At 42.1% G+C, this 144,179-nt stretch overlaps 1 protein-coding gene and 1 pseudogene across 4 annotated transcripts; one reads left to right on the top strand and one right to left on the bottom strand.

Moving 5' to 3' along the window:
- Positions 1 to 65,909: 65,909 nt before the first annotated feature.
- Positions 65,910 to 123,712, bottom strand: FAR1 (fatty acyl-CoA reductase 1). 3 transcript variants are annotated; one of them, XM_084772994.1, is made up of 13 exons: positions 123,541 to 123,712; positions 111,048 to 111,100; positions 101,827 to 102,020; positions 97,983 to 98,158; positions 91,119 to 91,298; positions 88,469 to 88,646; positions 87,491 to 87,535; positions 87,253 to 87,371; positions 86,603 to 86,670; positions 84,105 to 84,276; positions 76,444 to 76,573; positions 70,581 to 70,708; positions 65,910 to 68,691 (listed from the first exon to the last, which is right to left on the bottom strand). In XM_084772994.1, exons 3-13 carry the CDS (start codon positions 102,013 to 102,015, stop codon positions 68,529 to 68,531), a joined length of 1,548 nt encoding a protein of 515 aa, XP_084629120.1. In that variant the 5' UTR covers positions 102,016 to 102,020; positions 111,048 to 111,100; positions 123,541 to 123,712; the 3' UTR covers positions 65,910 to 68,528. The 3 variants fall into 3 exon arrangements, with proteins under 3 accessions (XP_084629120.1, XP_084629119.1, XP_084629121.1); XM_084772993.1 differs by lacking the exon at positions 84,105 to 84,276 and adding an exon at positions 84,579 to 84,750 and having other exon boundaries at positions 123,541 to 123,696; XM_084772995.1 differs by lacking the exons at positions 84,105 to 84,276; positions 123,541 to 123,712 and adding exons at positions 84,579 to 84,750; positions 123,450 to 123,508.
- Positions 94,433 to 96,672, top strand: LOC311592509 (dolichyl-diphosphooligosaccharide--protein glycosyltransferase subunit TMEM258-like; annotated as a pseudogene). The gene has a single exon. The product of its transcript is annotated as a dolichyl-diphosphooligosaccharide--protein glycosyltransferase subunit TMEM258-like (transcript).
- Positions 123,713 to 144,179: the final 20,467 nt, after the last annotated feature.

The following is a 144,179-nucleotide window of genomic DNA, read 5'->3' as shown; positions in this document are numbered from 1 at the left end:
TTTGGTTTTTCGAGACAGGGTTTCTCTGTGTTAGCCTTGGCTGTCCTGGACTCGCTTTGTAGACCAGGCTGACCTCTAATTCACAGCAATCCCCCTGCCTCTGCCTCCCAAGTGCTGGGATTAAAGGCATGCGCCACCACGCCCGGCCTCTCCTACCTACTTCTTAAAAAATAATTCAGGTTTTTTTTTTTTTTACGTGTAAGTGTATGTGACTAAAGAGCAGGAGTCACAAGCAGTGGGGAGCTGCCTGATGTGGGTGCTGGAATTGAACTCAAGTCCTTCGCAAGAGCAGAAAGCCTTTTTCACTGCTGAGCCATCTCTCCAGTCCCAGGCTGACTGGAGTATTTTCAATACTGCCATCAGCCATTTCCAGTCTGTTGCCATGGATACTTGGAAGGATACTTAGTACCCACCTCTGTACTAAGCAAGGTTTCGGCACTGAGTGAAACTGAACACTGAAAACACTTCACACAACCCCAGAGAAGTTTGCCTGTTTGTTGGGATGTTATTGAAACGTTGATGTTTCTGCAGCAGAGACTGTCCTGCTGTCAGTGGGATGAACAAATGAAGGTAAGTGGGGCTCAGTCTGGGAATTCAGAGAACATTTCATGGTAGTTTTGCATTTTTTTCCCTTTTACAAATCTCAGTGCCTGTCAACTTAACTCATATAAATTCAGAGAGAGACACTTTCTCTCCATTTTCCAGATTTTATGGCGACGCTATCCATTTCCTGTCAAATTAGTTCAGTTCTCTTTTTATTACCCTTTTGTTATGTAGATCTATGGATAATTTTAATTCTATTGTCCTTGTCAGTATTAAACCGATACCCTCTACTGGCTAAAATTGGGTCATAAAAACTGCGTCACATTATTTTATGTAGCATAAATATACTGTCGGATGGTCAGCGTTCTGTCAAGTCTTGGAGGTAATGAGGAACCAGCTTTCATTGCCTGTGGAGGATGCTGACCACCCCCCCCCCTTGTCCCTCCACTGTGACCTGTCCCAGACCATTTTCAGTCCCCCTAAGAATCGCATAGTGAAACAAACAGCTGTTCTAGTCCAAGTCAATTGTATCATCTCTCCATCAGGGTATAAAGAGAGGTCGAGAAAGGGGGAAAATAATTCCACACAGGCCATCTCTTTGTTCCTGACTCCAACTCCCTTGTAGGATTTTCTTGACCAATAAGAAACCAAATGCTTTCAGTTTAGAGAGAATATGAGATCCGGAGGGGCAGGGGTCAGCTTCTCCAGTCTGTAGCAACCCATGATGCCTAGACCACGTGCCAGCCTGAAAGGATCGGAGCCAAGTCCTGATGAGGTGATGCCCCCAGAGGGCAAGGTGGGAATTGCAACAACTAGGAAATTAACCCTTCCAGAGAAGTACAGGGTCCCCTCTTTGGGCTGGGGGGGTGGGGGGAGGCAGTTTAGGGCAAGGCTGGCTGGCGGGATCCGGCTAAAGGGAAGCATCCTAACAGAGAGAAGCAGCCTGGGGACATATAGAGGGGAGAGGATCTATGGTGACCTACACCTTCTGAAACAGAGAAGGGCACTCCTTAGCCATCCCAGAAGGGGTGGGTGAAGGAATCTAGATCCGAGACCACACTACACAGATTGAAGAGCTCTTATCTTGTCACGCTTTTCATCCCGGTGAGAACCTGCAGCCACGTCCTTAAAACAAAGCACATGGAGTGAGTGTGTTCAAAAAGCAGAGGGAAAATACAGAATCGGCCTGGGGGACTGAACAAAGCGCACCAGGTAAGTGCGCAGAGTTCCGGGAGATCCGGTGCCAAGAAGGCCTGGGCTAATGACATCATCTCCCCCGCCTTTGTGAAATTCCAAATTCCTAATGTTGAACTGATTCTTTTTCACCCTTTCTTTGTATCAAAATTTCCTAGAGATTTCTAGTTCTCCAAAAACACTGAGAAAAACATACATATACATTTGCCGCCCGCGCCCCCCGCCCCCCCCCCCCCCCAGGACAGAGAGGCTGAATAAGTTTTTCTAAGAGCAACAGCCTAATATAGTCCCTTAGCAGGGAGTGGTCTTTAAGCAGCCCTAGGCCACGCTATTAGTTTCCAGGCTAACCCCTGTTTCACTAAGGGCGACGAAGCTATGTGATTCCCTTGTCCTCAGACCAGATACCACAAGCATGTGTCTCCTGACAGTTTCCCGACACTGTACAGTCTGATAAGCCGACACTGTTTTGGATGGTGCAGTGGCAGTGGAGGCAAGCAGCTCCTGGGCAGGGGGGTTACACACAGGCAGAGCTGTCAGTGGCCTGAAAAAGTGCAGGGATGTGGCAAGGAGCAAGGCCTGATGCTGCTCAAAGGGAGCTGACACTGTACTGCTTAGTCTGGGCCAGAGAATGAGAGAAAGAAGAGTGAGGAGGAGAGAGTTTATGTACATCTATGTATCTGTGTGTATGTTTCTCTGTCTGCCTGTGTGTGTGTGTGTGTGTGTGTGTGTGTGTGTGTGTGTGTGTGTATCTGCGTGTGCACTGGTGTGCATGTGTGTGTCTATGTACTTGTGTGTGTGTCTGTTATGTATTGGTATGTGTTGCTGCATATTTGTATAGGTTTGTGTGTGATGTCTGTGTGTCGTGTATGTATATTTGTATGTGATTCTGTGTGTGCATATTTTTATGTCTGTGTTTTTCTGTTTGCAATTTGTCTGTATGTGACTATGTCTATGGGTCGTCTATGTTTATGTGTATTCATGTGTGTTTCTGCATTTGCTTCTGAGGGTGTTTATGGCTGTGTAGTGTGTTTGTGCATGCATGTGTGTTTGTGTGTATTTTTATGTGGGTGCTTGTGGGTCTATGTGTTTGTATGTTTGCCTATCTTTGTGTGTGTGTGTGTGTGTGTGTGTGTGTGTGTGTGTGTGTCCAGCTCAAGTGCTCTGCCTTCTGATCAGCCATGATTAAAAACCAGTTTCCACCTCACACTCCTGGGCTACCCAGCCTCCATGCCTCCCCCACCATGATAACCTGCACCCCGTGAAACCATGAGTCAAAACAAACCTATCTACACTCATGTTGTTTCTGTCAAGTAGTTTTTGTCATGGTGATGAAAAAGCTATAAATACATCACTTGTTAACAAGCTTGTCAATAAGTAGAAAGTGTCACACAAGGGAGGAGAAGAAATTTCAGGAATGTAGAGGCCACTTGTGACACAAGAAGGCCTCCCACAAGCAGCAGATGCCCCCCTCACCACACCCACAGTGGCACCTCCCCCCACCACACCCACAGTGGCTAGTTCTCCACCTCTCAGCATTAGCCAGAGGGAGCAGCAGGGCAGGGCAGGCTGAGTTAGCGGGGAAGGGAGGAAGCCCTTATCCACAAAGATCCAAAGGTTAGGTGAGTATGTATCTTAGCTAAGCTTTTATAACAAAGTGCCCACGACTGTGTGGCTTACCAACAATAGGCATGTATTTCTCATGGTCCAGGAGAACAGAAGTCTGAAGTAAGAACACAGCAAAGATGACTTAAACACAAATGCAAGCCTGGCAAGATGGCTCAGCAGGCAAGGGCACCTGCCACCAAGTCTCCTGACCTGTATCAAAGGAAACCAGCTCGTGGAAGGGGAAAACTGACTTACAAAAGCTGTCCTCCGATTCCAACATTATGTCACTCATGTTTGTTTTTTAAAAAAACATACACAGAGAAGAGGGCATTTCCAGACATACCAGTTTAGCAAGGGTTGCAGAAAAAAGCCTCTCTAAGAAGGGAGAAATGTCTTCTTATCGAGACAGAAAATAGCAGACACAAAGGACACTCTCACCTCTGTCCTCGGCTAACAGACAGCACAGATTCCTGGTTTAGTAAAAACAGGAAGTTGCCCCAACGTGAACCTGAAATACTAAGTTAACTCACGATTAAATTTACAAAAATAGTTACGCAACTTTGTTCAAGTACTGTGCGTGACAAACATCAGGGATGGGCAGCCCACACCTGCTGTGAGCAGAAAGTGACCACAAATGCTTTCCCACATCTCAGTGTTCATGTGGCATCAGGGCAGTTGGAGATTCTTAAAAACTAATCTTCGCAAAGCAAAATGTTAAAAACAAAAACCCCAAAGAAACAATTGAGTGCCAAAGCCTGCTTACTAGGTTCATCATGGATTCATCAAAGAATAAACATTTCATAAAGCAATACTATGTTATAATCATGTTATCTTTTATTCCTTAAAATTATATTAAATATTTCTTCTTCCACTGGCCAGTCCCCCTGCCCTCTTTACTCTGAGTATTGGATGATCCAGAACTTTCTAGAAAAGCCACAATAGCCACATGCCCCTTGTCTACATTCACATGGTCCCTGGAAACTGGTATGTGCCATGCGTTCTGACCTTGACTTAAACACAGCTTATTAGTAGAAATTGTGAGGTAAGAGGAAGCCACTTTATCAGGAGATGGGGGCCACTGAAAAAGAATTTGTTACTTACAGTTGTCAAAAGGAAAACCACACTACCACTGGGGGGGGGGGCACACAGAAAAGAATCAAGGTCACAAGGAAAGAGGGGGGATAGCGGGCAAAAGCCTTATGGTCCTAGGGTGATGCGAGCAGGTGATGAAGAACAGCCTGGAATAGGAAAGCTCAATAAAGCAGGCCGTCAAGAATAGGCTCCATCACTTTGCATTTGAGAAGCTCTCTCCTTTGTTATCCACAGAACATTGCCTATGTGGGAAGGGAAGACCCACCAGCATCAGAAAGGCTGGAATACAGCAAGCCAAAGACATGGCTAGTACATTGCCAGGGTTGGGGGCTCCAGTGTGCGCGGTCTACTCTCTCTAAGAACTCACTTCTCTTCTCTCTTCTTTTAAAGCCTATCACTTTCCAAGAATCTTCTTCCCCTCTTTAGATTCCCTAGATCAGCTGCTTCATCAAACACCCTCTTCTACCAATGAGGAGTCATGTTCAATCAGTGAAAAGCAAACTTACAAACTTGAAACCCCTCAACTTAAAAAAAATGATGTGTGTGGGGGGGGCAGTGCCCATAGGGGCCAGAAGATGGCATCAGGTCTCCTGGAACTGGAGCCACAGGTTGTGGGCCACCCAGTGAGGATGCTGGGAACTGGACCTGGGTGCTCTCCAGACCAGCAAGTGCTCTTATTCACTGGGCCAGCTCTCCAGCCCCTCAAACTGGCCTTAAAGTTAGTACCCACTTCCTGGCAGCAGAGGCGTCAGGAATAGTTATGTAAAAACTCTAGTCCCGAGAGTGATGGCTTAAAAACATTTCTATGAATTCTTTGATCTCTTCAAAGACTGAAGTCTAAATTCAGACTTGAAGACAGACTCTGTCTTGCTTCTGGTGAACAGGATGTACGGAGCATAAAGGACATTGAAACAAGCCCCTCCTTCCTCTCCTCATCCCTGTGACAGAATACTCCAGCGGTCCATGGTGGAGGCCCAAGGCCACCAAAGACCTGTCACCTCAGACCTGACATCTCCATGACTTGTGACTTTAAAGGGAGGTCCTCTAGGGCTGGCGAGATGGCACTGTGGATAAAACGTTTGCTGTGCAAGTGACAAGATTTGGGTTTACGTCATCAGAACCCCATGAATCTGGGTGAGGTGGGGCATGGCTCTAACGCTGGTGCTCAGCAGCTCTCAGCCAGCTACCCTGGCACTCGCCACACAGAACCACAAAAGGTTGTGTCATATCAAGGTGGAAGGTGAGGACCAACACCCAAAATTATTCTGACCCGCAAATGCAACCTGTGGTACATGTACACACACACACACACACACAGAGAGAGAGAGAGAGAGAGAGAGAGAGAGAGAGAGAGAGAGAGAGAGAGAGAGAGAGATACACACACACACATACAGAGATACACACACACACACACACACACACACACACACACACACTCCTCTAGCCCTAGACAAGTCTTCTGATGAGCAGAGGACCCCCTCCCTCCAGTGTCAAAACCATCCTGGTAAACCACCCCCAAATTTACTACCCAGACTTTATGAACTATTTAACTGCTAATTGTATTCAGTCACTGGGCTTCGGAGTGACTCCTCCACAGAGTCGTCCATATGCCTTCTTTCTGACTTAGAGATAGCACAGAGGTGAGCAAAGAGGTTTGGCACGGAGTATCTAAGGCCCGCCAACCACCGCTCCCTCGGGTATCCTTAAGCCCTGCTGCTCCCTGTCCCGGCACTCACTCTGTAGACCAGACTGGCCTTGAACTCACAGCCCTTTGCCCCAGATGTATGTAACTTCGAGTATAATCATGGATATCTTTTTTATCAGAGCAGTTTTCATTACAGTAAAGAAAATGTAAAAATTATGAGTATGGCTTGAGGCAAAGAGTGCCACCAGAGAAATGAGGTTCTTAGCATACATGGTTTGACATCTGGGAAGCAGATTTAGCAATCACTTTCATCTTCCAACCTCTAACAGTGTCCTAAGAAAGAGGCTGCCTCCTGATTGCTTCAGTCTTCACCTGGGCCTACTGGGTCAGCGCTCCAACACCCCCAAAATAAACTGATTTTACAATTCCTGAATATAATGGTCTTGTAACATTTGTACTTAATATGTCTGTGATAAAACACCATGACCAAAAGCATCCCAGAAGTAGAGGCCATGGAGGAGCTCTGCCTACTGGCTTTGTTCCCAATGGCTTGTTCAACTTGCCTGCTTTCTCCCTCCCTCCCTCCCTCCCTCCCTCCCTCTCTTCCTCCCTTCCTTGCTTCCTTGCTTCCTTCCCTTTCTTTTTTGTTTTTGCTTTTGGGTTTTTGTTTGTTTGTTTTGAGACAGCCCTGGCTGTCCTGGAACTCACTCTGTAGAGCAGACTGGCCTTGAACTCACAGCTCTCTGCCTGGCTCTGCCTCCTGAGTGCTGGTATTAAAGGTGTATGCCACCACAACCTTTTTTTTTTTTTTAAGATTTGTTTATTTATGTATATGAGTGCTCTATTTTCATGTGTGGTTGCATGACAGAAGAGAGCATCAGGTCTCATTACAGATAGCTGTGAGCCACTATGTAGTTGCTGGGAATTGAACTCAGGACTTCTGGAAGAGCAGCTGGTGCTCTCAACCAGTGAGCCATCTCTCCAGCCCCCCAGCATGCTTTATTATTCAACCCAGGACCACCTGCCCAGTGTGGCACTGGTCCGTGGCTGGGCTGCCTCACATCAATCATTAATCAAGAAAATGCCCTGCAGACCAATGTAATGCAAGCATTCTCTTAACTGAGGTTTCCTCTTTCTAGATGACCCTAGCCTGTGTCCAGCTAACAAAAAACATAAATAAATAAATAAATAAATAAATAAATAAATAAATAAATAAATAAGGCTACTAGCACAGTTGACCAGTCAAAAAGACTTATATCAGCAGAGACCAAGACCCATGGCCCATGTGACTCTTGAGAAGTGAGACAGTGGCTCCTGCATTTGGCTCTGAGAAGTGAGAGAGCAGCTCCTCCTTTTGGAGAAAACAATGACGCACATGGCATGTGATAGCAGCAAGACACAAGCAGAGCCAAGGCCACTTCCCTCAACCTCTCCACCTCATTCGTCACTTCGCCCTTCACGACTGCCCAATCCTGAGTTTACTTGCTGTGAGGAGTAAGAACTTAGCTAAGTTTATCCAAAGCGACTGAAGTTTCCACCCAAGTCTTACAGGTGCTTAAAAAAAAATCCACTTAGGGACAGGGGAGCTGGCTCAGTTAGTACCAGGACTGTTTTGCAAGCATGAGAACCTGAGTTTGAATTCCTCCCCCCTCCTCTCTCACACACACATGCACACTCATGTACACACACTCACACACGTGTGTGCGTGCACACACTCACAATCACACATGTGTACACACTCACACGTGCACAAGTGTGTGCACGCACACTCTCACACACGTGCATGCACACGCACACTCACAATCACACACACACATGCACACCGAGTCACAGCTACGCATGCCTGTAAATCTGGCAATGGGGAGCAAAGACAAGTAGCGTGAAAAAGCTCACAGAGCCGTGAGTATAGAGGAAACATCCACCTTTTAGTTGAGTGGGCGATCCTGCCTCAAGGCAATAAGGAAGAGAACACTAAGGAGAACACCCAGTGCCCTGCTCTCGCTGCCACATGCACGTGCATAGGTGATTGGCTGCCCAGGCACACGCGCGCACATGCACCACACAGACAGCACTGGCCACACAGACCATCTACTTGATTTCTGGTACTACGATTCAAATAGGATTAAGTGGCTTAGCCGTGACCTTCCAGTGTACTCTATGACGTCCCACAGCCCAGCACTCAACTCCTTTAAGAATTATAGCTTATTTCGAAGGCTTTCTCTCCTTCTAGACCATGCAGCTCCCTTGCCTGACATATGGTAGGTATTACATGGTTTAGCTAATGTTTGTTGAATTGGGTAAAAGAATTAATGAATGAATAATGCAAGTAGAAAGCATTTGTATATAATCCATATAGAAAAAAAAAACTGAGCAGTAAGACTGAATCAGGGTCAGATCAGCTGTTTCCAAGTGAGAGACTTTGAATTCCAAGTCACCAGGGTGTTGTCCTGGGGCACATAATAGGCGGCCCTGATCTTATTAGACTGATTATAGGAGCTTGGCGGGCATGCTGCTAAAGAAGCTGTGGGGATTTCGGTTCAACGAGCCTGAACATTTTATTCATTGAAAAGGCCCAAAATGGAATGGGCCGCCTCTGGGGTGCAAGTGCCGTGTCGCTCTGAAGTGAAATGGCATTTTCTGGAGGGCCTCGTGTATCAAGTGGGGAATTACACGCAAAAATGGCTTTAAGGAACCTTTAATCTGCCACTTCAGGCGTGTGGCCTTGAGGGGTGTGCACCACAGCTGGGAAACAGAGTACGGGATCTTGGAGCAGCAGCAGCAGAGCTGTGCCTCTGGAGCACGCCTGGTACCAGGGCTGCCTGTCATCTCCCAGGGACTCACTCCAGGCTGCCACCACAGCGGAGACCTAGCAAGGCTGCATGATCCCATTGGTAGAGAATGAAAACTAATAAAATAACTAATTTCTTCTCTTTAAGTGTGTTTGGTTACCAGTGTCCAAACTTGTCCCGGATTGGTATGGATTAAAAGCACTAAAATAATTCATTAGGAGGCCATTGGGGATGAGATGGCTCCAAGGCCTTGGGTTCCTGCATAAACAAGTCAAAACCCAGCATTCAGCAAAACAAAATGTATTACAACGTGATCCGTCGTATGACCTTTTCAATTTATAAAGCCACCAGATCTCGAGCTCTGTGTCATAGTATCCCCTAAGCCCTAGAGCTTTTTCTGAAGGACACCTCTACTTCTGACTTTACCCAAAACCTGGATCTTTCCCGAGGCTATTGCTTTCCTTCAGCCCTCTCCCTGGGTGGTTCCTCACTCACTCACCCACTCCTGCCTGAGGAGCTCTTTCTCACTGTTGCTAGCCAGGCTTTTTCCTCACACCTCGCCTAAGATCTGTAGATACGACCCCCATGCCTTTGTCAAGCACAGGGCATTGTCACAGCCCTGCACAGTGAAGAGCCTCTACCCTGCATGACTCCTGCTTCTTTCCTCAGTGTTTGGAGTCCCGTCTGTTTGTCTGAGCTCTCCTTCCTAGTCCTAAGCTATCTTAACATCCATATAGTTGAGCCTTTCAGTACCCTGACCTCTCTTTCTCAACTTCTTCATCCCCCCATGACCTTTTCTTCATAGAAATTATTGAAGAACCCATTCTATCCTGTCAAGAGGTAAATCACAAAGATGAGGTAGCATTGGTTTGGGGTTCTTAAAATGCAAGCAGGAGACACTGCCACTCCAAACTCAAATGCAGCCCAAGCCAGATCTTTGAAATGGGCCACTTGCCCTATGCAAGCTAATAGCATTCACACTAAGGCAAAATGCAAATTCGGGGGGGGGGGGATGATTAATTAACTTCTCCCGACCTCAGGACACACCCCATCCCCATCCTGTAGGACAGCTTAACCTTCACAGGGACTAATCATAATCCACAGAAATCCCCACATCATTTAAAGCTATAAGCATAAGTCACCATTTGGTAAAACCATGGGGTACATTTTCAGGCCTGTTTAAAATATGTGTTTTCCTCAGCTGCCATCCTAATGGATAACAGCTTCTGTTTTTGACTAGGTGGATTTTATTTTCTTGGCCTGGGGTATCAAGGGAATCAGCAATGGAGGCAGCAAATAAATCTCCACTGAGACTCCAAGGAGAGCATCTTCGCGGGGGAAGAAAGGGGTGGGGCATAGGTCCGCAGGTTGGCTCCACAGGAGGGCACTGGCATGAGGGAGTAGGAGGCAGCCTTGTGTGATGCATGGGGAGGGTGTTGTGTGGCTTCCCATCATGCATTGGGAGGGTGTTGTCTGGCTTCCCATCCGTCCCCAGTTGTAAATGAAACATCAACTAGAGAAACCGAGGGTCGCTGATTAGGTTCGCCCCAGTCTGTTGCAAAGGTAGGGGGCCAGAGCTCCATTGCCACTTGTAGTCTGGAGTCTCTCAGCCTCCGCCCTTCCTCAGTCATGCGCTGCATGGTAGAGGTCCTGGGCCCCATGAGTACCAATACCCTGGCTTGGTTTCACTCTTTCTCTTCTCTGTCCTCTCTTCTTAGTTCACTCTGGCACCCCAACAATCCGTCTCAAACCCCATAATACTAATTCTATCACCTCTTACTATTAAAAGAGCCACTTCCACGTCCACGTGTCCTCATCCATCTCTCCACCGAGTTCAACTCTATCTCTGTTTTAAAAACTGACTTCTTTTCATACGTGTTCTGGGACTTTCCCCCAGGTCCCTCTTTTTCACCTGACAAAGCCATAGCGTGCTATGACCCAACACGTCACAAACGCCCACATTCTCACAGCAGCTAGAAGAATTGTGCGACCGTGCTGTCTGCCAGGCATGGAGTTTCATCTTCTTTAACAAATAATCTGCACAATTACAAATGCAGGACCACCAGCCCCTTCCCAGCAGGCCCTTGGGATAGCCCCACGCGCACAAGTCCAGAGCCCTGGGCTGGAGTTTCCTTAGCTACATGAGCTTGTCCTTGCTGGCCGGTCCCTTGCCTCAATGCTGGGCTTTCAGTGCTGCCCACCAGTTATGTTTTGTCTGCACTAAGCGTCCTAAATGGCTTTCAGAAAGAACAAAGAAGCAATGATAAAGATCTTCCATGACTTCCCAGCATCCACCGGACAGTACACCTGTCTGCTCCATTACTGTTCTCTCTGGATGCTGCAGCGGCAACCCCCCTCCATACACCTCCCCGCTCTAGTCCCATCCTCCCCTTCCTCAGCCTCCCTCCCTCTCTCCCCTCTCCTTCCCTTCCTCAACCTCCCTCCCTCTCTCCCCTCTCCTCCCCTTCCTCAGCCTCCCTTCCCCTCTCCCTCTCAGGCTCCCACACACTCTCACCTTTTCACTCTTTATGGGGACCTTCCCAACAGCAAGTAATGCCCCTTCTCTTTAAAACGAGAAGTCCCTGGAATTCGACTCTTGCCACCAATCATCCTGTTCTTCCCCTTTCTTGCAAAGCTCCTCCAAAGAGCCGTGTTCACTGCCTCCTTTGGGCCCTCAGTTTAGATACGCTTTTTGACTCTGTCACTCCTTTCTCCTTGATCAGGTCCCTGAGCACTTCCATGTTGACAGGCCACATAGCTCTTTCCAGCTGGCAGCTTGTGTCACTCAGCTGGGGTATGGGGGTAGGCGTCACCTCCTCACAACGCTCTGCATTTGGTGTCCAGGAAACCATGCTCATCTGGCCTGTCTCCTCTCACCGCTGGTTCCTTCCATTGCTTTGCTGAAAATAGTAAACACCATATCTACATTGAGTATACAGGAAATAAAATCTTAAATAAAAAGATAGGAAGGAAGGAAAGGAAAGAAAGAAAGACAGAAAGAAAAGGAAAGAAAGAGAGGAAAAGAAAGAGGCTGAAGATATGGCTCAGTGGATAAGAGCTCATACTGCTCTTGAGGAGGACCCAAGTTTAATTCCCAGCACCCCACTGAGCAGCTCACAGCTGCCTGCTCTAGCCCCAGGGTACCCAACACTCTTTTCTGGTCATCTATGTGGATATTTGCACTCACGTGCACATAACTACACAGAGACACAGGCGCGCACCTGGTGCAGAGGGTTTGGTACACTCTGGGCACGGGTGGCAATGAGGGGCTGTGGGCCTTCAGTGGAGAAGCGACTGCAGATGTCACTTCCTGCAGGAACGTTGCCACAGTTGGGGTAGGTGCTTTGAAACATGTTCTGGGGCCTCCTCATTTGTATGGCCAATGAAAGGTAAGTGTTTTGTGATCTCAGAGGATAAAACCTTGACATGATGCCTCAATTCTTCATGGTCTCTACATGTTAGGGTGACTCAGGGCCCCTCCCCCGACTTTTTCATCTTTTTGACTACATCTGTTCCCCTAGAGATTCCATCTCACCTATCAGCTGATGCATCTGTCAAGCAAAGAGGGTATAATTTCAAAGGGCCATATTAATTTCAGGGACCTATGAATATATGCTTTGACTTCTTTCAAAATTAGACTTAAAAATGAGTATCATAACAATGAATCCATCCTAGATTATATCATCAACATATTTTTATTTTTAATAGAGAAATATCATGAAGACAAACGTGGGCAGGGTCCGTGGATAGCATAAGGTGGCCCTGAGTTTTATGGCTTTAAATACCGTGTAGATGCGGTCACACAGCTCTCTAATTCACTTCCCCAGTGTAGACCTCTACCCTGAACTGTAGATTTCTATGTCCACATCATATGAACACAAACTGACCCACTAGTCAGGTGAGCCCTGGTATCTGTTCTAGCACATACAATTGCAGAGTCTGTAGTCTTACATGCATACAAATGAGGCACAAAATAATCATTTATTTGGGAGAAGAGGGCTGGGCTGTTATCTCAGTAGTAGAGTACTTGCCTAGCACACATTATGCCCTGGTTCAAAGCCCAGAACCATATAAAAGCAGGTGTGATGCCAGACATACCTGTATACACTTAGGTGGAGGCAGGAGGACCAGCAACCCAAGGTCGTCACTGGCTACATAGTGAGTTCGAGGCCAGCCTGGTCTACACAAAGAACCCCTGTCTTAGAAAAAGGAAAAAAAAAAGCCAACAAGGCTTAAAATATGTCACAAAATCCAGAGGAAAAATACAGCATCGTCACTGTTGTCCGAGGAGCTTTTTCGTGTTTGCCTACCAACCTGGGACGTGTGTCCTTTGACCTCTTCCTCGTTTTCTACATCAGGAGTAAGAAAACTGTCAGATCTTCCCACTAGCAAAGCTGGGACCACTTCTTCGTTTTCTACATCAGGAATAAGATCTTCCCTCTAGTGAAGCTGGCAGAAAGCAGGTTTTCAATATTGGCAGCACAGTGAAGGTTCTTTCAGCATTGTTGGCAGTGATTTTCATACTCTCTCAGGGCTGTTTCTGGGTTTTCAAAGGCTCTCATGAGCGTCTTTTCTATAGGAACTAGAGTACTTCAGGGCACTGAAGGGTTTTCTATTTGGGGATGGAACTGACTTTTTGAACTGACTCATTACCCAGGATCCATCAGTATCTTGCTGTGTGATTGTACGGCTCTTACATAACAATGTCTTTAGTTCTTCTCACCATTAATCAATGATCCAGTGTCCTGCATCATCAAGCTTACAGCTTCCATGTTAGATTTACATCTTTTCATAATGAGTTACCAAACCCAGTTAGTTTGAAAACGCTATCAGTTTTGTTTGAAAACTAATTTTTTTTTGGATATCATTGCTCATCTTTATTGCTTTTACTTCATATTTTGTTAATTTTATCTTTCAAGCTTATGTTTCATTTTTGTTGATGGGTTTGTGTTTTGTTTTGTTTTATAGGATTTGGTTTTTGGTTTTGTTGTTGTTAGGGTCTCACTATATAGCACAGGCTACCCTTGAATTGGCAATCCTCCTGCCTTGGCCTCCTGAGTGATTTTTGTGTTAATATTCTGTCAGTTCTTTAAGATTAAAATAATTTAAAGGTGAACAGTACTTCTAGAAAACATTTCAGAACAGTGTTCTGTACTTCTTTGCTTGTTTTATTTAAACATTTCTAATTTCCAAAATGGAATTATAATACCATAGTCATTGGTTACCAGGTACTTATTTTAACACACACACACACACACACACACACACACACACACACACACACAAATCCTATTGAGTGATTTTATCTACACCTACCCACCTCATTAAATATATCTCTAAAAGGAGAGTACCACCATTTGACTTGGTCTCCGTGAAAACTGAATCCTTTGCTATGTCTGGTGGTTAAAAAGGTTTCTGTGGCTCTTGCTCTGGAAACGGCTGTTGTTGGTCCTTCCTGTTTCAGCACAGCTGCCAACCTGACCTGGTTAGACCTAGTCCCCCTGCTGGTCCTCTAAGTCCCCACACAACTGGACCAATGACCTCACTTCGTCAGAATGCCATCATTCTCCCCGTTTCTGCTTCAGTTACCATATTCCTTTCTTTCCCGGCCATTGCCCATGTCATTCCTTTTGCTTAAGACGCCGTCCTACGCTAGCCCAAGGGGCAGGTCTCATGAAAGTCTTCACTTACCAGGAAAGTGGGATAGAGGAGAGGACATCCTATTGGGACTCTAGGTGAGAGAAATATAGGAGATAGGGAAATAGAAGGATCCAGAAGGTCCTAGAAACCTACAATAAGAACACTATGGTGGGCGGATCTGGGCCCAGGGGTTCTGCTCGATCTAAGGCACCAACCAAGGACAATACGTGCAGTCATCATCAAACCCCTACCCAGATCTAGCCAAGGGACAGAACATTCTCCACAGTTAAGGGAGACTGGGGACTGACTTTCACACGAACCCTGGTGCCCCCTATTTGGCCATGTCCCCTTGATGGGGAGGCCCGATGACACTCAGAGGAGGAATAGCAGACTACCAAGAAGTGACTTGGTACCCTAGCATCATATTCAGGGGGAGGAGGTCCCCCTCAGTCACAGTCATAGGGAAGGGGAATGGGGTGAAAGTGGGAGGGAGGGAGGAATAGGAGGATGCATGGGATGGGATAGCAAATGAGATGTAATATGAATTATTTTATTTTTCAATTAAAAACGTGTTTAAATAAAAAAAATGCCGTCCTACCTAACAGAACCAGGCTCACTCCCTCACCAGTTTGGGTTCTTTGCTGACGCATCGCCTGTCCATGAGGACCTCCTTGATTGACTCTCTTGAGCACTAGCCTTCCAGCACTGCCTACCCTAGCTCTCTATTTCAGCTGTCTCCGATCACCAAAGCCACTATAACCAGCACTAACTCCCGGGCCCACTTAAACAGTCAGTGAAGTTAACTGAAAGAATGAAAGTCCAAAAGTCAGGCCTTGTGCTTTTTTAACGTAACGTCAGGCAGCTTCCATTGCTCATTTTAGGGAAACATGTACTTGTCAGGTTTTTGCTTACTCTGCACCTCATTCAATAAAGCAACACGTTCTGGCATTTAAACAATGTTCAATACAGTGCTGGGTCCTCTGCACACATTGGGGGAGCAGGGAAACATGGCCCCGGCTCTTCTGAAGCTCATGCTATGAAGAAAGTGGACTAGTGCCAGCATGCTTGGCACACCACTCCCTTGAGCAGGGATTCACATAGCATTGGGCAAGCCCAACTCCTGAAAATTCTCTTCTGGAAAATTCACTGTAGATGAACAGACCCCAAATACATACTTAAAGAAGATAACAACAGCAAGTGTAATACGGTTCAGACAGGTATGGAAGACATGGATTTAGAACCCATACATGTCTCCGTCAGTTTTTGTCTGGTCCCATGTTCCATGTTAACGCCTGTTATTACTGAGCTTTGATGACATCTGTATTCCTAAAGAAAGAAAAGGCCAAATGGGCTGGCATTTGGGACTTTGGAAGAGCTTCCCATCCCTACAATTCCAGTTCTTTATCTAGGTTTAAGAAGCCAGGGAATTCGCGTATAATTCTAGCCTGCCACAGATTTCCAACTGCCTTTCTCACCCTGTTCTCAGATGGCTGTGATATTTTCTTGAGTGCGTGCATCCTGTCTGTTTTAATACATAGTATTTCACAAGTTTTAATCAATCCCACTAGAGCGTGGGCAAAGTGGGGGTGGTGTGAGGGAGGAGAGCCTCACGACGCTGAAGTTGGAGAGCTGTCACTGTTCAAACCCAAATCATCTGTGTTTCCTCTAACTCCACGAAACACAGCTCAGAGGAAAAACACATCCTACTGCCTGGCACATTGTGGGTTCTCAAAAAGTGTATGACTGAGTGTACCAGCTTGTCTTCCACAGCTCATAACACAGTGCCACAGGCTGGGGAAGTTATAAAGAAAAGAAGTCTCATTGGGTACACAGTTCTCTTTCTAATTTAATTTCTGTTGCTATGACAGATACTCTGACTGCAAGCAACTTAGGGGAGGAAAAGGTTTATTCAGCTTACAATTCTGGGTTATCATCTCTCATTCCAGGCAAGTCAGGGCAGGAACTCAAGCAGCTAGTCACATCACATCCCCAGTCAAGTGCAAAGAGAGATTGTTTGCTCTATCTCAGACAGCTTTCTCCTGCCCTATAGAGTTCAGAACCCAGCCTGTGAAATGTGCCAGCCCACATTCAAGGTTGGTCTCCCGACTTCAGTAACAATTAAGACAGCACCCCACCCCCAACACAAACACACCACAGATGTGCCCACAAGCCAACTCCATCCAGACAACTCCCAGGTCTATACTCTCTTTTCAAGTGACAGTTTGTGTCTCATTTACAGCCAAAACCAATCAGCAGAGGCACAGGATACTGAGCCTGGAGATGCCCTTCTTGCAAGCAGCATCAGGTGGTGCAGGTACCACTCTACAAGAAATGGGGGGAGGGGACACATATTACCTCTGGTCTCTCTTCTCTCTGCTTAGGAGATCAACACAATTCATACCTAGGGCTCCACCCCCTTCAAAGGCCAAGGTCTGATTGCTCCCATCCTTTTAACACTTCCCAATTGGATCAATCTTCAGCATGAGTCTCTAAAGGGACAAACAATATTCAAAACACAGAACTAAGAAAATGATCCTATTCAAATTTTATTCAGGAGATAGTGCAGGCAGAGCCATACCCATGCAAGCTACTAACTAGAACTGCAAGCAATATGCTGCTTCGAACTAATTGAATTATGCTTGCTTTGGTTTGGCTCATTTGATTGTAAATAACCCAGATGGCCTTAACTCCACGAAGCTTCTGGAGTCACTCCCTGCTCTCTTCTTCCTTCATATGCATACACAGATAAGAAGTAAATCGCATAGGGAAAAGTCAACAAATCAGAGTGCACCATTCACCCAGTTATCACAAAGTAAGTGCTCTGAGGCCAGCATCCCAGTCGGGATATGGAATCCTGAGGCACCCATAAGCTCTCTCAGGCCCCTCCCCCCACCCCAGCTGCAAGCCCTTCCTTTCTCACAAAGTAATCACTTAACGTATTTTTGTTTGCTTTTGATTCATTTATATGTATAAGAGTTTTTGCCTGCTTGTACGTACACATGACGTGCGTGCCTGGCCCCCACAGAGGTCAGAAGAGGGTGTCAGATCCTGAGAACTGGAGTTATGCATGGTTGTGAGCTGCCATGTGTTTCCTGGAAACTGCGCCCAGGTCCTCAGCAAGAACAAGTACTGTTAACTGCTCAGTTATCTCTCCGGTCCTGAAAGAAATCATTTTATGGCAGACATTTTCTTTAATTTTAGTTTGATCAACAATGCATGTGTCCCTAAACAGTATAGTTAAACCTTTTTTAGATCAGGTCTCTCAATATCTGTGTGTGTGTGTGAGTGTGTGTGTGTGTGTGTGTGTGTGTGTGTGTGTGTGTGTGTGTGTGTTGTGATGGCTAGACTAGTACTTTACCACTGAGCTATACCCCTGGCCTTTCTTTATTTTATCTCAAGTCGCTCAAGCAAGCCTTGCACTCACTTTTAGCCTAGGCTGGACTTGAACTTCAACCTTCCTGCCTCAGACTCAAGTAACTAAGATTATACGCACCCTAGTTTGCTTTCTACTGCTATGATAACAGCGGTTCCCGAAGCTACTTGGGGAAGAAGGAGTTGATTTGGCTTACACATCCTGATCGCAGCCCATCACTAAGGGGAAGTCGGAGAAGGAGCCTGAGCAGAAGCAGAGGCAGGACCCGTGGACAAGTGGAGGAATGCCACTTACTGGCTCATTCCCCATGGCTTGCTCAGCTTGCTCTACTGTACAGCCCAGGACCACCTGCCAGGGGGTAGCACACCCACAGTGGGCTGGGCCCCCCAAATTAATCATTAATAAAGAAAATCCATAATTATAGCATATTTGTCTTAAATACTCTATGTGGGAGTCTTAGATATTTTTAATCACAGATAGTTAATATTGTGATAATATTCTAACTGGTGTCCTTACTTTCACTTTTAGTAGATATATGTTATATGCATGTATATATACAGATATATGAAATGCAATTGGTAGTTTCTATGGAGCTAATGGTACTTTGTTAAACCAAATTAAGACAATGTACTATATGTTACAAAGATAATCAAGAGGTTAGAGAGATGGCCCAGCAATTTAGAGCACTTGCTGCTCTTACAGAGGACCCAGGTTCAGTTCCCAGCAGCCACCTGGCAGTTTCCAGCCATGTGTAATTCCAGTTCAGGAGGGCTGTCTCCCTTTTCTGCTCTCCCTGGGCTCCTGAAGGCATGCGGTGCACACACACTCACTCATTCAGACTCACACACATGCACATAAATGATAAATGCAGAAATAAACCTCTTTAAAATATAATCAAATCGGTTATTGGGATACAATGCCCAGATATTTCTTTTAACATTCTTTTAATTGAGTAGCTATGTACTTACATTACCTGTGGCTGGCAGTTTTATTTCTACCTTTACAATTCCTATACTTTAATGTCTGTCTCACACTAATGCAGACTAGACCTCCAGACTCTTCACCTCAGTGTCAGTGATAGTTGCCTTCCATGTGTTACTCTTGATTTCCATGCACAAAACTTCAATATTTCACATCAAGTACATCTGTTGAAGTTTCTAGGCCCTTGCCATTTGATCAACATCCCCTCAATCTTACTATGCTTAGAGGTTTTGTCGTAAGTAAGAGCTGGCTTTTATAAGTTGGCCCCGCTATATTTACAGAGATGCTTTCATTATTTTTCCCTTTCATTCTGTTAGTGTCGTGTTTCGGTTTTTTCAGGCCCCTGTACCAGAAGACCACAGGCAAGGCTACTTACAAACAACTGGAATTTGTTTCCCATAGTTCTAGGCCCTGGAAAATACAAGGTGCAGGGGAGTAATTGGGGTCTGGCAAGGGCCACCTCCCTCTGTCATCCACAGCCTCGCTGTGACCTTGAATGACAGAAGGGGTGAAGCACTATTGGGTCTTCCTTACAAGGGCTCTGACTTCGTGATCCTATCACCCCCCAAAGCACTCACCTCCAAATACTAGCAGGTCAGAGATTAATTCAACAGAGGCCACAGCATGTGGTGAATTGCATTGTGTGTGTGTGTGTGTGTGTGTGTGTGTGTGTGTGATGTATGTGATGTGTGTGTGAGTGATGTGTGTGTGTGATGTGTGTGGTGTATATATATGTGGGAGTAGGTGTAACTGCGCTTACACACAGAAGACAGACCAGGATGTCAGGAGTCCTGCTCCACTGCTTAGCACATTAGTCCCCTGACAAGCTGTCTCTCACTGGACCTGGAGTGAGGCTAGCAACCAGCAAGCCCCAGCAAGCCTCTGCCTCCACCCACAGCAATGCTGGGGGTTTAGACATGCGTGTTGCTAAGCGAAGCTTTCTACATGGCTCCGGACTCATGTCCTTGTGCGTGCACAGAAAACTCTCTCATGAATCAGCTCTGCAGCCCCCTATTGCATAGACTACACGTTAGGCAGTGGTTCCCAACCTTCTTAAGACCGTGACCTTTGAATGCAGTTCCTCATGTTGTGGTGACTCCCAACCATAAAATTATTTTCCTCCCTACTTCATAACTGTAATCTTGCTACTGTTATAAAGCATACTGTAGAAGCTTTTGGAGGGAGAGGGTTGCCAAAGGGGCCTCAACCCACAGGTTGAGAACCACTGCACTAGGGACGGAGACCAAGAACAACCCTAAATTTGATTTCTCTGCTTCTCCCCTGTATCTTCTGTCTGACTCTAACAAAGGCCTTGCTCTATACTTAGTGAACAACACAGAAAACACGGAGTGGGTAAGCAATGAGAGATTCCTTACAGAGATCCTTAACAGAGTTTTACAAGGGACGCAGTTACGATACTGACACAGAATAGTACTCCAAAGCACACAGAGATGCTGTCAGCCTATGTTCACATGCTCTTCCAACAGTTAGGATGGACACTTCTCCCAAGGTTGCTTTTAACCCATTGTCTGCTTTCACAAAATTATTACCACAACATACGCATATGCACACACCTCATTCTGGGTCAGGGGTATGGAAGAATACATAGTTTAAGAATAAAGCTGTGCACTTAGCTTAAGACGCAAACACTGATTGCATTTGTAAATTCAAGGCATAGGAAGATTGCATGCATAGTTCTCTTAAAGGCAGGCTAGACCTAAGTAAGCTGAGTAAAAAACCAGGCGCACAGGATACATATGGAGTTCTAGATGATCTCAAAGGCACTATCAACTTTAATAATAAATAATAATAATAATAATAATAATAATAATAATAATAATAATAATAATAATAATTGCCACAGAGGTTTTGACTCACAGGTTGAGAACCACTGCACTAAGAAATGAGATTAAGGAAGTGTCAACCTATTATCTACTCATTATTATATATAATATATTTTTAATATATAATATAGATATTTATTTGTATATTATTGTTGTTGTTGTTAACTGAGGTCCAGCAAAAGTTCAGGTCAGGGATATTTTCAGAAAAATAGATATCCATGTCTTGCTACTTTTCTACTGATGTGATTAAACACCATGACCAAAAGCAAGTTGGGAAGGACAGGGTTAATTTGGCTCACACTTCTACATTGTACTTCATCACTGAAGGAAGTCAGGACAGGAACTCAAGCAGGGCAGGAACCTGCAGGCAGGAGCTGATGCAGAGGCCATGGAGGAGGGTGCTTACTGGCTTGCTCAGCCTGCTTTCTCACAGAACCCAGGACCACTAGGCCAGGAGTGAACCAACCACAGTGGAGTGGGCCCTTCCACAACGATCACTAATATAGAAAAAGCCCTGCAGCTGTACCTGAAGCCTGATCTTGTGGGGATATTTTTCCCAATTGAGGTTCTCTCCTCTCAGATTACTATAGCTTGCATCAAGTTGACACAATTTGACCCCTTGCCAACCTGACACACAAATACATCCCCACTAAGCCACAACCTGTCTTTTCTCTTTTGTCCCCCAAGACAACATATTAATATTTATACTGCCATATAAAATATAGATTACTTTAAACTTCAACTTTTTTAATTCAACACTTTAAAAGTCCAGTCTCTTTTTAAAAATACAGTCTTTTTCTTTTAAATCAAGGTCTCTGTAAAACTACAAAATCTTTTTTAAAAGTTTAAAGTCTCTCAACTGTGGACCCCTGAAAAATACAAAATAAGTTAAATGCTTTTTTATCGCAAGAGAGAAGAACCAGGGAATAGTCTCAATCAACTGAAGCAAAACCGAATTTCAACAGTCTAAATAGCTCAGTATCCAATGTCTGGGACTCATTTATGATCTTCTGGGATCTGCCTGGATCACTTCTCTGCCTCTACCCACTACCGTCCACACCCACTGTCTCCTCAGCTCGGGCCAGCCCCACCCATGACTGCTGCTGTTCCTTGTGGTTGTTTCACGGTACTGGTATTGCCAAGATGCTAGGGGCCCTTGGCACAGCTGGGCTGCACTTTTACTAACAGCCTCTCCTCAGCTCACTTCAGGGCCTCCAGCCACACAGTGCCAAGGTGTCAGCTGTTCTCAATGACCCCGTGATGCCTTCAAGATCAGTACCACCCGGGTGACTCTTACACGATACCAATTTTGGCCACTTCTGGAACACAGCTGTGTGCCAACTGTGAGAAAACACTTTGTAGCTCTCACCCCCATGACGCTGGCCTCTTCTTAATCACTGCTAATTTCTAAGCTCTGGATAACCAGCGTTGATTATCTCAGCAAAGCGATGGTTATCCTTTAGTGCTTCTGGCAGCTTTTCAACCACAGCTGACTCTTCAGCCTCAGCCAGCCAGATCCACAAATTCTCTACTCAAAATATGCAGCAGCCTTAACAGGGTGGCTCTCACGCTTCCCTTCGGAACGTCACAGGCCAAGCCGCCATCGTCTGCGGTTCACTCAACACTCATATTGTCCAAATTCCCACAGCTCACCCAGCTTTGAACGTTCAACGACTTTTCTAGCACTAAGTTCCAAGTCCTTCTACGATCCTCCTAAAAAACAGCATGGTCAGGTCTGTCACAGCGATGCCCTCTAACCTAGTACCAATTTCTGTCCGACTTTCAGCTGATGATATAACACCATGGCCACAAGCAAGCTGGAGGCGGGGTTATTTGGCTTACTTTTCCACATCATTGTCGGTCACTGAAGAAGGTCAGAACAGGATTCAAACAGGGCGGGAACCTGGAGGCAGGAGCTGATGAGGAGGCCTCGAAGGGATGCTGTTTACTAACTTACTGCCAAAGCCTTGCTCAGCCTGCTTTTTTATAGAACCCAGCACCACCAGCCCAGGGACAGCACCACCCACAAAGGCTGGGTTCTCCTCTGTTTATCATTAATTATGAAAATGCCCTACACATTTGCCTGTAGCCCAGTCCTTTTTGTTTGTTTGGTTGGTTGGTTGATTTTTTAATTCATTTATTTATTCACTTTACATCCCGGCCGTAAACCCTTCCTTCCTCTCCTCCCAGCCCCACCCTTCCCCACTCCCCACTCCTTGAAAAAGGGGCACCCCCATCCACCCCAGCTCATCAAGTCATATCATGACTGAGGACATCTTCTTCCTGTGTGGCTTGGCAAGGCAGTCCTGTCAGGGGGGAGTGACTGAAAAGCAGACAACAGAGTCCATGTCAGAGACAGCCTCCGCTCCCCTTACTAGTACACCCACATGAAGCCTATTGAGTCCCCCTTCGTTCAAATGACTCTTGTGTCAAGTTGACATGAAACTAGCCAGCACACACCAAACACCTAGTGAATAGATTTTTAGGGTAAGCCAGCACCTCATTACTAGTTAAACCCTCTTTGGCATAATGTTTTATCATCTTTTTACCTATGCTTTTGAAATATTGGCCAACATTTTCTTTAGGACTTTTGCGTGTATTTTCATAATGAAAGTGACTTTTAATTTTCTTTTTCCTGCCATGTTTTTTCAAGATTCAGATTCAAAATCATGATTGTTTCATTAAAAAAAAAAAAAACGACAAAAAACCTTAGATGGGGGGAGATTTTCTCTTTTTATACCTTCTAGAAAAGTTTAAGTTTTGTGCCATCATTTTTGTAGTGTTTAGTAGAATTTGCAATAAAACCATCTGCAAACCATCCTCTATATTAGTCTGGAAATGTCTGCCCTGCATTATTCTTAAAGGGTAACTTTAATTTTTTAGTTTTGCATTTATTTCATGCACTGGGCTGGAGGGGGCAGATGTTGAGCTGCTGTAGGACTCGGTTCTCTCCCTCCGCCGTGGGTGTCCCAGAGAGTCCACTCAGATCATCAGGGTTGGTGGCTAGCGCCCCAGCTGGGGAGCCATCTCACCAGCTCTTGAAGGGAGTGCTTTAAGGATAAAATTCTAACTTATAGCCATATTGTTTTAGACATTCATCTCCCTCTGTCTTCCGCTCCCATTCCTTCTGTTGATGTGTCAGTTGCTTGTCTTATACTTGTGACTTCTCCCTGGGGCTGTTTTGAAAACTGATCCATTGCCCTTTGTCCTCTAAAGCTTAGTATGATGTATTCATGTAGAGACTGATTTATCTTCCAGGGCCTTTGTTAGGAATGTCAAAACACTTTGAAAATCCTCAGCCATTGTCTCTTTAAGATCTCTCTCTCTCTCTCTCTCTCTCTCTCTCTCTCTCTCTCTCTCTCTCTCTCTCTCTCTCTCTGTGTGTGTGTGTGTGTGTGTGTGTGTGTGTGTGTGTGTGTATCTCATGTTGGGGTTGGGCCTCTGAGAACTGCGCATCTGCATATCTGAAAACATGTATATCAAACAACACTATCACTCTGAGTTTCTGACCTTCTCACATATATAACAAGGTACATACTCTAAATCTGCTGATATAATCATGTTAACAAATAGCCATTGTGTTTATAATATCCTTACTTGAAATAAAGTTGGAGAAACATTCTGTTTGTCCCTGTTTAAATTGTTTCTATTGGGCTATGAAACACAAAGTCTTTGCTCAACATGTAATAGACATTGTAAACCTGGTTGCCTGTTGGGTGCTTGGCAGCTTCTTTATGATGTATCCATGGCCAAAGTGAAGAAAGCATCGACTGCAGAGCTTGTGGCAGAAACAAGGTGTCCTGGTGGCAGGGCTTTGTAACAAGCAGACCTAACAATGGAGCCATATCATGGGTCCCTCCTTGTGTGGCTCCCATCTCTCCTTCCGACCTGATTTGCTATCCTCCTTCTGCTCCTCGACTTCATGTCCTAATCACAGTCCCGTCTCTGTTCTTCTCCTGGTGATTGGATTTGAAAATGTGAACACAGTGGAGCTGGAGAGGTGGTTAAGAGCACCTACTGCTCTTTCAAAGGACCAGCTTTCCAGTCCCAGCACCCACACTGGACAGCTCACAACAGATAGGGTCCAATACCCTCTTCCAGCCTCCATGGGAACCCAAACAAATGTCCTACATTCACACACACACACACACACACACGCATGCACGCACGCACGCACGCACACACGCACACACACATATGCATGTGCCATGCACGCATACACACACACACACAGATCTTTTTAATTAAAAAAATAGAAAACTTGAACACAAGTGAACTAAGCACTCAATTTAAGAAATCAGCACCAATATAAACTAAAGATGAAGATAAAAGTTTCAAAATAATAAAACACAAAGAGAAATTACAGGTGAATCCATTACTTTAGCAAGTCTCAGATTAAAAAAAAAAAAGTCAGCACAAAATACACATCAGAAAAGAGGAAGGTACAATTATAGTGATGGAAGTAGTGAAAACAATTCTGTCGTGTAAAGCATTATCAAGAAAATTTCAGATTTGGATGAAACTGGTAACACTTCACGAACAATAAAAATTTCCCAAGTTGGCTCAAAATTTGTACACTACTCCCTTAGATCTTTAACTATTGCTGTGATGACACACTGTGACCAGGGCAACTTACAAAAGGAACAGCTTAAGGTTCCAGAGAGTGTGTGATGACAGAACCAGGGCACAGAGGTAGGCAGCTGGAGCAGCAGCTGAGGCAGCCACTAGAGCAGCCGCTGGAGCAGCAGCAGGAGCAGCCGCTGGAGCAGCAGCAGGAGCAGCAGCAGGAGCAGCAGCTGGAGCAGCAGCTGGGGCAGCAACTGGGGCAGCAGCTGGGGCAGCAGCTGAGAGCTCACGTCTACATCCACAGTCAGGAGGCAGAGAGGCATACTGAGAATGGCTTGTGAATATTTCTGAAACATCAAAGCCCATGCCCTATGACACACCTCCTCCAACAAGGCCACGCCTTCTAATCCTTCCCAAGCAGGTCCACCAACTGGGGACCACATCTTCACATACGAGCCTATGGGAGCTATTCTCACCCAACCCACTACAACTACCTAGACACATCGATGAACACAAAAGGAACTGGGAAACTTGTTCATGGACACGTCACTTTAAAATCAGAAATATAAAGAACAGTTCACAGCCATTGTCCTACAGCCACACCTGACTAACTTCACCATCAAGGAATATATCTTCCTTAAATGTGTCATTGCAGAACCGCTGACAGTCTATGAACTGTCTGCCCTCCATGGATTGAAATGTCTGTGGAGTCAAAGATGTGATCATCTGATATCTCCCTCAACGCCCCCACCCCTCCACTACCACCCCAATCTACAGTCTGCATGATGTTCACCTAGGATGCTGTATTCCTTGCTCAAATGTTCTTGGTACTCCCTACTTGGCCCATATAGGCCCCACTCATTAACCCCCATTCTCCCAAGAGAGGACTGTGTTGTTAGAATGCTTAAACCTTGGTCCAAAGTATAGCCAAAGGCATCTCTTTGCAGGACACTTAAATGGAGCTTGAACACACAAGCTAACATTAATGCCAGTCAGTGTTGATGTCTTCTTCATCAGAGCAGGCTCCTATGACAAAGGACTATACACTATGTGTTTTATAGACAACAGAAATCCACACCTCACCGCCCCAAAGCTGGGAAATCTAACACAAACACACAGGCAGGTTTGACGGCCAGTGTATGCCCACTTCCTGATTCGCAGACAGTGCTTCCTGCATTGTCCTTCAGTGATGGGAGGGACCAGGCAGCTCTCTGGGTCTCATTTAAGACACTTATCCCCTTCCTGGCCCTACCCTAGTGACCTATTCATTTTTCAAAGGCCCAGCTCCAACTATGGGGTCTGGAGCAAGCATAAGGATGAAGGTTTATAGTGACCCCAACAGCATGGTACTGACAGACACACAGACCATTGGGACAGGATGGAGATCTCAGAAACTCTCATTTTTATATACAGCATAAATACTAAAAACATACGCTGCCCAGTCTTGAAGAAATGGCAGCCTTGTCAGTAAATGGTGCCGGGGAGACTGGACAGTCACACACAGAAGATTTAAACTTGACTCCCACTTCTCCCACTTCTCATCCTCTACAAAAAAATCAATTCAAAATGAGCCAGAGACTTAAATGTAATACACCAACTCTGAAGAAACAAAAAGAAATCTATTTAGCACAAGCAATAGCGTCTGGACAGGATTTGAGTAACTTAGGTGGGAAGCAAAATTAGACAGATGGGATCAAATCAAACTAAAGAGCTTCTTTGCAGTAATGGAAACGAGAGAAAGAAAAGACTGCTTACATAGTGGAAAGAAATATTTGCCAGCTACTCACGTGACAAAGGCTTAATACCCAGACTATACCATGAATTCAAAACCCACTAATAGCAACAATCAAATAGGAGTTATCTGATTTTAAAGTGGTTAAATCTGCTATATAGATGTGTGTTAGGGTTTCTGTTGCTGTGATAAACACCATGACCACAAGCAAGTTGGGGAGAAAAGGGTCTATTTGGCTTACATTTCTACATCATAGTCTGTAATTGAAGGAAGTCAGGGCAGGAACCCAAACAGGGCAGGGACCTGAAGGCAGAGGCTTATGCAGAGACCATGGAGGGGTGCTGCTCACTGACATGTTACCAAATGCGTGCTCAGCCTGCTTTCTTGTAGAATGCAGAACCACCAGCCCAGGGGCAGCACCACCCACAACAGACTGGGTCTTTCCCCCACAATCACTAATTCAGAAAATGCTCTACAGCCAGATCTTATGGAGGCATTTTCTCAACTGAGGTTCTCTTGTAGACCGCTCTAGCTCGTATCAAGTTGACGTAAAATTAGCCAGCACAACGTGTCTGAGAGAAGAGTCAGGTTTGGTGTCACGTGTCTGTAATCCTAACATTCAGATGTCTGAGTCAAAAGGGTAGTAGGATTGGAGCCATCCTCAAGCACACAGTGGATTCAACGCTAGCCTTGAGTACATAGTTAGAAAAAGGAAACGGAGAAAGAGAAAGAGAAGGGAGGGAGGGAGGGAGAGAAGGGAGAAGGGGAAAGAAAATTATAGGGAAATAAAATAGCATAGCCACCATAGACATCAATATGAAACTAAAAACTAAAAACAGGTCTTTCATGTGCTCTGTTTGTCCCACCGTGGGGTACATAAGAGTACAGAGTGATACCACCGTGACACTGAAATGCTTCCCCATGCCGGGCCTTATCCTGCACTGTCCACAATGCCTGCAATGGAATTGGCATATACACCTGTGGTTTGCTCTAACCAAAAACTACTTGAGAAAGAAGCAGTTTATTTAGACTTTCAAATCTGAGTCCATCACTGAGCGACATCAAGACAGAAACTCAAACAGGAACCTGGAGGCAGGAATCCAAGCAGAGGCTTACTAGCTTGCTCTTCACAGCTAAAAAAAAAAAAAAAAAAGTAAAGAAAAAAAAAGCCATGTCATTCTCAGCAAAATTGTTTGAAATGGCAGGACGTAATGTTAGGTCAAATTAGCCAGACATGAACACTGTATGTTGACTGGATGCTCTCTCTTATATGTGGAAGCTAAGCAAAGCTGATCTAGAAGTGCTTGCCAGAGCTTGTAAAGGAAAGGGGGAGCTATATCTCATCAGTGCTCACTGCTTCTAGGGCACCCCGTTAACACACTCAATTAACGTACCTTAATAATTTACAAAAACATGGATGCTCACTGACCATATGACTGACTACTGTAGGTCAACTCCATGAACATCCCCACCAAACTGACACACTAATTACTCTAAGCTGTCAATGTTCCAAAAAAAAAAAAACAAAACAAAATGATAATACTAAGCAACAGCTGGAGGGGAGAGGCCTGCTGCCTAAAGGGGCAGAGAAGCCACTAGAATGGGTGCAGCCCTGCTAACCAGGCTCTGGTACCCAGGCAATCCCTTGTGGAAGGGAAAGGCTGTGTGAGCTAACTGTTGCATAACAAACCACCCCCAGATGTCAGTCTGCTAAAGCGATTCTGTATCTCTGACCATGGATATTACCTCCCATCTCTTATGGTTTTTTTTTTCCCACAGAGATGGCAAAACCCCCTGAAACTAGTATGAAGAAGAAGCGGCCATCACTCAGTAGCCACAGGGACCCTCCGTGGATGCCAGAATTCACAGCTGCATAAGTCACTGCTGGAAATAGCATGCTATCCCCACAGAGTTCACACACACCCTCTAGTGTGCTTTAGAGATACCTTAAATCTCCTTGAGATTACTTGCGACACCCAAGACAACGTGGTGCTATGTAACAGTAATTATCCTGCATTGTTTAGGGCGCCATGACAAGGAAACCAGTTGTGCATATGTAGCAGGTTGCCTTTGCCAAACATTCTTCCTCTGAAGAGGGTTGACTCCAAGGGTATGGGCCCCCAAAATCCAGAAGGCTGAATGTGTGGGGGCCTGCTGTTGCCTAGGCTTCTGGAAACATCATGTCTTGCCCTAGTGGTCAGGATGGAAGTAACCCAAAGATCCACACAGCAAATGTGTGAGAAAACGATTGTGGCGTGTTCCTGGTCAATGACTAGGCCCTGTTTGTTCCTACCAGCAAGGCTCAGCTGCCCACCCCCAGTGCACCAGTTAGAGAGACAAGCAGTGAAGGGAAATGCAGCCACGTGGCCACATCGAGGGGACCAGTGGCCCGTGTCTGTATTTGGCAGGCTTCCAGGAAATAGATACATGGGTTTAACTAGCTGGGGAAAGGACATAGTACAGAGTCCTGACGCACGTGTGCACTCACTGCCTCCTCCTGCCCAGACTCCTTACATCTGAGGAGACGGTGGTTCTCAGGTGAAGGTTCACATCGCTCCAGGGTGCAGCCTCACCCTCATGGGCCATTGCTTTCATTTAGGGGTGCCCTAACTGTGAGGTTGCATGTCTTCTGAAATCCAAGGGCATTGTATGTGTGGGACAGAAACTTGCCATGAAGGAGACCCACAAAATCAAGGCAGAGACCCCAGGCTTCCATCCTGAGCCCGAGGAATGACTCAATAGTCTTAAGTAAAAGCAGCTTTCTTAAGATTTACTTTTTAATTTTTAATTGGGGGGGGGATTTATGTGCATGTGTGTGTAGGTGCCTATGCAGACAAAAGGAGGACATCAAATCCCCTGGAGCTAGAATTAAAACGGTCGTGAGCCACCAGGCTGGGTGCTGGGAACTGAGCTCAGGTCCTTGGCAGGAGCGGCCTGAGTTCCTAAACCACCGAGCCATCTCTCCAGCCCCCAAGCATCTTTTAAGAGCCCGTTTCACAAGGGCATGCTGCTGCTCTTCAACAGAAATGAGCAAATTCAGGGCTGAGGAGATGGCTGAGTGATTAAGAGCACCGGCTGCTTTTCCAGAGCACCCACGAGGCAGCTCACACCTGTGGGTAACTCCAGTTCCAGGGGATCCAACGCCCTCACACACGGAGGCTAAAACACCAATGAACATAAAAGAAAAATGAATAAATCATTTTTAATGACCAAATTTTTGACACGTATGCATAATACCTGAAGGTACAGGGGGGAAAAAAAGTCCCAGCACATACTTAATGGTCTCACACACTGAACAACAATCCATCACTCACTGTCTAGGGTTGTGCCCACACCCCCTCTACCATGAAGCAAGCTGCAAAACAGAGACCGTTTTTTCAAACACCTCCATCACCAATTAACTTTGTTTCCTTCCTGGGTGGCTTCTTCAACCATCAGTGCAGAGAGTTTTTAGCTTGCCTGGGTGGGGACATGAGTTACTTTGCAAGTATTTTTACAGAACTATTGTCAAAGCCTGGACTTGGCTTCAAAGTCCCAACAAGCCTCCACAGTGACTTATTGTGATTTTCTTTGCATTGCTGCTGTAACAACCTCGAAGTGAGCACTGAGAATGCGCTGCCGAGGTCAGCGCAAGGCAAGCCACAGGAAGGAAAGGCGGAGAGAGAGACAGAATCCCCGCAGGGAAAACACGTCAGTTGTTAGTTTAAAATATTGACCCACCTCATTTTCTTCCTGAAATAAAATATTCCTTTTAGCAAGTAGTTTAGAAAATAAGTGTCTCTTGTTAGGGAACGAAAAAAACAAAAACAAAAACAAAAACCCTTCCTTGAGGCTCTCTGTTATGGGCAGACCCCATTGGCGGTGGGTGCCTGGTTAACATTCTGTCTGGCTCTGTCTGAAGTCAGAGGTGGCTTTCCCAAGCTGTCTGCCTCTCTTTCCCTTAAAGAAATGTTATGGCTCTGAAAATGCTCTCAAACAGGGACGCTGCGGTAATGAAGAGACAAGATGGAGAGAATATTAATAGGCTTCCTGTGAAGATCCCACTGACCCCCAAGATGTCGGGCTTCTTGGGTATCCTGTGCTATAAGGTATCCTGTTGGGGGAGGGGAAGGGTGATGCTATTCCAAACACTGCTCATTAAAAAGGATGGAAATTATTCTAGAACTAAACAATCCAACACCCGGAACTAATTTTCTTGACACATTTCCCCGGCCTTAATGACAGCTTCATTAATTGAATGCAGTCACATGGGGGCAAAAAGCACGTGTTTTTGCTAACGACCTGCTGCATGATGGATTTGTTTGGCTACTAACCTTACTCTGAAAATGTTCAAAGAGAGGAAAGAGAAGAAAGGGCACGGTTCAGGTGTCACATGACCACTGAGCTTGATCAAGAGGCCTCCTGGGGTATAGGTGGTGGTAAGTCACATGGAAAAGATGATGGCTTAACAGACTAGAGAAGCAAATGTGTCCTCGTTAAGAGCCTTGCTGAACTCACCATCAGCATCCCTTCTTCAGGTCTGCTAAATAGGAATCTGCATTTAACAAGACCCCCGGGGGTTTCTCAGGCACACTAAAGTTTAAGAATCACTGAGTGAGAACACAAGTTTTGGGCACAGTCCAGTCAGTGGACATAGGTTGCATTTCCTGGTCACTGTGAACAGTGTGTGTGTGTGTGTGTGTGTGTGTGTGTGTGTGTGTGTGTGTGTGTGTGTGTGTTTGAGGGGGGTGAGGGTGGAGACAGGGTTTCTCTGTGTAGCCTTGGTTGTCCTGGACTTGCTCTGTAGACCAGATTGGCCCCAAACTCACAGTGATCCACCTACCTCTGCCTCCATGAGTGCTGGCATTAAAGGTGTGCACCACTGTGCCCTGATGAACAACACATGTTGTATAGCCTTTCAGAAGGTCTTTTGTCTGTAAAATCAGAGCAATGTCTACTTCATGGGATTCTGAGGACTGAAGAAGTACTTAGCCCAACTCTAGGGATGTAATTCTGTTTGAATCAGTGGTAACGGTGTTCTCGTGGCCTCCCCTGGATGTTTGAATCAGTGGTAACGGTGTTCTCGTGGCCTCCCCTGGATGTTTGAATCAGTGGTAACGGTGTTCTCGTGGCCTCCCCTGGATGTTTGAATCAGTGGTAACGGTGTTCTCGTGGCCTCCCCTGGATGTTTGAATCAGTGGTAACGGTGTTCTCGTGGCCTCCCCTGCGTGTTTGAATCAGTGGTAATGGTGCCCATTCCAGCTTGGAGAGGAAGGTTTGGGAAATCAGGCAGAAGCAAGTTCAAATCCAGGTTTTACAACTGTGTGATCTTGGTCATGCTGCTTAGCCTTTCAAGCCTCAGCTTTTCCTTGTGTGTAAAGGAGGCACAATGTAAATGCCAATTAGCATCCTTCCCCCTCCCACAGAGCCTTAAGATATGGACCAATTACGTAGATCACAGAGGGTCTTAAGGTTTCTGTGGCCCTTGCTACTGGGCGGTGCAACCCTGTCCCTCCCCTCCCCTTCCCTCCCCTCTTCTCCTCTTTCTTCCCCTTCCTTCCCTTCCCCTCCCCTCCCTGATGCTAATTAAGTTGAACCTATTTTCCCTAACAATTCCCAGAAGGGGTTAGGTAGATGTGAAGGGATCACATTGGGCTTCTGGCCTATGGCCTGAACTCGCCCACCTCCCTGATTCTTCCTGCCACGGCAAACCCTCTTATCACACACCATCTCAGGAACGAGAAACCTCCTCCCTTGTCATCCAGAAGGAAGCTCCTCTTCAGCAGATGTAGGGGACAAAGAATGAGCATAGTGAGATGTGTATCCTCCTTCCAAATGTCTCCACTATTAGATCCCTTCTCTGGTTCCTTATCCAAATAAGGCAAGCGTCCTCAATCACGGGTGAGGCACTTTGGAAATTGTTGACAGAGTGGCAGGTGCATGTCTGCTTCGGCTTCCTCTTTTCCAGGCTCTGGTTCCCCGGTGCCAGGCTCTGCTAGCTGAGACTGAGCCACCCTCTTTAAGCCACAGTTTTCTTCCACAGCCAGCTCCTCCTTAGGTTCCTGGGCATCAGGCATGCCAGGGATGCTGGAAGGTTGGAGGACCGGAAAGAGATGTCTTTGTTAACATGCTGTTCCTTTCAGTGTTGCTCAGCAACAGCACCTCAGCCTGGCGGCAGCAACTGACTCCAACAGCTCAGGTGTCTTGGGCATCCACACTTTCAGAACCACCTTCTTTGTGCCTATTCACAAACACAGCACCAGCTGCAGGCACTGCCTCTCAAGCAGGACTCCCAGTTCCACAGAGCCAGGTTTCCAGGCTCCAGACTCCAGCAGCCAGGCATCTGAGTGTGCCTCCAACCACAGGGCTGGGCCCTGGCGGGGCAGGCCTCCAAACCAGTAGATTATAGTTATCATGGCATCTTCCTCCCATCACTCCATCCCTGGTGGGCGGGGCGGGGGCAGGGCAGGGCGGGGTAACTTCTCAGGCAGCTACTCTGGTTGCAATGCCTCCAGTTCTCCTTTGTGGCCTCAGTCCTGTGCTCGGGTCAACAGTTCACTTCATATTTAAACTCTACCTGGTTCTGACTTCTGAGAAGACCCTCTCAGATACGCAAGAGTATATCAAAGATACTAATTCCATCCATAAATTATAATCCATCTTCCAAATACCAAGTTTTGTCACCAGTTAAGGATATTCAAAAGAACATGCCAATGGTTTTGACAGCAATTTCCCAAAGAAAAATCTCCACATTATTTTGGGCCCTGACAGCATTATTGGAACAGAACCACAATCCTGAGCATTTGGAACCAAGAGCCAAAACATGGCTCTGGAGGAAGACGTAGAGCTAGACTTAACTCACGTGGGCAGAGCTGAGGCACCATCAGGAGCGATGGCAACTGTGAAGACACCATCATAAGCAAGGACAAGGAGACGGCAGTGAGTGTCCCCTTTGACCCAGCCACCCCACTCCTAAGGTGAAACGAATTTTTAAAAACTGTATCTGTAAAGATACTTGTTCAATGTTATATACAAGCATGAAAGATAAACATCATAAATTTATAAAAGAACAACTAAAAGTACAGCCATATCCATCTGATAAAATACATTGTAATAATTGTAAAAAAATAAAAGTGAAAGGTTTTTTTTAACAGTGTGATATTAAGTAGAATAAAATCAAGATATAAAATGTAAAGGAGAAAAGGTCCATGCCTTCAATCCCAGCATTTGAGAGGTAGAGGCAGAGAGATCAAGAGTTCAATTTCATACTCAGCTATATAGAGTTCAAGGCCAGCCTACATACACTACATAAGACTGCCTCAAAAACTAATCTAGAAGACACTAAGGAAAAGAGGACCTATGAGAACGTTGTACTAACATACTGAGAGATTGCAGTCAGTGAGGAATGGTTGTCAGTGACAATCAGTAGTCAATGATAGTCCCTTGTCAGTGAGAAGTGGTTGTCAATGAGAGATGGTTGTCAGTGACAATCAGTAGTCAATGATAGTCCCTTGTCAGTGAGAGTTGGTTGTCAATGAGAGATGGTTGTCAGTGGGCAATGGTTGAGTGTGAGAGAAGATTGTCAGTAAACAATGGTTGTCTGTGAGAGAGGGTTGTCAGTAGGCAATGGTTGTCCATAGGAGATGGTTGTCAGTGGGCAATGGTTGTCCATAAGAAATGGTTGTCAGTGAGCAATGGTTGTCTGTCAGTGAGAGATGGTTGTCAGTGGGTGATGGTTGTCCATAAGAGATGGTTGTCAGTAGGCAATGGTTGTCTGTCAGTGAGAAATGGTTGTCAGTGGGCAATGGTTGTCCATAGGAGATGGTTATCAGTAGGCAATGACTGTCTGTCAGGGAGAGATGGTTGCTGGTGTGCAATGGTTATCCAGGAGAGGTGGTTGTCGGTGTGCAATGATTATCTAGGAAAGGTGGTTAGGGCCAGCCAAGCAGAATATATTACTCACTCATGAACCTTTACTCCCTGTGGTTTAGGGGAAAGTAGATGTCTTAGTCCTGAAATGGAGGAACACTTTTTGTTGGGAGCTAGAGACATTCCAAGGTTTTCCCTGAGGCCCTGAAGTGTGAAAAGGGAGCATAGTCCCTTCTCTAAACCAGGAGCACACTTAGCAAAGCCAGGAATGGCCTGGAGCCAGGGCCTTGGGGGAGCTGTGCTGTGGGATCCTGGGAACCCAACTCTTCCCTCCTAAGGGGCTGTGGCTAACAGTCCCAAGGCCCCGGGTGCTTGGTCTGGGGGGGACTTGGGATACCATCCGTCCCCTTTGTGCAACACCGCTTCATTAGCTTCCCGCCGACTTTGTCTCATTGCCTCATAGTTTTTTGCTGACTTTGTCCCATTTTCCTCCTGCAAATAGTATATAAGATAGTATACTTTTTAATCAACTTTCTGGTGTGAGTCACCAGCTCAGGCAGACCTTGTGATCCCAGCTTCTGTCTTCTTTACTTTCTCATCTCTGGTTCTCCCCCTTGACCCCTCACCATTCGGGTCGCTTTTTTTTTTTTTTAAATAATCTTCAGCACTGTGTCCATATTTCACAAAAGAGAAGATGACCTCGTTACAGAATGTAATGGCTCCACTCTGTAGCCAGCACCAGAATTTCAAGGATGAGGACTGACAAGATGGCCCATCGAGTAAAAGCTCTTGATTCCAGGTCTGATGATGTAAGTTCAGCCTCCCAGCCCCACACAGCAGATGAAGAGAACAGATTCTTGGAAGCTGTACCCTGACATTCGCACTCACCCTGTGGCACACATGTGCCTGCTTACATAAACATGGTATTTAAATGCCTAAAGACAGCTGCCCCTGAACTGTGTCTTTTATTTTAATTTTTGTTTTGTTTTATTTGTTTGTTGTTTTGTTTTTCAAGACAGCGTTTCCCTGTGTAGCCTCAGCTGTCCTGGAATTTATTTTAGGTTTTGAAAATAATTTTGAGGTTGAACCTAAGTTTATTTCTCCTATTGGGTCAATAATGAAGGTGATTTTGCTCCAGAAGCACATGTGTGTGGGGGTAGCGGGTAAGGTGGAAAAGTAAAGGGTGGGGGGTACTTTGGGGGCATGAGGGGAATGGATCTGGGGGGAGATGGAGGGTGAAGGGTGGGGTTTGAACCAGACAGAGTTAGCACATGTGGCAGAGTCAGCAGTTAGTGGTAGGCCACTGACTTGTCTTGAGGTCAGCATGGGCAAGTCATGATTGTTATGAGCCCGTTAGTGCAGGAAATGATTGGTTAAAGGAGGTAAGCTCAGCGCTAAACCTTGCCTCTGGCCAGAGTTTTCACCTGTACTTGGTACCTATGATGGGGGTAGAAAAGCTCTGGAGAACAGTCTTATTTTGAGCCCAAAAAGCCTTAATGCTTTACGGCAGCAGTTCTCAGCCTATATTGTAGATCATGAGACCCCTTTGGGAGGCAAACAACCCTTTCAAAGAGGTTGCCTAAGACCGCCAGAAAACACAAATATTTACATTACAATTCTTAATAGTGGTAAAAATTTTACAGTAGTAAAATTATAGTTATGAAGTAGCAACAAAAATAATTGTGTGGTTGGGGGTCACCACAACACGAGGAACTGTATTAAAGGGTCGCAGCATCAGGAAGGTTGAGAATCATTGCTCTATCAGATTAGATGGCCACATAATGCATAGGAAGCTGTGGTTACCAAGTACAGAGAAAAAAGCCCATTTTGGAGGAGATATTTGCTGCTACTGCCAGAAGTCCCTGAGGGTAGATTTGCCAACTGAGTTACCTGCCTCCCTTTGGAGGTCAAGGCTAGAGGCCCAGTAGCCCTGTTCAGCCTGAAGAAGCCACATCACCTGAATTCTGTAAGGGCAGTTAGGGAGACTTCTTCAAAGGAGGGGATAATGTAAATGGGAGGTGGGGAGTAGGACCAGGCTTGGCAATTTAAGGTAAAGACCTACTGGATGGATCATTCAAGATGGCGGAACCTCAGCTCTCTTCTGCCTAAAGTAAAACTGGGGAAACAGTAACAATCTCAAGATCAAACAAGCCAGACAATCACCAAATGAAGCTTATGCCAAAGCTCTTTATGTACTGTGCAAATAAAATAATATTCCTTCTTGTGGCTACCTGTCACTGATTAGACTATTTTCACTCATATTAGCTGAATTACTATGCTTGATTATAATATCTTTGTCTTGGATATGTTTTAAAAGTACATAATTTTCAGAAATTTTAATATATTTTTGGATCCGCTATCTTTAGACTATTCTGAACTTGAATCTCAGGACAGAAGGACAGTGGAGTATGTTCTTTTGACAAATGTTTTTCTAATAGGAATCCTTTGTGAATACATGTGAATTATAGGACTTTTTTAATGTTGTAAGGAGTGCTATGAAATCGAGGCCAGTGATTACATTGAATCTGTTGAAGACTGAATAACATGGACAGTTATCTATATTAAAAGGTTCAATTCTAAAAAAAAAAATTTAAAAAAATAAATGTATATAATTAGCCAAAAGCAAAATTTAATTGATCACATGTCTAATATTAATTCAGATTCAGTCACTATCACCAGTACTAATAAAACCATTTGGGTAATTTCTATATTTTCATTAAAAAAAACAAACCCCACAGGGTATTAGATAAATGAAGTACTCAAAGTGCAGTCTATTTAAGGGACTTCCTTGCTGTGCTTAACATCTGTGACTTGTTCTGAAATCACAGTCCCAACATTCATTTGATTTTCCCTGATATTTCCGTTAAATGGAAATCTTCTACTAAAGAGTGTGAACAGAACAAAAACCATATTTTTGTAATTTATGTAACTACTCTTTGCCTCTGGGGACCTTAAGTGTTTTTCAACCTGTTTTCCCATTACTGCTTTCCTAAATGGCCTCTAAACCATTCTTTTCCTAATCACCTTCCCCACTAAAGCTGAACTACCACAAATACAATACACAGCTGCCTATAAATGGCATGTGCCTCTGCTTTCTGCATAAAGGATATAACCAAGAAACAATGTTCACCCCTTAGGGGTGACTGTGCCTGATGAGAAGGCACAGCCTTCAGATGGTCCATGCAATGGAGCATCTAATGGTCTTTACTGTAAAGCAAACGGAAATGTCTTTGGTGTGCACAGAGGACCTGTCCCATGTAAAGAACCTGAAGCAAGAGCTGGAGAGATAGCTCAGCGGCTAAGTGCACACACTGCTGTCGCAGCACCTGCATCAGGTGGTCACAACCGCCTGTAACTCCAGCCCCAAGGGCATCTTACACGCCTGCCCTCTGCGGACACCTGCACTCATGTGCATGTATGCACACACAGATTGAAGTCACAGTGTGGGCACCACAGGCGCCTGATGGCTTGGACTGAGGCCCATTTCTAAGTTATGAGTCTGTTGACAACCTATTGGGATGAGGAGCCCAAGAGTGTTCTGGGAATGAACTCCCCGGAAAAGAATAGAACATTCGCTCTCTCGCCATTACTCTCCTCTTTCCTCAGCCACACACTCTGCACACCACAGACATAGAAGGCAATCAGAGGGCCGCTCGAGCACAAGAGAGCGATTGGGGACAATTACCATTTATCATTGCATTCCCATCGCAGTGGTCTCCTGGTGATCTGTTATAGTTTGCAATACTTTGGAAGGGAGAGGGAGACACTATAGGTATAAACTTGTTACTATGACTAAATTATAATTTGCACATCATGATTGGCAACCTTCACAGAGGCACTGATGATCACTGATGATAATGATATTCATACCTCAAGATAGCATACCCAGACCAGCGTGTGGCCAACTGAACACTGCCTGTGTGATGGGCCGTCAACTTGAAATGAGCTTGTGATTTCTGTTTTGGTCACTCTCTGGCATTCGGCACTAAAGGAAGTCATGTTCTGAGCAACCCTTAGGAGAGGTCTACATGGAAGAACGAAGCATCCACGCCAGCGTCCCTCAGAGTGGCTCCGAAAGCAGGTCCCCCGCGCCCTCTGACTAGAGCCTCAGCCTGTGGCCTGGCTGCAGCTTCAGGAGAGCAGCAGCTGGGCCTTTCCCACACTCCTCACTCTCAGACCACGTGAGAACTTAGATTTGCTTTACATGCAAGGTTTGGGACAATCTGGAAGATGGCGACACATAATGATGCACATCAATATCCACATTCTTTGGAGCTTTTTCCAGTAGCGGCATGAGTCACTTTTGCAAAAAAGAAAATAAATCTAGTGGCTTTATAAACTTCAAAAGGAAGGAAGGAAAGGAGGAAAGGAAAAGGAAAGAAAAGAAAAATAAGTCCAGTTCTGACGCAGGGCCTGTGTGGCAGGTAAGCAGAGACCACATAAAGATCTGTTTGGTATTGTCCTAGTCCCAGTGGCTCCGTGATGGATGCTGAGGCGAAGAGCTCCAGTATGGGAAATAAAAGCAGAAGCTGACGTGCTAACCCTCTTCCCCCCGCCCCCACCACACCATAATCACAGCCCCCGGAGAAGCCTGGCCCCAGCAGCAGCAGCAGGACAGTGGGCTGTGCATGTGCCGCTGTGGAAGGCTCTCCAGTGTACCACAGGTGGGAGAGAGAAGATCTGTGACTGTTCTCACCATGCTCATCTCTGCCCCCGCCACTGTGTGGCCCCAGGTTATCCCCATGTCAAAGGGGAAGTGGGAATGCCATCTCAACAGCACACAACCCACTCAGTACTTTGCTCCAGGCTCTCGGAGAGAGGCTAAAGCCAGCTTTGGAGTTGAATAGAACCAGATTTGGCCTCCTGTTTTGTCACCTACTTTGGTGACTGGCAGACATACTCCTTAACCTCTCTGCCTCAGTCTCACCTCTTCAAAGCAGAGTTAATAACAGCCCTGAGGGGACTGGATTAGATAACGCGTGTAGCACTCTCTTTGCCCTCTGCCTGGCACAAGGTAAATGTTCAGTGTTAACTGCTTTTCAGCCTTTGGCCATGACTACTGCAGTTCAGTATCCCAGCCTCAGGAAGCTGAGAGCAAGTCCTGGGCTTCAGCTTTTTGCTACTGTCACAAATACCTCAGATAAACCAATCTGTAAGGAAGTGAGCGTTACCTTTGGCTCCCATTTCCGGAGAGTTCTGACCATTACTTGGGGACTGTGGAGAGGCTGCATATCATAGTGGAGTCCCGTGGTTAGAGGAATCTGCTCATCTCCTGGTGGCTGGGAAGCCAAAGAAAGAGATCAATGCCCCACAATTCCTTTCAAGGGCCCACAGAGCCCTACCTTGAAGTAAGGTGTGTGTTTTTCCTCTCAGCTCCACGAATATTGATTCATGAGACTCAAAATATATTTATAAATACCTAGGCCATATAGCTAGGCTCTTCTCAGACTAGCTCATAAGTTAAAATAACCCATTTATACTACTCTACATTCTGCCACGTGGCTGGTTACCTCTGCACAGGCGCCATGCATCTGTCCTCCTCATATCTCTAGTGATTCTCCTACATGCCTGGCTCTATCCCAGGATCCTTTCTGCCTGCTGCATACCCCACCTTCTAGCCTAGCCTTTTCTATGGGCCATAGGTTTGTTTTTATTGACAAGTGTTGCATCCATACAATACACAGGATATTCTCCCTACACCACCTCTTAAAGGTTCTACCACCCACCAGCACCACTGAGATAAGGCCCAAGCCTTTAACACATGGGCTACGGGGAGCAGTCTAAATTCAAACTATAGCAATTCTTCAAATATGACTCTGTGCTTTGCTTTCTTCTACCAGCAGTGTCTTTAATAAACCCCCCTCTCTCTCGAGAGCCCCTGCCGATGCTCTAAAAGCCCCAACTCAAATGTCATCTCCTCTGAGAGGTCCAAAAAAGCAAAATTGGTGAAGCTCTCTACAGTCCTTTGCTAGTCCCTGTCTAGAGCCCTGACCCCACTGCAGTTGGTTCACTTGCTCTCTCTTCTTTCCCCTGCCTGGTCCCAATAGAGGAAGTGATCCTGCTTCCTCCCCTAGTACAAAGCCTGGATCACAATGTCCTACCTATTGTCCCTACCTCTGGAATATCACCTCACGGGGGACGTGTTCTGTCCACGGGCCAGTTGGGACCTCTCACCTCTGAGTGCCCATGAACTGGAAGACCACAGCTCAACCAGATAGCGCCTCAGTTCGGATCCAGATGGTTTTCTGGTGGCCATTGCACAGATAGCCCTGTGAACACTCAGCACTCCCTTCTGACAAACAGGTCTTAAAATCCATTTCTTAAACGTTCATTATGATGAATAGGAGTCCAGTTCAGGGTATGGATGCACAGAGATGTAGGCAAGTCTCCAGGGCGACCAAGAGCTAGGGTTCGCACCCTCCTGTCCATGAGGTTCACCCTCTTCCATCACACCCACCGGAGCAGCTGTTTTTCCTCCCATCCCCATCCCTCAAGTAAAATAAAGGGGGAAAAAGAAAAAAGGAATCCACCTCTGTCAACAGGGAGCCAGAATAAAGCTGAATCCCACTCCCTGAAGAGACCAGTGATGAAGAAGTGTACATGTTGGGAGGTGCCCTGGCGGCAGAGGCAGCTGTCTTCAGAGAGCAGCTTTCTAAGGCAGATCAAAGAGCACTCATTTAATCTCGACATGAGAGCCCCAAGTTAGAGGGTGTACTCACTCCAGTGAGCTGGCTGACTGTGCCACAGGGACTGCCACCCTTCTCCTGGCAGCCCGTGTGAGCTCACAGCTGGCTTCATAGCAGGTGCAAAGGTGCCACTTGTGAAAAGGCATCATAGTGGTGACAGTGGAGAAATGCTGATGGCAGAGGGCTTCTACCTAGATAGCTATCGGAGGGCGATGAGCTCCCTCTATCTCCAGGCTCCACAGTGTGTTCTGGAAACCTCTGCTCCAGGTACACCGCTGAGGCCTGGATTGGGGAACAGCCTGGTCTGGGCCCGGATCCTGAGACTCTGTCACTTCTTCATTGTGTGGCCTTAAGCAAGTTCCTTTCCCAACCTGGGTCATTTTTCTCACTGCTAAATAGGGAGGTTGGTGGTACCAACTGCATACAGTTCTTATGGGGATGGCAGGAAATTCTTATGGGGATGGCAGGAAATTCTATCTGTAAAATTGTATACCACCAGGCCTGGCTCAGGACAAGTGTGATCAATGTTAGTACCAGTGCAAAGATTGTAGGGATGCCTCCAGGCCTTGCCTGACTCACCTACTCATCTCAACCTGTATAGACAAAAGGCAGCCCAGTCTCCTCAGCCCTGTGGATGGCCTTCTCCAAGATGTCACTGCTTTCCCCAGTCCTCCATGTTTGCCCACAGGAATCAATAAGGGGCTTCATCTGCCAGGAAGGAAGGTTTCAGGGAGGAAGCCCTTGCAGCCGAAGAGGAAGCGTGTGGCTTGCGTCACAGTGCAGGAAGCATCTCGGCCCCTCTGTGTAGCCACACAGACTTCCCGGATATGGCTTTGAGTGGCAGGTGCTCCTCAGTAGACTTGAGCAAGGTCTTCTACCCTTGGGTCAGTGGGTGCTTATGTCTCTTAAAATTATGAAGAATTACACATAACATAAATGTATTGCCTTAACTGCTGTTGAGCAAACAGCCCAACGGCCTCTCTAAGTGCAGGCATGCTGCTGTGCAAACATGGCTACCATCTACCTCCAGAGTGGGCCTCAAATTGAAATGCGCTTCACATTTCACAGTAACTCCCCACCCTCAGCCACCCCTGGGAATCACCACTTACTGTTCTGTCTATGCATTTGACCTCTTTACATATAAATACTAGAGCTTGTGCCCTAGCTATCACCTTACTCAGCCTAGTGCGCCAACCTCAGGGTTCATGCCCTTGTTGCGGCTGTGCATCAGAGTGCCTCTATGAGCGGTAGGTCCACAGAGGGCACAGAAAAGCTGCAATCTGTCATCTCCTCATTCACCAATGGACCCTTGTGCTGTGTTACTTCCATCTTTGGGGCTATTGTGAATAGTGCTTTGAACAGAACATGGATGTTTTGGAGCTCTTGCTTTCAATTTTGGGAGGGCATAGGTCAGGTGTGTGTCAGTTACTCTTTCCACCGCAGTAACAAAGTCCCCGGTAAATGCAACTTGAGAAAGAAAGCCTATCTTGGTTCTTTTTGTTTGTTTGATTGATTTTGGTTTTTCAAGACAGGGTTTCTCTGTGTAGACTTGGCTGTTCTGGACTTGCTCTGTAGACCAGGCTGGCCTTGAACTCACAGAGATCCACCTGCCTCTGCCTCCCGAGTGCTGGGACTAAAGGCATGGGCCACCATGCCCTGCTATGGCTCATGGTTTAAAGGGATCTGACCCATCCAGATGGCAGCAGGGGCATGAGGTAGGTGGCTACTCTGGGAACAGAGACAGAGGAGAAGAAGCAGGGCCAGGATTCAGAACCTCAAGCCGCACCTCCTCCATGGAGGCTCTATCTCAGGAAAGGTCCATGGCTGTCCAGAGCAGCTGCCACCAGCTGGGGACAAAGTGGTCAAATGTTTCATTTTGAAACTGTATCAAAATGGAATTGCCAAATCCAATGGTTATTAGTCTATGCTTAACAAGGAAATTGTAGGCACGTAGGCCACTGTGCACTGCATTCTCCTGGCCCAGGAGGCTTCCAAGGTAGCACCTGGCCATATGTGCAGACTCATGCCTGATGCTTTGGCCCTTCCACTTCCATCTCAGGGACCCTTAAGCCTTCATCCCAGCCCTGTTCTGGAAACAGGCAGAGCCTGTTTGCTAAGGGAACATTGCTAAAAATGAGTTTCACAAAATAAGAACCCAAGAAACACACCTCTGTAAGAGCAGCCTCCGTTTCCCATTTGAAGAACGAAAATAACTTGAAGGCATCTCTAGTCTTTCTCACACATCTAAGCTCCTTCTATGTTTGTTTTTGCTGTGATGCGCCTTTAACTCATCTTACATCTTTAAAACTCCCTGTCCTTTCGCTGTTAGGAGCATCCAAAGACCCAGAACCTGCCTCCGATCCAGTGGTGACTGGATCCACATTAGCTGGATCTCAGCGTCCACTGGATTCAGTTTCTAGTTCACCAGGGCAGAACAGAACAGGCCAGGGGAACAGCAAGTCCACTGGCTCAGGAAAGAAACCTGGCCTGTGGGAAGGAAGGCACTATTGATCAACAAACACCATAAAACAATGACGAGAGGCAAGGAGCGCTCGTGCAAAGTACAGTTTGTGGAGATCTGTTACAAACGCTGATGCTACTTTTATGCCACCATAAGAGTCAAAGTCCGGTTGTAATTCCTCCTGGAACAATCACGCACTTTCTTTGGGGTTTTAGGATCAATTAAGCCAGAAAAGCAGAAGATGCTGTCCCCAAGCCTCTCAGAAGGCCTGATATAAAGAGACTTTGCAGCATGAAAGGAAAGCTGATGCCCCCAGAGCTGTGTCAAAGGGATTTTTTCCCATTGAACAAGATCCTCTTTTGGGATAGGGACAGGAAAATTTGAAGCTATTTGAGGTGTGTTCACATCAGAAATAACCTCAGGGGCCAGGTGTGGTGGCACACACCTTTAATCCCAGCACTCGGGAGGCAGAGGCAGGAGGATCACTGTGAGTTCAAGGCCAGGCTGGTCTACAAAGCGAGTCTAGAACAGCCAAGGGCTGCACAGAGAAACTCTGTCTCAGGGGGGAAAACAGTAATAATCTCAGAGTTAATAATTTGCAATGCATGAGCTGAAAATAGAAGATGTAAATAATTTGTGAGTAAATATCCACTTACAGGGGGCAGGTGCAGGCTGTGGGGCAGCTTCACCAACAGCTGCTAGTGTTCACTGACTTAGACACAGCCTTTGAAAATACTGCTACCACCTCTGTAATCGGCCCTCACTTGAAATTGATTCATAAAAACCCCTAAATGTCAGGCTAAAGGATGTGACCTTTATCCCAGGGGCTGTGAAAGCCCTTGGGGAGGTTTTAAGCAGAAATGAGAAGGTAGAATCTAGAAACAAGGCTGATCAGAGGTTGACAGCCTAGCGATTGGCACGCTGGGCTCTGGAGTCAGCTGGATCTTGTTTTAGCTGTAATTGTTACTTCTTGTTTGACCTTGGGCAAATTATTTCAACTCCTTAAGCCTCTGCTTCCTCACCTATAAAGCAGGGTAATAAGAATAACAGCTTCCTGGTGTCATAAAGATCAAACGAGGTAATCTATTCGGAGAACGCCCACAGAACTTGGCACATGGCAAGCCATCCATAAGTGGCTGGTAGGATTCGAAGTGTAGGGCTCCACTCACTTGGACCTGCATCTCTGTGTAAGATCTGTGTAAGACCACACTCTAAAACAGGCTCTATTAAACAACAGCAGGGGCTACCTTAAAAGCAGTATTTACAGATGCATAGATGGATTCTTTGGTTTTGAAACTGCTTCCTCGACTACTCAGGTGTGGGCATGACGCATAATGGCTCAGAGTCTTGAGAGCGTGTGAGAGCAGGTCTGGAAGCTGGAGGGTGTAAATTACTATGAGTTGGATCTGCCCTCAAGATTTAAATCTAGGCCTACTCCATTCTGGTGTGCCAAGCTGCTTCTATTCTAATAAAAGTCCAAGCTTAAGCTAGCTTCTCTTCAAATGCCTTTCAAGATATTAAGACCTTGAGACTTGATATCACAGTTCTGGGGCCATCCATGCCCCCCAACTGGATTTCTAAATCCAAATGAGAGAGAGAAAAAAACAGGTGGTGTTTTGTTCTTAGCCACTCAAGTTCTAGCTGAGTTTCAAATTGCCTTTCTCCCCACCTTGCAAGACCCAAGTCATTTCCTCAGCTGAAGGAGTCCCTGCAGGTGCTCAATCCGTAGCACGAGCAAAGTATCCACCTCGCCAAAGTGCGTTCACGAGCACCATCTTCTGGCCAAAGCTCAGAACAGACAGAAAACAAACAAACACGCAGGTGCCTAAATGGTCTTGTGCCTTTAATCAGCTGCTTAACTACTTAACCATGAAAATGAGCTTCCTAGGGCTAATGAGAGTTGCCCAATTTGCAGAAACAGGGTGTTTATTTTTGTAGCACAATTTTCCAGCTGCCTGCATCCTGCATGCTCTACGGTGTTAGCATCTGCTAATGCAGCATTGTTCATGGATATGGCTTTGCCTGAAGGCTTCTCCTGGAGACTAAGGGACAGAGCATGTCTCTAGGGTTGAAAATAACATTCAGAAACCCAACCAGGCATCCAGCCTCAACTCAATAGGATCTGTAAGTCAGTTACAAGTTCCTTACACTTCCAACTAGTCAGGAATAAGATAAGAAAGTAAATTGTGTTCTGGTGTATTCTGTAAGAGCAAGGAAATCTGCGAGATCTGGAGCCAAACAGCACATCTCTTGCTAGGTATTATTCAGATTTTTTTTAAAGAAAAAAGACAGGTGCTCCTATAATATATATATGTTCCTGGAGGGAGGAAAGAAGCACACTTTCTGCAAATTTGCAAACTAAAAATAATTAAGACTTACAGGAAAAATAGGATGAAGGCTGACAACTCCAACTAGATAGTAGCCTCAGTGAAAAATGCCAGAAGTTTACAAAGAGTGTCCGGTTCCTAATACACAACACAGCCTGAAGAAAATCAAGAACTTTGCCTTTAACACAGGAAGAAAGGGCAATTTGATGGATGTCAATGTAAAAGAAACTATGGTTTTTCTCAGTTTCACAAAGAAGGAAAAGCCCACACAGGATCAGTGAGAACTGAGTGACAAGTGCTCCGAACAGGAGGCTTCCCTGAGGGAAAAGGAGGAGTAGCTACAGGCAGCCCTGTCTCTCCCCAGCCCTGCTGGGCTCCTGCGCTTCGCCTGCATCTTCTGACACTTGCCAGGGCAAAATGTTGGCAGGCTCGGAGCATCACAGATGAACCACAATTTTATTGGAGTTGTTCCATTTACCAAGCACATTTGAGCTAATTTATGTTAAAAATCACACACAAACACGCAAGTGTGACAGCAAAACAGACTGAGCGTGGGCTGCCTCCCCAGCACACACACTGACATTAACCCCATGCTGGAAGGATGGGTCCTGTCAGCCCTGCTTCAACATGAGAGTCCCAGATGTTCCCATCTTTCAACAGGGCCATGGGAAGCCTGTCCTGGCTCTAGGCTCCGAGCCTCTACGTGTCTCATGTGCAGTGCTGTGGTAAGCTATTGGGCAGTACATATTCACAAGGTTATTTCAGCGACACTTGAGAAAATCTGCCTAGAAAGGACAGCACTCTTGCTAACGAAAAGACACAGACATAAATGGGGCTTCAGTAACTTATGAGCAGATGTGCTTTGTTGGCAAATAAGACAGACATTGAGAGGTGTGGCTGCCTTCACTTACACCTTTACCTAACAGGTGACTTACTGTGCTCGCTTCCCAAGCAGTAGGCAACTGCAGAGGCAAAACTTTTCTCCCTTCTTGCCCAAGGATACGCAAGCACTTGTGTCCCACAGAGCTAAGTGACCACTGCCTTATGGGAGAAATATCAGGCTTTTGTTTCAAAGAATCACACAGAATCTCCAGGTTTGTTTGCTCCAAAGTAGAAAATATTTGACATAGCAGTAAAAACTAACAATTACTGTTACAAAAGGCAATGAAAGCTTTTTCCAGTGGGGCTCAGTGGAGGTGATACAGTCCCGCACCCATCCCTAGAAATAGCAGTTCTCGCTGTGCCAGCCCTTGGTAAAATGTCTGCCACTGTAGACAGACATCTCAAAGGGAAAAGGTCACAGTCAATTGCTCTACTGCTTTCTCCTCACAGAAACTGCCATTTGGGGTCTTCTCCCAGGTCATATAGGAGACTTGTGAAAACAGACAAGACTTCCACAGATACTAGACACCAGAATTCAGCTAATCTATCCACGGATATTAGAATTCGGCTCTGGGAAGCAAGTATGAAGTGCTGGTTCTTGCTATCATAGAGTTCTTTTTGGACCTTCTCAGAAACCATCTTCCCTGGTCCTCTCACTCCACACCATCTTCTTCCGTTGCTGAGACAACCTCTGGCCAGCTGCTCATATGACCTCACAGGCCCTGTTTCTTACATACCTTTTCCTAAGTCTGGGTTGAACTCTTTAAGGTTGTCGACATCCTGAGAATATGTCCATTACTCTGCCCCCTTAACACAACCAACCTTGCTTCCTCTGGGGGGTCCTCTCTTTCGGACATGACTGCCTGCATCTGGTCTCACCCACATCTTCTCCACTGCAGGTAAGTCAGGCGTCCACTGCTGCACTGTGAAAACCTCTGGCGCTCTCTTACTTGAGACCAAAGCCACTACCTTCTTAAGGAAAGCACATTGTGCTCAGATCCATCTCGAAGGAATTCTCACTCCCAGACTTTCTTCCTCAAGCCCCGTCTCCTCGTACAATTGGCCTGAATGGGGCTGAGGTTTCACTCTGACTGCAGACTTGTGGTCAGTGAGGCCAGCCGAAATGCAAGGCCACCCTCTTTCCATTGGAACTGCAGCGTCTGGCCCAGCAGCCACAAGCCACCTATGGCCACTGAGAACGTGAAGAGTTGCTGTCCAAACTGCAATAGCCTGTGAGTGTAAGAGTCAACATCTTGTATACACTTAGAAAATAAGCTAATGTAAAACATCTTATTATTATCCTTATAATGAGTGGGTGTGAGAACATGTATACCATGTTGAGTTAATAACATTGTTTATTACGTTGATCCCATTTCTTTCCTTTAAAAAAAATATGGCTACTGGGAAAAGTTAAACTACATACACTGCTTTACCAGACAGCACTGCTTTTAAATGTAGGAACACATGGCTTTAGGGCTTACTTGAACTGAAACTCCAAGATAGGATAAGTCCAGTTCAAGGGTCTGCTACATAGTAGTATTTGTAGATCTCACAGTTCCCTGTCTGGCATATCCTAGACACAATATAGTATAAGGGAAAGGAGGAAGTGGAAAAAGAGAAGTTTTGTTTTGTTTTGTTTTTAGTAGCAGCAGCAGCAGCAGCAGTAGGTGATACAATTGATATTACTCATCTCTGTCAACCCTGCGTTAAAGCCGTTGCTATTCTGCTGACCTCACAGGTTGCAACATGGTTTGAGTGAAGAAAAATCTCCTTAAACTGTATTGCTGTGTAAACAGTGGTTGTCGTGGCACTAATACTCATAATGACAGCTATCGTATTTTGGTATGCAATGTTGTAGCTGGTTCACACGGCTAGCTACTCTGGTGGCCTGGCCCTGGGCCCAGCAGCCTTTTCCACCACATCAAAACTGAACACCGGATCTGACGCTAGGTGGCAGTAAAGGCTGCACTCGAGTTCTGCCTTGGTCCCAGCAGTGCAGCCGGCCCTGCACTGGAAAATGTGCAGTGTCCCTGAGGGCTGTCCCATGAGGACTCTTTGGGTTAAAAGCATTTTGCATCTCAAGTTTGCTGCTAGGCACTGTGAAGAACACAGAAAGCTTCTACAACACAGAACAGCTCTTCAGAAGCATTAGTGTGTTGAGCAACAATTATAGGAGGCCACTTGTACCAAGCCCCAACAGACCAGACCAAACCAAAATGGAGTCATTAGAGCTAAAGGCCACATGAACAGGAAAGTGTAAGTAAGTAAAACAGAGCTGGAGAGATAACTCAGCTGTTAAAGGCTAGGCCCACAACCAAAAATATAAGTAAAGCAATTTGAAAACATGCTAGCTTCCTGGATGCCAGTCTACCTAAGGTGATAAAAGGAAGTGCATTTTGCTTTAGTCCTTTCTCCTCAGAGAGGTAACTTCCCATTAGCCCATCAGCTTATTTCCCCCTTCTGTTACCTTGTTGCATCACGCAAAGCCCACTGTTCTCACACTGTCTGGTGAGAGCTCTTATTCCATCTTGTAGGACGGAAGCAGTCCTGACTCACCACCCTTTAGAAAACTCGTTCATATGAGGTGTAGGCAGCACCTTCTGGTCGCAGCCAGGTGAAAGGTCACAAAAGGAAACTTCACTTTTTGCTCACCTACCTTCACTCCTTCTGGCAAGTTCATTTATCCTGTTGCTGCAGCATTCCTTTTCAGATATTAGAAACAGCTCTGGCCTTTCAACACAGGCTGAGACCAGCAGCTGCAGGAAATCCCTAGGGCTGCAGCACCGGATTAGAACTACTGAGACATGCAGCTTCATAGACCAGGCTAATGCAGGATTCCCAGCCTCCCCAGTGCAAGGTGGCCATTAGTGGACCACCAGGATCGCAGCATGTGATCCAATCTGATAAATCCCCTTTTAATATATGTTAACTTCATCATTTCTCTTCCTTTAGAGAACCCTTACCCACACAGAAGGCAAACTAAGACAAGTTCGGAAGGAAGCCATGACTGTAGAGCTCGAATGCTCTTGCAGGTGATTCGGGGCTACCAGATCCCTCTCACCTGCTCAGAACCCAACAGGCATTCTCTGTGTCGCTCTGGAAGGAAGCTTGTGGACGGAACACAGAGCCTACCTTTACTCCCAGGGCTCCAGCAGGTTCCTAGGCTCTCCATAGCCCTGATCCTGGCCTCAGAACAATGTCACTCTCTCTTTTAAGCCTCCAAACTAATGTGGATGCAGATAATTAAGTATCAGTTCAGTTGGATTAACTACCAAACTTATACCATCACTTTGGAGAAGCAAACTCTTTTTCTGTGTTGTTCACCTCCATCCTCCTCCTCCTCCTCCTCTTCCTCCTCCTCCTCCTCCTCCTCCTCTTCCTCCTCCTCCTCCTCTTTCCCTTATTCTTTTGGGGCTTGGGAGGTTTTTGGTTTTGGTTTTTTGAGAGCAGTGATATGAGAACATTTCATAGCACTAAGAGACTTCACTAAAAAATTGCAGAGCTCTCATACTAGCAACTTAACAGCTCACCTGAAAGCTCTAGAACAAAAAGAAGCAGACAGAATCAAGAGAAGTAGATGGCAGGAAATAATCAAACTCAGGGCTGAAATCAATAAAATAGAAACAAAGAGACAAAGAATCAATGAAACAAAGAGTTGGTTCTTTGAGAAAATCAAGATAGAAAAAACCATTAGCCAAACTAACTAAAAGACAGGAGAGAATATCCAAATTAACAAAAATATAAAATGAAGAGGGGGACTTAACAACGGACACCAAGGAAATCCAAAGAATCATTAGGTGTTACTTCAAAAATCTGTACTCCACAAAATCTAAAAGAAACAGACAATTTTCTTGATATATACCACTTATCAAAGTTAAATCAAGATCAGATAAACAATTTAAGTAGGCCTATAACCCTTGAGAAAACAGAAGGAAAAAAAAAGCCCATGGTCAGATGGTTATAGTGCAGCATTCTACCAGAATTTCAAAGAAGAGCTAATACCAATGTAAAAAGCCAGGTTTTACATCAAGGGGTCCATGGGGTGGCTGAAGTGGGACCACAGCATTGGCGATGGGGGCCAAAAGGAGCTGGTGGCTCTTTGATGTCCCTATCTATACTTTAACTCTCAAGCTTTCAGGATGGTAACCTCACTATTTGGAGCCACTGGTCACAGTGAAAAGGAAGAAAGAGAAAGCCATACACTCACACAAACACAGGACTTCCTGCAGATCATTCGTAAAAACAGACAATCAGACAAACAGACACACTTTTAGATGAAGCAGGTAACTTCAACAGGTACTGTCTGTCTTAGGTTTTTATACCATCTAAGACAAGGGTTCTCTATGTATGAAAAATTACTTCATTCAAAGATAGATATAATCATTACATAAAAAGAGAGTTACAGTAGGACTATTGATTGTTAGTTCTTTTATTAGAACTGTATCTAGCTAGACATTTTTGTTTATTATAAATTTAAAGCAGTGGTTTTATCTATAATAAGCTCATTATTAATTCAAAGCAGATTTATCTTTTTTATTTAAATTTTTTCTTATTTCATATTTTATAACAACAATACACATCCTTATGTTTTCAAAGGATAGTTTTATATGTCAAGGATTTTCTAAGAAACAGGTATCTGTATTGTATAGCTAACCATTTATTCTTTGTTTCTATATTTATATGGCCTTTCTTATCCTACTTGGGTCTTATCCTTGAACTAAACCTAGAATGAATGTATTTCCTTGATCATTACTTTGTTTCAATCTCGTTTTCCTTCTTTGTGTAAATCAAGTACTTCACAGAGCTTTTAGCTAGTTTGCAGGAGGGTAGAAGTTACTCGAATCAATTCAGAACCATCATCAGGAATTACAAAATCATCATCTTCATAAGATTCTACAGGCAATCTGCCCAACAGAGAGAGCAGCACCTATGGAGCACTAGGCAGTGAGGGGTTCTCATGCCATGGTAGGTATGTATGAGGGACACAGTGATGACAAGCACAGAAAGGCCAACTGGCAGCAATAAGCACTCTAGAAGCAAAACCAGGGATGCACCTATTCATCAGCCATGCAAGAAAATGAGTGGGCTGCCTCTAGAACGCTTACTTGCTTGCTTTTGTCAGTCCAGCATGCAATTGCTCCCAGCATGCCAATACTCCTCCAACTATTCCACAAAATAGAAATAGACGCAGCATTGCCAAATTCAGTTTATGAGGCCACAACCATTCTGATACCTAATTTGCACAAAAACATAATAAAGGCTATATACAGCAAGCCGACAGGTAAGTTTCTGGAGAGAAACTTAGAGCAATTCCCCTAAAATAAGGGACAAGACAAGGCTGTCCACTTTATATCTACTCAATTTAGTACTTGAAGTTTTAGCTGGAGCAATAAAACAACTAAAGGAGATCAAGGGAATATAAATTGGAAATGAAGAAGTCAAAGTATCACTATTCACAGATGATATGCTAGTGTACATAAGTGACCCCAAAAATCCTACCAGGGACCACCTACAGATGATACATACCTTCAGCAAAGTGATTGGATACAAAATTAACTCAAAAAAAAAAAAGTAGCCTTCCTATATACAAATGATAAATGGGCTGAGAAAGAAACCAGGAAAAGAACACCCTTCACAATAGTCACAAATAATATGAAAAATCTTGATAACTCTAATGAAGCAGGTTCATGTATGACATGAACTTCAAGTCTTTGAAGAAAGAAATTGAAGATGATATCAGAAGATTGAAAATTCTCCCATGCTCTTGGATCAGTAGGATTAACATAGTAAAAATGGCCATCTTACCAAAAGCAAAGCACAGATTCACCACAATTCCCATCAAAATTCCAACACAATTCTTTACAGACCTTGAAAGAACAATACTCAACTTCATATGAAAAAAAATCCAGGATAGCTAAGACAATCCTCTACAATAAAAGATTTTCTAGAGGTATCACCATCCCTGATTTCAAGCTATACTACAGAGCAATAGTCATAAAAACTACATGGTAGTGGCATAAAAATAGACAGGCTGATCAGTGGAACTGATTTGAAGACTCAGAAGTAAATCCACATACCTATGGACACTTGATTTTAGACAAGGAAGCCAAAAAGTATACGATGGAGAAACAAGCATCCTCAGCAAATGGTGCTGGTCTAACTGGATGTCTGCATGTAGTAGAATGCAAATAGATCCATAGCTATCACCTGGCACAAACCTCAAGTACAACTGGATTAAAGATCTGAACATAAAACCAGATACATTGAACCTGACAGAAAAGAAAGTGGCAAACAACCTTGAACACACTGGCACAGGAGACAACTTTCTGACCAGAACAGCATCCGCTCAGACTCTAAGACCAACAATCAATAAACGAGACCTTGTGAAACTGAAATTGTCCTTCAAGTCAAAGGACTCCATCAAAAGGACAAAGTGGCAGTCTACAAGATGGCAAAAGATACTCACCAATCCCACATCCAACAATGGCTGATACCCAAAATATATACAGATCTCAAGGTCAGGCACAATGATGCACACCTGTCATCCCAGCACTCTGGGGGGCAGAGGCAAGTGGATCTCTATGACTTTGAGGCCAGCCTGGTCTACCAAGGCTACACAGGCAAACCGTGTCTTATTAAAAACAAAACAAACAAATTCAAGAAACTAGACAAACCAAATGATCCAATTAAATAATGGGTACAGATCTAAACAGAGAATTCTTGGCAGAAGAATCTCCAATGGCTAAATAACACTTAAGAAATGTTCAACACCCTTAGCCATCAAGGAAATGCGAGTCAAAATGACTCTGAGATTCCATCTTACACCCATCAGAATGGCTATATGAGAAACACTTAAGCGACAGTCCATGCTGTTGAGGATGTTGAGCAAGGGGAACACTTCTCATAGCTGGTGGGAGTGCAAATTTGTACAACTACTTTGGAAATCAATTTGGTAGTTTCTCAAAAAATTGGGAATAGATTTATCTCAAGACTCAGCTATACCACTCCTGGGCATATATTCAAAGGATGCTCCGCCATACCACAAGGACACTTACTCAACTATGTTCATAGCCGCTTTATTGATAATAGTCAGAAACTCAAAACAACCTAGATGTCCCTCAAACAAAAAAACAGATAACGTAAATGTGATATATTTACATGATGGAATATTATTCAGCTATGACATCATGAGAATTTCAGGCAAATGAATGGAATTAGAAAATATCATCATGAATGAGGTAACACAGACCCAGAAAGACAAACATGATGTGTACTCACTTGTAAGTGGATTTTAGCTGAAAAGGATAACCATGCTACAAACCACAAAGAAGCTACATAACAAGCATGTCTCAAGGAAGGATATGTGAATCTCACTGAGAAGAGGAAATAGAATTGACATCATGTGTGAATGGGGGCAAGACTAGATGGGGGTGGGGTGAGGAGGGAACAGGAGGGTTCAGGTGGGGGCAAAGAATGGAGGACAAGAGTCCTGGGAGAGACAACTGGAATGGGGGGCCATCTCTGGGACAAGCTAGAAACCTAGGGCAATGTAAACTCCCAGAAATCTATAAGAGTGATCCTTGTTAAGACTCTTAGCAATGAGGGATATGGAGCCTGAATAAGCCATCTCCTGTAACCAGACAAGACTTCCAATGGATGGACTGGGACAGCAACAAACCCACAAAACCTTCAACCTACAATTTGTCCTGCCTACTAGATGTGCTGGGGTAAAGATGAAGCAGACATTCAGGGAGTGGCCAACCAATGACTGGTCCAGTTTGAGACCCAAACTATGAGAGGGAGGCCTAGCGTAACTGTCATCAGAGAGGCTTCACCCAGCAACTGATGGGAACAAATGCAGAGACACACAGCAAAACATTAAGTCGAGCTCAGGACTCCTGTGGAAGAGGGGTTGGAAGGATTTGTAGGAGCAAGAGGGGTTAAGGACACCACAAGAAAATTTACAAAATCAACTAACCTAAGCCCATAGGGGCTCACAGAGACTAAAGCCAACCAGGGAGCCTTCATGGGGATGACGTAGGCCCTCTGTGCATGTTACAGTTGTGTAGCTTAGTCTTTATGTGAGACTCCTAACAGTGGATGCAGGGGCTATCTCTAACTCTGTTGCCTGCCTTTAGGACCCTTTCCTCCTACTGGACTACCTCCTCTAGCCTCAATAGGAGAGGATGTGCCTAGTCTTATGGCAACTTGACATGCCAGGGCTGGTTGATATCCATGGAAGGTCTCTCCTTTTCTGAAGAGAAACAGAAGAGTTGATGGTGTTGGGGAGAGGGGAGGAAAAGACTAAAGAAAGAACAGGAAGGGGAATCTGGAGTCAGAGTGTAAAATAAATAAATTAATTTAAAAGAAGAATCAGAAATGAATAAATTGACTTAAACCCTTAAGAAAAAAAAAAAAGAATAGAGGGGTTGGACTGGAGAGATTGGGCTGGAGAGATGGTCAGCCATCAAAGAGGATGTTACAACCAAAGAAACGGAGCAGCCACAGAACAAGGGGGTGGGAAGAGGTCGAATGCAATACGGACTTGATGACAAGGGTCTGTGCCAGATTACAATGTCAACATTAAGGAAGGAAATTGAGTCAGAAAAGGCACACTCAAGACTGACTGTGAATAGAGAAGAAAGGTTTTGACATGAAGCAGCCCCAGTGGAAGGGTCCCCACTACTCAGTGAGGTCTATCGGGCATCCTGTTAGGAAGTAAGTTGTGCACAGGCAGTTTTGGAAGGAACTGTTGGCAGGTAGATGTCCTGGGGCCATCAACTGGAGAAGAACATAGGCCAGATGCAATGTCTGAGACCTGGAGAAAGACCTTCATGCCTTGGGGTGCAGTCTCTGCCATGTGGAGGGAAGCCATTTGGACTGACTAAAGACTTGTGAAGGTAGGCATGGTGGTTGTCTTAGTTTGGGTTTTAATGCTGTGAAGAGACCCCATGACCATGGCAACGCTTATAAAGGAAACTGTTTAACTGGAGCTGGCTTACAGCTCAGAGCTTAAGTCCATTGTCCTCATGGCAAGAAACATGGCAGAGCTCAGGCAGGCATGGCACTGGAGAAAGAGCAGAGTGTTCTACATCTTGATCCGCAGGCAGCAGCAGGAGACTGTGCCACACTGGGTATAGCTTGAGCACAGGAGACCTCAAAGACCTCCCCAATAGTGACACACTTCCTGTAACAAGGCCACACCTACTCCAAGGGCCAAGCACTAAAATACATAAATCTAGGCTAGAGAAATGGTTCAGAGGTTAAGAGCACTGACTGCTCTTTCAGAGGTCCTGAGTTCAATTCCCAGCAACCACATGGTGGCTCTCAACCATCTAAAGAGATCCGGTACCTTCTTCTGGTGTGCAAATGTACATGCAGGCAGAACACTATATACATAATAAATAAATACATCTTTTTTAAAAAAACACATGAAATTTATGGGGTCATATCTATTTAAATCACCACAGTGGCACACACCTGGATTTCCAACACACCAGAGGTCAGGAAAGTAAGATGATGTTTTAGGCCAGTTTGGACTACATAATGAGTTCCAGTCAGGTCAGGGAAGCCTGTCTCAAAATCAAATCATGTAAAGTGGAGCAGGTACAAAATACCACCACAGGGCAGTTGGGGTAGGCAGTCCCACAGGGCCACTCAGACCTGTTTTGGTTTGGATCCCTTCTGGGTTCCCTTTTTCTTTGTGAGAGAGTTTGCCCCAGTAGAAACAATAGCCTGAGTTCATACAAGCCCTCTTTTCTCAAAGGGCCAAGGGTCTTCTGGGATCTTCAGTTGTACTTCCCAGGCCATTCACGCAGCAGTTGCCAGTGTTCTGATGGAAGAGCCATAGTCACCTGACACTAGGATTTCCAAAAGGTCCCTATGGGCCACTGTCAGACAACATTGCAAGTTGGTGTGGGCCTCAGACTGACAAAGGCCATCTTTCCTGACTGTCTGCCCGACTCTGCCCATTTTCTGTCACAAACATGGGAGCTGTGTCTCTACAGCAGGCAGAGAAAGTATTACCAGGTTAAAGAGCAGACTGTAAAGGGCTACAGGTTTGCCTCAAGCTCCTACCACAGCGGAGACCTAGGAAACAGTAGGGGTAGACTGAGGCACATCCAGAGCATCTGTCACTGTGAGGACCAGTCTTTGTTCCCCTCTGTGTCTAAAGCCCTCTGCTGAAGGTACAGTTGGTCAAGTGACAGCTCCACAGGCAGCAGCCTTCACCGTTCTCACTCATGTCCTTGTTTGTTATCTTGGCCATAAAGAAGCTCCCAGTCAACTCCTTACTCCAGCCTCCTCCAAGTTCACCAACAAGCAGCAAGCCTTCCTGAAACCTAGTGTGTCCAGCGGACAGAGACCCTGTCTCAAACGAGGCGGAAGGCAAGGACTGGCACTCAGGATTGTCTCCTTGCTGCCATCATGTCTCAGCACACAAGTGCCTACCTTCCACATATGAATTCTTTCTCTCCTTTCCCCTTTCTCCCCACCCACACGTTTAAAAATAAGATAAAAACATATGAGGAGTAACTAAAAGCTTAGTTTTTAAGTTACTACTATGAATATCCTGTCTGACAACAATCAATCAGTGTTTGAAACTGCCTATGTACAGACATCTTACAGAAAAAGAAGGATCTGCAACCGGGGCGCTCCTATATTTGCAGTTGAGAGTGTTCCTGATAAGCGCTTGAAATCTATACTCAAACCTGCATGACAGGTGAGGACAGAAGTCTCAGGCATGAAGACACCATGACCAAAGACAAGTACAACTCAGACGGGACAAAAAAATGCTTGAGGCAAGAAAAGTCGATGTGGGATGAGAGCTTTTGTTCCTATCACAGTGAGCTTTAGAAATTATTGTGAGTTCAGTCTTAGGGGCCATGCGTGCAAGGGCTGCTTGGGAGGTTTAAATATAGGAGCTGAAGAATTTTTAAATATTTTTAATATATTCAAATATTTTCAATATATTTTAATAATTAATATATTTAAATATTTTTAAATATAGGAGCTGAAAGATTTGTGATTCAGAAAACTTACTCTGGTAGTTGGATAATGTATACTGTGGAGGAATCAGACTACAGGCATGGAGACCAGTTAGAAAGATATTATAATCTAGGTATAAGCAGAACAGGCCTTCTCTACCAGTGGTTGTGGTGAAGGATGATACTTACCTATTCCCAGCTGTGAGGACAATGGACAACATATGGTCATAGATGCAATATTTAGCTTAAGGAGATGGATCATTTAAGGATGATTCTCATTTCTAGCTCATGTGGGTGATATTTATGGATGGGACACAGAAGAATTCTAGGGGTCGAGGTGTGTAGGTGTAAGAGAAAACAGCCACTTTGAACAGCCTTGAGTAGTCTCTTCCAGAGCTGAACTGTTCCTAAGGAATGGATGAGGGACTTTTTTGTTGTTGTTTTAATAGATTAAAAGCCTATGACTTTCGGATTTTATAGGAAGACAGCAAAGAGTCTATCAGCCAATAATTCACCTTTTGCATGATGGTATCTGACTAACCTATATACTCCTAAAACCTGTTTGGTAATGCATATGAAAAAAAAAAAAACAGGAGTGATTCCATGTAACCCTGAGTCCCAATGCTGGCTGCTAACAAAGAGTAGCAAACTGGAGAGATAGTACCTTCTCCCACATCTGGGGACCTGACTCCTTACCAGTGGAAGGTACCAGCACCATACCAATATATATATATATATATATATATATATATATATATATATATATATATATATATATATATATATGCTCAGGCCATCATGCAGGAAACACAAGGGACCATCTACAAAAGTGTAAACTGCATTATGAACACCAACAAGGAATGACAGAGCACTGTTGACTGCAAAGTGGGAGAGCCACGAGGCAAGGACTGGAGGCTGTGACTGCAACGCCAAGAAACATGCATAGAGAGATGGGCAGAAAGGTGCAGCAGCCCTGGTATTCTGCAGTCAGCCAGGTAACCACTGTCAAGCCAGGGCCCAGAAAATTTACAGGGGGTGGGGGGGGGGGAGAGAGAGAGAGAGAGAGAGAGAGAGAGAGAGAAAGAAAGAGAGAGAGACACAGAGAGAGAGAGAGAGAGAGAGAGAGACAGACAGAAAGACAGACAGACAGAGACAGAGAGACAGACAGTCGGACAGACAGAGAAACCGATTTTTATCCCCATCATCTATATGGCAGCTCACAACCATCTGTAACTCCAATTTCAAGGGATCCAGTGCCCTCTTCTGGCACTGGGATGCACTGAGGTGCAGACACATACATGTAGACAAAACATATACATAAAATAGTAAACATTTTTTTAAAACTGTGGAAAACTGCCCATTCTTTAAAATAAATGAAAACACTGTGTGGAGAGGAAGAATACCCAGACCCAGATGCAGAGACAAGACCATGATCTAACAGCTTTGAAACTTAAGTACCCTACAACTTGCAGTTGTAAGTGGAACATTTGAGAAAGGAATCTAGCTCAAACTGGAAATGTTTTTCTCTTCTCTTTTTCCTTATTCAAAATGGAAACATTTTCTATCCTTATTTGTGTGGGTGGGGTGATTCTCCCTCCCTTTTGGCTGGCTTGGAGTTAGCTTCTGGAGTTTGAAGTTCTTGCTAATTATAGGGCACAGTTTGCACCATGCCTTCAGCATCAAGGAAATTTCAGGCTAATGGCATGTTTAGTTCTGTTAGGAGAGTCAAGCTATACAACTGGGGCGGGGGGAGCAGTGGGGAGTTTCACATTTTAGATTTCTGTCTTTCAAATGCAAGCAAGAGGAAGGAAACTCTCCAAAAATGTTCTTGAAAGACAGATGGGGCCTGGGTCACCAACTACATATGTCCCAGCTCCTAAGAAAAGAGAAAAGCAACTTATTTTCCAAACAACTGGCGGGCTACAACCGACTAGAACACAGAAGCACAGGGTGTGTGGTCTCAAGGTGTGGTTAACAGAACCCATGGGGACCGCTGGTTCTGAGACGGGTTAATCCCTCTGCCATTAGGAGAGGCAAGTGAGTGGGGCTGTCTTGAAGGAACTCTATCAGGCAGAAAAGCCAAGAGACAAGGGTGTTCAATGGAACGGCTATGAACACCAGGAGAAAAGATAACTGAATTTTACTATTTTTCCTCAAAATGTGTATTCTTTAAAGGTAAGGAAATGTGAAAACACTGGGACATGGAATAAGCATGATCAACAGTAGAGAATATAAACTAGGCTACATTAAACTCGGGAGATATTGGGTGATTCTGAGCGAAGAGTTACTGAGCACTTGCTTACTATACTCTGTACAGACATCTGTTAGCTTCTCTGTCCTTAGAGAACAGGAGTTGTTTGGTTGTTTTTTCTTTTTATTCATTTATTTTTTGGTCTGTTTTTGAGAAATGACTAGGAACTTCCCGTCACCAAGAGACACAATGCAGTTTGTTCATTTATAGACAACTGCACACTCTTAGCATGCTTAACAATGGTGATTCTGCACATTGCTGTGGTCTGCATTTGGACAATAAACAATGGATTTTTCCCCTCTGTTGGAGTAGTAAAGGCAACTCTTCAAAAAGACTTAGGTGGTTCTTAGTTTCCCCAGGCACAAGCCCTGCTATAAATGCCAATGCCAGGTTCCATTTCTTGCATCCTCTGGGTTGGGCCCAGGTACTTCCTTGACACATGATCCTGCAACTAGGCAGGCAACACTGGCTCATCATCAGAATCACCAGAAAGTTTACAACATCCAGGCTCTTGAGCTTCTCTTTAGCACTAACTAGTAACTCTAGGGGCTGTCTGGGGAACATGCAGGTTTGAAATGTTATCCTGGTGACTTCAGTCACTGATCAGCTATGGAGTTTTGGTTTGGTTTGATTAGCAGGGAAGAATGGTGTAGTTTTACAGGCTGCTTCATTCAGGGAGGGGTGGCATTTTAAGCTGAGTGTTTCTATGGCACAACTGTTCAAGAACCTTAGCATTATGGTTAAGAATGTAAGGTCAAAGAAACCAACTTAAAAGGAATTCAATAAGCATAATGTATGACAAACCTTTTTTCTATAGCAACTTTTTTAAAAATATATTTTATTAATTTATTCATATTACATCTCAATTGTTATCCCATCCCTTGTATCCTCCCATCCCTCCCTCCCTCCCATTTTCCCCTTACTCCCCTCCCCTATGTCTGTGACTGAGGGGGACCTCCTCTCCCTGTATATGCTCATAGGGTATCAAGTCTCTTCTTGGTAGCCTGCTATTCTTCCTCTGAGTGCCACCAGGCCTCCCCATCCAGGGGACATGGCCAAATATGGGGCACCAGAGTTCGTGTGAAAGTCAGCCCCCACTCTCCACTCAACTATGGAGAATGTCCTGTCCATTGGCTAGATCTGGCTATAGCAACTCTTAATATGCTGAGTTACCTAATACAAGGAAAAGAATTCAAACTGACAAGTAGGATCTAGTCAGGAAGTTAGCAATGGTCAAGCCCAATCTAACCCTGTGTTTATGTCCCAAACCGTAAATCTGTCACTTACATGAGCTTATCCTGGAGGGAGAATCAGCCCAGTGCACTGGGAGATGGATGCCAGATGCTCTTGGGAGTCAAGTGAGAGGTGGGAACACAAACCAGACAGAGGGTTAACCAAGAAGCATGCAGCAAGGGGCAGAGCAGCAATGGGACCAGGGCCAGCAGACAGGCAGTGCACAGACCTCAGATACGTAGCTAGGTATACCCAAATGCCTGGGCTTGAGGAAAATGTTCCATAGCGGAACTCTTAAAAGCTTCCACGTCCACATTTCCCACTTGTACTTGTTTCTCACCCAAGAATCCTCTCCATTTTTGTTCTGAAGGGGTGGTTTTGAGAATGCCTTTATGAAACTGTGCTAACCTATCTCAGTGCTGATCAGGATTTCTGGATACAAGTAGTGGTGTTTCTTCATAAAACCACCTTATTTGTTCTATGACCTAGACTCTTGGCAGTCTGTTAACTAACACAAGTGTGGATACACACAATACGCTTATAGGGAGTGTCTCTGACATTCAAAGAGGCAATACCTAACATGGTATGAGTTCAAATAATCCTGCAAGTGTGGGAAAAGAAAACTGAGGAGTGATGTTGGGTAGACATCTAAGCAGGGTGAATAAATAGTGTTTTACAGTACACTGGCTCAGGCCTAGTGATGCATTCTGGTAATGTGGAAAAGACTTATGTTAAGGGCAGGTCAATGCAAGGGCCGACTACCTTACCGTGCTGTCAGCTGCGGTGTGCCTTCCCAATCAGCTTGGTAGAAATGAGCTAAACAAGAATCAAATGGGTCCTTCATCTATACTATTAAATTTCTTTGGCTAAATGTCACATCAGCAGCAGCAAAACAAAACAAAATTCCACTATGTGGAAAGCTTGGGTTGAAGAATTAATTGCCTATATCAAATTAGTCTATAGGGAACTGCCTTGATTGTTGACTGATACAGGAGAGCTCAGCCCACTATGGGCAGCACCATCCCCTGGACAGGTGGTCTTGGGCTATATAAAAAGGCTAGCAAAGAATGAGCCTATGAGTAAACCAAGAAGCAGTGTTCCTCCATGGCTAAGTATGGGAATACTCAGGGAAAACTAAAAGACAAGATCCAGGTGAACTGTGAGCCAGACAGTCTTCTTCAAGCTAACACTCCAGAATGAATAGGACCCGCTTTTTAATGGAGCAAAACCACATTTTAACTTTTGCTGTTTTATTTTTTCCTCTTTATGCTATGCCCTTGTCTGTCACTTAACAGAAATTTTGTTTTGTAAATAAAACAACTAATGCTCACAGCAGAACAAAGAAAATATGAAGGAGTGGAATAAAAGCTAGCTTACCCATCTCCCCACATGGCAGAAGCATCTAGCATTTTGATCTCCTCATTCAGTGCAGGCCATGTCAGCCCTTTATGAACGACCACATCCTATCATCTTGACTTCTCTTGACCTCGCAAAATCGCAGTGGGCTAACCAAGAACACTGTACCTCACCAGGGCTGACTCAACCAACAATTCTCTCCAGCTTTGGTGGACATCAGCATTGGGGGCAGGGGAGGGGAGAAGGGGTGCACGCTTCTTAAAAGCAGATTGCTGAATCCCAGGTCTCCTGCCTCAAATGTGCATTTCTGGGTTCCTAGGAAATGTCCATGCTACTTGGATAATGGGAATCAGAGAAAACTGAAAGCAAACATAGATGTTATTTATACTCTCAAAAATGTAGTGACACTGCATTAATGCTTTTCTCTCTTGAGCAATTTTATTTATTTAAATCTATTCATATTTAATTTAGTAGATATGTGCAGTCCAGGAAAACCTTGTTGTTTTTAGAGTTTTTCATAGGCATTTCACAAGGGTGAGCTGTGAGCTTGCAAAGGTCCTTGGTTTCCCTTCCCTCCCCAGGTTCAACTTTCCTAGACTAGACTGTCTTTTAGCACGCACGCACGTGTACGCACACACACAAACACACACGCACACACGCATTTCCTTGTTCCTTGTGGTTCACATTTTTGTTTTTGCACACTCAGTCCTAAAGCCTGAAGCGTGTCTTCACCACCCTTCTCCTACTGGTTGTGTTCAAATCACAACTCAAACTTCTTATGCTTGTATGAGATTTTCTTAAAGCAATAAGTACTCCCTCCTTCAGCTGTATTTTGTGCTTATCTGTGGTATACATTAATCTGCTGTTATCAAATCAAAAAGTTCTTAAGGAAAAATAGTGTGTCACATTTAGGACTGGGTTACTTTGAAGCTTATCATTTGATGATAAAGACACCTGCACTATGAAACAGTACCTAAGTATAATAGGTATTCAGTATTTGTTGAGCAAATGAATGCTGAGTATTAGGAATGAAAAATGAACATTAAGCACAACTTGACAAGGAACTTCTCTGAACAGTGAACTAGCTTCAAATTCAAAATCTCTAGATGGACGAGTTCTTTACAGAATTTGTATGGTGTGCGCACACTGGCCTGTACACACAAAAGTACTTCTAGAGCACTGATACCCAATGTGATATAACACTATATAAATAGCACAGACCATTTAAAATGACAGGTCACATGTATAACAGTATATATTACATGCCTTGCCTTAAGTATAGATAGAATAGATTAACCATCTAAAGTTTAAGTACATATTGGCTTACACACACACACACACACACACACACACACACACACACACACACACATCACCTGAAAAACACATCCAGGTAATGAAAGGCACACGAACAAAGTTATACCATATTGTTTAGGGAACAAAAGTTTATAAGTAATTAAAAATTATTTTCAAGACATGGTTGGCTGAATCTACAGATGTTGATACAGAGGGCCAGCTATAGTACATTAAACAAGACTGTGGGCATCAGAGCTAGAATCAGTTCAAGTCCTGGCTCTGCCATTGAATAGTAGTAGTATGTGTCATATGCCTTGGTTACCACACCTGTAAAACAGGGGCAATAGAAGTGCCTTTAAAAGAAGGCTTGCTGCTGTAAGGCAAAAAAGAACATCACATGGACTGCTTAGAGCTGTGCCTAACAAACAGAAAGCCCTCAGTGTCAGCTAGTGTCTTCTCAATGTCCAAGGTACAGGCTGAATTTGCTCTCATGAAACCAAGACCTAAGTTGTAGAAGAGAGAGAACCAGAGAAAGATATGTAATAAAGCAGGAAAATGAGCATTAAATATCACACTAAACAAAATAAAATACACGATCTCCCTGCATGACTATTTCAAACAAAACTATCCTCATCTGTTTACATGCATGTTTGCTTTTTCACAAAGTTCATTCATATAAAATTATGTTTCTATGTCAAAGTCATTAGCATATTTATCATAAGATAAATATACTGAGAATATTTCAAAGGTAAGTTTAAACATTTTAATGAATTTAGAAAACAGTCCATGATTTTCAGCACAGCACAAGCACACACAGAATGAAGAGAGCTTTCTTCCAGAGTCCACACCAACAGGAAAGGTATTAAACCTGTATAGCACATGGGACTTTTCTAAGTGAATGTGTTTTAGACTCATCACCTTGCAAAGGAGCACATCAAACTGAATGTTGCTCAAATTTTCTTTATTAAGAAAATATTTCATATATATTTAAACAGGCTGATAAACTCATTTTTGTAGTAAGTTACGCAGCATATACCCTTTTCACTCAGCTACTCATGCCAAGTTAGAATGCTGTTCTCAAAGCAGAGCTAGTCAGTGCAAACGTTCAAGGAAGAGCTGGACATCGGCCCAGGAAGGCATGCTCACCAAGCCATTTACACTCCAACCCCGCCCTGACACACTCTCAGCCTCCCCCAAATGGCTCACTCAATCTCTATGAAAATGAATAATCCTTTAATTAAAGTAAGGTCAATAACTGTTGCAGAACCTATAAGCTAACACCATGCCATTCATCCTAGGAACATGCTGGTGGTCTCTTGGTTCTGTTTACATTAAAAAATAAAACAGAAAATCTGCCTCATAATTAACTACTATATAAAAATATTTTTAACTATGTGTTCATTCTGCCTATATGCTTCCCCTAAAGTGCTATGTGAATAACTCAAACATTAATAAAACGATGGTGAGAATGGATGAGGACACCTAAAAAAGACAAAAGGTTCAAGGACAACTTCCTGTCATCACAGCCACATTAACTCATGGATGATTTCCACAATGTAAAAATACAATAGATACTATAATAGAAATATAGGGATTCATTTATTACTTTTTGGTTTACAAACAAAGGCACCCAATGTTTCTATTTATTTCTTATAAAAGATTATTAGTTTACACTTAAAACAAACAAACAAACAAAAAACCCTACAAAACAAAAATTTCCCAATCAGTTCCTAAGACAAACACTAAGAGAAGGGAGAGTCCCTCCCACTTCCGAGTTTCACCTGGCAGACTGAAGAAATGCTTGTTCTATGTCATCCTGAAGTCAAACAACATACGACCCCCGTCATGCTTATCTGCATTAAGCTTTAAGATACATTGGCGTTGCCAAGGCAATTAAACAGTTACAATGACATTACAGTGTATAAATATGTGTATCAGAATTCAGAGAAGGAAAGATAAGGGGGAAAACTCCAAATGGTTTGGAGAACAGTTTTGCCAAATGAGTTGAATGAAATAAATTTATTTTACAGGTTGTCCTATTGAATAATCTGTATGGAAAATATAATCAAAACTCAAAACACTGTCTAGCAAATTACAAAAAGAATACATTTCCAAACTCTTCAAATATGACTCGAATGCAAAGTATAGTTGGAGAGGATCAACAATGTCACATTTTATGCTCCATACTAACGTCAAATTTGTAAATTCCAGGAGAAACATCATTTACTCATTACTTTTCTTTTGACAATAGAATTCTAAACACACAATATTAATTTGTGACCTCAGAACGCCCCTAGTTAGCACTTCTTTAAATTAAATTACAGAAGACACATGTCCAATTCACTTCACAAACCTGCCCACATTGTACCTGATTCTTTTCTGAGACCCAAAGACAATTTACCAGATTCTAGGTATATTTGGCAGATGTATAAAAATCATACAAAGGTTAGTGTGTTTTTATTACATCATGGAAGTGTATTTGGAGACATGGAGAACTCAATGTATATTATATGGGCCACCTTAAATCAAAGGCATTATTTATTCCGTCTTCCCACACTATCCTGGCCTCTCATGCCTTACATTGGCATGGTCCTAGGCCAGAGGACTTCAGTGTCATTCCAAGGACACAGACATTCACATACATATCTCTTTTAAAGTAACGTTTAAAAGTTTTACTACACAAAATGTGGCTTCATCACAGAAGCATTTGTTTTTCCTTTTCAAGATTACACACCTGTATGGAAAAAGTTGGTTTTCTTTTACATTTTGCTTTTCCACAATAGTAAAATAAATGTCTTCTACATTGTATTTCAATTGACAAAACATTGAAATGTAAAGTTACATTTAATTTTCTGTACTGTGAACTTACCCCTTTAAGCACTTTCAAGATACACTGCTGTGATTTAAATGTAGTATGACTTGATCAGCTTAATTATAACAGTGTTGTGCTGAACAAGCCATCAAAAATATAATAAAATTACTGTAACAAATTAGTAAGACTTAAAGGAAATTGTAATATATCAATAAATATACATCAATTTTCTTGCTATTGCTTGTTTCTAGGCTGCATGTCTTTCTAAAGCTAAAACAACATGCAAAGAAATGATGACTTGAAACTCATTCAACAGTTTGCTACTTTACATGGAAAAATCCTTTATTTAATTTTATACACATACTTATGCATTATTTTTTTTAAGGAATTCAGCTTTCAAGGTCAAAATTTGTATGTGCTGGCAAACACATAAGGACATTTTCTTAATGTTAAAAGCTGCAACTACATTCCTTCATAATAATGCATGTTCAGATGGGCGAGTCCTGTGCAAACATTTGTTAAGGGAGGAGAGAACACATAAGATGGATCCTTCCCCAGCCCCACCTCTAATCTAGTCTCAAGAAATCCTCTTTAAAATGAAAATACATCTCACCAACGTTCCATTTGATCAAAATGTGGACTAGAGAAAATGTTTTCCTATTCTTTTGGTATTAACACAGTTTTACTGTGCATGTTTCCACTTTTCTTCAAATGCACAGAGTATATACTGATACAAAGTCTCAAATTCATTAGTGTCTTTAAAATAATATTTGGCCTTCTGATCATAAGAGCAACTGATTGCTTACAGGAAAATTATATGCAACACACATTTAGTCAGAAAGGAAATTAGAACATGTCTTTGCATTTGATACCACCTATAACTTATTGGAAGCAAAAATACATGGCTGTCGTCTTAGCAAAACTAAAACCCAGCTCTTATCTGAATAAAGAAATCAACATTGAAGAATCAAATCAAATACTTAACTAATTTATCTAGGCCTCCTACCTGCAAACTTCTCATTGCACTGAATATTAGGACTGCATGTTAAGGCATGTTTTAACTAGTATGTTCCAGAACTGCACAGTTATACTGGCCAATGTTCCCATAGCCCCACGTCTGCCCTCTTCCTACCCTTTGCATTCCAAGGATTAAATGTTAAATCATAGTTTGGCTATTGCAGAGCTGAGCTGGCATACCACAGTGTGTTCACTAGATTTTTGAGCATAAACATTAAAATGTTACATAAAATGGACCATAATTTACTCCACGCTCCAATTTAAGATGGTTTAATGTCTTAACAAAAGGTGAGATGACTTAAGTACATTTTACATTTTGTGCATTTAGATCACCGTATGCATAGATGTTCTAATGCTAAATTCTTGGTCTTCAGTATCTCATAGTGCTGGATGCTCGGAAGTATGACAGAAATTTGTAACACAGACTAACCACAAAGTACCAGATGTTTCTTGCCATTTGTGATCTTGCAATAAAAATGCGCCAGATAAGTATCACAAGGATAGTATTGAAACCATAACGGATATTCCGCAACCTGAAAAGCAAGAGACACACTAAATATTTTCGAGAATAAAATTATTTTTGGATAGGAGTCAATTAACAGTTATCAATTTAATCAAAGTTCTAAGGGAATCTTTTAACTTTCAACATTTAAAAACTAAAGTTATTATAAGTTAGCACAAGTCAAACATACCTGCCAAACATGCACAAACATAACTGGACAGTAGCAAACAAATGCATTAGTCTAGCAACAGAGTATATAGCAAAGTCTTTTTATATCAGTATACCTGGACTATAGACTTAGTAAACAACAGTTAAAATGAGCATCCCTATGTGCCCATTCCTGTGGTAGACATGAACAACTGTAATTTAAGCCAAGCATGGTGTCCTCGTATCTAGCTTCTGGGAGGCTGAATCTGAGCAGGAAGAGCCTGAGTTTGAGGCCAGACTCAGCTACAGAATGAGACCCTGTCAGAGATAAAGAGGGGTGAGGGAAATTTGGAAAGGGAGACAGGGAGGGAAGAAGGAAGAAAGTGAGGAAGGAAACAAACTAGAAGTAAAATAGACACATGTCTTGAATTCCTGGAGCTTCTATCTAATCTAAAAATAAATAAATAAATAAAAAATAAAAATAAAAATAAAATCACTGATAGCTAATAGTCCCTAAGCTCAAAAGGCAACCAACAAGTCCTCATCTGAAAGTTAAATACAGGACCTTTCTGCACTCAAAAATCTGCAAGCATGTTACCTTGCTCATATTTCTAAACATTTCTGGTAGCTTCTTATGGTTGTCTAAAGAAATATAAGCCTTCAGATAGGGACATTATAAGTTCCAGTAACTTAATCATGCAGTCCAAGGCAGGACTGCGCAGCAGAGGTACAGAGGAGATCTGGGTGAGAACTCAAAACATCCATGTTCTAGTTCCCATCCCAGCCAGCAACCTCAGTCTCCTCATCAATACATCTGACATTTTCAAGCTCTATAGTGCTGTGACCTTGGAAAGTGAATGGTATGAATCCTAGAAATCATTAAAAAAAACCTAGAAAGAGATAACCTTAGCAGTACTCAAACCTCTGAATGATTGCTACAGCTCACTCGACTCCTGTTTTCTGAGTTTACTGTCTTAGTACAGCATTCAGCATGTACAACTTCTACTAAGAGACTAAGGAGCCATTATTCTGTGCTGTAAATTAAAAAAGACAACCACATAAAAGTAACGCTGGTTCAAAAAAAATTTCATTTTCTGCTAATACTTTTACTTTTTCAATAGAAATTTAAAAGAAACAAATATGTGATTTTTCAAAACTAAGTTCTATCCAAAGTTCATGCTCAAGACTACACATACATTAATGAAGCCATTAACTTGGTAGGGGTTTGTTGTTGCTGTTATTTGTTTGAGACAGGGTCTCTCTGTGTAGCCCTGGCTGTCCTGGACTTGCTTTGTAGACCAGGCTGGCCTCGAACTCACAGAGATCCGCCTGCCTCTGCCCCCCCGGTGCTGGGATTATAGGCAAGAGCCACTGCACTGGGCTAAGATATTAAATTTTAGTAACCTTCATTGATTTTATGTGTATGGTTGTTCTGCCTGCATGCTATGTCTGTGCAGCACACGTGTGCCTGGCGCCTGTGGAAGCCACGAGATGGTATGGGGCACTCTAGAACTGAAGCTATAGTAGTTGTGACAGAGCATGCACGCTGGGAACCAAACTCTGGTCCCCTGGAGAAGCAGCCAGGCTCTTACCCACCTGGCCATCTCTCCAGTCTTTTAAGAATCTTAACTAAGTATCACACACGTACATACCCAAGGCAAGCATTTTCTTAAATATAATACATTACTTTTATTCGGAATACGACTTCATCACAGCCAACTGTGTAATACTTCCTAAGGACGAGAAGGTGTGCACGGGGCTGCGGCAGCTTACTTGTTGAGGTGCTTCCTAGCTGCAGGGAGGCCCGACATCTCCTCATTCAGCACGTACTTCTTAGTGCCCATGCAGTAGTTCTCTATATACTCTGCCCAGTGCAGCTGCCGCACGTCGATATTAAAGGTCTGTGGTAAGGAACAGAGATATTACCTTCCTAATTTTTTTGTGATTTGTCAAAAAATTTACTTTTTCTGAAGCACAATCCCAAATGAAAAGATTATAAATCATGTGAATATAGGATTACCTTTTCTATGGTCCATATAGATCTGTGTTCCTTACTACTTTACATATGAACTGATATACATTTCAAGTTCCTTTCTATCTGCAACCTTCCTTCTTCCTATATATTATCTATAGCATAAAGATTAATTTTTGTAGAGAAAAATTTTGACATCAAGAGAAATCAAGCTGAGCTTGATGGTACACACTTTAAAAACCAGTATGCAGCAGACACAAAGGTCGCCTGTTTGAAGCCAGTCTCTGTGTAGTGGTTTGAATTAGCATCACCCCCATAGGCTCATAGATTTGACTGCTTCGTCACCAGAGACTGAAACTTTTTAAAGGCCATACTGCTCTCTTTCTGCCTAAGAATCAGGCTGTAGCTCTCAGCAACTACTTCACAGCCTGCCTACGAGCTACATGCTCCTGCGACAATGACAATGAACAAGACCCCGATTAAATGCTTACTTTTATAAGAGTTGCCTTGGCCATGGTGTCTCTTTCACAGCCATAGAACAGTGACTTAGACAGTGTGCCACATAATGAGACCCTGTCTCAAACACCCACCACCACACACACAATCAATAAACAATAAAAAGCAAAACGTAGCCATGAATGCTGGCTTAGAATTTTAGTAACAGCTACTGTGTCACATGATAAAAAGTGTAGTTAAATCTAGAAAAGCAAACTTTATAGAAGTGCTACTCAGGCAGTCAGGCATTTTTGTGAAATAACATGGAGATTATTCACTATAAACCATCATTCAAAAATAACAAATTCTAGAGGGGAAAATATTACAAACAAATTACTAAAATGAAAAGACAGTACCATGGCACCAACATGGATGGAGAACTGATTTTCATAAAGGCGCTATGATAATAAGGCATCTACACATGACACACATTGTGTGACTGGTATCCCACAGGAGAGAAAAGAACAGAAGCAGTACCTAAGAACATGCTGCCTGCAAAAGTGTTCAAACACCAAGCACCAAGCACAGGTTTAAAGACCATGCCCAGCATATATGCATAAACATTTAGGCATCTGAGAATAAGTCAGAAAAAGGACAGGTAAGATTACCTACAACACAAATACCAGATTGTTAACTACTTTCAACGGATGCAGCAGAAGCCAATAAATCATGTTTTCCAAGTGTTCAATAGATTACTAATGTTAACAATCCACACCAGTATAAATATACTTGAAAAATAAAGATATTTCCAGAATAAAAACTGGAGTGACCTGATATCACCTACAATAGAGAAGTACACTGAAGGGTATTCTTCAGGACCAAAGAGTGACTCCAGACCCCAGGCTGTCCATGCACGTCTCTGTGGATGCCGGAGGGTGGGAGGAGAATGACGATCCTGACAATGAGCGTTTACTGCATAGACTGCACTGATTTTATCTGTGTCCCTTTCAAAGTACATGGTGGAAGCTTCATCTTCAACAGAAGTTTAGGGACAGAGGGCCTAATAGGAGGTTATTTCGTGTTGCAGGATGTTTGATCACATTGTAAACGGGAAAAAATTGTTTCCTGTTGTGGTATTGCTCTGCCCTAGCGCATACCTTTAACCCAAGAGCGTTCTGTTTATTGTAAACAAATAGTTGTGGTGTGACTCAAATCTAGCACACACCTTTAATCAAAGAGCTTTCTGTAAATAGCATTAAATAAAATCAACAATAGGTCAAGAGGCTAAGCAAGCAACTAGATGACAGGAAGTGAGCATGGGAAAAACCAGAGACTGGGAGGAAGTCTAGAGGACAGACAGCGAGATTAGGAAGGAGGGACACCCAGCTGAAGTGTGTGTAAGACTGTGGAGAAGAAGGGGCACTTCCCTTCTGGGATGTGGTGCAGTAGGAAGGTCAGCTGGGTGCTTTCTCTGCCTCCCTGAGCTAGCAAGCTTTCACCCAGTGTCTGGCTCCTGAGTCTTTATGGTAAAATTGAACATTTAGGATTTTGTTAAAAACAACAATCACATCATGAAATTTCTACCCTCATGAATGGATTAGTGCCAATTAGTAGAAAATACATACTGATATCATGACACACACACACACACACACACACACACACGGATGTTTGCTTATTTTTGCTTGTTTTCTTTTGTGGGGGGAGATTGTAAGGGTAGAGAGTAGAGCGGATATGAAGGGACGAGGAAATGAATGGGATTCAGGTGCATGATGTGAAACAAAGAATCAATAAAAAGTCAAAAAACAGTACAAACCCCTGTGAAGAACACAAAGGAGCTCTTATACACTAGTACTTGGAATACAAATGTACTTAAGCCCTTGGGAAATATTTATTATAATAAATTAAACATATGAATAGACTATTCCCCATCAATTCAATTTCTAGGCATACACTCTACAGATATGTGTTCATATGGCATAAATAATGTTCACAGAACAATTAATCTTTATAGCCTTGAACTAGCAATATATAGCCATAAACATAAGAATGAAAAAATACTTTATAATACTGTTTGTATAGACAGTCACAAAAGGGAACATTTATTTAGTGTGCAAGATAACTGTTACTCTGGGAGAACAGAGGAAAGGGTATGACAGACAACAAGGAATAGTAACATTCTAGGTTCCTCAGCTGAGTGCTTACTCTCTAACAATTACTAAGCAAAATAGGCTATATATTAAGCCCAAAAAGGAAGAGAATAAAAAAGGGGGAAATAAGGTAATGGATCAGAAAAAGTCACACATACACAAAAAATCCTCCTAAAAATATGTGCACATAATGGTGAGATAGGCCTGCTTTGAGGGCTCCAGCCAAAAATGAAGACTAGACCCATAGGCTATGTCATGTAAGTGAAGGAAGCGTCTAGAATGCCTGTAAAGTATAAATTCTAAAAGTAAAATAAAAGAGGTATACCTTCAAGGCAAGGGTAAATAAATAAATACATACATAAATAAAACATCACCCAAAGCCTTTAATCCCAGCACTTGGGAGGCAGGGGCAGGTAGATTTCTGTGTGTTCAAGGCCAGCCAGGTCTACAAAGTGAGTCCAACACAGCCAGGGCTCCTGTCATACAGAGAAACCCTGTCTCAAAAACAAACAAACAAGCAAACAAAACAAAACGAAAATATCACCCAGACTGAAGCCTCATGTCCTCGGAGCTAGTTAACGGGGTTGGTTCTCTACTTTTAATATGGAATTCATAAGCCCCAAGTACCAATGACAGTTTGTCCACACTGAGATAACCTAGTGTGCAATATGAAAGAAGCTAAGCAAAATGATCTAAATTATTATAAAGTTTTTATATGTTCAAGATACTTTTGATATAGCAAGTTAAATCAAACATTAAAAAAATGTTTTAAGGCAATGTTGGAAAAAGTAAGTCTCTTTGGAAAACTAACCCTGAGCCAGTCTTCTGGTCTATACAACACTGCACTCTCTGAGCTAAGCAGAAATCCTCAGCAGATGCTTTCGAGGGCCAGGCTTATGAAGGCCTCCTTGCTAGCTCCTGCTGAGAGCTGTACCAGGCTACCTAGTGTCTTCTAAGAGGTAACAGCCTGTCTTCAACACCAAATGCTTGTTTGTTTGTTTGTTTGTTCCATTTGTAACTTCACATAAACAGCATATACAGTGTTTTTGTTTTCAGTTTAGGGCAAACAGGATTAAGTATTCTGTGACCATTCTTTCTGCCAAATAAACCAAAAAGGAAATTTTTAAAAATTTATTCATTTATTAAGTATACAGTCTTCTGCCTGCATGCACATCTGCAGGCCAGAAGAGAGCACAAGATTTCATTACAGATGGTTGTGAGTCACGATGTGGTTGCTGGAAATTGAACTCAGGACCTCTGGAAGAGCAGGCAGTGCACTTGACCTCTGAGCCATCTCTCCAGCCCAAGGAAAATTCTTATAGAAAGCTTCAGCTTTAATCTATGTCCCCAAATTTCAATAGAAACCTCAAGGAATATGAGTTATAGGAAAATAAGTAATGATTAGCAAATCAAAAACATGGAAAAAGGTACCCTGAGTTAGACAGGGTACCTCATTTTCATGTTTTTGTTTTGCTAATTATTCTGCTCAAACAATAGAGTCAAACATTGTCTATCATTTAAATGTGAACTATCAGAGAAAAGATTTAGAACAACTATGAAGAGATATCCAAGATATAGTTGAACTTTCTAAAAATGAAAGTATAAAAACTCAATGGAATGGTTTCTACACAGCTGACTGGCTGTTGCTGAATTTAAATAATTTTACACTTCAGTCAAAAAGCAAAAATTTTAATTGATGTTAAAAACCTAAGGACACCATGGTCTACTACATTTTGTGAGAAGAAAAGACCGGAAAGAAAAAGCAACATTTGAAGAAACGAATGCTTAAGAAACTTCCAAAATTGCTGGAAAAAAAAACCCACCTACAGGCACAAAAAGCTCAAAGAAAGTTTCAGAACACCAAACATGTGGAAAACCTCGAGAAGAATCAGCAAAACAAAACTGACTATTCAACTGAACAAAATAGAAATAAAATAATCTTTAATGTGATGAAATAGTGTTTTTTTAAAAACTAAGTGAACTAAAGACTGCCAAACAAAAGCTAGAAGTTCATTAAGATTATTCTCATACTAACCCTAATGCTGATGTTCTTAAGATACATGTCAGACAGAAAGAAAGGGATAATGAAGAGAAGCTCCAAGAGTGAAAATGGATGGAGGGAATGTCCCCTAGTTGTGGGGCTTGCACTTCAGTAATACGAAAGTGCACACGTGGCTACAAGGTATTGTCTCATTAGCATAAGGAGGAAGCAACTGAGAACAAGGCTCTAGGCTCCATCCTAGCATTGCTGTACCCTAAAAGGATGTGCCTGACTTATTTAACTTAAGACAACACACATGCTAAAATATATAAGGTGGCCTTTATATTTTATATAAAAGTAGCACAGGCCTTTAATCCAGCACTGAGGAGGCATAACAGACAGAACTCTGTAAATTTGAGGCTAGCCTGGTCTACAAAGTGAGTCCCACGACAGCCATAGTTATAGAGGGAGACGCGAATTCAACAAAACAAAACAATCTGAGGTAACTTCAGAAGAAAAATAGTTAATCTTTCTTTTTGCTTGTTTGGTTTGGTTTTTTGTTTGTTTGTTTGTTTTTCCAATACAAGATTTCCCCTGCAGTCCTGGCTGTCCTGGACTGATTTGTAGGCCAGGCTGGCCTGAACTCACAGAGACCCGCCTGCCTCTGCCTCCCAAGTTCTGGGATTAAAGGTGTGTGCCACCACACCTGGCTAACAGTGTATCTTTCAAGCAAGCAGAGTGAAGTGACAAAGAGCATACAATTTTTAAAAAGCAACTGGAGTTTACTTCCCTCAACCCCCATGCCCAAATTTAGAGAAAACAAGGTATCCTGATCATAAAACCCACAAAGACGTTCAAGTTCTCTCTGAACTCAACCTTACGGGAAGAGAAGATTAACAACTCAATTTGAAAAGCCTTTGATATTTTCAAACACTATCAATTCTAAGACAAAGCAAATTTTATCTCCGTATATATAAGACTGAAAGACTCAGAAAGTATAGCCAGATGGACAACTTCCCCATGAGATGGTTATGGAAATGCCTCGGTTCCAGGCTGCTTACTGCTCACATTTTCTAACTCAAAACAGAAAATACTTGCCTTTTTATCTTCAGGGTTTAGTTGGTTCATTAACATATTGACATTATCAGTATTCCAAACCCAAGAGTTACTTGTGAAATATTCAAGAAATACCATGGCTTTGTGAAGACGGGTGATTGTTTTCATCATCCTGTATTTCAAGAAAAATGAAGAGATTCATATAGTATAAAGAACGGGTAAAATCCCATTATCACCCAGGGTCCCAACCACCCACTCCCAAATGTAATTCAGTAAGTGTACCAAACCAGCAGAGAATCAGAATATTTCTGTATTCTGAGAGAATAATTTATAAATCCAAAATGGAAAAACAAGTTGGCAGCAGTAGAAAAGGGAATTTAATGTTGCCGGCACAAGGTTCTGCTGACACAGAATTAATTCTCAAACGATATGCAATACTGAAGGTTAAATTCAATCTTTCTATATCTCACACTAAGCTAAAGAATTGTTTAGTCTCCCTTTGCCTTTTAGCTAACCTGTACTTAGTGAGAATCCATAACAGAGATTCTAACTTTAACAGCAGACATACAGAAATATTCCTTTGCCGTTTAGTCAACTCTATTAGAAAAATACAAGAACTTTCTCTTCAAAAGTGATTGGTACCACTCCTGATTATTTGGATGTGCTGTGAAATCAATGACTAATACTAAGTACTTTCTGAAATATTCTTCTCCTCAGGCCTCACCCACGTCCTTCTTTAAAGAAACAAATCATTGTATTACTTCTTTGTTTCTTTTTAAAGGGCAAAGAATCTTAATATTATCTGTCATTTTATTTATTATCACTTGCCACAAGTCACTGATATCAAAGCACCAATCCAAGCAATAATTAAGAAGGAACTTTCTGAACCAAATAGACCCCAAAACACCAGAAAATAATTCATTAAGAAATAAAAGAATTCCATTTACATTCCCACAAGGATTAGCTAAAAGTATATAAAATTTATAAAGACTTAAAATTAAGGGCTTTAGAAATGGAGGACATGGGAGAAAATCAGAATATGAGAAGTAACAAAGAAAATAAAAGCAGCATCATTAGCCAGGAAACTATGATAACATATTCAATACATTTATAAAGAAACTCTCAATCCAAAATAATTGAAGGAAATGAGGCAATACAGACAATGTAAAGAAAAACTATTTCATTCACTAAAGAATCCCAGAATAAATTCTCCATTAAACATGAAAAGAATTATCAAATACCCAAAGCTATATCTAGAAATAAACCATATATATAAAACTTTGAGAAAGTTGTTTTAATAATTTTCTAAAAAAAAGATTTATTTAAAGATGCAAATTTGTATCAATACAGTATCACAGGTAGTATAATATATATTAATTTCCTCCAAAACATACAAAGTTCACATCATTTTCCACAGAGTATTCTACTAAAACATTTTTCTCCCTCTTTCTTAACTGTCATTTTTGCCTAATTTCATGTGTAGATTCATTCAAGTGATGGTATAGTTGCCCTTAAATCAACCTTTAATTCAGCCATTCAAAAAATATCTTGTTGGAGAACTGCCAGGAATGTGGTTTACAACTCAACCCTGTCTCCAAAAAAAGAGGTAAAGGGTTCGAAGATCTGAAAATTCATATACATGAAAATGTCACAGATGATATTATAAGGAAACCAAAGACATTTAAAACTGCACCATCACCCTGCTTCAGCACGCCACGGAGTGAACGCTTGTACCTGCTGAAGATGTGTTTATTCTTTCCTGTGTATGGCAACCTCTAAAATAATCACAATTCACGAAATACAGTGAGGCCAGATTTTTTTTTTTTTAAGGCAGGGTTTCTCTGTGTAACCTTGGCTGTCCTAGACTTGCTTTGTAGACCAAGCTGGCCTCGAACTCACAGAGATCAGCCTACCTATGCCTCCACTTCTGTCTGTCCAAGTGCTGGGATTACAGGTGTGCACCACCAAGCCCATCTGATGCGAGATCTTAATGATATTCTAATCTAGGGTCTCTCAACCTTAGCTATCACAAACAAAAGCATGCATGTACTAAGATACTTGGCAGCACCTATGGCCTTAGCATGGTGGGGGCTGAGGAGAAGCACAACTCTCCCCATTGTAACAACTCCAAATATTGACAAATGTCCCCAGGTGAGAATCACATAGATGAAAAATGTCATGTTCAGAGATGCTAAGCTAAACAACAAAAAACAAGAAGCAATTTTTTAAAAGATGCTGCTTGTAACAATGATATAATGTTAAATGTAGAGTAATTTAATGATGATTCTATATATGTACCCTGGCCTCCATTTTAGCCAATAATCCATATATTAAAAAATAGAACTTAAAATTATTTCAAAATATATAGCAAGTCAAATTTTTTATCTAGCTGACACTCAAAATCATATAAATAAGTAAACTGGATTGCATGAATGACAGTTTAATGTAGAATGAGGTATTATATTAGGGTTATATAAGTTATAACATTTATTCACTCTTGACTAAGTAAATATCTGATGAATAAACTGAGATACTAGTTAACATGTGTACATTGCCTAAGTAAACTTTTTATCCCTTGTGCTTTTACTTACTAATTTACTTACTTACTTAAGACAGGGTTTTAATCATTCTGTGCTGGCCTGGAACTATGTAGCCCAGGCTAGCCTCAAACTTGTGGAAATCCTTCTGTTTCAGCTTCCTGAGTGCTCATATTATAGTCTGCAGCACCATACCCTACTCCTTGTAGTTTTTATATTGTACACTTACAGAGGTCTCAGATTAGTCCTGCTTTGCTACAGGTAAGACTATTGTCTCCCATCCTATAAGGTAATTTACACTCTTACCTAGACAAACTTCCCATCACAAGAGGGAACTATCTGTAAGCATTAGAACGAGGTGATGACTTCAGAGGCTGGGTCAGAAATGCACTCCGAGTAGTCTGCCTTGCTCGTGATCATACTCACCCTTGAAGACGTCAGTCACCTTGCATGCTGTCCAGTGACCCCTGAGGCTGTCATGCTGTAAGGAAGCTCAAACCAGACCATGTGCGGACAACACATGGGGAGTCTAACTCTCCATGAAGGGAGAAAGCTGCCTGGCTACTAGGCACCCTTCCTCCCTCAATGAGTCTCTCTTTCCCTTAATGACTCTCTCTAGTGTACATGTCCTGGTCCCTGTCTGACCACAGCTTAAAGACCTTTAGCCAAAGCCATTCGTCTAAACCTTTTTAGAATTCCGTACTCATAGAAATTGTGACACATAAAACAAACAAACAAAACCCCTTGTCTTAGGCCACTATGGTTGTGGTGACTTGTCAAACAAAAGACTAACACATTTTTAGTACTGGGAAGAATTGGCAATAATTAAATTTGAAGTTTGTGGCATTTTAGAATTAGGTGGCAGACTCTATGATGGCCTTTGAGATCATTTACAGAAATCTGAAAGGGCCATGAAAAGAAAATTAGAGGAAGCTTTATAGAGCTTGAAGCTATGGTAATACGGAAGATAACAAAAACTGGGCCTATATGCCTAAAATCTAATCTAGTCATGATTTCTTGAATGAAGATAAAGAAAGTGACCTGTCTGAATGACATTTGGAAAAAATGTAAAAGGCTAGTCAGATCCCCCCCCCCTACCCCCCAGACAGGGTTTCTCTATGTAGCCTTGGCTGTCCTGGACTTGCTTTATAAACTAGGCTGGTCTCTAACTCACAGAGACCCACACCTCTGCCTCCTGAGTGCTGGAATTATAGGTGTGCTCCACCACACCCTAGTCAGGAATTCTTTAAAAAAATAATTTCTTACTGCAGTGCATATCTGTCCCTCATGCACACATATGCTAGTGTGGCTAGTATGCAAGTCCTGAGCTGTAGGCTCATCATGGCAGAACAGTACTAGGCAGAGCAAAGCTGCAGTGCCTTAGGAGCTGAAAAGCATGGAGCATATTTCACTGCACAGGAAATGCTAGATTCTTCTACTGATGCCACCCTTGCAATCAACAATTAACCAGTTTGCTAAGAATGTATTAAAAGGAAGACAGTATGTCATCCCTTTGGAGAGAAAAGGCAGCAATAGGCTTGACAGGACACAGGGAGACAGATGCTAACCTACTGTCAGACTATTTTACCAAGTCTGTGAATACTAACAGATCAAATGTTGAAAAAGTGCAATTTTTGTATCTGGAATTCAGAAATTCTAGGTTGTGTCCATCAATTATTTAATAAATGAATATAAAAGAAAAAAAGGTAATTTCTGATCATAAATCAAATCCAGTGTAGAAATATAAGATTCCTCAAGAATACATCATGGTACCTGACAAACAAACAAAACAAAAAGACAAACAAACAAACAAACAAACAACCTTCCCCAGATTGTAAAGGCACATCTCCTATTCTATACTGTTTGAAGGCAGGTTGTAAGGAGCAGAGTATCTATAGGCACTGTTCAACAGCAGCCTAGTGAGACCCAAGGAGAGCTTGTCTCAAAGAAATTCGTGAGTAGGCTCTGATCTATTTTATCTAAGTCCTTCTCTTAAGATTATCTTTATTATTGACACAGTGGAAACTCCTAACTTTTAAAGCCACTTGAATTTATGTAAAAAGGGAGAATATACAAATGAAAATGTCTTTGTAACACAAGTCAGCAAATCCACTCTACTACTATTTTGTGAATAAAGTTTTATTGAAACAATCGTGTTCATTATTTATAAACTGTCTATGACTACTTTCCTTCTTTACCGCAGAGCAGAGGGGTAGCAACAGAACTATGTGCTTACAAGGCATATATGTTTACAACATGGCACTTTCTAAGAAGTGTCCCAACTCCTGTCCTGGGGTCTAACTGTTCATGGGCAGGAAGCAGAATGAGTAGGCTGTTCAGTCTTACTTAGGCCTTTTTTATGGAAAAAGAAGGTTGAAGAATTCTCAGAGAGTAAGATTGGGTCCAGCTATTAACATGACCCTGACTTCAGCTGAGAACAGAGTATTTGCTGTACATCTCCCATTTTTCCCCTTTTTGACAACACTGCCTGAAGCCACTATCTTATGCTTCTCTCAACACATGTAGACTATATAGGCAGCTGCTACCTTGCTTTGTTTCATAGGTCTTCATATGAGGACTGCCATCTGCAATGTCATTCCCAAACAACTGTATCTGCCACTGGATCAGATATAAACGGTAACACTCTGCCCTCCAGCTGATACGACAGCGATTTGTAGAAGACAGGATTAACTGCATTGTTCAAGACAGAACGTGAATTCTCTGGGCCAGAAGGTTACTTGTTACAGACTGTACTGCAGCCATTCCTCGCGCTTGCTCATTTTCAGGGCCTGACTGCTCTCCAAAACACGCCCTTTTTCTTATACCTAAGAGCATGTGTGACTTGCTTGTAACTAAGAAAAGAGGTAAGCCAGGCATGATGGCATCTGACCATGATCCTGGCTCTCAATCCGAGGCTAGCCTGGGCTACATGAGATCCTATCACAAAGAGCAAACTAGGCAAAAGTAATAATACAGACTTTTCTAGCTTTTACCTTACTCTACCACTTCAGCTGCCATGTAAAAGTCCATCCTTAAGAAGCAACCACTGAGCCTTGAAAGATCCTCCAGAGAGCAGTCCTAGCGAGAGGGACAGCACCTAGCCCTGGCTGATCGGCCCATCCTGCCAGCAGACTTCAGCTCTTTCAGCTCCAACTGATCACGTGGAAAGTCTTAAACTAAAACCACACAAGCTGATTCCTCTGTAAACTCCTAACACCAAGATTTTTTAAAAGGAATAATGAAAGGATGACTGTTTTAACCTCTATCTGAGATAACTTGTTATACAACAATATCTTCTCTGTATTCTTAGTAACTATGGATGGTAGGGTCTTTCTTTTTTCTTTTTATAATAATTATTTTTAAGTTTACTGAGCTCCCAGCTGTGGTGGTCACCTTCACTGAGTCTGAACAAGATAAATGCAGTCAGCATTCTGACAGGGACAGGGAAAGTTTCATCTGTCCCCAGCCGCGGCTAAAAAACTGTTGATAATCTGACAGCAGTCAGGGAAGGAAGACTCAGGTTTTCTTTAGGTGTGTGGTCCTGGGTAAGTCCAATATGCTCCAGTGGATGGCTCCACACTCAAGCTGTAAGTTGAAAGCATAAATTGGACACAGTGGATCATTTTTTAAAAAATGTAAGCCAGGTGGTGGGACACACTTTTAATCCCAGCATCTGGGAGGCAAAGGCGGGTCAATCTCCAAGTTCAAGGCCAGCATGGTCTACAAATCAAGTTCCAGGACAGCCAGGGCTACACATAGAAACACTGTCTCAAAAAAAAAAACCAACATCCTGCCACCCAAAAATATAAAAGTGTGTACACAAAGAGCTCAGATGAATATGATTCAAAATATACTGACTTCCTATATAAAATTCTCAGTTAATAAAAATTAACTTTTAATTAACCCATTCTCTTTGTAAGTTACTATAATGTATTAAGTCTATTTTAATTGTGGAGGGGAATAGGGTGAAGGAGGGATGGGGGAACGGGAAGATACAAGTTAGGGGATAACAACTGAGATGTAATCTGAATAAATAACTTATAAAAAATCTATTTAACTTTTTGGAACCAGTTTTGTCTTTTCTGCCCTAATTATAGCAACTTTACTAAGATAAATATGCATTAACATCCATCACTAGTTTCACCTGATTTTTAGCCATGAAAACAATGCCAGCATAACAAAATTATTGCAAAGCATTCTAAAAACTTGAAATATTTGTTTTCTAGGTTGTTCCATTCAACCCCACCCCCTTACTTCAATAGTGAACATAGAGTGAGAAACATCCTGAACTATCCAACCTACCAAAAGTTTGTACGGTTATTCGGGTCCTGAGATACCGTAACTAGCAAATATCTCACTTTTTTCTCCCCCGGCAATTGATGAAGTCCTGAAATCATCATCTTCTTTATACATAAATGCTCAAATCCTGAACTTGTCAATCAAAGGTGCCAATGTAGTTTTAAAAAATAGACATTTTGTAATATATTTCACTAATTATGTGGTAAAGACAGTAAGAGAAGTTTGTAGGGTTTCAGTGAAAAGAAAAGATTTTACAACTCTAAGAAAACAGTAAGTTTTCTGTTTGTCAACTTTGAAAAACTAGGACAAATTTTGTTTGTAGGGTTTCGGTGAAAAGAAAAGAAGAAAGAAAAGATATTACAACTCTAAGAAAACAACAAGTTTTCTGTTTGTCAGCTTTGAAAAACTAGGACATTAGTCATTAACTGAAATTATCATATTATAAGCTGAATAGGTAGCTAAGATATTTCAAGTAATTTTCTAGAAGCATCCTATATTTTTCATTTAAAATTGAACCATGTACTTTAAAGCAAAATATTTCACCCTGAGTCCCCCGTGAAACTCACCCTTAGACTTTAAGGGAGAGGGGAGAGGGAATCAATTTCAGCTTATAATAACAATGACAATCCTGAGGCAGGACATTTCCTGTTATTAGGGATCTTGGAGAATCAGTGACCTGGTAAGATGAGGCCCATTCCTGGTCTCCAAACATTTCTAATGTCTAGGAAGTGTCCTGGCACCTTGATTGTGATTGTGCTTCATCAGGTTAGTAATTCTAAAGGTAAGCTCATGCTAGCGACATGGTGTCTCTCCAGCAAGCTTCCGCCACCTTACCAATACAGAGTGTATTACTGCTATTCTTCTTACCACGGTTTCTGACCTGTCAACCTGAGTGCAAGATCGAGCAATAATGCAGGTACTGTATGTCTGACACCCTTCCAGTAATGAAGCATTAGGTTGTTGGAACAGAACTTAACATTGGGGTGCCTGAATACTTGGTTTAAAGGATTCATCTTGAAGGAATGATTTAGATAATCTCCTGTAGGAAAAATAAGCGTTAAAGCATTTTGAATATTATTTGTTATTCAGAAAAGCGCCTAAGGTTGACCTAGATTTGAACACAGGACAGTAACTTATCATCCAAACATTTGAACAAATAGAGTGACTTACAACACTACCTTTGCTTTTCTGACACTGTCTTATTCGCGAGTCTTCTCATTCACAGAAGACCCTTAAGCCTTATCACAAGCACGAACAGATACAGTTAATATGCATTTCAGTGTGAAGCATGGGTTGTTTAACAGTCAGAGGAACAGAGAAGACAGAGCTAGTCACCATTACCTTGGGCTTCTTCCAGTCATCCTGAGGTAGATATCATACAGGAATGCTGGGGCCTTATGGCTAACAGCAATCCAGTAATGATATAAAAGGTGATTGGAGGTTAGATTTACATTGGGCCGTCTGAAGGCCTGTTCGAGAGGATTCCTCTTGAAAGTGGAAATTACATGGTATTCTGAGGAAGAAAAGTTGTGTAACAGCTTTGATAATAACCATGTAATAAAGTTTTGAGAAAAAAAAACCATGTTTGTACAATATAAAATATTTTACCAAAGATTCAGAGTTCATTCATTTAAAAAACAAGCTTTTCTACTCTCCATAGCTAAGAGAATATGGGCATTAAACTGCTGATTCCAAGGAGCTTTAAAAACTGCCAGTATTTTAATTAAATGAAGGAATTTTTACTAAAATTCACTCTGAAAATCTTAATGTTTTACCTAGGTCAGTTTATAATGTCACTCTCTATATTTCACCTCTCACGATAGCTTCTTTCTTTCTGTTCCTCTTTCCAGATTCTTATTACTGTACTTACTTAAAAAAGAAAAGGAAAATCATCATTCTTTGTTTATGAATGATTTAGTTACTCAAATTAACATACATCATACAAGCTTAAAACAACCCAAAATTAACCTTTGCTATAGTTTATTTAGGTTATTCAACATCAACACAATCAAACTTGGTATCTGCTATGTTAATATTTTCTGAAAATGTATACTTAGGTATTCACTGAATAATGTTGAATTTAATTTTTCACAAAACTCTGTGGCACAACAAAAGTCTATAAAAATCTCACTCACTTAAGATGCTTCAATATCCCTGACGGACCATGACTTAAAGTACTGTGAAATCACTCTAGAGTTTTTTCTTTATATACTCCAACAGTCAATCTTTAAATTTAAATATAAATGCCACAGAAAATTGTAGGACAAATGTCATGTAAGATTACTTTAAGGTAGCTAGGTGAGGTGGTACATGCCTGTAATTCCAACACTTGGGAGGCTGAGACAGGAGGATAGATAGTTTGAGGTCAGCCTAGATGATATTGCAAGTTCTAGGCCAATCTGAGCTGTACAGTGAGACTTTATCTTAAACAGATAAACAAACAAAGAAAAAAAGCAAAGCAGAAACAAGGGCTAGAAATGGAATAGCAGAGTGCTTGCCTAGCATACACAAGACTTTGTGGGTGGGTAGGAAGAGGCAGTTTGATTCCCAGCACCAATCTACTTTTAAAAACAAAATTATTCTTTAAGGATAGCAAAATTTCAACTAGAAATAAAATAGATCTATTACAAAAAGCAGTGTCATGAATATATTTACATTTGACTCAGTTGATAATTTATAATCCCAAGTTTCATTTTAGAGCTAGTTAACAGATGTACTGCATGCGATGGATCTTTGACTTTAGCAGAATGTATCTTAGCAAAACATATCCTATTTCCTAACTCCTTCACTTGTAACTCTGGAGACCAACTGATTCACCTACAGGTGCAAATAATAGTAACCAAAGACTGGCAACCTCAGGCCTGAGTGTTGCTCATTAGTTGGGAGAATGGGGGGCTGAGGGGTGGGGGGACTGTCCCCAAGCTACAGGTAGTCTATATGGGTGCTGCAGATGACAAGAGAACACACCTAGGGCCTGACTAGGTGAGTGGATACATACGTCAAGCTATTCTTTTTGTTTGTTTGTTGTTGTTTTCCGAAACAGGGTTTCTCTGTGTAGCCTTGGCTGTCCTGGACACTCGTTGTAGACCAGGCTGGCCTCAAACTCACAGAGATCCGCCTGCCTCTGCCCCCCGAGTTCTGGGATTAAAGGCGTGCACCACTGTGCCTTGCTCATCAGGCTAGTCTTTTATTGGGAAATATTAATGCTGGACCAACAAGGTACGACTGTTAGTTATTCTCAAACAGCAGCTAAAATAAGAATATCACTGTAACTCAGCGGCTCTAATGCCTCATGAGTATTCTAACATTAAAAATTCAGTGACCACTTTATGTTCTAACATTCAAAAACATAGATAAAATCATACCAACTTCCCCCCAGTGGAAAGGATTAGTGCTGCCTGTTGTGCAATTATACACCATGATGTTTCTTGGTCTGCAAAGACAAAGATGAAAGCAAAGAAACATTAAGAGGAAGCCAAGTGTCTAAGGCAAGACTTATGTACTATCAATGTAAGAAGACACGATGACGAGCAGCTTTCCTCTGTTATATAAAAAGTACCCTCAAGGGATCATTTCTTAAATGTTTAGGCATTAGCTATAAATGCTACTATTACTGTCTAAAAGAACGCTCATAGGTTGATTATGGCTGTTCTAGTGTGCCATGGTTGACATAGATAAAGCATTTCTTGTGAATTTCAACTTGAGCTTATACTAAGTTTAGTTTGGCTTAAATCACCCTTCATGAGGATTTCTATCCCCCGCCCCAAGCCCCCATTTTTAGTTCCTAACAAACCTATAAATACATGAAAATAGACATTATTTATTCATTACCACTGATGGGTCTACATGGTATTGCCTCTGCTGTACAAGCTCTTAGGAGTGGGCAGTGGTATTTCTTTTATCTTAATGGGTCACTTTACCAGTACAGCACAATCAGGACTAAGGAACTAAGATCAGAAGCTCCTTTTTCCTCAGTTACGACACAGGTAATAAGCAACATCGTTGCCTCATATACCTATTAACTCCGGAATACCAGGCTGCAGCAAGGCTCGTGTTGACAACTACGTCTACAGGAACAAGATCTGCAAGGGCATTGTTGGAGGCACGCATTGTTCGAAGAATTCCTTTCCCTGCCTTTGTTGAAATTAAAAACAACACCTTAAGATACAAAGCCAAAACCTGTATAAATGCATATAATATACAAAGATACAGGAAATTTTATAAAAGAAGTAAATCATAAAAAGTTTATTTACCGCAATGAAGAGACCACTTGGTCCATTAAAGTTATCAATCCATCCCTAATGTCAAAAATTAAAGGAAAAAAAGAAGAGATTAAAAGCATCATTGAAGTAGATTTATTATTGCAAAGTGCCAACTCCGTATGTAAACTTTGTAGTTTTTTTCTTAAAGCCAATGAAAGATCTATATTCCATGCAGAATATTGTTCTTAGTCCCTGAATATGTTCCATAAAGTCTCATCTGAGACCATAAGTGACTATATGAAAGTATTTTAAAAGAATTACCTAGCTCTGCTAAGGTTCTGCAAAGGGAAAAAAAGTATTTACTTTGCATCACTTTTCCTAAATTAAATCTTTCACCTTTGATTTTATACTATTTATTAATACATCCATGATTAAGGGGAAATGATACATGTTCTTGAAATTTAGTTGAGTATATCAGAAGAAAACAGAATAATTATCAAAACAACAAAGTAGAGGCTATCACTTATTACTATTTATACAGACCTCAAAGGTTGTTTTGTTTTTTTCCTGAATCAGCTTACTTACTGGCTTTTGTTTCTGTCTTCTCTAACCCAGAGGATTTAGAAGTATCCTAATACCATTCTTTCTTTGTGGTAGCATGTTACCAAAGAAATTTTATTCTTTTCCTAGCTTTGTAATCTACACACGGAAAGATACACTTCTGGCAGAACTTGCTTTTGATAATGAAAACAGATGAAATCATGGTCTCCTTTACTGAAGACACAGTATAGAACTTCTAATTTGATTTTCTATTAGAATTTAAACCACTTAATCTACATGCTATACACTCAGAAGCACCTTAGAAAATAGAAATATGAATAATATTACCTCTTCCTATGCTCATGCGCTCTGCCATGGTTGAAGCTCATTCAGCACATAACATTTGCTCTTAAGTCACATCCCAACTCCTTATACAGCTGTAACTTACAACTCTAAACCCCAGTTACTTAAGAACTTCACAGAGCTTACTGGAAAAGGCTCTTTCCAACTGGCACCAACAATCGATGGCCTTACAATCGCAACGTTTAGCTTCGCTCCTTCTTGTTGCACAACGTACTCTGCCAGCGCCTTGGTGTATATGTACGTATTAGGCCTGTCGCCTATCAGTTTGGGTGTGATATCATTTACCAGGCCATCATCCATCCATCTGAAAAACAAAAAAACACATGTGCAAAAATTCCAAATATTTTATCATAGATAAAAACCTACTTAATTGAACTTTGTACAAACCTTATGTTACTCTAATTTAAAGCTTCACAGTCTTTTCTTTCTTTTCCCTCCTCTCTCTGTCTCTGTCTCTCTGTTTTGTTGTTTTTCAAGACAGGGTTTCTCTGTATAGCCCTGAATGTCCTAAAACTTGCTCTATAGACCAGGCTCACCTTGAACTCAAAAGATTCGCATGACTCTGTCTCCCAAGTGCTGGGATTAAAGGTATGTACCACCACAACCAGCTTTCAAAATAACTTTTACTAATAGGGAAAAAAGAGTAGTGCTTTTAAATATCAACCACAGGTCCACAATCTGCCAACTCCCATACCAAATAAGAACCAATAGTCGTTTCATAAATCATTTGTTAGATAGCAAGCTTACCTGATCTAAACCAATTCAGGGTATTTAGAAAGTATCACTTAGTTTAAACATTCAGCATTTCATGTGTCTTTGATCAGGGATGCTACTGCATCCCTAAATAAAGTAACTTACTATCACATAGTACTTACATCAGAGTTCCTTTCCAAAATCCAAATAAATTTCTAAATATATCAGACGTCAAATGTTACATTAGAAATTACAGGTATGTTTATTACTACCTAATAAAATAACACAATAATATACATTTGCTATTCACATGTTTACATTTAATATAAAAAGTCTAATAATCAGCTGGGTACAGTGGTACACGCCTATAATCCCAGCACTTGGGGAGACAGAGGCAGGCAGAGCTCTGTGAGTTCAAGGCTAGCCTGGTCTACAAAGTGAGTCCAGGACAACCAAGGCTACAGAGAGAAACTCCGTCTCAATAAATAAATAAATAAATAAATAAATAAATAAATAAATAAATAAGAGAAAGAAATAATTTTTAAATCTAATAATCTAAATATTTAAGATGGACAACTGGAATTGTATAGTCTCACAAGATTAACAAATACTAAATTTAGTAATAAAAATACTGAAATGTGTTATTAAAGTCCAATTAACAACTTATAATACAGTCATCTCTTTAATAACCCTAGTGTCTCAACTGTGCTCAGGTGATGTCAATGGTCTTTCTTCGTTTTACTCTGAGGTGCTACATCATTTCCTTGTCCTTGTCCTTTTTGTCTACTAGGCATACAATTAGATCCTGCATATTGTCACAATCAAGTGACGCCCACATTAATAACTACAGAAGTTAAAATGCTTCCACGTATGAAAGCACTTTGTGTAATTGGAAGAATAGGAACATTAAACTGAAGTCAAATAGCTCTCCACTTTGAGAAAAAGTATGAAGGAGATGAGTTTTGAAACTGGATAGGACAGGTAGTTAATACATGGGAAAATAAGCAACCCCCCCCCCTTGGAAAAAAAGCTTGCTGCCAGGAAACTTTATTTCTCCTGATTTTACAGAGCAAACTCGTGAATTATTTACTAGATAGGTTTCTTTGTAAGCAAGAAAAAGAGAAAAAAATGTAGGGTACAAGCTCTGCTCACTTCCTTAGATCCTGCATAAGCCAAGACTAAGAAGTCAACAAGTAGGAAGTTTCATGAGCTTCACCTTCTCCAGAACTGCAAATACATCTATTGATCTGCAAGGAAAATGAAGTGTATATTTAGGAAGATCTGTAAAACTAAGTCATAAAAATAAAAGTAGGTAATTCTCACAAGAAATGTCTCAGTCATCCCTGGTATTGATTTTCTTACAGTCCATTTCCTCATCATGAAAAGTCTTTGTTAAAAAGGTCATGTGTGCTTAATTCTGGAGAAATCAAGGGATGGTGAGAATTAAAGGTAAAATCTGTGAGGAAAGATGGGACCAAGAAAAAAACAAAAGCTGTAAGAAAAAAGTCTACAGATACACTGTTTGAAAACAAATATGTAAAGATGTAATGGCTGTTGAAATGTTTTTATATTTGTAGTTCAAAAAAGAGAAAAGAACCTATGTTTCATGTGATAAGGAAATACAGACTAAAAAGCAAGCGAAGGCTGGGTAATGGACACATAACCCTCTTCATCCACCCGATACAAACACTGCTCACACAACAGACTGCTGACAGGCTCCCTGTCCCTAGGAGTGTGAACTAAAGGACTATAATTCCTACGATGCTCTTAAGATGAAAGGCTCTACAGGTGCTGTCCACTGTGGGGAGGGAGTCCTTTAGTAAATTAGAACCTTGTGGTTAAGAAGCCACTGCTCTCAGATTTCCACGGGAGGTGGAATTGACTACCTAAAAAACAAAGCTTCTAACACATGGATAAATCACCTCACCCACAGACATAACCCCGTATAATAAATACAGCAGAAGACATGCAAAAATAAATACATGCATGCACATGTGTGTATAGCGGCGGGGGTGGGGTGGGGGACACGGATGATAAATTTGGATCCAAAATCTTAGGATTAAAAACAATGTAACAAACATACTCTAAAGAATCAATCAGCTTCTTGGGATCTACAGGGGGTGGATAAACTACTTCATCAATATGCTTTCGATTGCAGTAGGCATATGCTGTTGACACATGCATGAACACTTCCAGATTCTTCATTTGCTGTGCAAGGAGAATAAGCTGCCGTGTAGCAATCACATTTAACTGAACAGCATCTCTGCAAGAGAGAAAAACAATGACAACTTAGAAATTATTTTTTCTTTAACATATTTACAGACCAAATCTGAATTTTGTCAAAGAAGTACAAAGAAAGAAATGTTTTTCAGTAATTTACAATTTCTCCTTTAGCTCTGATTGCTGCATTTTATTTCATTTATTCTACCAACTGTATGTAAATTTTCTGATTATAAAATAAACTCCCATACAAGGTTTGAAAACAAAGCATACACTGTGATGTAAAACAAGGATGCTATCAGGCTGGGCTCAGATCCCTGTGTGGTGGCCTCCTTTGTCAGCGAAGATGCTAAGCCGCACAAGCACTCAACCCTCAGCTTCCTCATCTGTAAACAGAACAGTAATGGAATCTCCTACCGGAATTGGGAAAGATTAAATACAAAGAATCATTTATAAGCATTTAATATTTGTTATTCATGACAGAACCTCAAAACAGGCAGCCAGTGAGTATTAAAAGAGATGGTGCAAAGTTCTTTTTCTATAGAACATCATTCATAGCATTTTTAAATGGTCCCTCAAGAAGTCTATTGTACAACATGGTATTTAGACTTAATAAAAATAAACCAGACTACTGGAAATAATTGATTTTTAAAGTGTTCTCAACACAAGAAAGGTTATGTGAGGTCATACACATCTTAATTAGTTCAATTTAGCCACTGCACATGTATTGTACACGTAAACATATAGAGGGAGTCTCAGGCCAGTGAGACATCCAGTTTCTTATCTTTTTGGTTGTGAGCCTAGCCTAGCCTTTAATGGCTGAGCCATCTTCTCCAGCCCAAGATATCCTATCTCAAAGAAGGAAGCAAGGAAGGAAGGGAGGGAGGGAGGGAGGGAGGGAGGGAGGGAAGGAAAGAAGGAAGGAACGAACGAACGAACGGACGGAGACACACAGACAGACAGACATCTAAAGAATCCTCAAGCTGTCCTCTGGCTCCCACACACATGTATATACACTTACACACAGACTACAAAGATAGGCACAGGTTGGAATACTCAACACTACTTAGTAGTGAAACTGACAGAGTATTCAGATTACCACATTCTTGTTATAACTATAAGTTAATCTAAAAAAAAAAACCTAGGACAAAGTACCAGCAATCACAGAAATGATGCATTTATTAATCTAGTAACCTAATTTTCAGAGCAAAAACTCACCCTAAGCCTAATTTTTCAAACAAGAAATAAAGTTTTACAACAAGTGAAAATTCTACCAACTGTTATGTATCAACATGACAGAATATCATACAGCACTAAAAATATAACCATGAAAAACATTAGAAACATGTAAACTGTCACGATTGTGACACCTGCCTTTAATCCCAGCACTGGGGAAGCAAACGCAGATAGATCTCTGTGAGCTCGAGGCCAGCCTGGTCTATACAGAGAGTTCCAGACAGCCAAGGCTACACAGAGAAACCCTGCCTCAAAAAACAAAAAAAGGAAAGAAAAAAAGAAACATGTAAATTATTTCTATGCTAACTTGTAGCATAAATTAATATTCATGATTATATAAAAATAATGTTATGTTCAAACACAGATCCAAACACCTTTAAGGGAGGTCTCTTTAATATAGACAGGGTTATGTGGCCCAGTCCAGGGCTAGCCCAGAACTCCTCAATTTTATGATCCTCCTACCTCCCCCTCTTGAATCTGGGCTTACAAACATGTACCATCACACCAAGTATGAAATATTATTATAAAAATGAAAATGGCTTTGAGCACTTTGCAAAATGTTCATATTGTCACTGCTTAAAAGGAAATATATCACAGACAGAATCTACAGTCAGTTTACCTGACTGTATAGCAGTACTTTGATATCTATCTGTCTAAAAACAATGGGACAAGGAAGATACTGTTTAGGAAGAGGTAGACTGAGAATATTTTATTACAAGCTCCTGAGGACAGGGCAAGAAGTTCTGGGTCACCAGAAACAAGGCGTAACTCATAAAAGGAAAATAAATAAGTACATAAAGATCTCTTAGACTTTGTTTTTTCTAATTGTATCTGAGATCATATTGAGAAAAAAATAGGAAAAAAGATAATAAAATATTTTTAATGAAACTAGGGCGGGGCCTTAAGATCCTCCCAAATCTCAACTAAGGAAAAAAACATCTGTTCTAATGGAAATGTAGGCAGAGCCCTCTCACAGTGAGGACACTATCCACTAGAGCATTAGAGAACGCACTGTTTTCCTTCTCACTAACAGAACAATGGGTAAGGGAGTCATGTTTTGGAGAAAGGACACAAGGGATATTCTGTTACACTGCCCTGAGAATGGTGACACAGTTTCTAGGTCACCAAAAATGAGGAATAACTCAAGGTACACTCCTGAGCCATGAGTCTCTCTACTTGTACCCGAAAGCTCAAGAATGAAGCCGTATTAAAATAAAATATGTTACTTTAGTATCTGTCAGGGTAGTTAACCTCACTCAATGGAAATCCTAGTTTCCATTTTGTTGAACTTCAGGCTGAGTCCTTTACATACTAGACTAGAAAGCAAGTAAAGTTCTAAAGGTTTGCTTTATGAAATCATAAATGTATCTTAAGACAGGCTTGCTAGGGAAGGATAGAGAGCAAATTAGCTATTTTAGTATGGCACTTCCCTAATACAGACATAGAAATCACTTCAAGAAGAAAAAAAAATCCATTTCAATGGCCAATAAGCTTTCCTATTTGTCTCCTACAGATATCCTAAATTATTCAAATTCTATTTGATAATATTTTTGTAAACTTTACACCAGAGTTTATTCTCAGCATACTATATACCTGTGAGTTATTAAAAATAAAGGTACCTAGGCCATTTTGACACAGCTCTTTTCCACTCTTTTCACTCCCCACAAACTCTGCCTAGATGAACTCTAATCACTATTTAAGAATCATTTTTAAAAAATAAACTTGATAGAGACAAACATTTAGGGGTCAATGAAATCAAACTTAGAAGAAGTAGGCATCTGTAACTGCAAAGCTGGTGCAAAGCAACGGCTTTAAAATAACAATGTAAGTACAGCAGCCAACTTCAGTACAGCCAAAGTTTCTACTAAACAACTGTTGGGTCAAGTACAATCACAAAATCTACATTTTAAAATATGTTTCCCAGTTATTATTTTCAGGTATTATATTACTATTTTCTTTTTGGAGGTGAAAGAGGTAGATTTCTTTGCATCCTCTCGGTAATAACCGTTATATACCATGCGATATCTGTGGCTTAGCAGATGGTGATGGTACGGTTAAAAGTGGTTTTTCCCTAAGGGGCTATTATAGGCTATTTCCAGTATTTCTGAATATCTGGCCCAAGTCTAATGTTCTACCAATATTTAAATGTTAATATCCATTAAATGTGCCTTGCAAAAATAATTATCATGTGGTGACTAGGGCTAGTCACTAGGGCTACTCATGTCATGATAAAGAAGAGAAAAACAATAAATTACCTAGGCTTTCCAATATGGTCTCTCTAGTATAAGAAATTATAGTCTTCCCATGGCAGACGAGTGGTTTATCCTATGCAAGGCAAAATGGAGCTCACGGCCATGAGCAGGTAGACCAGCCCGTGGCCCCGGCTGTATTCCCACCTGGCTGTGGTGCTTCTAGCCATCGGCGTGTTCTTTACCGCCTGGTTCTTGGTTTACAAGGTCACCTCCACCACGGACACATGTGATATCTACAAAGAGCTCCTCGTCTCCTTGGTGGCCTCACTCCTCATGGGCTTTGCAGTCCTGTTCCTCCTGCTCTGGGTTGGCATCTATGTGTGAGTCCCCAAGGGTACCCACCAGGAAGCTCACCAAGTCCCTGCTTTTGTAAATTAATTTTTTTACCATTGCTACACGTGTCCAGCCTGCTGTTTACAATAAAGGCAGACATATGTCAAAAAAAATTATAATACTCCAAGGAGAACACAAAAGTAATATACTGTGGTCCTTCCTATAAAAGAAGGGAGTTGGAGAAATGGCTCAGAGGTTAAGAGTACTGACTGTACTTGCAGAGGACCCTGGTTCAATTCCCAGCACCCACATGGCAGTTCACAACTGTCTGCAACTCCAGTTCCAGGGCATCCGACACCCTCATTCAAACATATATGCAAGCAAAATACCAATGCACAATAAAAAAATAAAAAGAAATCATCAACCAAAAAAATTTAAACTTTTTTTTGATGTGTTACCTTAATTAACATTTTGTTAGTAAAACTCCCCTTTAAACACACCTGATTTCCTTGTTTAAGTCAATTAAGAATTATGCAACAATTAATATCTATTATGCTGAAAACAAACTAAGCTTAAGGTGGTTGTGTAAATACTTTGATTATAAATAAAATGATGAAAGCATGAACTATGTAGAAGAAATGGCCATTTTATAGCAATGTTCTAATGAAAATAAAATGCTCACTAAAAGTCAGTGCTAGGCAGTAGTATATGCCTGCAACCCCAGCATTTGGAGTAGAGGCAGATTAAGATTAGCCTGATTAAAACAAAAATCAGAGACTATACTCATGATCTTGGAAGCAGTATTTAAAATGAAATGTTAGATCTATATGCAAATATACATAGAAAGGAAAAGCTTAAACATTGAAAAAAAAGAGGAATTTTCAGTGCTTAGCCCTAGATACATCTATGATCCTATATCTAAAGCTCAGGGAACATTGCAGAAAAGGGACAGAAAAACCCTCAGAGACAGAGGACCAGGAAGTTTGCTGTAAGATTATGTCTTCTATACAAGTTAAAAAAGCTGTACCCATGAAATCTCAGTAATATAATAATACTTAATAAAACCTAAACAATGACAACACCAGGTAATATGCAAGCATGGGGGTGGGGTGATCTATAGAGTCCTGTCAGGACAGTGGGGGAGATACGAATATGACTAAGTCTTTCCCAGGAATGCAGCCCCTAACTGGGTATCCAATACCAATTGGTCAATCCTAAAAGCATGTACACCATGAGCAACACTAAATGAACGTGACAGGCTTTATGTATTTACTCACATATGTATGTATGTATGTATGTATGTATGTATGTATGTATGTATGCATTTGTAAAAAGAGAGAGGCTATGAATTTGAGAGGAGAAAGAGGTAATATAGGAGATGTTGGAGGGAGAACAAGGAAAATGATATAGACACAGCTCATATGTGTGTGTATGTGTGTGTGTATATATATATATAATTTTGAAAATTATAAAAACAAATTTTCTTATTGATGAAGGTACAAATTCCTTTGCTATGGAATGTAATGCTGCTTTGAAAATATTTTCAAAGTACTTGTTCTTATCATTATTTGAAGAACAATATATGTTCATGGTGGAAATAATAAAATAGAGATAAAATTAAAAATAATTACCACAAATGTAGAAAGGCATTTATGTCTAACACAAATGATGCACACATACCTAATGAAGTGAGATTATACTACACTTGTTATGACATTATTTTGTCACCTTTGGATTCTGAACATCTGACAGCCACTAAGTGTCTCACTTGCTAGCTCACAGAAAGAATTTAAAGAGAGTAAGTAAAGTCAGATACTCTGCTGTTGAGAGGTAAAATGAAACATCATTTAAATTTTGCAAAGGGAAGAAAAAAGTCTTTTGAGAAATGTCAATTTATAGATAAGCAAACTCAAATTCAAGGAGGTTAATAACCTTCCAAACTCTCTGAGTGTTACCTCAGGAATAAAATGGGTTTGCCAAGGACAAGCTAGGTGAAGTGACAACAGAATGAACTGAAAACTGAGCAATGTTTTGACGGCTGTAAAGCAGAACCTCAGAACTGTAAGAGACAGTGACAGTATCTTCATACACCCAAACACGTGGCATTGTGCTCTCACACAATGTAATTATTACTAAGAGTTACACTGTTATGTTAGAAAAATATAGGCATTACTGCCAAAGCCATTTGCAATCAGAGCTTAACCTTTTAAACATTTGAAAGAGTTTCACAAGTAGTTCTGAAGCCTAAAAGCAAATGCTTTATCATTTGAACTAGTATAAGACTATATGACGAGACTAACATAAAATCATTATTTAGACATACTTTGCCCTTAACAGCGGCATCAAACAAGTCTTTTCAAATGTAAGCAAAGTGACTATAACATACAAGCCATTTCTATCACAGTACAGAAAACTTGAGCCTAATTTTGATTACTGTTCTGGAATATATGGTATAGAATGGAAGTATACAGCTGCTGCGGTAGCGGATTCTGACCCTTCGCGAAAGGGGACAACACAGCTACTGAGTGAGTATTCCTGCTTACTTACCCAAGCACACTGTTTCCTTCTAGTCCCTTACTTGCCTATATCCTATTTCACAGCAAGGTTTCCTAATTGGCAGATACTACCTATCTTCTACTTTTAATTTCAGGATGATTACAAAAAAAAAAAAAGAATCCTGCTAATTGAAAGCTACTATAAACATATGACAGCTTCATTCTGAAACAGCTTCACTAAAAAGAGAAATTAAAATCATGTCTGTAGCTAGGTGGGCACACCTTCAGCCCCAGCACTCTGGGAGGCAGAGGCAGGCAGATCTCTGTGAACTGGAAGCCAGCCTGGTCTACAAAGAGAGTCGGGGACAGCTAAGGATACACAGAAAAACCCTGTCTCAAAAAACAGAACAACAGCAAAAAATATTGACTAGAAAGTATGAAATTCAAATGTTAGTAAGTATCTGTACATACCTTAAATTTTCATTAAATCTTACAGTAGCTGCACAATGGAATATGACATTGGTAGAGTCTATAATGACCTCCTTGTCTTCTTCACTGAGAGCCAGTTTAGGTTGGGTGAGTTCACTGTTGATCGCTATAATTTTCTCTCTAAAATCTGGATTTTCATCTCTCAACCTGTCAAAAAGCTATCAAATTGAAAGATATTTATTCTATGGTAGTATTTTCTACTTTCCAATACCTATTATAAACACTTTCCCCACCAAGGAGAGCTTTTTTTTTTTTTTTTAATTTCATGGGGGCACAGAAGATTTCTCTTCTTACATAGAGTTGAGGCTCAGAGAGTTCCAGCAATGCTCCAAGAACATTCACTGCCCAGGCTCTGTAAGCAGACTGCCTTGTGTCTCAGAATAGGCTGAAGAAACAGCAGACACCTGGACAGTACTGTCTCACACTCCAGCATTCCCAGTGATTGCTTGACTCTTTTTTTTTTTTTAACTTTTTAATGTTTAGTTACATGTGGATGTGTCTATACACCTCAGTGCAGTGTGCACAGAGGCTGGAAGAGGATGTGGTGTCCTCTGGAGTTGTGAGTTACAGGTAGTTCTTGGAGGAACCAGAGCCCTGAAGGACCAAGATAACATGAAGGCATATAAGTGAGTAATAGGGACAAAAGTGAGTGAGCAAAGAACCTGAAATGTCAAAGTAGAATAGCGTTCCTGCATAGGATGAAAAAGCACATACATGGCCGCTAACGTTGGAGGTGTGGATAAATGCTAACCCTGGGAGGGTGAGGACTACAAGCTACTCAGCACAGCACACAGACACTAGACAGAGGACCTGACAAGATACAATATCATATGTCTGTTAAGTGAGTAAATTCATTAGATTAGAAACACTGAAAATAAAGAATTTTGAAGATTCAAAGTCAGTCTCTGGAACGGTGACTACATATCACCTACACTGTATCCCAGAAGACAGGACTAATAAAGGTTTAGTTTTGTGGGTCTGGAGTTCAGGGAGGAAGAAGCAAAACCAATACAGATTGTACTGACCACATACAATTAATAACTGAAGGGAGTCCTGAGAATGGAAGAGATCATCCAGATAGCAACAGGCATGAGCACCCCACATCCAGACTATACAACACTACTTCCAAATCTAATTTATGGGACGGACGGACGGACACACACACACACACACACACACACTCACTCTCTCTCTCTCTCTCTCTCTCTCTCTCTCTCTCTCTCTCTCTCACTCTCTCTCCCTCCCTCCCTCCCTCCCTCCCTCTCCCTCTCTCTCCCTGGACCTAATAAAAACAGATCAAAGCTTATGACAGGTATCTCAAGACCATCCACATTTAAGGGGCAAACAGAAGCCTGGGGAAGCTGCAGTACTCTTTAACACCTTAGTGCAGGACACATTCATGCTGCTTCGATGGTTATGTCCTCTCTGTACCAGCCAGTATCATCTCCAGTTATTTAAATCTGCTAATATTCCCACTACCTTCTACTTTAAGTTTACTGATACCTTTTGAGTGTTTCAAAACTTACTTCATGATCAGCTGTTTTACTTTTTGTGGGGAGGATGCTGAGGACCTCCCAGGGCCTCTTCACATACTCTAGGTAAGCATCTATCCCCGAGTCATGTATTTACATCAACTATTTTAGTTGAATCTCCATCAGCCAATTAAGTCTCTTTTTCCTTAAGGCATTCCCATAAATCAATGGTTCTCAGCCTTAGATAATTTTGGCCCTCAGTAAACATTTGGTGATAACTGAAATAGTTGTCACAGCTGGGGCCTAATGTATACAAGGCCAGGAATGCTGTTGATCACTCAATAATATACCAGTACTTTATAACAAAATACTATCCAGCCCAAAATGTTAACTATGCTGGAGGGTGAAAATGCTTCTAAGTAATACCTTCCCTATATCCCATATATACATATATAATGTGTGTGTGTGTGTGTGTGTGTGTGTGTGTGTGTGTGTGTGTGTATAGTCTATTGTTTCAAAATCATGATGAGTTTTAAATTTTCCTACTAATGTTGGGCAGCGGCAGTGGTGCACACCTTTAATCCTAATACTTGGGAGGCAGAGGCAGGCAGATCTATTTGAGTTCAAGGCCAGCCTGGTCTAGAGGGAGTTCCAGGGCAGCCAAGGCTACACAGTGAAATCCTGTCTCAAAAAAATAAAAAGCAAAATAAAACAAAAAACTTCCTACTAACTTCAAATACATATGAATGACTTCTTGACACCAAGCACGCCTTCTTATTTATTACTTGTGTTGCTATACATCTGAGAACTAGGAATATGTAATGGGGTATGTACTACAAGAAAGAAAAATCACATTATTTCAGTTTCTTTTTCAAATATTTAGGGATGAAACATTTTGTATGTAGGTTAAATCATAACAATTCAAATAAATTTCAACATAAAATACATACTTTCATTACAAATTGGATCAAATCAAAGACATTTTACAAACACTACCCTGAATAACTCAGAGAGATGCTAAAATTTTTTACATTTCACTCAGGCTCTCAATTTCAAACATGGCATCAACTTCAAAAACGTGCCTTCCAATCTCCTCCTGATGCCTGTGCATTCTCTGTTCTTTTCTCTGCTTTCTTAAAACTCAAACAGAACCTTTAACTATGAAGACATTCGTGGTTCAGGGACAGGGATTAAACACAGGAGTCACAAGCACCTCATAGTAAAATGCCAGCATTAATAAGCAAAGGGCCAAGAAGTCAATAAAACACTTAGCAGGCATTTTTAGTCAGAGCAAGGCTGGTGGTCTCCTAGCCTCTGACTGACTCCTTTTTCATGGGTCTCTAAGGAAGCAAAGACTCAAAAGGAGAAATAATGGTTATGGGAGACTAGTGGAGGCTAACTGGGAAAACTGCCAAGTATAATATAGTTTCTAAACTTCTGAGAAAGAAACTTAGATCTCAGGGCTTTAAAAAAGACAACATAATTAAGAGTAATTCACAGATTCACAGTAAAAAATCTAGGTTGTGGACGCGTTTGCTTGATATGGTTTTGCTTTTGTTTGTCATTTGTTTTTTAAATAAGTAGGTGGATCTCTGTGCATTCCAGGATAGCCATGGCTGCACTGTGGTAGGAGGTGTGGGTGGGGGCAAAGAAAAGAGAATTTAAGTACCCAAGTACACAACAAGTATCATTCTCATTCCAAAATATGTAAGTGAAAACCCTTTCTAAACTGTGTCTGCAGTCAGATTCCTTATATCTACCAAAACTGATTTTGAAAATTCACACTTACTATCAATAAATGTCAGATAAATTTGTTGGGAGAATTCGCTAGTTTATTATGATTCTGAATGTTACTTTTAGTAATATTTTTCTAATGGTTCAAAATGGTTAAAACTTTGTATGACCCCTTTGTCATCTGTCAAATGAGAACATGTGATTTCACTACCTATTACTATTATTAGGAATAACTCCAATAATTTTAAGTTCTAAAGTACATTAAAATGCAGTCCCTAAGCATGGTTAAGTACTTCAAAAACTAAACTATCTGGTAATTATAAATAACCTATCTCAACTATTCTAAAAGCATACTTGAAATGTCAGTCAGTAGCTTAAGCCTTATTAGAAAATTTGGTCTACCATAAAAGAAAGCTTTTTTTTTTCTTTTCCTGACCCTAATTTAGTGCCATACTGCAGGAACTTAGCAATTTTTCCCGAGGTTTTTTTTGTTTTTGTTTTTGTTGTTGTTGTTGTTTGTTTTGGCTACTGAAGCAGTATACCAACCTAATGACACTTCACAAAATTCACAATAAGCATATGCTTTTATCGTCTTCCATATGATCGACCTCTGTGCTTACCTTGCCACTAAGGATCTCTTCCACTCGCTCTTGGGGTGTCTGCCCAGCTTTCTGCCTCACCAGAACATAGACTGAATTCACTTTAGGACACGATCTCAGCAACTTTTCCAGAAGCACCTTGCCTAGGAAGCCAGTAGCTCCTGTGAGGAGGATATTCTTGCCGTCATAGTATTCCGGGATTGAAACCATTTTGACTATGAGAGAAACATGACAACACAGACACACACACACATTAGTTTACAAATGTATGTTCAATTCTACTAAAAATCTCTTGGTTTCCACATAAATATTTTAAAAGACTGGCAAAAATCAAAACTGAATTCTGACAACAAAAGACTCTAACCTTGGGTTCCTTATACTACAGCGGAGGCAAGAATGGACCGCAGCTCTCTCAAGACCTTGTTCTTCCTGGATCACCTAAGACAAGTCACTCACCTTTTCTGGCCCCAAGTTTCTTTAGCACAGTTGTATTAAAAATAAAAAATCTCCAAAACTTCCTCAAATAGTCATTCAAGCTCTGTTAAATGCTAAATACAACTGAAGGATGGTTCTCTGTTCCCAAAGAAATTTATAACACTGAATGGAGGTCAGCAGACTCAAACGGTCAGCTTAAATAACACTGCCAGCCAGGTGTCACATCACCTGTCATCAACCACTGAAACAGGAAGAGGTAATATCAAGTCCTTCTACACATTCATGACAATAAACAAACAAACAAACAAACAAAAAGGTCTTGTTCAAGTGTAATAAATTTAAAAAACACTTTTACATGTAATCAAGGAAACCCCATGTGGATCATTAAGTTTTGAAAATGAGTTGAACTTAAATGCCTTTGAAAAACTCAAGCTATGGCTATGTAAAGGTGAATAACCCAGCACCGTATTTATGCAAATAAGTAACTGCCACCATATATCAGGAGTAACTAGGTACATTAAATTTACCAAGACATCCTAGAGCAAGTCGGTGAAAAACAATTTCTCTGTGCATGTAAATGACCAGCAAATGTTGGCCAGAAATGAATCAAAGCAAAGAGAGACGTGAGCTGCAGCACTGCACATTAAACAATCACTTTCTCAAGGACCAACCCTGTTTCCCTCCAGCCTCTGCCAAGATGACCAGGCAACAACTTCTGACTGTCCTTGTTCTCAGCGCAGTACGATCCTCCTGTAACTAACATGACCATTTTTACACTATCCAGACCTTTCATCTTTATATCAACTGGTTCCTGAGCCCAGTCCTGACCAACTGCATTTAATCTACACTGACTGGCTCTCTTAGATTCTTTAACTTTTACAACATTCTGTCATTTAAATATTATTTGAAGTGTAATGTGCAATTTTAGTGTTGCACTAGTTGTTAACACCAAACTTTTAACAAATAATTTAATGGCTGTAAGAGTCACAATTTCAAGTGAAACCAGGAATATTGGTGAAGATAAGCTGATAAAATTTACATGGCTTGCAAACTTCATATTCAATACATCTCTGAAAGACGCAAGTCACTGTTAGAGTAACTGTCACAGCTCATTCATGCCAACTGACATGGTCAGCAGGATTCTGTTTGTCAAAGACAGAATCCAATAAATAGAAATTATTGGCAAATAACTGAAAAATATCAAGCCATTTGGTGATACAGGCAAAATTCAACACCCTTATCAGCTACTTTTGAATTAACAAACAAGTAATTTTTTTAAAGAATCATTAACTTTGTAGTGTAATTATTAAGACTCAGAAAAAGATTATTAAAAAGACTAAAAGATAACTATTTATTGGTTACATATTGCATACAACACACACATGTATATAACTCACTTTTTAGTCTCAGGAAAGAAATTAATGATTTTAGCAAAACCAGGCTTATATCAAGTACCTGAAGGTTCCAAGACATACACCAGAACAGCTCCCTGGCTGATGATAATTAACAAGCCCTCAAACACTCTCAAGAGCTGCTCCTGCTCTCAGACTACTCTAGTAGGCACACCCACCCACCTGCCCCAATCCCTTTTTTGAGTCAAGGTCTCTCTTGTGTTGCCCTGTCTGTTCTGCAACTCTCTCTGTAGACTGGGCTGGCCTTGAATTCAGAGATCTCCCTGCCTCGGCCTCCCGAATTCTGTCTTGGATTAAAGAAAGATGTGCGTCACCACCACCTGGCCATTACATGTAGCCCCTTTAGCTGAGCTATTCTGAAATTTTTAAACACAAAAATGGAGATGAGCCATAATAGTGCTAATACAACAAAAAATGGCTCGAGCACCTTGTTGCAAAGCTTTCCAGCAGTATTTAGAACATTTGCAAACATACACAGGCACCAAGCCCTAAAGAATAAATATTATCTTTTTTTTTTAATTCTCAAATACCCATTAGTAGTGAAATGTAATTACAGAAACATATTTTATATAGCAATGCAGTTGAAAGAGCTCTCAAATATTAGCCAAAGAATACAGATGAAAAAAATAATATGCTCTGTGCAAGTCTCTTCATGTAAAGTGCACACACACCAGAACTCAAGACACTTGAGGGAGACGGAAGGGGCACAAAGCAGGCCTGTGGAGATCAGGTTCTTTCCTTGGGCCACATGTGACTATAGGAGTGAGTTCACCTTATGATTACTCACTGGGAAAGCTGCACTTCAAGCTTTTGCTTAGACTTCAGGAAGTTTTGTTTCTCCTGTGTCGTTCCTAAGCCGCACCACGACTCCTAAGTGGTCCTACAGGAAGCCCTGCACACTTAACTTGATTCTAATGAAAGCGGCCTGAGATACTATCTAGACCATAGTTCTCAACCTGGGGGTCAAACAACCCGTTCAAAGGGGCTGCACATCAGACATCCTGCATGTCAGACATTTACACTACAACTCATATAACAGCAGCAAAATTACAGTTATGAAGTAGCAACAAGAATAATTTTACAGTTGGGGGATTACCACAACATGAGGAACCAAATTAAAAGGTTGCAGCATTAGGAAGATTGAGAACTAACAGTATTTAAAACAGCTAACTGCCAGCTACTTGTGCCCAGCACAGGAAAGCTGGAACTTCAGTCTGAAGGCCGGATGCCACTTAGACACTACTCTAACAAGAAAGACAAGCAGAGCTTTACAAAGCCTTGCCTCGTAAGGATCTCAAAGCCTTAAATCTGAACTCTGTTACTTAGTACCTAACTGTTAAGGCGCCCACCTACCCACATAACTCTAATTCACTCCCAGTTCTCCAAAGACAAAAGACAAAGCAACAAACCACCACCCTAAGGCCAACTCTCCCCTTTTCTCTGGTTTTGCATATAAAACTTTATTGGAATAACCTCAAACATAGAATTTCAACCTACCTGCATTTCACTGTAACAGAGACTGTATAGTCCCAAAGCCTAAAATATTCTATCTGGCCTTTTATAGAAAGTTTAGGGGCCTTCAGCCTAGACCAAGACACTAAGTTTGTGTTCCTTTTTTCTGGGAATGCATTCTGATTTCTCACTATTCCTTAACTCTCTGACTTGAATCCTGACACCATCCCCATGTGCCTTTCCTAACACTAACACTAAAGTGATGGTCTCTACTGAAACTTCCAGTTAGTCCCTAATTTTCCAGACAAAAACAAAAAACAAAACAAAACCCCTATAAGAAACAGTCAAATGGTACGACCACATAGACTAATGGGGCAGTTCTATACACTCCAACACCTCACACACCTCACAGCCCAGCTTAGGGCTCAGGACACCCCTTCTGTGCCCACTCTTCTTTAGACACTCTCAGTCGTGTGCACCACAGGTGAACACCCCACTAGTAATTCCCAAACATTAAAGGACACACAAGTCACGGGAGTGTGGGGGTGGGGGGGGCAGCTGTTAAAAGTGCTGATTCTAAATTAATTCGCTTATGCTCCTGAAATCTGCTAAGTGATCCTGGGGCCTCTCTCTAAACTAACCCATGTCTACTACCTGCTAAAAGAGGTCCTGTGCCCCTGAGTACCAAGGATATGTAATAGTTTGTAATAATCTGTTTTAATGAAAAGAAAATGAAGTATCAGAATATTCCTTCCTTCATTCACATCCCTCTTGTACAAACATACTCACTGACATCAAATATCTAGAATGACATGAAACACCATTTCAAATTGCTCTAAATGGTAGAGCAAAATGTATTTTTTTTATCTATCACAATAACCAATAAAGGCTCTTTAAAAAAATAATAAAGTGTACAAAAGGAACAGTATCTTAATGAGGGAATGTAATTTAGCAATGTCTATAAAAATGTAAATGCTCATTACCTCTGACCTTAGAACTTATCCTCCATTCTAGAAATTATCCTCCATTCTTCCTTGCACTTGTGTTCCCCTGCTGGTATAGTCTGTATTTAAGCAAAGACTACAGTGGCCTGGGATAGAATATATTGGTAAGAAGTACATTCATGATTAAATAACTCAAAATGACATCTATATCACATCTCCTCCCCACAAGGTTCAGGTATCATTATAGGAAAGGATCAAAAAAAGTCTTGAAAATCCAGAGTTCTGGGAGGAGACACTGATGAGACAGTGTCACAACAGGACAGCTGTGGCTACCTCAAAGATCAGCATTAAAGCATGGAAACACCTCTACTCCTATCTGAGGAGCTACTGACAGCTGTTGGCTTCTGCAGGAGGGAAAGTCAGTTTTTCTTTAGTGGTCTGGATCCTGTAGATAGACCACATTCCAGTGGATGGCTTCACACCCACTCAATATATAAACAACACAAATTGCAATTAGTGGGTAAGGAAAAAAAAGATATGACTTAGGAAGGGGTTGGTTGGAGGAGGCTCTGGGAGCAGTTAGAAGGGGGGAGGGGGTCTGGAGAGATGGCTCAACAAATAAGAGCACTGGCTGATCTCCCAGAAGACCCAGGTGCAATTCCCAGCGCCCACACAGCAGCTCACAACTGTCTGTAACTCCAGTTCCAAGGACCTGGCACCCTCATATAGGCATAAATGCAGGCAGAACACCAATGCACATAAAAATAAATAAATCTTAAAAATATTTTTAAATGAGGCTTGGGTGAATACGATTAAATAGACTGTATTCATGTATGAAATCCTAATAAAATGTATTAATAATACTTAATATGTAAAAAATATTAAAATTAAAATGTTTAATATTTTTAAAGTTATTTTATGTGTGTGGGTATTTTGTCTGCATGTATGTCAGTGGACCGCTTGCATGCAATGCCTACAGAGGTCAGAAATGAGTGCTGGAGCCTCTGCAACTAGAGTTACGGGTGATGTTGAGAAGCCATGATGGTGCTGGAAACCAACTCATGTCCACTGAAAGTAACCCAGTACTCGTAGCTGCTGAGCCATCTCCCCTCCTTCTCCCCAGATATTACTTTAAAACACCCAAATTGCAATACACGGATACTGATTTTCTGGAAAAGTAATTTCTTAAATGTATACATGCTCTTATGGATTATTCTGATAGAAGAGCCAGAAAGTTAGCCATGCTGGTTGCTTCTGAAGAAACTATGTGAAGAAAGACCTGGAGTGGGGTGCAGGGCGCTGGCTTTTCTTTACCCTGCCATATGTTCTTTCATGTGCGTGGGCTATGTATTTTTTAATGTCTTTGTAAAACATGGAAAAGTATGAAAATGTTGTTAAAATTATAAATCATAACTTCCCCTCTCAACTCTCTATTTTATACTATCTGTTATTCTACAGTAACTACAAATTGATTTTCAACTGTAATTAAAGTGAGTCCAGGACAGCCAAGGCTACAGAGAAACCTTGTCTCGAAAAACAAAACAAAACAAACAAACAAAATTAGAAAATGTTTTAAGGAAAAAACAAAACAAGTGCTCTGGTGAAAAGGTGTAATCTTTTTTCTGGTAACCTTTACTCATAAATTTGTTCCATTTCCTTATTAAAAAGCTCCTTATATATGAAACTATTGCTTTAAAAAAGCAAACTTGATAAAAAGGTTGACTCTTGACTACAAAGCCCGTCCCACCGGGACAGGATCGACTTCTAGTTCCTGCCTCACTTCCTTCACGATGTTCACCACGACTGTGAAGCCCTACTCCACACAGCACTGCGGTCAGTCTGCACCGGCTCTACCCACATACATCTTTCTCACTGTTATTTACTGCACAGTAACTGACACAAAGGATCTTTGCAAGGGCTCACCTCCATGTTTTCCCTTCTACAAATTTAGAGCAGCTAAACACTGAATGTGAAAGTCTTAAAAAGGACGCCTAACTACTCAGTCCTGCTATCAATGTCCATCTCCAACAGCTCCGCCTCAAAGTGGTTCTATTCACTCTTCTATTAAAACTGGCTCCTCTATGCATCTAATACACAAACATATTGGTCAAAGCCCACTAGTAGAGATAGTTGGAAGAACAAATGGACAAGGAGGACAGTACTTCTGTTTCACTCTCTCTCCCTCCTCCCCCACGCCCATTCTGTGGGCCTGTGTAACCAAGAACCCTGCATACACAGGAAACGGCTCTTTATCCTCACCCTCTTTTCACTGTTTTTTTTAAGACAGTGTCTCATTGGCTGCCCAGACAGGCTTAAATTTGTAAGCCTTGTGCCTTAACCTCTCAAGCACATGGGATTACAAGCCAGCACCACCAAATCTGTCTTTACTCATTATTAAACTCCCAATCTGGTATCATTCTTGTGTTTACCACAGCATGTGCAATGCTGGTTTGTCACTTTTTTTTTTTTTTGGTTTTTGGTTTTTGGTTTTTTAGTTTTTCAGGACAGGGTTTTCTCTGTGTAGCTTTGGCTGTCCTGGACTAACTTTGCAGACCAGGCTGGCCTCGAATTCACAGCAATCTGCCTGCCTCTGCCTCCCGAGTGCTGGTATTAAAGGTGTTCGCCACCACTACACACCTTGCCACTTTTTTTTAACTTTGCTTATCTCACTTTTCTATATGTCAACTGGAAGATCTCTTGTCAGCAGCAGACAGGCTTATAGCATATAGTTAACCTAAATGATTTTTTAAAAACATTCCTTAAGTTGTATAACTTAAAAAGTAAGATGTAAGCTGGAGAGATGGCTTAGAAGTTCCAGAGAACATACTGTCCTTGCAGAGAACTCGAGATGGATTCCCAGCACTCACTGGACAGCTAGCTCACAAGCCCTTGTAATTCAGCTCTAGGCAATCAAATGCCTTTAGCTTTTGCAGACACTAGCACTCAGATGTGCATACCCACTACACCTTCACACACAATTAAAAATAAAGTAGTACCTAAAAAAAACTTAAATGAAAAATAGTTTCAAATACCCCTCAGATGAAGAAATCCAAATTTCTAAACATGGGTCAGCAAAGGTTTCTAAAGGGCTAAAGAGCAAACTATTCTGTGTGTGAGGCACTGCTCAGAAACAACTTTGCAACTTCTACTATAGCACAAACGTAGCTTGTGTTTGAAACTGTCATCCTACTATCCACTGTGGATTATTAAGAGTAGAAATCTAATCCAACTATTATGTTTAGAGGTGAAGTCTTTGAGAGGTGATGAGGTCATTAAGTTGACACAGTGGACAGCCCTTGACTGAATATTGACAGGCTGGGGTGGGGGGCAGAGGATACATTCCCACCTCTTGTCATATAATAACCTTGGGACTTTGTCAACAAGGAAAACATCACCAGATACAGCCCCTAAGCCTCCAACTCTAAGCTAAATAAACTCCTCTTTATGAAAGTATTCAGTCTCAGGTATTTCCCAGCTGTTCTAATAATACATGAATACAATAATTACAGCAATGTAACATGGACTAGGCAGCTATAGAGAATAAATGAAATGGCAGGGATATGTTGCAATAAAATATAACAAGCCAGAAAGCCACCATTTGAAGACCATGGTTGGCCAAGGCCTGTTGTAACCAATCTCAGGAAATGAAGCAGGAGCAAGAGGAGCAGCTCAGACACACAGGCCAGGAACCACTAACTAACGCAGGGAGAACAGCATGCGACAAGGTCGGAGGCTGGAGGTAAACAGCATCAAGCCAGGGATGGCTCTGCCCGTACTTGCCTCACACTTCCAGCCTCTAGAACCATTTATTCAATGAAATAAATTTCCATTGAAATAAAGAGCCAACTGTGTGAAAACTTATAACCATCTCCCTAAGAAACTAATAGGAGGCCAAATGTCATAGTGATTACAATTAAGGCTCTGAACAAAAGACCTTCTAAAGATAATGCCTAGGCTGCAGGTCACGATAAATTCGCACTCTTCCCAACAGAGGAAGACAGCGGCAGCTACAGAACTACACTCTAAGGGCTTGCAACTGGTATAGCTTTTCAAATGAGAACAGGACAGAATAGGAGAAAAGTTTTCACACTAAATATGAAAGCTCAGGAGAAGGTAAATGTGGGAACACAGACTACATCTGTATGTCACCAAGTCTCAGTAAATAGCAACAGACACAGAAAAAGTAGTATTCTGCTTTTATGTCACTATTTAACAAAGTGATTTATAGCAATCACTTAATTCTCTCACAATTTCCTCAAATCAGGAATTTAGAAAAGGTTACACCAAGCAATTGCAAGTGAATAGCTCTGGTTCTTGAGCTTAAGTGCCAGTGTCTCTCCAAACAAGGCAGCCTGGGCTCCTTTACAGCACATCAGCTCAGGCTGGTTAGACTGCTTCCAAAGCTGCCAGTGTCCTCAGAACCAGGAATGGACGTCCAGCAGAAGCTCTCTCACCTCTGCTGACAGTCAGAAGCCACTACAGTAGAACGTTTTATTGACAAGTGACCTGAAGACAGCTCACACTCAAGACATAGAATGACAAGCCCTCTAACGGCTTCTGAATGCTGGAATGGTGCCTCGAGTTGTGGCTGTTGCTATGGGACCCCCTCACCCAACTCAGCTGGTTTTTGCAGTTCAATGTCCAAGGAAAAAGATGAAGATGAATTACGTCTCTAACTTCTGAGAGCAAGTCTCCCCCTTCACTGCCTGCGGTGAATACTACCTTTACCTGCAGCTGAGGGATGCAGATGTAGCTGGGTCAGCAGGTGAGTGAGCACAGTCTACACATAAACACAGCGTGGCCTCATCTTTCCCAGGGATTGTCAGCCACTGTAAACCAAGTCGAGCACTCACAAAGCAAATTAAGCGTGGTATCCCCCCAAACCAAAATGATCCTAGGCTCAATGCAAAAAGAACATAGTCTGGCCAGGAAGGGCGTATTTGGGAACCCTTGGAGGCTCCATAAGAAAGGCAGGAACTCTCAACAGGGCCAACAGTACCTTGACTTTTTGTTGTTCAAGGAGTCTCTGGGTCCCTTCCTCAGTAACCGAATCTGTGAATGGACAAAATAAGAACAATTCAGTTTAATAGTCTGTTTTTGCTTTTCAGTGATGGAGACTAGCCCCAGTGCCTTGTAGCATGCAGTTTAATAAATCCCAACTGACTTCATTTTCTATCCTATAGTCAAACAATACTTCATTCTATTAGATAAATAAGAATTCCAAGGAACTTGGAAGTTACTAGTGGGGTTTGCTGTTGTTTGTTCTTTCTTTTTCTATTTAAACAGTCTTGCTATGTAAGCCAGGCAGACCTTGCATTCAAGAGTCTCCATCTCCTAAATGCTAAGATTATAAGCATACACCATGTATTATAAAAAGGTTGGTTTTCTATACCAAAACAAATAGCCGGGCGTGGTGGCGCACGCCTTTAATCCCAGCACTCGGGAGGCAGAGTTGGGCGGATCGCTGTGAGTTCGAGGCCAGCCTGGTCTACAAAGTGAGTCCAGAACAGCCAAGGCTACAAAGAGACCCTGACTCGAAAAACCAAAAAAAAAAAAAAAAAAAAAAAACAAATAGACAAAAAGGCTAAAGAAAGAATAAAACAAAAGGTACACCACAATTATAAGTCAGCATAAAGTCATCTTCCTTGTAAAGCAGAGGCAGGTTTAGAACAGAAAAACAACTGATTGGTCAATATCAGATTTTTTTGAAGGTTATCTTTTTTTGAATTAAGGAAGAAGGTACTTTATCATACCAAATGAAACTAGCCCATATGGGAAGTTTCACTGTTACGGCTGCAATACTAACTTCCCTAGAAGTCAAAGAACAGCTGAAAGCTTCAGCTTGGTAATACACAACTTTTACATGAACAACTCCATTATTTTTTAATATAGGTTATGGTAGGGACCAGTATAGAAATCTTACTACAATGGCTTCCTCTAAATTTTATTTACCAAATGAGTGCAGCAAATAACTGGGGGTGTATATACATACACCCATGTATGTGGAGGCCAGATTCAACCTCAGGTGCTATTCCTAAGGAACATCTGCTTTGTTTTTTGAAACATCTCTCATTAGCTTGGAGCTTACTGCGCAGGCTAAGCTGTATACCCAGCAAGCCTCAAAGATAACCTGCCTGCACCTCTCCAGGGTTAGCAAACAAGTGCACCGCATCTGGCTTTCTGTGGGTTCTGAAGATCAAATTCAGGTTCCCAAGCTTGAGTGACAAGCGCTTTACCTATTGAGCCATCTTTCTCCCCATGCTCCCTTCCCATGTACTTAAGCTAGCAAAATTTTAAAAATGTGGTCCCATGGACCTCATACTTTCAAACTTTTATACACAGAGGCACAAACAAATATATAGACACCAAATAATCAAACTGATTGAATAACACCATTTTCCATTTCAATTAGCTTTAACTAGATTACCACACTTGAAGTTGATACCCTTTTAACAACAACAACAACAAAAAAAGACAATTCACTTCCATGAGACTATGAAAGAACCTTTACATATATATACACACATAAACACATATATAAAGATCTGAAGGCACATTGGAGGACAAAGATCTAGTTAGTGTCTTTTTTGGTAACTGCAAAAAGTAAACTAACAAATTTATGAACAAGAAAATTGTATCCATTTATTATGTACAACATGTTTTAAAATGTATGTACATTGTGAATGCAATCTATATGTAGTCCTTTCAGTTAAAAAGTATAAAATTCCCATGAAACTAAGCTACAGACAACAAATAAACAGCCAAAATGCAAACTCAAACTGTACAAACTATGGTCACACAGCAAAGGACAATGAGTTCTTTTTCCTCTTCTCAAAAATTAAGGCTTATCAGGCAGTTTCCACAGACAAAAGAATAGCTCTAGCATCTTGGATAACATTTCTTTCTTCAATAAAAGATGCTAGTGTCCAACTGTTGTGAGCATCCATTGAAGCAGACATAATAGCCACTCTGTTTGCCTGCATGGACACTGATGTGGCCCTAGTGTCTAAGGCCCTTGGTGGTGGGGAATCTGTCGCCCATTAGACTAGTTCTGGGGCTATTACACAGACATTTTGTGCACTAGCGTCCTTCTACAAGCTCAGCACTTTCACTCGAACTAACGTGCTTCTAGCATCTTACCCTGAGAAACTGTAGATGCCGAGACCTTGTGTGAAGAATAACCAGCTTACACTACATCAGAGAGGAAGCATGGACCCTATGGCACTGACAGTACATGCTTACAGGAAATTCTAACATTTTCCTGTTCCTATTTCAAAGCTTAAGGCCTATGCTGGTAATTACTATAAAACCAATTGAAAAAGAACTGTGTTCCTTTTTATACATAGCATGGTAGAAAAAAAGGATACTAACTACAAAGAAACATCAAAAAATATATAATACAAACAGTCTTAATAATGAGTTTAATCACTGAATAGAGTGGTGGACTGGAAATCAGTTTTACCAAGTCTGCAAAGTAAACTAAAATACCTTCTTTTGCTTAAAAAGCATGAAGATTGTATATTGTCCACAATATATTTCATGATTAACTTTTTTTTTTAAATTCTGAGCTTAAATTGATGTTTAAAAACACTACACTTTAACCCTAAACACTACATATGGACTATATGACCCAAAATTGAATCAAATTAATAATCATGTATCTTACACAGTATAATTAAAGTTTATAAACCCTATTGACAAAATTAAACCTTCAAAATTAAACTTTCAAAACATGGTGACAAAATTGGGTGTCTGCAAACACGCTCATAACTGCAAGCACAGTTATGACTCAATATGACTATCCCATCGAATGATTTGTATACAATCCTTAAAGCAGGAAATTGCTCTGGCTCTCTGCCTCAGAAGTCCACTACACTTTACCTGTACTCTTGTATTGCTTTCTTCAGAAAGCTTCTGAATCTGTTTTTAAGGTTAAATCTAAAAACAGGGACGTTTTGTTGGGAAATGGGGTTGGGAAACTGTAAACTATGCCCAATCAGATTAGTGAAAGTAATTAGCATATCAAAGACTACAAGATATCCAGAGGTAAAGAAACTAAGTGAACTTCAATTCGGGCCTTCACAAACCTCCCAATACACCAAGGGAAACAACGCTGGCTAAGAGCCTGTGATCACCAGATCAGCCATCTAAGTCATACTTCTCTAAAAATGGGACAAACCTCTGAATACAACGCATCACTGTCCTTTGATAAGGCCACATATAAATAAGACGTTAAACTAGCTAGCAAAAAATAGAAAAAAATGAGCATTATCAAACTATCTGAAGGACTTGTACCTTTATTTAAGTACTAAGTCTGGTTACTTCAACCAATAATGCAACCACTCTGATACTCAGACATACTATTGCCAGTCAAATCCTGCTGTCCAGATCTTGTCATGGTTTTCAACTACTAGTCCTGTGTTACAACAACAAATCACCATTAGTTTAGATTCATTACCAATTTACCTGTAGTTATTACTAAATGTCTACAATTTCATCATTGGTTTTATAACCAACAATATTTACAACTCAATTAGGAACTACTTCTATTCCTAATGAAAATCTCCCCCAAAATACACTGGTATCTTGATAACCATTATTATTCCCCTAGAAAGTTTCAGCTTTAGAAGCTTCAGAGGTGCTCTTATGAGTCCTTTCTGATTAAGGGGACATGAATATGGGGAAGGAGGGAGGACTTTTCTCTGGCCACAGCAAGCAAAGATGATAAAGAATTCAGAATCAGGGCCTGTTGTGTAAGCCGTGATAACATCTACACTTGGATGCCAACGATCCTTCTGGTCTCTAGTTTTGAGTGAGAAGATGTCTTTAAAGGACTGAATCCTGTAATCTCTTCTCAAAAATCAGTTCCTTTTAAAACCTATCACATAGCTAAATGCTATCAGAAAAGGACAGGTTGTATCCAAGTCACAAGGGTAGTAATGTCTAGGGACTTTCTGGATTTCCAGTATGTTTTCAGCTATAGAACTAAATTCAGGTACTTGGCAGCCTACCCTAAAGTAAGTCTTCTAACCATTCACAATACTAAGAACGAAGCAAAAATAAGCAAATTATCAGTCATAGAGCTAAAGCCTCTAGTCCTAAAACACACTGGTCTCTGTAATATTGAGAACCATAATGAAAAGATAGCCGATTTTTTTTTAAAGTGTGTGTGTGTGTGTGTGTGTGTGTGTGTGTGTGTGTGTGTGTACACGTATGCCACGTGTGGGCCATGTGTGGTGGTCACAGGATAACATTCTAGAGTTGGTTCTCACAGAGATGCACTGCTCCTGAAAGATCTGGCGTGTCTGTCACCTACTGCTTCCCAAGTGCAGGGACTGCGGGTGTTCATCATCCCACCTGGCTTTTTTATATGAGTTCCAGGAATCAAACTCAGCTCACATCTTACAGCAAACATTCTTACCTGTTAAGCCATCTTTCTGGGTCTAGTCAAAAACCTTCAAAGTTTAAAAGAGTAACAAGAATCAGAGTCCTCAGTTACTACAAGACTGGGACCACCATAACCTTGCTTGGGCAAATTAGTTAGCCTCCTGGTTCCTTGTTCAGTTCACTGAGAGGCCAAATCACAACATATTCTAGCTCACAAAGTCTGTATTTCTAACTATTAGTCATTAGAACAGACTGTTTCCTAGTCTTACATTTGATACTTAGGGAATTATTAACTCCAAAAGGTCACCAAGGTTATCACTTTAAAGCAATTCACCTACTATTTACCATATTCAGTCTACCAAAAGTTCCACTATCAGCTAATTTACCTGCTTCCTCTCTTCTAAGGATTCTGCTTATGGTAATGACTTAATATTATTATGACCTATATTTTAAGTGTAAACCACAGGTTTTAAAAAATTACACATTTCTAAGAAACTCACTAAAAAACACTCTTCAAACTAAGGGGATGATGACAAGTTATGGGCCTCAGGGTTCTCACAGACAATCAATCCATCAGCCAAACTCTGCTTTACTTGTAGAACTACTTCAACCCAGATGGGAAAAAATATGTTTTGGGTTTTATTGTTGTTGTTGTTGTTTCTTCCACAGACCTTGTTGTTTAAGGGTAAGGTCAGGTAAAGAATTTTCTTCTGCTCCAAGAAAAAGAAAAGGTATTTATGCATTCTACTATGTTCCAATTTCTGTTCATTCAAACAGGCACAGCCCCACATCATGTATAAAAAATACTATACACCTATTACAAAATATTTTGTACTTACTTCTGTATCATTAAACTGCTTATGGCTAAATATGGTGGTATGTACCTGTACTCCCAGCACTCTGGAGGCTAAGGCAAAAGGATGGTTAGTCAAGTCAGTACAGCCTATGTAAAAAGACCCAATCTCAAAACAAAACAACAACAACAAAAGTTAACCAAAAACCTGTCTATGGCTTACTACTTTGCCCCCAAGAATTCAATTAAGAATCCAACTGGTCTACTTTTTTTTTTTTTTTTTTTTTTTTTTTCGTTTTTCGAGACAGGGTTTCTCTGTGTAGCCTTGGCCATCCTGGACTCACTTTGTAGACCAGGCTGGCCTCGAACTCACAGCGATCCGCCTACCTCTGCCTCCCGAGTGCTGGGATTAAAGGCGTGCGCCACCACGCCCGGCCTCTGGTCTACTTTTTAAGCAAGTACTTGCATGATAAGCTTCATAACTTTATAATTCCTATTATTTCACTTACTTATAGGAATTCGTGATGGCGCACACCTTTAATCCCAGCACTCAGGAAGCAGAGGTAGTGGATCTCTGGGAGGCTGAGGATAGCCTGGTCTACGAATTGAGTCCAGGACAGCCAGGGTTTTTACACTGAGCAACCCTGTCTCAAAAAAACAAATAAAATAAAAATCACTTACTGGTTAAAGGTAAGGATAACATATAAAATTGAACAGAGTTGAATTTTCACAGAATCTTTTCTGCCTATACACTAAAGAATGGATTATCACCTAGATATGTTCAGGGGTAGAACACTTACCTAGTGTAAGGCCTGGTTTCAATCACTAGCACTGCACAACGGGGAAGGGGATATTAAGCCAGGATTCACAGCTCTGAGACGCACGCTGAGCTACAGCCACCGCCTAAGCTCTGAACATCTTAAGAAGCCACTAAAATTACACCAAAAGTTAAATATAGTATTCTCTTCTAAAGAGGCAAGACAAATCTTTATGAAGATGACTGGAGAGGTTTGTAAACCTGAAGAACTTCTACATTCTAGGAAATAAAAGTTATTTTTAGACTATTTCATCAGATGCCATGGTATAAACTCCCTCAATTCAGAGATCTCTCATGAATGTCTATGCCCACATTTCTAAGAAGTCTATGAAATACAATAAACTATTTCAAAATCTGAAGTTTCTCAAATGGTTAGCACATGTGTATGTACACAAAAGAACCACTATTGAAGTCTCTATGTGATTTATACCTAAAAGCTGATGGCACACACCAACAAACACTTTAGCCAAAGTACATCAATTATTACATGCTGGCATACAATATTGATGAGATACAGGCACTTTTTAATGGGATGTGCTGAATAATCCACCAGGGACAATGATACATTCACAAAACATTGTGCCTTGATTTTTAGTACAACAAATGGCTTTTTCCATGAACTGATTCAAGAATCTTCACTATGCCCATATCTTATTTGGGTATAAAAGATAAAGAGATACAAATTAAGATATAATTTATTCATTGGAGCCAAAGTTAGATTATTACCATATATATGTTATATATGTAACATATATATATAACATATATATATATAATGTTCCTTTTACCACACCACCTATGCCTTCTCTTTCAAGCTATCTAAATTCTCCTTCATTTCAGAATAGTTCAATTTATTACATGTTTGAAGTGCACAATCCAGCACTGCTACATTGTTTCCTAACACTCTACCTGACCCAACACCTTAATATATCTGATTTCTCCTGCAGTAGAAAGCAGAAGCTTTAAGATACATTTATATATAAAAATGTTTCCATCCCACTTCGATTAGCATATCTATTGTTAGGCTGTCTGGCAATTTTTTTTTCTAATTTACTTCGAAATTGTGGGCAAAGTAAATAGAGGTTCAAGCTATAAAGCAATATGGACCAGAAGTTTATAGCTTTTAAAGGCAGTGGATAAATAACAGAAAGATTCTTTTTTGTTTGTTTGTTTGTTTTGTTTTGTTTTGTTTTCCAAGACAGGGTGTCTCTGTGTAGCCTTGGCTGTCCTGGACTCACTTTGTAGACCAGGCTGACCTTGAACTCACAGTGACCCCACCTGCCTCTGCCTCTAGAGTGCTGGGATTAAAGGTGTGCACCACCACAGCCCAGGATCAGAAGGATTCTTATTGACAGGTCCTTGAGTTTTCTCCTTTGTACATTTGTTAAAAACAGAATAGATTTAGTTTTGGTAAACAGACTAGGCAAAGATAACTTTCAATGAAACTACACCTACACACACACACACACACACACACACACACACACACAGAGGCAGAGTCTTACTATACTGCCTTGGCTGTCCTGGCTCACTATGTAGACCAGGCTGACCTCAGACTCACAGAGATTCGCCTGCCTCTGCCTCCCAGGTGCTGGGATCTGGCTAACTTCAACACTTTTATTGCTGCTGTTACCTGTGGTTCCCAGGACTGAACTCTGGGCCTTGCACATGCTAGGTACTTTTTTCCTGTCTCTAAGCTACAATGTTAGGGTCTCAACAGCTCTTTAAAAATTATATATACTTTACCAATATGTTATTAGCTCAGATAAGAGATAACAATCAACCATTACTAACAATTTAATGAGTATCTTCTATCTAAGATAGCCTATCTCAGTAAACATAAGATACAAAAAGGAATTCATCATTTACAGTAATTAAGAACACAACTATATCCTTAGGAGTCCATGACAAAAATGACAGGAGGAAAGAAAGGGAAATAAAAAGGGAAAACAAGGTAAAAAACGATAAGGGTTTTAAAGTTCTCCTCCCTGCCACCATGACAGATGAAGAAACTAAAGCCCAGAGAGGGGAAGTGACTTGCCTACCGTTAAACATGAAATTGCTAAAAGGCCAAGATTAAAAACCCAAACCTGCTGATTCACAGTTCAATGTGAATTTCCTGCATTATGACACATTTTCTATATCCTATTAGCTAAAAAGAATGAAGAATAATTTAAAGGAAAGTAAATGATAAATAAAAAGAAGCTAAAAGGAAAATGAACACAATAAATTCTAAAGCAGTTACATGTAAAAACTACATGCATCTCCCATACTTCCCCATTCTCAGGCACATTTGGCTTTCAGACACAGTATCCATTTCTAACATTTTAAAGATACACTATCAAATACAGCTTCTTTTCAAAAATACTGAAATGGAGAAACATGCTTCTCTTAAACAGGAAGACTCTTTATGAAACAAACTCACCTCTATTTATTTAAAGACTTACAGAGCACAAACACCTGCAGCAGGAGTTTAGCATGGTGGCATATCCCTTAGGCTCAGCAATCAGGAAGCAAAACTTGATCACTGCAAGTTCAAGACTAGCCTGATCTACCTAGAGAATTCCAAGCCAGCCAGGATAACATAGTTACATCATGAATCAAAGAAAGGTGGGGAGAGGGCCGAACCTATCTTTTAAGGTTCTACTTAAGTAGCTACTAAATACTGAAGGCTATGTGACTTTTTTTTCAATTACAGATATTAATTTTAATAAGTAGGTCCTTATCTGTGTGAGGTTTAGAAACAAAGCATGGGTTTTGTGGTTGGTTTGTTTATTTTTCTCTCAGACAGATCTTGCTATAAAACTCAGGATTACTTAAAACTCAGATTCCTCCTACCCCTGCCTTCCCCCGCAGCGCTGGGATTACAGGCACATGACACCATGCCCAGCCAAAGTTAGGCCTAAGTCCTTGTTCCGTCACTTAGCCACAGTTCTCTGATCCTCATTCTTCTCGTTTGTAAAACGTAGCACGCACATAAAACTAAAAGTAATTGTGACCATTTATTTAAGGAACATAATATACTGTCAAGATGAAACAGAAATCACAATATACTTATTCTACAAACTCTACAGGCCAAATGAAGTTTAAATCTAGACTGATTTATAATATTTTTCCCTCTTTATTTGTGAGATTGGACTCACTCTGCACTGACTCTTGGGCAAATCCTCCTACTTTTTGATATGTTTCCCTTTGAATTGGAAACACAAGAGTGAAGTGTGTGTGGTGTGCGCACGTGTGTGTCATACAAGTATGTGCTTCTACATGTGTGTGTCATACAAGTATGTGCTTCTACATGTGGAAACCAGAGGTCGACGTCAGATATTTTCCCCAACTGCTTCTCCACTTTATTTTTGAGACACATCTCTGATTAGACTAGACTAGCAAACCAGCAGGCCCCAGGGATCCTCCTGTCTCCACACCCCAGTGCTGAGAGTGCAGGCATGTGATGCCCAGTGGGTGCTGGGAATCTAAACCAAGGTCTTCATGCTTGCACAGCACACACAGTACTGTGTAAGCTGATCAGTCAAACATAAATGCACCACTTTTATACTGTTTACTGAACTGAAACAACGGGAGGAACTACAGAAATGAGTCGTGGGAAGAAGGAAGCATTTAAGGCCAGAAGAAATACCTAAATGACCCAAATCTATAAGCGGCTCACGGTTTGTTTTTTAACCTTAAGTTTTCTTCTTAAGCACTAAGAAAATAAACGTGAGGACCTTATCTCTATGACTCAAGGTGCTTTAATAACCTAATCCTCCAGATTAAGCAAATACCATGTATTAGGATGTATCGTTTCAATTAACAACAACTCAGAAATTTCTAACATGAGAACAGCCCTTCCAAAATAGCTCCTAAGGAGCAAATGGAAGTAAGGCCATCTCCGCTCTCACCCCAAGCGCAGACTTACAAATTCCCTCTTGGTTCATTTCTGGTGAATGGGTGTTATCACTTAGTGGTAAAAATAACAACGCTCTTTTTATATGGAAAAAAATTTTAAAGTACAGCATTTGAAAACACTCAGATCTTCCTAGTCAAAGATTAAAACATTTCAAAGGGTTCTGCTACGATTTTTCCCTTAATGTGACCATAACTGTAACCACACCAAATATTTATTGAATACTTGTCACTAAGCATGATTGCTCAGGCCCTATCATAATTCACTTCAGCACCTTAAGGTTATATTCACATTTCTTTTTTCCTTACTTAACCCAGTGGTTTCTGTTTAACCACTGTTCTTCTGAGTCTCTAGGTCTTTCTCTCTAACAACTCGGCTCTAGCCTTCTCTAAACAGCATACTCTTCAGTATCTACAAAATCTTTCCAAGCAATCTTTCTTCTTTACTGAATTCTTTTATAAGTCTCTTCTATAACATGCTCAGGTCTGACCTTTGCATTTTCCGGTAAATCATGAATCTCCAGGGTTTACCAGTGCCTGGCATCAAGCAAATGCTCAATTAATGTTTATTGTCTGACTCTGCCAGTCCTGACTTGCCATGTAAAAGCTTCTGTGACCTTAGGCAAATTAAATCTGTCTGAATCTCTCGCTCATCTATAAAAATAAATCAAAAGATGATACTTGGAAAGCTCAAAACCATTTCTAGCACAAACTAGCAATAAATACATTTTGCTATTTCTAACTACCAAAAAACATTTGCAGGGAACCACTTTGTACCAAGCAAGCTTCAACAAGAGGCTTAGCTGATGACCACGTATCTAATTCATTCAGATTCATTCAGACAGATCTGTAATTCACCTTAGAAACGATTTACATTTATGGGGTTTGGGGTTTTTTGTTTGGTTTTTGTTTTGGTTTGGTTTTTTTTTTTCCTACAATTTGCTTATACTTCATCCAAACTACTGTAATCATTTTCGTGTCTACTAATAGCCCATGAACCAACTACTTGTGCAAAGGATCCAAAATTCACCTTTTCCAAGAACCCTGCCCTGCTTGGCTTCACTTGAACTGCTTCTCTGCTTGGAGTAAGGCGGCACGTGGGCACTAGGTTATACTAAGGGCAAAATGTGTTGCCCATAAATACCTTCTATGTCCTGAAGAATGACACGGTGAGCAAGTTAGCATATATACAATTTCTCTCTTCAGTTTTGCCCTTGACACTGTAACTCTTCACGGGCCTTCTGTCCTATCATCAAGCAGAAATTATCCCTTCCATCTAAAACCACGGGAAATGTGGTCCCCTCTTCTCTATCTCCTAATTCTGCCTGCACCCTACAAACAAAAGCTTCAAATAAAAACGCAGAAACCGCATCACACATATACTAATGTCTTTCTTAAGTGAAAACAATTTTGTTTATTTAACTACAAAACTTCTCAAAATTGAAAACAACTGCCCAACAAGCATAATACAGATTGCACTACATTAAAAAGATAACTCGTTCAGGTCTGCACAACTATACTCACATTAATCCTCACTTTTGTTTCTGTAAGACACCTTGCGGCATTCTTATGACATATTACACACACCCAAGATGATAACTCAATCTTTGAAACGTTGCCCTTAGCACTTTCCTTTAAGATAAAGAACTAAACAACGCCCCAATCAAAACCAAATTATACTTAATACCCATTACTTCTGAGAAGGTAAGTTTGTGTGAGCTGTGGCGGATCAGATGGGTCATCCTGGGGACCGGATAAAGGTAGAAGGCTAATGATCAACCTCGGTAGCAAAGCTGAGTGTTCGGACCTGTCATCCTGGGACACTGGCTTTCTCAACTCTGTCCTCACTCCACTATTGACAAAAGATCCACACCCTTGGGCAAGCACACATTACTCCACCTTGGCTGCTCCTTGTGTACTTTCCAAGAAGCGAATAACGCCTTCTAGTCAAACAGCCTCCATCCAGCCCTAATCTAAAAATCTCTCACTCCTCGGCCACCTTCCGGCTTCTGTGCGGACCTTCTTAATACTCCACATGCCCTGTCCCCATTGGTCCAGAGACCTTAACCTTCAAACCCCAACCCAGTTCTCCATCCCTCACCCACCCAACCTCTCCGCAACCCCATCGATGCCCACTTCCCAGGGAGCCAATCCCACTCCGGACCAAGGGCCTCCTCACCGGACGCCCTCTCCAGAGCATCACCCCTTTCCCATCACTTTCTCCCTCCTCCTCAGACCCGGGATCTCTCAATCCCAGGCCTCCACCCTCCTCCGTTAACTCCGGGGCCCCGCCGTGGCCGCCAATGCGCGGCCTCCCGCCGCGGGAGGCGCCCCTGCCTCCCCGGGCTGCAGGCCAGGGCCCTCTCGGCTCCCTCCCCGCGGCCGCGGCTGTTGGGGAGGGCGGCGGCCCGGCCACGCCGCGCAGGGACCGTCCCGGCAGAGGCAGCACCCTCGCCTCCGGGCGGCCGCGGCGGGGCGGGGGCGGGGCGGCTAACAGGCCCCACCTCAGCGCAGCCCGGCCGGGGACTCCCGCAAAACGGCGACCGGGCGCGGAGGGGCCGCGGCCGAGCCTGCGACGGAGCCCGCGCCTCTCACCTCGACGCGGAAGCTCGGGCCTCGCTCTCCCCCTCGGCGATGGCTACGCCGCCGTCGCGCTCTCCTCGCTCGCTTTTCACCGCCCCCGACCGGCTGCCGAAGAGCGGACAGACAGCGGCGCGCCCATTGGCTGTGGCTGCTCTGACGTCACGGATCCCGACCGCGCCTCGGGGTCTGATTGGCTGGCACGGCGCCTCTTTTCCACGTCCGCTCCCGATTGGCTCTCGCGCACACCCTTCCCGGGAGAACCGCTCACCCTCCAGTCTTCTTCAGCCTCCCACCCCCAAAATGGTCCCCTCTCCGGGAGGGGAGGCGGGACCGCCACTGGGTTAGCGGAGGGAGGCCGGGAGGTGGGCGGCTGGACGGCGTGGTGGGAGGGGAAGCGCAGCCAATGGGCGCTCGCCGCACATCCCTGGCTCAGCAGCGCCGTCCCCCGGTCGCCCGCTTCCCGGAGGGTCGCGCCCCGGGCCACGCCCGACTGCCCTGGCGCGGGAGCCCGGCCCACGCGAAAGGTGCGGGGCAAGTGGCGGGCGCGAGAGCCCGCCCAGCAGCCTTTTCGGCGTGCTTGGGTACGTCAGCGTGGGGTACCCCAGATGGGGTCGAGTACCCTCGGCCATAGCTGAGAGTGAGGAGCCTCCTAAGAGAACTGCCAGCTGGTTCCTCGGAATGCGGAACCATCGCTGTGTGTGAACCTCCTGAAGGGCCCATAGGGAGGATAAGCGCCAGGGCGAGGCGAGGGGGGTCCTCATCCACCCGTGAGACTGTCTGCTTGGTCCTTCATCCTCCGAGAAAACCCGGTGCAAGATGCAGGGACAGTGACAGAAGTTTCAGCCTTGGAGGGTGGGGCGTGAGCGGAGGGCTAGGATGCCAGGGAACTTGATGCGAGTCCTGAGCAAGACTGTAGATACACGTAGTTAGTATAACAAGCGTTATATTTTATTATGCTGAGGGTCATCACACACACACACACACACACACACACACACACACACACACACACACACACACACACACACATCTATCTGTCTTCAGTATCCTGGAATGAGATTAAAGTTTAAAATAAGGGCCAAGGATATGTACGTCTAAGCAGGTCCCAGTCAGTGTGTGATGTCACTCGCCATTGACCCATCATTGTTTGGGCTTCAGTCTCATCCTGTTATTGGTCTGGTACATTAAGAACTCTGAAATCTCTTTCGAGAAGACTAGTTCCCTCTCTGACAGACCTCTTTTTTTCCCCAGCATGAGATTTCTAGGGAAATTCTTATTTCTTTGGGGTCCATTGTTTCAGTAGTCTGATTGAGAAACACAAGTGTCTCTTTAGAATTGCTTCCAGGTCTATTAAAGTTCCCCCGCTATTTGTTTAAACGCCCCAATCTTGAGGTGGAATGAGGTCTGAAATGAATATAATAAAATTCAAGGAGGAACCAAGCTCAGAACACATTTAGTGCCAGGTAGCTGTGTATAAGAAGTGTCCTTTATTGGTCATAGTCATAGGGGAGGGGAGTAGGGGGAAAGCAGGAGGGAGGGAAGAATGGGAGGATACAAGGGATGGGCTAACTATTGAGATGTAAAATGAATGAATTATAAAAAAATAAAATTTAATTTAAAAAAAGAAGTGTTCTTTATAACATCTTGGCTTTTGGAAGAGCTGGCCCAAGCAACTCCGTCTTGTTAGTTTGAGACAGGGTTGAAGTCATAAAGCCTAGTCTAATCTCAAACTTAAAGCCCTCTTTCCCACATTCTGGTACTGCAGGTATCTGCTACCATGCCCAGTATGACAACTTATCTCTGAGCAGTGCTCTCTGAAGGCATTGCTGACCATTGTCTCAAATGCTAAGGAGAGGCTGATCTTGGTTGGTGTGGTGGTTTGAATAGGTCAGGCCCCCCACAGTCTCATATGATTCAATGCTTGGCTCACAGGGAGAGAGGCAGGCACTGTTAGAACGTGTGACCTTGTTGGAGGAAGTGTGTCACTGAGGAGGTGGGCTTTGAGGTCTCATATGCTCAAAGTACACCAGTGTGACACAGTCCCCTTCTGCTGCCTGCTGACGAGGTTGTAGACCTCTTGGCTCCTCCTCCAGCACCATGTCTGCCTGCACACTGCCATGTTTCTAATGGACAAAAATCTCTGAAACTGTAAGCCAGCCCCAATTAAATGTTGTCCTTTATAAGAGTTGCCATGGTCTGCGGTGACTCCTCACAGCAGTGGAAACCCAATCTAAGACAGTTGGTATGATTTGATCCCTCTTAAGGGCAAGAGGGGAGTACATAAAAGACGTCAAGGACTTGGTGCCAAAAACCTTTAGGTTCAGTTTAAATAACTGAGGTATAGAAGTGGATCTTAGATCAGGCATATCTGAAGTCCATTTGGCTTGTCCTGTGAATAGCACCCGCTAGTCAGACCTTACAGGTTAGACTGCATGGAGCCAGGTGACTTCCCTGGGGGTGGGGGGGCAGGGGAGGGGAGGGCTTGGGGGCCTTGTTTTGTTGCCCATCCCTGTTGGTAGCATGAAAGCAATGCTGCGTGCAGCCAGAGACTGCACCCCACAAATGTTGTTCAGCTTCCTCTGTCAGAAGCCGTACCTCTGTAGAATACTGACAGCTTGGTTATAAGGCTTTATAAAAACAAAATTATCACAACAGAAAACAGCTATAAAATGTTATAAAAAAACACAGCAGTAAATCTGTTTTGAAAATGAAGTGATTGTGTACAGATTTACAAATATCCAATGCCTGTCAATCTTTAAACGGCTTGCATAGCTTAAGGAGTATTGCATAGAGTCAGCATCAGTTGTACCATGGCACAAGGCATATAGAAGTTACTTCTAAAGCAAAATTTAAAATCCCTGGTTTAGCAGAATAAGTCTACAGCCTTGGCAATCAATTTTTTTAAATCTCTTAGAAATTAGGAAACAGTGCTAGCTATTATAAACATACCATATGTAATGTGTGTCATATATGTACAATAGCAAAATACACTTATTTTTCTCAGAGTAAACAAATATATATGCAGGTGTTAAGTAGTAAGATTGTCCAGATAGCAATTTTTCAAATGTCATTTTAAGTCTGTTAAGACACTAAGAGGTCAGCATTAGACCAGACTTGTGGTGAAGCCTTTTAACAGAGGGTGGGAGGACTCCAAAGGCCCATCATGACTCATTTCAGACAGATGCCATTTGGTTTTAGGAGTCAGTAGCTGGGGGACTAAGGAAAGGAATGTTAACAAGGTCTCATATAGTGTGGAAACATTCTCTCATTTCTATGCATTGTTCCTTTGAAAACAAATCAAAGGCAAGTAAAGCTGTGCAGATTTCCTTAAATGTACATATCATTGGCCCTGTATTTAAACTTTAATCTCACTTCAAGACACCAAAGAGAGACTTCAGGGTTCACTGGATCTCTTTGTCCCTCTAACCAATGTGACCATATTGAACAAACCAACTTATCCTGCTTTCTACTGTTATTTGACTCTTTTAATTGCCTTATTGATGAAAGTGGTCCAAACTGGCTTGGGGCACGGGCTGTGACCCCCAAACTTAATAACAATCTCTGTGGCTATGCCACTGAAGAAAGTGCATTTCTAAGTAGTAAAACTGAGAAAAGTCCCAATCCCAGTGAATGCTACCCACTCGCCACTGTTTGCAGGTAGAGCTGGACGGCTTGAGCGGGAGCCTTTTCCCGAAGGCTTTGGGGCTAGTTTTGGTTTTGCTGGCAGCACACGTGCGTAGTCAGAAACTCCAACCACTTACTGAGTTGCCTGCTTTAAGGCAGACCTCAGCCCCCAGTTCAGGAAATGAACTTGAATCCCATGGCTTCTGCTCTCGAGGAAGTCACAGTCCAGTCCCAACCATAGTCGTTTCTGAAGACCGTCACAGGTCATTGGCCTAATGGCAGCTTTCCTTCCGGTTTGGTGCATTCTACTGTGCGAGGCAGTGCTGGAGACAATCCCAGGGCCTCGGACATGTTAGGCAAGTGCTCTACCACTGAGCCACATCGCCCTAATCCAGCTGCTTGAGAGGCCAAGGGAGGAACTTGAGCTTAAGAATTAAGTTAAAGGGCAGCCAGATCAACAAGGCAAAAGCCATCCATAAACACACACACACACACACACACACACACACACACACACACACACACATACACACACACACACACATACACACACACACACACACACACATACACACACACACACATACACACACACACATACACACACACACATACACACACACACATACACACACACACACACACACACACACACACACACACACACACAAACAACCCTCTATACTGAATAAGAAGCTCTGAGAGGACACCAAAATAAGATAAAGGTTATAATGATCATGCTTATTCATGCCGTGATGTGTTTACTTTAGATAAACGCCTTTGCTTAAAGTGCTTATCACTAAACTGGGCACAGTTTCAATGTGATAGCCTCTCCCATAGAATATGGCTATAATGAGATAATTCCAATATTATACAGACTGAAGGAATACACAGAGTTTAGCCCAGCATAGGGCATTTGGAAGTATCTTCTCAAAAGACATGGACCTAACTTAATCACTACTCAGGTTGGGCAGCATACTATATGTATGCATTCAGGCATTATTTCTAGAAAATGCATCATTCACAAAAATTTTAACACAAGAATATCTTTAAGGAATATCTGTATGTGACTACAAAAAAAAAATCATGCTGAGTTCTGAGGGAAACAATGGAATTATTTAAGCAATTGCTTTATGGTCACATTGTGATGAAACAATATCTTTGGGACTAGAGAAAGGGGTTCAGGGATTAGAAGAGCCTGCTGCTCGTTACAGAGGACCTGGTTTCCATTGGCAGCACCCACATGGTCACTCAGACATCTGTAACTCTGTGTCCAGGGATTCCCACACACTCTCCTGACCTCCTCAGACAGCAGGCATGTGTGGGCTGCACATACATACTACCAAGCAAACACGCGTACATAGAAAAACTAAAAACAAACCTTACCAGTGGCTTTAGAGTTGAGAATACAAAGGCATCCCATTTGGTTCCAATGCATGTGTATCTAGGAAGTGTGCTTGTTAACAAAGACTTTCCCACCGGTGAGCAAAGAGTTTTCTGGAGTAAGATTTGAAAGATTCAGATTCTAAAGCAGACAGTGGTGCACACCTTTGATCCCAGCACTTGGGAGACAGAGATCTCTGTGAGTTCAAGAACAGCCTTGTCTACCGAGAGACTTCTGGAACCGCCAGGGCTCCACAGAGAAACACTGTCCCCCTCCCCCCCAAAAAAAACAAAAGTAAATAAATGATACTTTTAAAGATTCAGATTCAAGGATGGTGTGGAATACAGCTGAACCATGTTGTGTCGCCGGAACCCCCTATAATGAACCACCATTCTAAATTCAAATGAATCTGCTAGTTAGAAAAGGTGAGTGTGGTTGGTCAGTGGTGGTGGTGGTGCTGCTGCTGCACACTTAAATCCCAGCACTCAGGAAGCAGAGGCAGGTAAATCTGAGTTGAGGCCAGCCTGGTTTACAGAGAGTTCCAGGACAGCCAAGGCTACACATACAGAGAGAAACTCTGTCTTGGGGTCGCAGGATGATCAATAGCTTTTACAGAAGACAATGGAGAATTTTTCCCAAGAAAATGTAATAAAATTGGGGTACTTTGGACCTGGGTTGTCCCTCAAAGATTCTTGTTTGAACGATTTTGCCCTCAGCTTGGCACCTTTGTTTTTTTGGGGTGTTTGGTTTGGTTTGGTTTGGTGTATTTGTTTTCATTTTTTGTTGTTTTTTGAGATAGAATTTCTCTGTGTATCCCTGGCTGTCCTGGACTCACTTTGTAGACCAGGCTGGCCTCGAACTCACTGAGATCCGCCTGCCTCTGCCTCCCTGAGTGTTAGGATCACAGGCGTGCTCCATCAAGCCTGGCTGCTTGGTGCCTTAGAAAAGTGGTACAACCTATAAGAGGTGGGACCTGTGGGAGGTCTTTCAGGAGGATTGTGGCACTGCCATCTTTACCTCTCTTTTCTGTTTCCCCTCCATCATGAGAGCAGCAGCTTGCTTCACCACACGCTCCCTGTCATGGTACCCTCTCTTGCCACAGGCAGAAGGAATGTATCCAAGGGAAATGTTTCTGTGGCCTGAAACCTCCAAAACATTGTGCCAAAACAAACACCGCCTCCTCCTCCTCCTTTTAAGCTGGTTATCTCAGGTGTTTGTTGCTGTAATGGAAATCTAGTTAACGACAAACACCAAAAAGACATAATTGGGCTGGGAGATGGCTCAGTTGGCAAAGGGCCTGCAGCACAATTATGAGGACCTGTGCTCAGAGCCCCAGCACTCACGGAAGAAGCCAGACTCAACAGAGAGCATCCGTAGCCCTGGGGGAGGCGAGTGTGAACACAGGTGGATCGTGAGAGTTCATTGACTGGCAAAGCCTAGCGGATCCAGAGCCCCAAGTAGAAGAGTGACTGAGGAAGACATGTGGCATTGACCTCGGGCCTCCACATTACATGCACATGAGTGTGTCTTCACACACAGCGCATGCAAAATGCACATACCAAAAACAACCGAACAAATAATGCTGGGGGCGCGTGTTAGCAGTTAGAGCACTTACTAGTCAAGTAAGACAGCTTGAATGTGGATTCCTGGACCCCACACAGCTGCTGTGTGGCAGTTCACGTGTACTTGTCCCCTCACACAGTGGAGAAGGGATCCACAGAGCAGGCTAGCTGGCTAGAATAGCCTTATCAGTGAGCCTCTGGGTTTGGTTGAAATACCATCGAATAATAATAAAGAATAATGTGGAAGAGCGATTGGGAAAATGCCCAGCATCTACCTCGGGCCTCCACACATATGAATGTGCACAAGAATGTGCTGACCTATAACACAATGTGCACTTCTACACACCCATATGCAGCACACACATCCACGTAAAAGGGTGGCAACATTCTTGATCATCTATACTAAATAATATCCCTGAAAATAAGGGTGCTATATGGCACTCAGCTGCATTGCAGTATTCAAATGTGAAACGACTGTACATAGAATCTGCATCCTGTAAATGAAGGTAAATTACACCAAGCCAAAAATGGGATATTCCCCATATATTTACTAAGAAAATACATGGAGAAAAATAATCTACACATAAATGTAGTTACTGCTGCTTATGAATCCTTGAGAATGCCATAACTTCTTTAGAAATAGAAAAAGAGGAGGGCTGGAGAGATGACTCAGTGGATAGAACTCGCTTTGCAAGTCTGAAAACTGGACTTTGATTCCCCAGAACCCTTGTTTTAAAACAAACAAAGAAAACAAAAGAGGCAGGCATGGCAGCAACCTGTTAGCTCAGCACTGGGGAGGCAGACATGAGGGATGCCTAGAGGAAGCCAGGCGGCCTCCCTAGCCAGAAGCTAAGGCCTTCAGGTTTAGCAAAGATGACTTTCCTCAGTAAGTGAAATGGAGTGAGGTCGAGGAAGACACCAGACTGTCCACTTCATGACCACAACCCCCGACACACACACACACACACACACACACACACACACACACACACACACTGCACTGCATATGCCTTCACAAGCCACAAGGCCAGTGAACCCTGTCTGCAACGCCAGCTCAGAGCCAAGACTATTGTGTTTTATGAATTGCGGTTTTTACTAAATACACAGAGCTTCTGCCCTTACAGCAACGCATTAGTTTAACTGCGGAAGATAAAGATGTAATATTGTCATGCCACACTTCTTTACCATGTGTTAATATATCTTTGTATTTTGTTAAAATGTTTGACATTTTTGTAGTTATTCATATAATTTTATTCGTGGTTATTACTAACAGAACCTTTAGTGTCTTTATCAAATTCTGAGATCAGTTTGTATCTCAGAATCAGTTTGATTCGTGTTACAGAGAAGTCAAGAAAGCATATTTCGTGTGTGTGTGTGTGTGTGTGTGTGTGATTTTTCTTTTTAAACAATTTTTTATTTTTTACATTACATTTATATTATTACACACACACAGACACACACACAATAAACTACCTACAGCAAAAAGAACCACAAAACAATCAGGAATTATATAAATGTTACATTCATTTTGTATTTGTATTGTATTTGGAAGCCTTGAAGAAAACGTCTTTCCTATCTTGGTGCATCTAAAATTCTGAATGTAAATCAATATCTATCATATCTCATCATTATCAACTTAAACATCTATCTAGACCTAAAAACATCTTAGCTCCTGAACAACTAAGCTTAATTGAAAAATTAAACTATCTGGTCTTCAGCCCCATCAGAGACTTGAGAAGGAATAAAATTAATTACCTGAGCATACATGAAGTACAGGTTAGTAGCTTCCTAAATGATTTTAAAATATTTTGTTTAAGCTGTTTGAATTTCATGAAGAATCAAATGAATTTTGGCTTGTAATTAAGGAAGGATTTCCAGCAATTCCAGAGAAAACCTTAAACAAACAACCACTGTCTGGATAACATAATTTTGTATAGTGGTACTCTCAGCACCAATGGTTAGACAGATGCCAGGCCGTGCTGAGCAGGATTAAAGAGCCTCTGCATGCTGCGGTATCAGATGCCCAAGAGCTTACTCTTGGTCTTCTCTTTCTTCTCCTCCTCCTTCTTCCTCTCTCTCTCATATATATATTTGAACCAGGGTTTCTCTGTGTAACTTGGCTGTCCTGGAACTCACTCTGTACACCAGGCTGCCCTTGAACTCAGAAGTCCACCTGCCTCAGCCTCCCAAGTTCTGAGATTAAAGGCCTAAGCCACTGCTGCCCAGCTCAAGCTTTAATTCATGTAAAAATAAACCAATGTGTCCATCTCATTAATGTCATTAGAATTTAAATTTGCTTTTGCCTGTAATAAATGGTATAATTATAAACTGACACCATTTCAAAATATATTTGTGACTTATTATTAATATATGTCTGATTTACATACTTGTTTGTATACCTATGTTCCCTCCCAAGGTTGTGTAAAAACTTTTCTTTTTTTTTAATTATTTATTTATTGTATATGAGTACTTTATCTGCAGAAGAGTGTATCAGATCACATTACAGATGGTTATGAGCCACCATGTGGTTGCTGGGAATTGAACTCAGGACCTTTGGAAGAGCAAGCGGTGCTCTTAACCACTGAGCCATCTCTCCAGCCTGAGAATCCCTATTTTAAAGGCCTCTTGTTGATAAGGTATACTGGTGTTACCCAGCTCAGAATCCTTGAGAAAGAAAAACAAAAAACAAACCACTGCCTTTTGTTGTTGTTGTGTTGTTTTGTTTTGTTTTGTGGGTTGGTGTTTTAGACTAGGTCTCACTGTGTAGCCCAGGCTAGACTTGGAATCTCAAGCTGCAGCCTCTCAGGTGCTGGGATGAGCAGGCATAGGCTGCCACACCTGCCTAAGCACAGCACCTGTAATATTTCTTTAGCTATCATCTGTTCTCAAGTTTCCAATTGTAATTATGAAATGAAGAAGTCATCCTGTTGGCCAGTTTCTTTGCACATCTGGTCACCCAAGCCTTAGGGGTATGTGTGACTGTCGTGGTTTTTATTGGCACAGCAGCAACGGGGCCGTAAGATCCTGAGGCCTGGGAACTGCTCTGTTCTGTTCCTTTCTCTCTTCCTTAGGGACTCGCTCCCTTTCTGTCTGAGCAGAATGGAGAGGCCCCAGACGTCCTACACTGAGAATCACCAGGTTGTCATCTTTGCTCTAAAGTCACAGTGCTTCCAAGGAATAAAGCACAGGCTCTGGCCTGCCTCTTTCCTGTTCTTTGGGCAGTGGTTCCTTTTTTGGAACGGAGCCTGAGTGGCTAAGGCTTCCCAGGCACACACCATTGAGCTTGTGAGGAAGGCTCCCTTTCGGGCATAATTGTAAATAAAGGCCTCAACCTGGAAAAACTTCAAGCAGCCAACCACACCTATGTGTGGGGAAGGGGAAAAAAAAGCATCTACAAAGGTATGTCTGTTTGAGGAAGTAAAACACTTTTGACTCACTTGTAACTTCTTATTGTCCTGAGTACAGGACGCAGATTGGGCTCTCTGCAACAGTGGCATCATGAAACTAGCAGTGGTTGGTGTGAGGAAATGAAGCACGTTGAATCTGGGTCCTGGTTTGAGCACTTGACCCCTGGTAGACAACCACCTGTGTGATCTGGAGCAAACAAGTTGTTTAAACTGCCTCAGTTTCTTGAAACTAAAACAGAGAAGATTTTAATGGTGCCTCCTCATAGGGGTGCTATGAAACATAGAATCTTATATCACTGGCAAATAATTTCTAGCACCTGGCAGAACAAGGTGTTTGTGAAATCTTATGGAAAAAAAAAGTTTAAACTGTCTCCCATACACCAACAATAATATCTTCTATTTTTTGTAATGTGTCAGGTAATTAATAGGTGCTATTTTTTTAAGCCTCTCAATAAGCTTGGTATTACTAATTCCGTTTACTGACAGAGACACCAAACATAGAGGAATTTAACCAAATTCCCCAAGACCACATAACTGAGTCATGAATTCTACCCACTTGTGTTCAATTCTGAAATCTTTATCTGTCAACTCCTAAGGCACTTTCTCTACCCGTTGTCCTAATGACTGCTTTAAGGGGTCTACCTCTAGTTACTGCCATACTGTTTCAGAACTGGTCTTAGAGTTACCTTGCTCATCCTCTAACCTTATCTCACGAATAAACATATTAGTAACGTGAGACTCTAAATGGCTTGCTGTGAGCTGCCTAATCATCCAACAGCTATTTAGCGACCAGTGACTGCCAGCCAACCACATGCTGATAGGGAAAGAAATAAGCATGTGTGTTCCTTATCACAGTGTGTTTCCCATCATAGTAACCAGTCAGCACTCACTGTTTTTCTCATTGTTTATATATTCATTTAACAGCACTCTGCATTCCTTGCGATGGCAGCATCCAGGAATACAAACGTGATCAAGATATGAAGATATGATTCCTCGTGAAGCTCACGCCAGCTGTCAAATATGGGCGCTACTTGAAGCTGATCTAAATTATTCTATATTTCTTTAAATATAGAAAAAAATGTCTGGGATATTACTTTCTCACATACTCTGGTGCCTCACCTTTGACCATGTCCCCTGGACGGGGAGACCTGGTGGCAATCAGAGGAAGGACAGTAGGTTACCAAGAAGAGACTTGATACCCTATGATCATATAGAGGGGGAGGTAATCCCCCTCAGGAACAGTCATAGGGGAGGGGAATAAGGGGAAATTGGGAGGGAGGGAAGAATGGGAGGATACAAGGGATGGGATAACCATTGAGATGTAACAAGAATAAATTAATAAAGGAGGGGAAAAAAAGAAAAAGAAAAAAATGTCTTACAAAAATTTTAAAGTGAAGCACCTCAGTAATAAGTTTTATTAGTTTTATATTCAATTCATAACATTAAGTAAAATGTTACGTTATTTTCATCTTTTTTTAATGTGGCTTTTAAGAAAATTGAAGTTACAAATGGCTTGCCTTGCATTTCTATTGAACAGCTTGGTCAGTGGCAGGAGACAAGTACAGGAAACTAAGGGCCATAAAGAGAGTTACAGGAGACCCAGCGGGACCGTGGAGCAGAGGTGGAGCGGAGGAGCTCACAGAGGAAGGGTTCAGGGAGGGATCAGCATTTGACCTGAATGTCCAAGGGTGAGTAGGAACACTGTCAGGGGAGTGTTTCCTAGGCAGAAGCTGCGTGTAGAATGTTCCAGAAAATGGAAGGGGTAGCTAGAAAGCCAAAGATGATGAATAATAGCTAGTTTTCTCAGGGTGAGGCAGAGGACTGGAATGTTGGTGAGAAGATTAAGAGGAGGATTAGGGAAAATCAGTTGAAACAAGACTGTGAAAAAAACATGTTGGCAGGTCACACACTCGTGTGTGTGTGTGTGTGTGTGTGTGTGTGTGTGTGTGTGTGTGTGTGTGTTTTAAATAAACAGGACTTGCTTAAGCTCCAGAAAGACAATTTTAGTGGCCATATGGGTATTGCGCTAAAAGGAAAAGGACTAAGACATGGCGTCGGGAATGGGAAACAAAGACAAAGATTTACGTGGCCATAAACGATTTGTCAACAGTGGTAACGGGAATGCCAGGAGGCCAGAGATATTAAAGATAAGAAAGGAGACCTGGGTAGATATGGAGGAGAAGAAAGGAGGACTGAAAGGGGCAGTAAGTTGCGTCTCTGCTAGGTGACACACTGCTGACTTCTTTCTCATCTTCCAACGACTATTCACTTCTAGGATATGTCAGGTACAGTACTAGTGTATTAGAGCTAAAGGGCACCTCAGGGCTTTAACTTTATGTACTTAAAACATCTACTAGGGTTCAGGCGGAAAAGTGGTCACTTACATACTTTATAAGTGGTCAGTTAGTGAAAGGGGTCGGTTTCACTTAGTGAAAGCGTTGTGCCATGCGGAGTGTTAGGTTTCTCGCCGAACAGTTAAAGCAAGGATCTGGCTCCTGAGGGGAGAAGTCAGCAGTAAAGACAGGTAATACAAGTCTGCAGGAAGGATGTGGTGAAACAGGAACTCTTTCACAAACCGCTTGCAGAGTAGCGCATTGCTCATTGCACTTCGGCAGTCTGCTGCAAAGCTGAAGATGCGCATTGACAGAATTCAGCTTTTGAACTTCTGTGTCTCTGCTAAGTGAAGAGTCTATTACTCCAGGTCATGCGTGAGAAGAAAGCTATGAAAGTTTCTGATTATACATATTTTTATATTAAGAAATATTTATCCTTAAGTGGAAATTAAATTGAGCTTTAGTTGACACCAGTTTTACAAAATACCTAAAAAAAAAATTAACTTTTAAAAAGATAGCCTAGGATATAGCTCAGTGGCACAGCACTTTGGCATATGTAAAGCCCAGGGTTTGCTCCTCAGTCTCACCAACATAAAAGCTATTTAAGAGAGAAACACCTTGTCTAGCTCACGGCTATGGAAGTTACAGTGCGTGATCACTCTGGTGGCGAGGCCCCACATAATGGTATGAATACAGGGCAGAGGAGGCCGTGTTTGTTTCCCATCATGGTGACAGAAAAGCAAAAAGCAAGTGGGAGATCCCAGGTCTCAAGACCCCTTCAAGGTAATGTCCCAGTGACCTTCCTTCTACTAAGCCAACTCTTACAAGCTGCCCCACCTCCCGGTATCACTACAGGCTGGAGATCAAGCCTATGTGTGTGTGTGTGTGTGTGTGTGTGTGTGTGTGTGTGTGTGTGTCTGTCTGTCTGTCTGTCTGTCTGTGTCTTTGTGTGTGTGTGTGTCTGTCTGTATGTGTGTGTGTGTGTGTCTGTCTGTGTTTCTGTATGTGTGTGTGTGTGTGTGTGTGTGTCTGTCTGTCTGTCTGTCTGTCTGTCTGTGTTTGAACACATGCATGCCATAAGCACATATGGAAGTCAAAGGACAACTTTTAGAAGTTGGATCTATTTTACTCTGGGTTCCAAGGATCAAACTCAGGTTGTCAGGATTTCATGGTGCAAAATTTTATCCACAGAGCCATCCCATTGGCCCTGGATCTTTGATAGGTATTCAATATTCACACTATAGAAATGATGGGGTTGTAGTTCAGTGACAATGTGTGCACCTAGAAAACAGAAATCCCTGGGTTTGATACCCAGGACAAGGATGAGAGGTGACCTTAGGGAAGAGAAAGAGAAGAGAGAGATAGTTAAGTTACATAGCACTGGCAATGCCAGTCAATATATAGCTCAAGTTAATGCTGGCAACTCCCAAATTTGAACACTCAGGCTTAAATCTTTTCCTTTGAACTTTGCTTACTAAGTATTTTCCCTTTGGAATATATTGAAGAGTTAGAATGAATAAGAAGCTTGTAGACAATTTACAAATAAAATGTCGATCAAGTCCAGGCATGGCAGCTCACGCCTTCAATGCCGGCATTCAGGGGAGGTAGAGGCAGGCGGACCTCTGTGAGTTCAAGGCCAGCCTGGTCTATACAATGAGACCCTGTCTAAGAAAAACAAAACAGAAATGATGCATCAAGAGAAAATAGTGCATACCTATTTTTAGGATTATCAAGATAAATGAGAGAATTATAGCTTGAGGGGTCAAAAACATGTCTTTCTTCATTGCTGCTCTTTTTGTTTGGTTGGTTTGGTTTGGTTTTTTTCGAGACAGGGTTTCTCTGTGTAACAGGTCTGGCTGTCCTGGAACTCGCTCGGTAGTCCAGGCTGGCCTTGAACTCACAGCGATCCGCCTGCTTCTGCCTCCCGAGTGCTGGGATTAAAGGCGTGCGCCACCACCCGGCCTTCCTTGCTACTCTTTTGCAGTACCATTTTGCTCCCTCCGTGATGATGACAGTGTGATTCACCCAGAGTCAAGCCACTACCATTAGTACAAGAGAAGGCAGGATGGGTGTGTAGTGGTGGGGTGCGGCCAGAGGCTGAACCACAAGACATGAAATGAGTGAGACAAAGAACATAAAAGAAAGTGCTACAGAAGAAAAGAAGGCACTAGCCAGGAATTGCCAAATCTGGGTCACAAGTCTTAGAATGAGTTTTCCTCCCTTGCCTTTCTTTTCATATAATCTCAACTAAAGAAATATAATTTAGCCACCCTTTTCTTCTTTTCTTCTTTCCCCTTCCTTCCTTCCTTTCATTCATTCTTTCTTTTTCTCTCTTATTACTGGTATGATTTGGGGGGGGCACAAACTTTTATGTGTCACAGCTTGACCTCAAGCTCACTGTGTGGATGAGGATGGCTGTGTGGTCATGGTCCTTCCGTAATCTCTCCCAAGTACTGGGATTGCAGGTATGCAACAGAACACCTAGTTTGTGGGGGTGCTGAGGATACAACTGGGGTCTCAAGCAAAATGGAAAAGCACTGTACCAACTGAGCTGCATCCCCAGATGTAGCCATCCTTTTGGGCCATAGTGGTAATGCAGAAGTTAGGAGGCATTAAGTGGGTGTGATAAAGGGCACTGTGGAATAATACTACATTAGCAATGTGGTCTTTTGCTTTCCTGCCTGGCTTGCTTTCTTTTCTCTCTTTCTTATTACTTGAATATGTTTGAATATCTCAGTGTGTGTGTGTGTGTGTGTGTGTGTGTGATATGCATACACCATGTGCATGCCTGGTGCCTGCAGAAGCCAGAAAAAGGCATCAGGTGACCTGGAACAAGAGTGATAGATGTTTGTGGGCTGGCAGGTTGGCATGGAGGTACTGAGAACCACACCCAACTTCTCTGCAAGGGCAGCAGAGTTCTTAACAGCCCCAAGATCTCTCCCGCCCCTCTGGCTTAGTTTCTTCCTCATCTCTCTTATCTTGAGCAAAACCAGAAAAGAACCAAAATGGAAATGGAAACTGAGCTGGGGCCCTGGCAGAGACAGCAGATTCCAGAGAGCATTCTGAGGAGGGGCTAGCTGGTCATGTCCAATGTAAAAGGAAGGAAAGAAGGAATTCTCCACTCTCTACCCAGTCCCAGAAGGTAAATAGAAAAAAAAAATCAGATGTTGATTAGTCTAAGCTTGTCACTTGGGAAGTCCATCTCTTTAAAGTGAAAGTGTTTACCTACCGACTATGGTAACCACTGAAGAGGCAGAGAACACATTCACCAACTCCTTTCTGGCTGTACTCTGTAGCTGTCAGCTGAGGACTTATACTATGTGTGGGAACCTTCCCAATTGTTAGTTACTAAAAGAAACTGACCACCAGGTTAGAGTCCTGTTGGGCAGAGGAACTGGAAGCTCAGTACAAAGTCAAAATACAAATCAAGTTAGAAAAGGACTCAAGAGTTGAAATAGAAATACAATACAAACTTCTTGTTTCACATATGAAAAGAAAAATAGCCATTCGGGTTCTGCTGGGCTTTAAGTCACCAACTGATAAGGGAAAGGTCAGGAAAGCAAACGGGGGTGGAAGAACAACTAGTCGCGCCCACACAGGCTGGAGACTTCCATTAACATGTGGAAGAACAGGTCGTGCGTGCTGAGATTCCCGGGTCACTGATGTGCTTGTATGTTTATGATTTTAAGAACATGTCAAGGCTTTTACTTAATAAAAAAAAAAAAAGATCAGAGGAAACAGGCATGTCCTTTTTTTTTTTTAATGATAAAAATAGATAGTCAAGTTATTTTTTTAAAAAGTAATAGTGGTGCCAAGGTATCCGAAATTAGCTGTATTGTCTCCAGCAAGCATGGTCTTTGTGGAAAAGCTGGTGGCCAAGAAGACTGGGGGACTAGAGCAATGGTGGGGAAGGAAGTGATGGGGGGAGTGAGGATTGGGGTGGGGGGTGGGAAGGTGGGAGGGGGAGATGGGGGGAGGCAGGGGGGGAGGCAGGGGGGAGAGATGGGGGAGGGAGGCGGGGGAGGGGGAGGCATGGGGGTGCAATCTCATTTTCAGCCTTGGACTATAGTGTTAACTTCGGACCCTAGGATGAGCCAGTTCTCAGTGAATGATGCAATATCTCAAAATCTGAGGTTGGTACAATTGTCCAAAAGCCAGATTTGATTTACAATTAGAGAGCGTCTCTTCCCAGAGAGGATGCTCACGTGCCACCCTGCCAGGACTTCCTAATCCCAGAACTATACCTTAAAAGCTGAATTCCCAAGGTTACTGGGTAAGCTGGGAATTACTTCTGAGGGGAAATTAAACTGCAGGCATTTTTCAGTTACCCGTGACCCAGAGAAAAACATTTCTGCCCACTGTTGCTTTTCTGAACATGCTTACATTTTTAAACAGACTTTTGGAATAAGTTCAGATCAACTGCAAAGTTGCAAACGTTGTCACACACTACACTATCACTGTTGCGACAACTGACAGTCAGTTGTCAACACTAAGAAATTGGGGATAGGATGAGAACTCCATTGAGAACTTAGGGGTTGGTCCCCAGAGCCCACAGAAAAAGTGCCAAGTGTCACATGCTTGTGACCCTGGGGCTGGTGTGGTAGAAGCAGCACATCTCCAGGGCGTCTCTGCCTGGCCAGCCTAGCCCACTTGGCAAGCTCTAGGTCACTGCAATACTCTGTCTCAAAAGACAGGTGGCTGACACCTGAGGAGCAACACCTGAGGTCACACTCTGGCCTCCACACTCACTGCGCACACCTGTGCACCCACACAAACCATAAGAAATTGATGTTAGTGTGATGCAACTAGCTGTAGACTTTACCTAGATTTGGTCAGTTTTCCCACTAATGTCCTTTTGCTGATCAAGAAAGGCAGTCTACACTCCATTGTTTGTTTAAGTGACTGTGTCTTCATAGTCTCTTCCAGTCTTTGAGAGTTTCTGAGTCTTGCTTTTACGATTTTGATAGTTTGGGGCACCTTAGTCAGTTATTTTGCAGAATATTCTTCAGTTTGTCCTTTTCTGGTATTTTGCTCATAATTATACCATTGTTGTTGTTGTTGTTGTTTGGTTGTTTGGTTTTTGGTGTTTTGGTGGTGTTGTTTTGCTTTGTTTTTCAAGATAGGGTTTCCTCTGTGTAACAGCCCTGGCTGTCCTGGTCTCACTTTGTAGACCAGGCTGGCCTCGAACTCACAGAGATCCACCTGCCTCTGCCTCCTGAGTGCTGGGATTAAAGGTGTGCGCCACCACGCCCGGCTGTAATTATACCATTTTGAAGTCACAAGGGTTGAGCGCAGTTTTGTCCATCACTTCTGTTAGAGCATGCCTACTGTCCATATGACTTGGCAACTTGGCACTAACCTTGCCTCTTGGCTAACGTGGAGCTTGCCTGGCTTCTCCACTGTGGCATCATTTTTCCTCCCCGTACCCTGTTCTTTGGCAGCAAGTCACTAAGGCCAGCCCAAGCTTAAAGGGAAAGAAAGCAGGCTCTACTCCTAGAGCAGGAAATGTCTACAAATAGGACTTTAAACTTTCTGTGAGGAACTTCTGGTCCATATTTTTATACAATGTATACAATGTTATTATTTGATTTAAAACAACATTATTCTTAAATACTTTGGCACGGGAATCATTAAGTTGGCCATGGAGAGCTCTCCTGAGCCACTTCCTGTGGCTTCTCATTGCAGAAACGTATGTAGTAAGTGAGGTTCGGTGCTGAATATTCACTTTGACGGACCGACTCCGTCCATGCAGAGAGCGAGCAAACGCATGTGTGCGTGTGTCAGCATGGCTCTACTGTTGCACAGAGGACTGTTCCGCTCATTCCTCAGCAATAAACTCAGAACTTCTCACTCTGATAGATGCTTGGTTCCAAGTTTAGATTTTTCTACCCTGTGTCAAGGATGGGGTCCATAAACACTTTTTTAAAAAATACCTTTGTCTTGGAAAGGGTCAATTAAAACAGTTCTCCTAAGTTACTCAAATAACTCCTGCCCCATCTCCACCTTGTCTTGGTGGGTATTTTATACGTTTGAAATAAATGGATCCATTTGTCACTGTTTGGAGTGCACGCTGGCATCCCTAGGCATCCTAACTTGTCTCCTTAGAACCTGCACGCAGAAACGTTCACTATCTGTGATATAGCGCATGTCTGAATTTTGATGAACGTCTAAGTCATGATAGTTTTATCATGCAGAATAGTTACGTTGTCCTAGAAATTCCCTTGCCAGTTCCCCTTAGAGTCTGAAACTGCCTTTAAAATAAGGTTTCCCGTGCCCCTTTAATTAATTCAGCCAATTACACTGCACAGCTGTTGGGCCAGTGAGATGGCTCAGTGGGTAAAGGCACTTGCTGCTAAGCTGATGGCGGCAGGAATTTGATCAGCAGGACTCAGCAGTGGAAAGGGAGGTCCACTCCATATACAAGCAATGGCATATATTTTACACAAATAAAAACATACACACACATATAGAACTTTTGGAAAAATGCACAGCTGTTTCTAAATCTTAAGAGATACTTACCGACTTCTCACATGCTCAAGATTCTGTGTAGTCTGTTTTCTAATTTCTAAAAATTTGGAAAGCATATCAGTGCTGGTCACTGCCATGTATTAACTAAATAGCTCTCACGTGAGAAAAACAAAACAAAACAGCACTCGGGAGGCAGAGGTAGGTGGATTGCTGTGAGGCTGAGGCCAACCTGGTCTACAAAACGAGTCCAGGACAGCCAAGGCTACACAGAGAAACCCTGTCTCAAAACAAAACAAACAAACAAAAAACAAACAAAAATCAAAAACAAAAAAACTCAGGGACAAAAATGTTGCCTGAATGTTTTATTTCTGCTGTTACAATTTAACAGGAGCTTAGGGACCTAAAGCAATACATATTTGTTTTTTTTTTTATAGTTCTGGGGGTCAAGTCTAAGATAGCGTCAGTAGGGCCACATTGCTTCTGGAGCACTAGGAAGTCATACCAATAGATGCCAGTAAATGTGTTAGCTGCCGACAAGTTTAATGGCTGAAGGCGTTGCCAGATGCTGTGAAAGTACCCTTGTGAGGCAAAGTGACTCTCAAATGAAATTCCTGTCACCAAGAAATCATGACCGTCCAGTTTTGCTTCATCAGTGATTTATGGCCCTAGCAACACTTAATGTTGTTGCGTAAACACTGGATGTGCTACTGTAAAAAGGAATATTCTGAGGATATTTCTTCCTTCCAAATCGAAGGCTGAAGGACCAGGTCCTCCTAGTCTTTCGCTCGGGGTGGTGGAGTGCGGACTTGGCTTCCCGTCTAAACGGTGAAGGCTCCCTGATTGGCAGCAGCGAGAATGAGTCAACGCTATTTAGCAGATTACCGCTTCCCTGAGAGCCCAGCGCACCAGAGAGTAAGTAATCCCTGAGCCCGGTCAGCGCTGCTTCTAGGGCAATAAAACCCTAGACCGCTGCTTTGCGGAATGTGCCCTGCTCACCGAACTAAGCACCCTGGGGCTGGGGTACAGAGGGAACCACTCTTTAGATGTAATGAAATCCCACTACTCTCAAAATAGCTTTTGCTTCTTTAGAATCTTCTCAAAATACCTGCATGAAGCAGCACGCATGGTCCTCTAGTCTGACTGATGGAGAACTGGCTGACACGATAGCATCTGGGCTCAGCTGCTCAGGTCTTGATTCTTCAATCCAAAACGTGAAAGAGTAGGAAGGTGGGAAGTGCCCGTGTTCCTGATGGTAAAGGTAAACTGCTCAGTCAGCCTTGAAACTGACCATATCTGCAAACTAATTTTCTGAGACTGTCTTCACTATATTAAAAAAAAAAACACAAAGATTTTATTATTCATAACCCAAATCTCCCTGATAGGATCAAGCACATGATAAAGATATTAAATATTTATTTTTAAATGTATTAAGTGGTTTTTTTCCTCCCCATACCATACCCAAGTGGTACAGGTTTGAAATATTTAAAAAAACAAATCCATTTAGGTCTACAAAATACTATGCACCATCAGTATTGAAGAACAAAAGAAAATGCACATAGATTTAGTTATTTATTTATTTATTTATTTATTTATTTATTTATTTGGCATAAGGAAAATTGAGTTATAGCAATTTAGCAAAGCAAGATTTCAGATACCAGATAAAAACAACATCAGTAGCTGCGGAGAGGGAGGAAATAGAGTAAAGGAAACAATTGGAGGGCCAAAATAACAGTCTTCCAATAAGCTGTGAAACAGCAAGCACAGGATAGCACAACTGAAGATAATTTCCTCTTCCTGCCCACACCCCGCCCTTCCTTCCTTTCTTCTTCCTTGTTGTCTATTTATCTTTCCTTCCTTTTTGGGGGGGGGTTGT

Source organism: Acomys minous (genome assembly GCF_964271855.1).
Source record: "Acomys minous genome assembly, chromosome: 2".
Classification (NCBI taxonomy): domain Eukaryota; kingdom Metazoa; phylum Chordata; class Mammalia; order Rodentia; family Muridae; genus Acomys; species Acomys minous.
This window is presented reverse-complemented; position numbering and strand designations above follow the sequence as displayed.

What these genes read in the sequence shown, in the direction of transcription:
- FAR1 (XM_084772994.1), bottom strand. Translation starts at nt 102,015, where the DNA reads ATGGTTTCAATCCCGGAATACTATGACGGCAAGAATATCCTCCTCACA. An exon ending in GTTGGAAAGAGCCTTTTCCA is followed by an intron (nt 87,536 to 88,468) that starts GTAAGCTCTGTG and finishes TTTTGACATTAG; the next exon opens with GGATGGATTGATAACTTTAA. An exon ending in TTTCCACTGGGGGGAAGTTG is followed by an intron (nt 84,277 to 86,602) that starts GTATGATTTTAT and finishes TTTTTCCTACAG; the next exon opens with GAGATTATCTAAATCATTCC.